This window comes from Micromesistius poutassou, assembly GCF_964030765.1.
Source record: "Micromesistius poutassou genome assembly, chromosome: 13".
Taxonomy (NCBI): domain Eukaryota; kingdom Metazoa; phylum Chordata; class Actinopteri; order Gadiformes; family Gadidae; genus Micromesistius; species Micromesistius poutassou.
The window spans coordinates 5,632,123-5,776,301 of NC_140283.1; the positions used below are offsets into that span (position 1 = coordinate 5,632,123).

The 144,179-nt window shown below is 44.8% G+C and overlaps 3 protein-coding genes across 4 annotated transcripts; all 3 read right to left on the reverse strand.

Moving 5' to 3' along the window:
- Positions 1–29,732: 29,732 nt before the first annotated feature.
- tmtc2b (transmembrane O-mannosyltransferase targeting cadherins 2b) lies at positions 29,733–96,884 on the reverse strand. Its single transcript, XM_084476805.1, has 12 exons — positions 96,694–96,884; positions 66,687–67,263; positions 50,693–51,551; positions 49,479–49,593; positions 48,860–48,945; positions 46,465–46,649; positions 45,561–45,639; positions 42,931–43,052; positions 39,517–39,598; positions 37,910–38,024; positions 34,204–34,267; positions 29,733–29,921 (listed from the first exon to the last, which is right to left on the reverse strand). Exons 1-12 carry the CDS (start codon positions 96,774–96,776, stop codon positions 29,742–29,744), a joined length of 2,547 nt encoding a protein of 848 aa, XP_084332931.1. The 5' UTR covers positions 96,777–96,884; the 3' UTR covers positions 29,733–29,741.
- Positions 96,885–116,560: 19,676 nt separating this feature from the next.
- On the reverse strand, positions 116,561–122,049 carry map1lc3b (microtubule-associated protein 1 light chain 3 beta). Its single transcript, XM_084477933.1, has 4 exons — positions 121,824–122,049; positions 119,343–119,398; positions 118,241–118,347; positions 116,561–118,102 (listed from the first exon to the last, which is right to left on the reverse strand). Exons 1-4 carry the CDS (start codon positions 121,861–121,863, stop codon positions 117,925–117,927), a joined length of 381 nt encoding a protein of 126 aa, XP_084334059.1. The 5' UTR covers positions 121,864–122,049; the 3' UTR covers positions 116,561–117,924.
- Positions 122,050–135,617: 13,568 nt separating this feature from the next.
- det1 (DET1 partner of COP1 E3 ubiquitin ligase) lies at positions 135,618–142,936 on the reverse strand. Of its 2 annotated transcripts, XM_084476811.1 has the most exons (10): positions 142,695–142,936; positions 142,358–142,416; positions 141,813–142,209; positions 140,910–141,176; positions 140,062–140,274; positions 139,483–139,706; positions 138,192–138,321; positions 137,332–137,522; positions 136,700–136,891; positions 135,618–136,294 (listed from the first exon to the last, which is right to left on the reverse strand). In XM_084476811.1, the coding sequence occupies exons 3-10, from the start codon at positions 142,068–142,070 to the stop codon at positions 135,919–135,921; spliced, it is 1,851 nt and encodes a 616-aa protein (XP_084332937.1). In that variant the 5' UTR covers positions 142,071–142,209; positions 142,358–142,416; positions 142,695–142,936; the 3' UTR covers positions 135,618–135,918. The 2 variants fall into 2 exon arrangements, with proteins under 2 accessions (XP_084332937.1, XP_084332936.1); XM_084476810.1 differs by lacking the exon at positions 142,358–142,416.
- Positions 142,937–144,179: the final 1,243 nt, after the last annotated feature.

The following is a 144,179-nucleotide window of genomic DNA, read 5'->3' on the forward strand; positions in this document are numbered from 1 at the left end:
AAAGTCTTGAGAATTGGAGCTTCTGGTCTCGGCGACCACAATACCTCTGGGTAGATACCTCTAACTCTCATTAAATTATCCCAGAATAACAGCCCTGTTTTAAAGTCTTACAGGGCGGACTGTGAAAGGGGATTCGACCCTGAAACCACTTATGCTCATGCATCCAGAGGCTCTCGGCAGGTCCTCTGGGACGACTCCCTTAAAGTCACTTCCAATTCCGTCTGAAATCCACTTTAACATGGACCAGTGGCCCACATATCCCATCTGAATACCAATCGCCTACCAAGGAAAACCTGTCGAAACAACTCAAATTTGTACATTGTTTTTTTAGTTCCAATTGAACGTCAAACAGTATTCCCCTATAAACCTGCTATACAAATATGTTTTGGAGCATTAATACATTGGATAGCAATCCAAGGCTTCTCAGAAAACCGGCCGGGTTCTTTTTCGTTACTGTAGCAATGCATGCACGCTGCTGGAATGTCCTCCCAAGGGTAAAAAAAAGCCTTCTTCTCCCACAGAGCACTGGAGGACTATGCTAGAAAAGTCGCTCAATCTCTGCGCCTTCCTGCGGTCCCGGCTGGAGTTCTCTCCGCTAGAAACCCTTTCTGTTTTGGCGGTATGTAGAAGGTAGAGATTCCAAGCCGACAACACATCAGCGCCTGCCAACGCAATGGCAGGGGGCGGTGGAGGCCCGCTGTTGGACTGAAGCTGCAGCGGGCCCACAACATTATTCACCATGAGTCCAAAGGCTCCTCATCTCTGCGGTGCACTGGAGAGGCCTTTGTGGAACATGGTGAATGTGGGTAAGGAAGACGGAGGCTGCTCGGGTGAGGCGGCTCATGCTGAGATGTGAAGAGGGATAAGGGCCAGAGGGAGAAGGTCAGATTAGTCCGGGCGAGGGGGTTTGGGAAGCGATGCTGGAGGATGTGAATGCAGAATTCATTGGAATATTTTCTTTGTGGACAAAGAGGCCTAAATTGGGGGCCATGTGTTCTTTATCATCACGAATCGTCCACATTTGGAATGATGGAGATCAGATCTTGCCATGGTTAGTTGGCTCCACTGCCACCAGTTCGGTTTCCCTCCAGGGCCCTCTCTGCATGTCTGCCATCAGCCGGCCGGGAGGAGGCAAATCGGGGGAAGGGATTCTGGCAACGCACACCCTGGTCTAGGAGTAGACCAAAATGGGAAGGGAAGGGAAATATGTCTTGAAATCGACCCCCTCGCCGTTTCTAATGATCTCTTCTTTCCTCTCCCGCTCCCCCCCCTCCCCACCCTCTCTGATTTTGGGTTCCAGTTCCAGTTCCCACCTTAACACCGCGCTGGGGCCCTCCACAGAGAGCCGGGGGCCCTCCACAGAGTGCCGGCGGCTGGGAACCGGGAGCAGATTCCCAAGCCAAGACTGCGTGGTAGGAGATGTTCCGCTTAGAGTGTGGTTGCCACTTTCCCCACTGGTGAGAGCCAGAGCCCTGACAGCCATCTTCAGGGACCCAGGGGAAAATACATGGGCTGAAAACACCACACTCTGAGTGCATGGGGTGCCACTTGAAACATCAGCGCTCAATAGATGAGCACATTGTGCTGATTGTTCCCCACACATGGGAAATAATTAAGCTACGTTTGCGGCACAGAGAGAGCCTGGGAAAAGACCTACAGGGAAAGACATACTGGGAAAGACTTACTGGGCCACGGGGGTTCTGGGAAGGTCAAGAACAACCCCACAGAGAAAACTTTGTTCAACGCAACAACCTAACATAACAAAATCACTTATGGTGCCAAAAAAACATTACAACTTTTCTCCATAGCCCAGTGACAGTCGTCACAGGGCGTTCTTTATCCATGACATGAGCAGAACACTAACAACCTTACACAGTAGGATTTAACAGGGACAGATTGAACAATATTCAACGTCAATAAACAGAAGCTATTCTGTTCATTCAAAAAGCTTTGAATGAGCCGCAAGATTGCAACAGAATAGCTTCTGTAGTTTCAAGAGTCTTTTTAGAATAGCTTCTATAGCTTAAGAGTCTTTTTAAGCCTGCGTATCCCAACTGAATGAAAGTCCAGAAATAAGATTTACCATTCTGTTATCACCCTGTAAGAATGTTTTAAACCTCATCCCCACAGACAATGTCAGATCCATTAGCTAAACGCTGAGTCATTTGTTTTAAGTACTATGTTAATCCAAAGGGATTCTATAAATAGTGTTTTGAATGTGAGATACAACCAACTGAACTGAACCGGTATATGATAATGGAATGAATTCTTATCTCAATATATAAAGGAAACACAGCGCCATGCATTCATCAGCAGTGTAGAGATGAAGAGCTGTGTGGGCCTGGAGAGCTGCGTGGAGCTCGTGGTGCACGTCATGCATGTCTCTGTAGATATGATAGGTCCTCTCCCCCTGGGGCTCCATTAAAGTGCCGGTGTATAGCGAGGGGAGAGGGGAGAGAGGAGAGGGGAGAGGGGAGAGGGGATAGCTTTGTTTAAAGTAAGATATTATTTTACATTTCAGGGTTTCCAGGGAGTATTGGTGGTGCATTTTCTGTTTATTGTGTTATTATTTTCTTGCAATGAATTAATTAATAATTCATAGAAACAATGAAATAATAGCACACTTTAATAACATTCACCGTAGATAACCCCTTCCAGAACTCCTCGTGGGCAGAAGAGTAGTCTAGGGAAGCAAGTTTATGTTCTGGTAGCAACTTCACAATGGGAGGAGAACAGGGAATCAGCAGGGAAGGACACGTGTGTGTGTGTGTGTGTGTGTGTGTGTGTGTGTGTGTGTGTGTGTGTGTGTGTGTGTGTGTGTGTGTGTGTACCCAGCATAGGTATGAACTAGAATCATGCTTTTAGACATTCAACTGTCTGATTAGAATGGCCTGGGGCCCGGAGGATTCAGCACCTAGCCTCCCTCAGCTCAGCCGTCAGCCACGTAGACAATGTCTCTTTTTAGACCGTGTGTCTGACCACTAAAGTCGGAATAAATGCTGATGTGGTCTATGTCACGCTGACGACATTCTTGAGTTACTTTTACTAGACTGTAAATTGCGGGTGGAAAGCTACTGTTGTCCCAGTGGGAGTCTCCACGCTACCCTTGGGAACAAACAGGATGTTTTAATACTCCTTTCATTTCACCTTTACAAGGTTGTGAAAGAACAGATTTATTGTTATGCAACGTAGGTCCAGAGTGTGATGCAGGCCTTGTTTATTCTCTGCTTTTGCTCTTTGAAACTGCACACCTGTGTTTTCACTCTCCAGGGAGTTTACACACTAATGTGTTTAAAGGGACGGTCACCCTTAAAATATACAATCCTGGGATAGAGCAAGCACGCACACACACACACACACACGCACACGCACACACACACACACACACACACACACACACACACACACACACACACACACACACACAGCAGCACTGGTATATGGTGAATCATTTACCTACTGTAGTCATGAAAGGGCATCAAAATACAGAGAAAGAGATTGAAACTGCTTAAGAAGGTTGTGCAATTGAGTCACTTCATTACTCATTGATAAAGACAGAAAGGGCAGCTAGTGTGAATAATGATCATGCCTCAGTGTTCTGATGCTAAAGAGTGGATCCATTTTCTTACATCAAGCAATTATTGCATGAACAAGTGTAATGGTTAACATAGGTATTTCTAGAAGGTGGGGTTATTCTTTGAAGTCCTACATCTTGGAGTCTAAACCAGTAGAAGCCTGGATCTGGAAGGTTTACGATCAGCGCGCCCACATAAGATCAAGGGCAGTGCAGGGCCTAGCGGGACCCGGACAAGGTCTATAAATGTAGAGGGTCACTTCCTGCCAGTTATTTCCTTTCTTTCATTTCATAGCGACAGATGATTTCGATCACTGACCAGGCGGATGTAAAACCAGGCTGGAGTATGAAGGTTGCCTTAACAAGGCATGCATGGGTTTCATTTGAACCTTTTAGACGAAGAAACGTTTCAACTTTTCTCTACAGCCCTGTTATAGTCATTTTATCTATTGTTCCTTATCCACGACATGTGCAAAACACCTTACACAGTATGATTGAACACAGATTGAACAATATTCAACGTCCTTTAACAGAAGCTTTTCTATTGTAGTCTTGTGGCTCATTCAAAGCTTGTTTTTAAGAGGTATTTTTTTAAAGTCTTTTTAAGGCTAAATCCCATTTATGGGTTTCATTTTGAGTGATTTGCAATGTTTAAGATTAAACCAGACATGTTCCCTGTATCATCATCTTTTAGGTGCTTATTCCAGAGGTCAGGGGTCAAGGACATGTGAAATACACGCTGTTGTATGAAGCCCTACTTACTCACCTGAGCGATAAGCATCTATATTTATGGCTTGAATATCCTCTATATAAGCATATAGATATAAATGATAACTAAAGCACCTTATCTGAATAAAACAGAGTATATGCACCTCAGTGGACTATAATTCGATGCTTGGAGATGATATAGTTATGAGTTCCCTATTCATGGCTGTGTTAAAATATTAAGCATCTTTCTGTGTTTGAGTAAGAATTGCGTCGGTCCACCTTCCACTGGGGAATAACCACCAGATAACTATTTTTATGTTCACCCTACATTTCGCTGCATCTGCCTTGATGTCTGGCTATTTTCCTATCCTATTTTTATATCGATATTCATCGATAGCTCTCCCTCCCTCTCTCTGCTTCCTTTAGTATTTCGCATTCCTCCTCATCTCTACTCCAATTAGCTTTACAATCTCACTGTTTTTGCCTCTCTTTCCCCCCTTCCAAATTCCTCTTTGATATTCCTCCATTTCTCTCTCTCCCCCTCTCCCCCGCACACTCCTGCACGCTTCCTGCTCTATTTGATCTTCATATCACCCTCTCTCTTTCTCACACTCTCTCTCTATCTCTCTCTCTCTCTCTCTCTCTCTCTCTTCTCCTAATCTTCCTCTCTCTCCTTCCTTCATGTGCCCCCTGGTTTTTACATTTTCTCTCCCCTTTAATGAAAATTGGTTGGGGGGCAGAGGGGGCTCACATGACCTGACACAATCAAATTATAGTAAAATAACAATATAATATCAAATAAAAAATATAAAGAACTACCCTGTTTCAGATCACTGTGCTTAGAGTAAAACTTAGAGTATCAAGATATTCAGATTTCTCTTCATTGTGCAATAGGCAATGTAGACAAGAAGGCCGTCATAACACAGATGGCTCACATTCGCATTCATAGTATTCTAGACAACCAATTAAAATCAACAGGCTGTTCAGTAACGCACTATACCTCCACGCACACCTAATCCACTACCCCCCCCCCCCACCCCCACCCCAGAGACTGGCAGCCATGCAAGCGGGGTGCCCTCTTCTCTGCTTATTGCCACAGCTGCTGCTGGTTTCCTTCTCGCTACAGCTTGCAGGTATGCTAGCAGGTTTGATAACTGCAGCGCCACTCTCCTGCCTGTCCTAGGGTTAGTTATCCCCGGCTCTTTCGTTGGCGAGCAGCCCCAACGGACTGGCTGGCTGCCGGGGCGTTTGCTTTAGACAAACTCTGTTTTTGAGTGTGCAGGGGGAAACTTCACAAGAGGACTTTGAGATGTCCCCCCTCACTTCCTCCCCCCCCCCCCCCTTGCCTATAGGCCTACATAAACATACTACCAGGGAGTGTAGCCTGAGGTCCCTTGATGTTGGATTCATGGGGAACAATAAATTAATCCCAGACATATTTTGCAGATATTGAAAGGAGCCCACACAGAGTTTCCATCCAGCGCCTCCACATACCGCTCAAGGTACTGATTGTCCTGGGTTAGAGGAACCAGTGTCCTGCTGGGCCGTGGTGGTGCCACGGTACTGGGAGGATGTCAGGCCTGGTGAGAAGCTCATTAATCACCGAGCTGGAAGTCCTGGTGTGGAGTGTGATGGATCGCCCGGAGACGGCAGCGTACATGTCACGAGAAGCAGTCGCAACTGTTTCCACACACTGGTGTGTGTGTGTGTGTGTGTGTGTGTGTGTGTGCGCGCATGTGTGTATGTGTGCAAGTGTGTGTGTGCATGTGTGTGTTTGTGTGTGTGTGTGTGGGTGTGTTTGTGCGGGTGTGTGAGAGAGAGTGAAAGAGAGAGAGAGAGAGACAGCGAGAGAGCGTGTGTGCGTGTGTGTGCGTGTATGTGTGCGTGTGTGTGCATGTGTGTGCGTGTGCGTATGTATGTGTGTGTGTGCATGTGTTTGCGCGTGTGTCTGTGTGTGTGTGTGTGTGTGTGTGTGCATGTGTTTGCGAGTGTGTCTGTGTGTGTGTGTGTGTGTGTGTGTGTGTGTGTGTGCGTGTGTGTGTGCGCGTGTGTGCATTTGTTTAACGTGTGTCTGGGCATGTGTGTGTGTGTGTGTGTGTGTGTGTGTGTGTGTGTGTGTGTGTGTGCGTGCAGGAGTCTTGTTCAACCCCTACCTCAGCCGCGGTGCTCTGACAGGGCGCGGGGCCTCGGTGTGAATCTTCCCACACGTGGCACGGTGCTACGGCACGGAGCGCCCTGCGGGGGCCGTCTTGGGGCAGATGGCGGCGCTACCGGTAACATCTGCGTGAGGCCCCTCCTGCTGGGCAATGAATCCACTTTCCTGGGTCGGGGGGGGGCAATGGGAGACCGGGCGGAGGCCGGGCGGAGGCAGGGTCATTATGGAACACTGCGTGGTGCTGCCGCGGGTCTGGGGGGCTCATTAGTTTGCACAGGGAGACGAGGTGCGCTGAGAGGCGTGGGGTACACGGCGGCAGGGACGCAGGAGGAAGCTGATCTCGTTCCCGGAGAACAGGTGTTCCTCTTGTAGCTCCGACCTGTGATGAAACACCACCTTCTCTCCTAGGTGGAGCATACACCCCCCCCCCCCCTCATTTAATGAGCTCTAACAGGGTTTTGATCTCACAAATAACTAATTATAAACAATGTACCCGATGACAGGTTTGTAGAAGCTGATACACACACTGGAATGTGTTGTATACGACATAAATCAATCAAATATAACATACGTTTTTCTACATAGTTACGCTGTGAGGCCTTAACATGAGGCAAAGAAACGTGAAGGCGGTGTAGAAGCAGAAGACCACCAGCCACACCTCCACCCTCGTCTCCCCCACCTCCTGTGTGTGCTGAGCGCTGAGCCTGGAGCCTGCCTAACGTCTCCCGTGGCTCCGGCCGTTAAAGGTTGTTGTTGCAACAAACCAAACACTTTTTCCTGAAGAACGTTCGTCTCACACATGCATCATGGCGCCCTCGTCGCGTGCTTTGGGCCCTCGCTTTGGGCCCTCGCTTTAAGCTTTTACGACCGCGAGGTTAGGAGCTCCGAGCACGGGGGAGGGGGGAGAGCCGTGGGGGGGGGGGGGTATGGTGAGGAGGAGAGAAGATGAGGGAAGGGGAGGGGGGGCTTTGCGAGCTGTCCTCTGACACGCCACCCACACAGCCCTAAGCAGGGCGTCGCCCTCCTCCATAAATCACCCAATTCATTAAATCACCCCCACCCAGACAGTCTCCTGCCCTTTCTCAGCACAGCGCCCCCCTCCCCCTCCTCCCCCACCTCCCCTCGATTAGAGAGATGAATGGCCCCCCAGAATACGATGCCCAGGTTGACCATCGCTTTGAGACGCGAGACTGAGGGTTGGGTTTCTGTGTGGGTTTATTTCTGTGGCAGAAGGCTGGGGAATGAGTAGCTGTTACATTTCAAGGATTGTTTTGTACAACTGGGGATATTCGTTGTGAAAATAATCATTTTGTGTCAATATTAAGATGCATCGCGTAAAAATGATATTGACGATGAATATTTGTGCCACCTTTTTACTAAAGAAGTAGTAATCCAATTGTTGCTTTTGGTTGTACTTTATGTGCGAGCTCATTCTGAAGAGGGAAAGGCTGAAGGAACCGTGTGTCCTCGCAGACACCTGATGGGGGAACCTGGGAGCAGGACATCCTGACAGATCCCCCTCTGCTCAGCAAGTGCTGCAATGCCAAGTCACAGCAGAGTTGGGATCCAGCAGCACACTCACACACTCTATGGCCACAAGCCACAGGATCCCAATACAATAGAAGGGAGGGACTGGGAATCTACCAGTGTTTCAAGTGTCCAACAGCAAACCACAACTGAATGGAGAAGCTTTGGCGTAGGTCTGACAGGGCTCATTGTTAGTCTTTCCACAGGAGCTGAGGAGAACGAAGTGCAAATGAGGTGGTTGCACAAACCCATCACAATGGAAATATGAATAAAACAACAAAAAAAGGATTGCCTATAAACAACATCCATTATACAGGATTTTGAAGATAAGAAAATCTGAATGCATGTGTGACTGTGTCTGAGAGAGAGGGAGAGAGAGAGAGACTATCCAAAGATAGTGAAGTAACCATTATATCATTCAAACGTATATACATGTCGTACATTATACTTAATTGAGCACAAAGGTGGATTTCTATACCACTTTGTCATTGAACAAACAAGGGCATATTAAATCACACAGTTGCACCAAGCTGCAGGCCACTAAAGCAATGAACCTGTTGTGTCCATCTGCCTCCTCAAAGAGCTTCTGTAACCAACGGTGATCAAGCCCCCTGACAAACGGACAGTTTATTTGATAGTGCCATTCATAATGGCAACTAACTGTCTCACTGATGATCATCATATCCTCAGGTTATATCTGATCATAAACACCAAGAGAGATCCTGATGACCTATAAAGCTGTGTATCTTTGTTTACATACAGTATGTTGTAGTTCTGTTGCAATCTGGTTTATTTTTCAAATGTATGCTGTGTCTCTTTGTTCACATATGTTGTAGTTCTGTTGCAATCTGGTTTATTTTTCAAATGTATGCTTTGAAATGTAAGTGCTGTCTTGTTTTCCGCGTTCGCTTGAGACGTTCATTACCAAGTCATCCAAATACGTGTAATTGCTCCCCTTTATTCAGAGCTGAATTGCAAGCGTTTGTTAAAACATTGTAGCCACGCACACCAATGCAAGCGCTCCAAAACATTCTTCACTTGTATCCCGTTGACACATGGGTTTGTTTTTCTTTGCAGAACACAGAAGAGCGGATTACAAAGCAGCCAGGGCTCCACCACCGCTCTCTGCTGCACGTTCCACCGGTGGATTGACTTAATCTGTTCCCTCTCCCCCCCCCCCCCCCCCCCTCTGTCCTCACGGGTTAGGTGACTGACAAGTGCAAACATTCAGCTGGCCGTGGCTTTCACTCGCTCTGTTTTCTTCTAAGACCCCAAGAAATCTCCTGGGAACCCCGTTGCATTGGGCTTTCTTTCCACAGTTACAAGCCTTCTCACATACAAACGGTATTGTCTGCCGTTCGTTAGTATTCATTTCTCCCCCCGCGTGACTGTGGGCTTTGGGGTGCGTCATTGTTTGTTTCCCCCAACATAGTTCTGGAGGTTGTTCTGTGTGACTTTCATGAAGACCGTGACCGGCACTGGAGAAGAGTTTAGCGCAGTGGAAGGGCAGGAATGGACAGATATTTCCCAAGTCTACAGAAAACCATAAATATCCCAACAATGCCATCTGTCATGGTGTGCATCAAAATTTAAATTGTGTTGTGTGGTGGAACTGGCATGGAGAGGGGAGTGGTTGGTTATTATTGGTTATTGCATATATGAATACCTTGAGACACATTGAAGTGAAAAGAGCACATCATTGCATTTCACTATAGCTGATGATGTGGATGCTTTAAGGCAGAGGAAAGGGTTCTGGAGGCCTTAGTAAACAGGAGCTATACCAGAGGAAATACAACCAGTGACTGCTTCATGGACTTCATGGACAGCTCACGCCAATGTATGTCCATTTCCATGATATGATTAAGAATTAAGCAAACCAACCCTAGCAGAGGGTTGGTTCTAACCCCCCTCTGCATGTATCACAAGGCTCCATCGCACATGGTAGGACAGCTCAGCCAACATGATGTATAGGCGTTCAAAAAGGCATCCCATCGCAGCCTGCTTGAGGCAAGCCAGCCTAGATTGACCAGATCTGTGCATACAATTTACTGTACAACCATTTCTTAGTAGGCTAGTTTTCAGAATTAACCGAATCTCATCATTCATTACACCGTGTATACAGCATGAGACAATCTGTTATCTTCACAATGTGTGTGCTTAGATAATCCTACGGCAGAGCTGCTGTAGGATTATCTTTGAGAAGTGTAAAACATATTTCTTAACACTTTACAATATTGGTGTGATAATCAACTAATATTTTAAATGAATAAATGCAGTAATAAGCATTCACTTGAAAATGATTGACAGTCAGGTAACAGTCATTATTCTGTTAATCATTTGCTAATGGTGTTCATGGTGATATCATTTGGCTGATTAGCAGCAGAAACACTGGGGAAGGTGTTCAGCATTGGTTCCACTCATGTGTGCTTTTCCACAAGCCCCACCTGCATCATTGATTAGCGGCAGCATCGCTGGGTGCTTATCAAGGTGTGTCGACGCATTCAGCAGATAAATAAAGGGCTCTGTCTGCTCAGCGTGCCCATGAGTGACAGGAAAATAAATGTATCAGAGTGTCTAGCACACACACACACACACACACACACACACACACACACACACACACACACACACACACACACACACACACACACACTCACACCGACACACACACACACACACACACACACACACACACACACACACACACTCACACACACACACACACACACACACACACACACACACACACACACACACACACACACAGTAATTTCAAGAGATTGATGGAAAACTCTCAATTGTTCATGACCGTAGGAAATGGTGTAAACTACTTATTTTTTTACTTACTTACTTTATTTTTGCCAACCTGGGCACTACTGTGTCCTGGCCACATGCAGTGTTGTATGTGTGTGTGTGTGTGTGTGTGTGTGTGTGTGTGTGTGTGTGTGTGTGTGTGTGTGTGTGTGTGTGTGGCCTGGTTAATGTACAAAGAACAGACCGCAACCCGACAAACACACATGGTCCTTAGAAGTATGTTTAAACCAAAGCAGACTTAGTCACTGCGTCTTATTTTCCATAATCAATTGTTTTATGATCCCGGGGTTCAATGCAAACGATCCAAGCTTTATGGGGCTCAGCAAAAGAGATTGGTGGTGGTGGTGGTTAGGGTGGTGGTGGTGGTGGTGGTAGTTAGGGTGGTGGTGGTGGTGGTAGTAGTTATTTGTTAGGGGGGGAACACATGTTTGTGGGGGATGACCATACGATTTATATATTCAAATCAAATTAGTGCTCGGGAATCGTAGTGGTGTGTCTGGGGTGAAGACGTGAACATATTGCCCCTATGTGCTCAATACAGGAACCATCAGACTATCGGCTAGGAATCGATGACACTGCCATGTTATGACGTGGTCATATAAGGGGGGAACGTAACAGTGTCCTATCGTTTAGACAGACCCTTTCATCCAGTAGGGGCAGAAACAGGTCACCAAATTACTGCTAGGGAATAGTACACTAACCCAACATAGTAACATCAATGTTACATAGTATGTAGTATAATTTTGAAAATAATGACTATAAATATTTTGTTGGTTAAGTTTTAGGCATAGGGTTTAGATAGTTGGGGTGGGATACACAGTATATCTATAAAGAATGTTTCTAATACTGTGTTTTTCTTTGTGACTCATATTTCTTTTTTCATTTAGATACTCTACCCATCTCACCGCTTGTGAGTTGTATAAATCCGGGGGCCATTGTTTCAGCACCGAGAGAACCTCCAACGAGATCACTCAAAAGACGCAGAAGTGTGTTAGCACCTGAGACTTTAACGCGGCTCATCGAGACAGTCGCACAAGGCCAAGCGTATGTCCCTGAGCAGCCTGTGGAACAAGTCGCTGTTCAACCGACTGGGACTCTACAGCGTGGTAAGAAATGTTACTCTACAAAACGATCCAATATTGCGTTAGATAACCACTGATGATATCACACTAATATGTCATTCCTTTTTATCAATCAGGGAATGTCCCCATCATCCCTTAAGACCTGCTGGGGAGCTCTATAGACCTCTGCGACCCAGATTTTGATGGGTTGTTCACTAAGGAGTTTCAAAATAGATTAGTTGAAATCGACAGGGGCGTGCGTCGTGCATTAGAGGCACTAAACGAAGCGGATGAGATAGATAAATTGATACAGGTATTGATGGGTTAACTAAGGGCGTTGTGCCCCTTTAGGCCCTTACCTGGGGTACTTGACGGATGAGATAAATGATGGGAGAGCTGTATGGCACTGATCAGGAGGATTACATCACTGAATGTCTCGACAGGTCCTAACACCTATGCTTACCACACACATCAACACAAGTCAGTCATCAAATGCAAGGGCGTAACTTTAAATGCAGAAAATGCTAAAGTTGTCATGCAACAGACACTAAAACGTCTAGTAGATGGTTTCGTGACATCCGCCTCTGGACAGAGATCACCACTGCAGTGGACACCACCAGAGGGATAAGCAGAGGCTCCTGCTTAAAAACGCCACTGGTTAAACGTCTTTGCGTGGTTTACAACAAGCGGCATTATGGCTATTAACCTAAAGACATTGCATGCGTCTCATCAAAGGTCAGAATGTAAATGACCATTTGCCAAATAATGCTATTTTGGTTATTTTGATCCGTGATTTCTTTCATGTATCTATATATACTTTTATATGTTCATTTTGTTTTAATCAAGAATGTCAAGGTCTAAAATAAATACTGTCATAAATGTTGTCTTTTTATTTTCAAAGTCAGTGTGATTATCACTAAGTAGACATCCACCCATGAGATATGATTTTTTAATTTTTTTTTCTTGCTTAAAAACACCTTGGTTGTTTTTTCGAAACAGAGTCAAAACGTAGGATATATAGAATATGGCTGTCAAGACGTGTGATGGGGAGATGTTTGACCCCAGGCTCCAACATCCGTTCAGCATGGTAGTATCAGGTCCCTCAAACAGTGGCAAAACCTACCTACGTCAATTGTCATTGAAAATGTTGCCTATTTTCAGAAAATATTGACAATAGTCTATATTCATGCTGGCAACCTATATATAATGAATTGCTGAAAATAAGGACCATTATTGGAAGGGATCCCCAAATCTTTGTGATAATATAGAGGTTCAGCATGTTTTTACAAAATACATACACCATCGTAACCTCAGTTGTATCTGGTACAGAATGTATTTATGCAGGGAAAAAACAGAACAATAACAGATTTTGTTGATATCCAGACAGATGTTCCCTTGTAAGGCAAAGTATTTTAACGAGTCCTTTAACGATGCTGCTAGTATGCCATATGGATATTGATATTTGCTTGTTGACTTTAAAGCCGGGACTGGTGGTGGTGGTGGTAGAAGTGGTGGCGACAATGCATCCCCTCCCTCCCCAGGATTGATATTTGAGTAGGCAGGGTGTGTGTGTGTGTGTGTGTGTGTGTGTGGGAGGGGGGGTCGAATCGATTTGCATAATTACATCATTAGCCGTAGAATTCCTTTGAGTCTGAGAAGAAGAAGGAAAGGGAAAAAGGACCAGCGAGAGCCACTGGCAATGGGACGCATCCCTCCGGCCGGTGGGGAGAATGGGCGCACACACAGCGCCATGCAACCAGAGGGATGCCTGCTGCCTCATTAGTCTGCCCCAGCCCTGCACAGGTCTGCTGCTGCCGCGCTCAATGGATGGAGAGGTGGGGGTGGGGGGGCTGAGGCCTGTGAGTGACAAACCCATGGTGTTCGCTCCGGTAGGAGTGGGCCTCATTCAAGCGAAAAGCAATTGCATAGTTTTTTCTTTCTCCCTTTCCCACACTCCTCACGTTGAGTCTGGACTGGGGGGGCTGGGGTACTCCAAGGGTCTCCCTGACGTGAAGTAGCTTCCCCAAAGTTCTGTTTGAAGAGCCATGCACAGACAGAAGCATCCCTCTTTGTCCCCTGAATGGGGAGTTCTGTCTCTATTCCAGTGTACCGGTCTGTGCAGGAGCAGAATGGGCCGGGCTGTGGAGAGGATGAATGAGTGTGTAATTAGGAGGCAGCCATGCAGTCCAAGAATGTACTGAAAGAAGTAACCGAGTGGTTGTGTGCAGTGTGTTTAATCGCAATAGGCAGGGTCAGATCGGATGCTGGTATGATAAAAAAATATACATTTTGTCTTGTCACTCGCTGTGTTACCCTAAGCATGCAGGACAAAAGGTCATATTCGTGATGACCAAGGCTTAAGTTATGAGACTTCTTTGACAGAAGCTGGTTGACACGATCATCAGAATCATTGTTGATTATTCATTCCTAATAACAGTCCACCAGTGTTCATATTTTACAACATCAACTATCACTCACAACTGGACAATCACTAGGTAGAATGAACATGGGTGGGATTAGTTGTCCCACCTCCATTAGAATTATTTCCGGATTTTAAATAAAACTTTTAAAACTGATGCTCTCACTCACACTATAATACAACCTTAATCCTCTGGCTGCTGCGTTGACTGTTATTCAAATGAACCGTTAAAATGAATTAACACAGCTCTTTTGGCTATCTAAACGGAAGTTTCTGCGGCCGATGAATAATACATCAGTGGGGGTCACTTAGGGTCAAACAAATGACTTGCTAGCATTTTAGAGGCAACCGCACGGACATCATACATTAAGGACTGTTAAATACAGCCTGCTGTTCACAGGATAAATCCTGTTCCCTGACCCTCCATGTAGACTTCCATTGTAAAAAGTCCTTGTACTTAATGTCAAACACGCACACACACACACTCGTGGTGCACACACTCACACATACACACGCACGCACACACACACACACACACACACACACACACACACACACACACACACACACACACACACACACACATGCACACACACACACACACACACACACACACACACACACACAGACACACACACACACACACACACACGCGTGTGCACACACACACACACACACACACACACACTCACACACACACACACACACACACACACAGGTTTTCATTGCTAAAGAACAAGGTCCTCAAGGGAAAGGGTTTTCCTGGCGTTATGGAATACTAACAGCGGTTAGGGGCTTTGGATGTGCTTGTGTTGGATGGTATGATCTGTGATGAATTACGCTAGACTTGCTCGTTTTCTTGCCAGTTTGGACCAACTCAGGTGGGAACGGAAAAACTCATGGATGTCTTTTATTAGAACTATATATTAGAAAGGTGTAAATGTTGTAACTCCTTTAATTATATGTACATCCAGTGTGAGAAGGTATTGGAGTACATACTAAAATTATCTTGTTATCAAAGCGGGGCTTGTTGTATGAGTTTTGGACGTTCCTGCCTCAGTTTTCCACAATGTCTGCTGAGATGTTAGAGGCACATTGGGAATGTTACTATACAGTGTGTCAACTACCTCAACACAGCAAGCCCTGCTGGAAGACCAACTGCCAAACCAATAAAGTTTTATTTTGGGGAATGGCTTCCAATAGTAACTGCTAATATTGAAGATTCCCTAATTTACGCTGTTCAGCAGTTCTCAAATATGTATAATTCCGTGTAGATTGGCAACTAACACTTATTTTAAAAGGTGCTAAGAGTAACCCTGATCCGTAAACTACCACAGATTTTCGTTTTTAAAATGGAAACTTCCACTTAGACATCAAATCATCTTCCACCTTACTTGTAAATGCCCTTGAGAGTTCCTCGCAGGAGGCAGAAGTAACTTGGTATCTTTGCTAAAATTAAATGATAAATGTTTTTCGAAAAAGGAAGTTAAAAACATCTTTGACTATGTGTGCATGGTTGAACAAATCACTGGGGAAAAAAACCCAGCCAGTGAATAACAACAAGATATATCATATCTGCATATATGACCACTGTCTCACCTGCAATAGCGTGACATGATGGACGAGCTTCTCCGCAATGAAAATCTGTTCCGCCTTTTTATGTCTCTGACAAATGGAACATCCTCCCCCACTTGGGGCCTTTAAACTGATAAGCTGCAGCTCTCCTCACTAAATGCTGCTTGCAGCTCCCACTGGACCAGCATGGAGAACATCTGCTCAACCTGATCCTTTAACCAGACCGTGCTGCTCTCCTGGTATTTTTCCTTCATGCAAATCCAAAGATTTCTAATGGATAGTTTTTTTCTTGTCTTTTACCCAGGGTGGAAGACGCCTTCTAGGTGATGGGAGGTTGAGATTTTGATGACATCACATGGACATTTGCAATCATTGATCTTAGAGTACGATGAAGGTGACCATTATAGCTGATCATTGGGTTAGGTCGTGTGCGGACCCCCGTCTGGATATGAGTAGGATAGGATATTGTTTCTATCTGGGGGTCTGTGCTGGATTTATCACCAGCTCATCCTGGCCATAAAGATGGATTGTCAGATTGTGTGTGAGAAAATGATTCGGAAAAAACATCTGGGAATGTCAAATACCAGCACGAAGAAGTACTCAGCAAGGAAAAGACCCTAGTTGTGTTTGTCTCAACCAACAGGATGAAAGCAAGTACACATATAATTCAAGCATTCACACAAACAACCTCCCTCCCATTATGTGTACCTAAACACATTAAAGAGGATCATTTTACCAACCTCAACCATATCAAAGCTAAAGTCCTCTTCTTTGTCATTTGTTGACCACCAGTGACTCAGCCACAGCCCTCCCAGCAGTAGTGATTTAGGATTGACGGCTCTTGATCTCCGAGTCGATTGTTCCTCACGTCTTCGCAGCGCATAAACAAGACCTAAAAGCTTGCATATCTTCCAAGTAAACAAGCTCTCAGAAATGGGAACTTCCATGCAAAGTTTGACAACATAACAGCCCTGTCTGTCGTATGATTGGGATGATTACACCCTGGGAATCGTTCATTATCCAGGATGAGGACTATAGACTAACCAACATGTTGTAGGGATCTTTGCAGCATCTAGATATATAGCGTTTTTTTAAATTATTTTGCTGCCTACGGCCAAAATGAATGGAGTACGATTCCTAAATCACCCTGTTATTATGTAAAAAAAGTGTCATTAGAAATAATGCAGGGTAAAACCTTAGACATATATATGAAGACCCACATTGGCATTTGGATCGTACTTCAACGTCGTCAAATTAAAAGCCAAATCCATGCTTGAGTTTTTGTAATTCCTTCTGACAATTGCTCATTTTCCACCATGTAAGTAATTCAGTTGGTGTCCACATCACGCTGACACACAGTCCCTTCTCCAGCATCTAGCAGCCATGATCGGTTGAGAAATGGGAACATTATAGAGCTTCTTACCCAGAAAAATCGCAGCTCACGCTTTTATTTGTATTTATAATCTTGTATTTGTTGTCTTATATATGTCTTGTATTTGTTATGTTTATTTGTATTTGTTATCAGACCAGTCTTGGCCTCTCCAATATGGCGGGTTGATGTATCCACGGGTCGTAGCAGTCAATGCGTCGTCTATGAATTCATGTCTATGGGTAAGACCATGTCAAAGTAATATATTTCTTATAATTAATTTTATGGAACGGAATAGTGGTCAAAGCGTAAAAGCCATGACAGGTGTCAAATGTTGCCTGCTAAGCTACATGATGCTGCCGTTTTTTATTTTTTTCATTTGAGCTTCAAAATATTTGAGCTTGCTGAAACACATTTTCTAGCAAGATAGAAAGTGTTGGCTTTTAAACGTTTTCTTTTACACGGCTTTGGATTTCCCCAGTCTGTCTGGACCCCCCTCCCGCCCCCCAACACACACACACACACACACACATCCCATTCCAAGCCAGTGGAACTGCTGCGTCCACAGAAGTCAACCCGAGGAATCGTTTTCTCCTCCTAATAACACCCCTTGTTAGTTGCAGTCCCTGTCGTCAGTCTCCTGCTCGGTATAGGTAGCCGCCAAGCTGGCACTTTGTTAGCAGAGGAGGACAAGTGGAGCTGCGGAATGACAGAGGAACTGATGGATAAACTGACCCAAACATCTTTCATTATATTCTCCAAGCTTGGAGCCTGGACCTATAGGAATATATATATATATGTATATATATATATATATATATATATATGTATATATGTATATATGTATATATGTATATATCTCATCTCATATATCTCATCCATATTCTCCCACTCTCTGGCTCTTCTTTCTTTCTACTCTCTCCTGCTCCCAATCTATATTTCTCTGTCTCCCTCTCTCTCTCTCTCCCTCTCTACTCCTTCTCGCTCTCCCACTCTTCCCATTCCCTCTACTACTCCATCTCTCTGTCTCTGTCTCTCTCTCAGACACATTCAAACATGCATTCTGCTTTCATTCTGTATAAATAAATTATATATATATAGTAAATGATTACTAGACCAGAAGTTAACTGTAAATCAACGTTTACTTAATGCTTATTACGTGCTTAACTACCGTTTATTAATAGTGAGTTAATATAACCTTATAGTAAAGGGTTCCCTCTCTCTCTGTTCATCTTCACACATTTCTATTCATGGCCCTCAACCGGGCCCCGCCCTGCTGCTGGAGGTGGGGGCCAGGTGGTGCTGGCTGATTATGGCTGTTTGTTCTATGCAGCGCTGACTTAGAACCAGTTCTGCATGGTTGGAAGCATCAGCATCTCATCGCTCAGGATCAGCGTGTGGCTCTGAGATCTGCTCGTATTCCCATTGAGAAAACAGATACGGTTGTGTGTGTGTGTGTGTGTGTGTGTGTGTGTGTGTGTGTGTGTGTGTGTGTGTGTGTGTGTGTGTCCGTTGGTTGTAATGTCTCCCCGCTGTAAACAGGATGGATGGAGGGTGAATACAGATGATACATTGTGTGGGTTGTGAGCTGTCCATTGGTATCGGCATATGCAACATGGCTTGTGGATAAAATTGTACTTATAATTTCCGGAAAGGCTATAATAAGAAAGGATCAATACATAGATACAATGAACCGTCTAATAGCATGGTATAAGTACTTTCCCTAAGGGAGCCTTAGCGGCCGCTAATTAGGAAGTCTATCCTGATTTGGGGCACAGATGTTCATTTTAAGGGTCATTTGCTCTTGTTGTGTTTTAACAAGGATCTAATCTCAATGATTTATAATTACCTCCAAACGTGTTTGTCTTGCAAATTGTTCCGAGCCAAGAGGTCCAGCCAGTGATTTAGGATTAACATTCACTGGCATTTTCCATTTGACTTAGGCACCTTCTACACAGTTGAAATGTAAACCATACTTACAAAGAGATTAGCATTTACTGTGTGTGTGTGTGTGTGTGTGTGAGTGTGTGTGTGTGTGTGCGTATGTGTGTACGCGTGCGTGCGTGCGTGCATGCGTGCGTGCGTGCATGCGTGCGTGCGTGCATGCGTGCGTGCGTGCATGCGTGCGTACGTGAGCTTTGAAGACAGCAGAATCAGTTCCCGAATTTAGGTTAGGTTTTGACTCGAGCCACGCATAACAAGTTGTGCTTGCATGTGTGCATTCACATATGCACATATTTTGTGTGGGTGCTTGTGTGTGTGTGCATGTGTATGTTTGAGTTTGTGTGTGTGTGTGTGTGTGTGTGTGTGTGTGTGTGTGTGTGTGTGTGATTGCAGAATGAGGAATGCTTTGAACTAGTTCTGCTTCTGCAACAACTACAACTATGTTTCCTGTAAGGTGTTGAATGTTCAAAGGGCCTGACTCTGAATTAAAGCCCAGGTGGTGTTAAAAGCTACCACACCAGGGAGCTTCTGAGGGACACGTGGAAAAAGAAATAATTGGTAAAGACTGCTGTTTTTGTTTACCTTTAATTTTAACTTTAAACTAAATAGACATCATCTATCATGTATTATAATAATTGAGATATATGTTTTGTTTTGTCCGTGCTTTGTAAAAAAAAATACTCCCATGTCATGTCACCTCCCGGGCTCCATAATAATTAAGGGTAATTAAGGGTACTCAACCTTTCCAGATCCAAGATCAACCAGGAAGAAATGAGAAAACAAAGGTACTAGACTGATATACACCCTGGTGAAACGCTTGTGTTCGCTTCATTAAAGTCCTGGACTTCATGAGTCCTTCCCTGTAATGATTTTGGCAGATCTTAGGTACAGACAGCTGCTTAGACACTTCTGGATGGCTGGTGGTTATCTTGTTGATCAGACCACTGTAGTACATTACGAAGCATTAACCTAACACATCTTCCATCGTGTGTAAGCATGACCTACCTGATATGGAATGACTGATGGACTAATGAATGACTAATGAGTAATGGATATAGATCAATTATATAAATTAAATTAATAACAAATACAAAATATATTATTAGCCTCAAAGCATCAAAAAGGCAAGTAAGTAAGTAAGTAACCTTTTTGATGCTTTGAGGCTAATAATACTAATAATAATGTGAACATAATAATCCCTAGCAGTAATCCATAAAGAATGGACTTCAAATTTGATAATAACAGGGGCCTAATGGGACAAGACCAGATCCAGTACAGAAACAATCAAAGCAGGAAGCTGAACTGAACAGACGGAGTGCATATGTATGAACGCTATTACTGCATGGTGTAAACAGGACTGAAGTCATTATCCACCGGAGGCCAGTGGTTACTGTCCTGTCAGGAACAGCACACAATTAATGTTTTCCAAATAAACATTTAATCAGTATTTGAGAATGCAGAGAGAGCTCTGCACTTCTTCAGGGTGGACTTTGATGGTGAGATGCTTTGCACATTCTTAAAAAAAAACAGAGCTCACTAGAGCTCCCCTACATTCACATCAGACCGGACCGGACCCAGACATAGATCAGGACCAGAACTTAGATCAGGACCAGGACTTAGATCAGGACCAGGACTTAGATCAGGACCAGAACTTAGATCAGGACCAGGACTTAGATCAGGACCAGGACTTAAATCAGTACCAGGACTTAGATCAGTACCAGAACTTAGATCAGGACCAGGACTTAGATCAGGACCAGGACTTAGATCAGGACCAGAACTTAGATCAGGACCAGGACTTAGATCAGGACCAGGACTTAAATCAGTACCAGGACTTAGATCAGTACCAGAACTTAGATCAGGACCAGGACTTAGATCAGGACCAGGACTTAGATCAGTACCAGGACTTAGATCAGAACAAGACCAGAGGATAACACCAGGAACAGGACTAAGATCAGGACTAGACATAGATCACTACAATACCAGGCTTTAGATCAGACCAAAACTAGGAATGAGACCAAGACTAGGACCAGGACACACGCAGACGCACACACAGCAAACACCACACAGTGCCGCCCAGAGCTGTTAGCAGCTCTGGGCGATTGTTGAACACAGCACCGACAAAGAGGTCGACTCAGGCAGGTCAACTCAGGCAGGTCAACTCAGGTAGGTAGACTCAGGCAAGTAGACTACAGGTAGACCAAAGGTAGACTCAGGCAGGTAGACTACAGGTAGACTCAGGCAGGTTGTCTCAGGCAGGTAGACTACAGGTAGACTACAGGCAGGTAGGTAGGTAGACTGCAGGTAGACTACAGGTAGACCACAGTTAGACCACAGGTAGACTCAGGCAGGTAGACTACAGGTAGACTACAGGCAGGTAGACTACAGGTAGACTACAGGTAGACTACAGGTAGACTACAGGCAGGTAGACTACAGGTAGACTACAGGTAGACTACAGGTAGACTACAGGCAGGTAGACTACAGGCAGGTAGACTACAGGTAGACTACAGGTAGACTACAGGTAGACTACAGGCAGGGAAACGACAGGTAGACTACAGGCAGGTAGACTACAGATAGACTACAGGTAGACTACAGGTAGACTACAGGCAGGTAGACTACAGGTAGACTACAGGCAGGGAAACGACAGGTAGACTACAGGCAGGTAGACTACAGATAGACTACAGGTAGCTAGACTTAAAGCAGGTAGACTCAGGCAGGTAGGCCGAGGGTGTTTAGTGCTCCAGGTCTGCATGATGGATGACAGCGGAGACAGAGCAGGACAGCTTGTCTGTCATAATGGGTCTCAGGGGAACATAATCAAGCGTTCCCACTGCGCCGCTGCTGGAAACCAGTGACAGGCTGAAGGATCCAGGACAGAGGAGGGGGTGTTTGGGGGAGTACACAGGTTCAAAAAATCAACTGTCAATCAAATTAACCAACTAACTAATGAACTACATAGCAAGCTAGTCACACTTTTCACTGTATTCTTGTATGCATGTGACAAATAAAACTCTTGAATCTTGAATCTTGAATAATAAACTTACCAACAATAGATAACACAAAATACAATTAATGAATGTCAGTTGACTAATTAATTGACTTGCTAATTAACTGAAAGAAGCAAGCAAGAAGATGGTATTTTTGGATCCGTTTAACATGGACTCAAAGGAGGCAGCAGACAGATGTTGGGGTCTATATCAACATTCTTCCAAATCTCAACAAAACAAGCTTTGTCTCCTGAGAGACTAGCAGGGGTGCTGCAGCTCACGTTGTACTTCCATCAGAATGAATGATATTCAAAGGAGAAGAGATAGATAAACCATGTATATATAGAAAGGGAAGGATAAAAAAGTATGACTATTCTTTGTTAAATGTAAAAGTCTTTGTATGTATGTCGTTTCCTTGTAGGCAGTGCTCTTTTGCTATTCATATCTGTTCCTGCGCAGTCTGTAATGGATATGTGTGCCATTCATCATTCAACAGACAACAATGGGGACTGTCACATTGCAACCATAAAATGTCATTTTGTGTGCAACATTACAACACAATGTCAAATGTTGAGTCCTTCAGAGTCCAACACGAGACATGTGGAATTTGAAACAGGCACTTTTAGCCATTTCCAGACTTTGAAGACTCTTTTATAAACCCAAACCTAAATGCCAGTGTTGTGGAGGCTCACATTTAGGCGGGCAAATTACAGAGGCCCCAGGGTGGGGTTTGTTTTTATAATTCAATTACAGTGGAATCAGTAATTATTCTAAATACAAACATGCTTTGTTTTTTGGTTTTGTTATTTGTTCTCATTTAAACCCAAACAAGAAAAGATGCCAGAAACTTAGTATGAAGCTACCAGGTAACCTGTGCTTGTGGAATGGATAATAGCTCATTATCTTCTGCATCAACACAGCACTTGTTTCCTTAGTGAAAGATGCTCTCTCCCCCTCCCTCTCCCTCTTCCTCCCTCTCCATCTCACCCCAGCCTCCCCACTCTTATCTCCTTCCCTCTCTCGCTTTCTTTTTCCCTCTCTCATTCTCCAGCTGTTCTCCATCTGTCACACCCTGTCTCTCATTCTATCTCTCTCTCTCCATCCCTCACCCACCTACACACTCACCCAACCCCCCAAATCCTAACAAACCACTTGACGACTAACAACAATCTCTCTGTCTCTGTCTCTGTCTCTCTCTCTCTCTCTCTCTCTCTCTCTCTCTCTCTCTCTCTCTCTCTCTCTTATCTCTCTCTCTCTCTCTGCCCTTCTCCTTCCAACCCATGTCTATCTATCTCTCTTAAACTCTCTCTTGTCTCCCTGTCTCTCATCCACCAACACAAACACACAGCCCCAAACCCAGCAGATACCAGGGCCCGTCCCCCGCAGCACCGCTGGCTCTCCGTCTCTCTGGAGCCCAGCTGTCCTTGTTGTTTTGACAGTGGATCCTCCCGCCCGTCCCTCAGTGGAACTAATCAATCCTGACACTGGACTCTGCATAGGGCCGCACCTGCTCTCCCACACACACACGCACGCATGCACACACACACACACACAGACGCACACATACAAATACACATACGTATACATACAGGCATGCACACACACACACACACACACACACCTTGACCTTAACTTTCTCACAGTCAGTTGTACTTTCTTTCGGCCCAAGAGACAACAGCGTCTGCCCTCGTGGAGCTGCGTCAGTAAGGACGGAGACCTGCTGAAGGCGTACGAGTCAGAGGCACACAGAAGAGTTTAGCTGTGTGTGTGTGTGTGTGTGTGTGTGTGTGTGTGTGTGTGTGTGTGTGTGTGTGTGTGTGTGTGTGTTCGGAGGGCCTGCGTTGTCTGGCAGCCAAACCACAAATCTTTAAGGAATACAGACATCTGTATCGTGTCTCTCACTCCTTGGTTCCTATTGTACACACACACACACACACACACACACACACACGCACACACACACACACACACACACACACACACACACACACACACACACACACACACGCACACACACACACACACACACACACACACACACAGTCACAGGTACGTACACACACATACTTCCACACAGACTAACATGTATACACACACACATACACATTTATACATTCACAAACATATACACACATACAGTCCCTGCGTGTGTAGAGTGAAGGTACACATAGTGGTGCATACGTAGGACTCTTGAGGGTACACCTCAACTTACCGCTTCAGAGAGTAGGATTAACAGCCACTTAAATTCCCTCATTAACAAAGTGTACCCAACCACATGTAGTACAAACAATAATGGAACAATAAGCTGACTGGATAGATGGCTGCAGCAACAAAACATCCAGACATTTCCTTCCTGAATGGACCTAGAATCCGTCCAAAGCATGTTGTTATCCTACTCGTGGTCATGTGATAGATTGATCCTGCCATTAGTTCTGACGCGCTGCAATGCGTCTAGCCTGTCAATGATAGAGTGGGTTGGGAACTCCCTAATTGATTTGACTAATTTAGTCAATAATGCATGCAGCCTTAATTAGCTAATGGATTAACGGGTCCTTCTACAAGAAAGCAGCCATATGAAGACTGGGTCTGACGTTGCTGGAGAACTGTGCATAATTGTGGGGATTAAATTAAGTATAGTGACTTATTGGTCAAAGGTATTTAATTATGTATTATCTGTTTATCTCTGTCCTCTAACCACACACACACACACACACACACACACACACACACACACACACACACACACACACACACACACACACACATATAATGAGAACGATGGTATCATGCACTCATAGTGGAGTAATAAAAAGCATGGACCACAAATAAGTTCTTAAAATATAAAACTCCATAGTGTTGATTGATGAAATTCATTCATCTGGGTTACATTGCAGCCTACGTGACAGAGGAGAGCAGATTCACTTTACTGTGAGTATATGCAAATGATATCCTACGTGCTTCGTATTTAAATTAGCTGTCATCAGCTGGTGAGTGTAATATGTCATTGGGATAAGTGAGGCTCGTGTGTGTGTGTGTGTGTGTGTGTGTGTGTGTGACTAGCAGTGTCACATTTATATAATGACTAGCTTGGGATGTTCCTTGGGAATCAGTTCTTTTGGCATCTATGGACGTGGCATAGTATGAGCCGCCTGAATATTAGTTTGATCTTCTTTGCTAGATCAGGTATGAACTACATCCCTTAGCAGTAAATGTAGGTCTCCATCTTTGCTACGTGGATCTACATTACACTATTTTACCCTGTAACACTTTGCCTTCCTTAGAACAAAAGGTTAAGGTACACTGTAACGATGGCATCAGAGATGCCTCTTCTCCCAAGCAAAACAAAACAAAAGACAGGCAATATTTAGAAGCAGATAGACCTGCCTTTTGGCTTGACGTCGGATGCATAATTGCTTTCTTGCTTCTGCCTTTATGAAATCCCAGCAGCTATTGCCTCCAGAAGGGAGGGATCGACCAGCACATGCACGGCCATCCGTTCCTCTGATACCAGCGGTGCTTCGAGCGCCCGGAGAGATCAAACTGGAGATCTCTCCTACGCACATACCAAAAAATAAATAAATAGTACTTGCTTGATAACAGCTAGCAGATTTGCTAGATCAGAGCCTGTCTGTACGTGGAACCGTCATAGAGGAGGGTCAGCCCCTCTGCTCTGGCAAAAACCTCCACTGGAAGCGAGAGGCAACGCTGTGCAGTGATGGAGCCGGCGTGGAAAATGGAAGACAGATGTTATTTGTTTCAATAACGTGGTGGATACAGAGAATCCGTGAATGAGCGGCTAATGCCGCGGCAGAAAACTTGCCAAGCGTTGGTGAGTAAGGAGAAGGAAATCAATTCACAGGAGAGATGGGGATCTTTCACGGAACATTTTTCAGTGAAATGTAGCAGACCCCTCGCTTAGGTTTGAAGCCTCCAACTTGTGGACTAGCTTACCCCAGGGAACGACAAAGAGTCAGTCCCATCTTCCATGCCAGAGGGAAACCTGCTCATCTCTCAGGCCCGGTGACGCTCTGAGATGTTTTAGTGTTATGATGACCATCCAGGATGTTGAAGATGCATTCAAATGCATTGGGGCCAAGGAACTGATGCATTTTTAGTTTATTCTATATCTCCATCTGCTGAGGTCTGTCGCCAAAACCACAATGATCATAAAACATAGTACATATACATTCAGAATAAAATGTGAATATACGTTCACTATTTTTCTTAGAAACTTGATCACGCCATTAGTACCAAGGCAAGGCTTTGGATGTATTTTGTATATGTGGCACGTTTAACACCTCACAGTAGAGTGGAGGGCTCCGATCAGGGCTAGGTTAGGTCACATGACCTCACAGACCCGCGGAGTGAAGCCTGAACACAGACCCCTCTGGATCCAGGGAGGGCCTGGGCCTGTCAGCTGAGTGGGGGGAGGGGACTGAAGCAGCATCCAGATGTGGAACGCCTGCGCTGCCCGCGTCCATATGGCACTGTTTACACGTCCTCTCTGCTCACCAAACATGAAAGTAGAGCGGATTCATTTGAGCTGATTTTATGACATGTTTTAGCAAATTTTCAGGAGACTTAAATGCAGTGCTGAAGTCTGTTCCCGAGCATGCCATACTGGCCCATTAAATCTAATATCCCAAGTGAATGCAAAGACAATATTACTCAGGAAGGCATTGAAGAGTACAAAGCTTTATCCATATTATTCTGTCTTGGGAGCAGTGGGAATTCACTGTTTTTCATGGTGCTGAATGGATCTACTGTAAGTGAAATGCTGACGTGAGAGAAAGAAAAGCAGACCTCTGGGTAGGAAAGCACCAAAGAACAAAATTAAAAGCACAACACAATACTTTTATTGTGAAAAAAGCAACATTGGGAAAAGTCTATTCGGACACAATTGCATCATCTCTTTTATATTACAAGAAGGAAAGGCTACAAATCTTGATAATTTATACAAATACAACAACTTTCAAAAAATAAATCTTTAATTTAGTAAAGTCTCTGTGAGCACGTTTCTGCGGTAGCCTAGCACTTGAGATCCCTGAGCAGAGCACAGAGTGAACCCACTAAGGTCCTTCTTCACCCGAGCCACGACGGCGTCTCCCCCTCGACACTCTGCACACAGAGAAGTGAACATCACGGTGGATGTGTGTGTGTGTGTGTGTGTGTGTGTGTGTGTGTGTGTGTGTGTGTGTGTGTGTGTGTGTGTGTGTGGGTGTGTGCGAGTGAGTTAGGAGGTTCAACAACAACGAGCACGGTGAAGTATTTTACCCAACACAAAACACTTATGGAGATCACTGAATGCAAACGAGACAGCAAGAATAACAACATCGTAACCGTGTAACAACCACGAGAGTCCGTCTACGCCGTCGCCGCAACACAAGACTCCCAATACTGTGTGTGGAGAGGGGGGGTTCTGACGTGCCGAGGACGCAGAAGGACTGACTGACGGACTGACAGGAAGGACGGGAGGACATAGCCGGAGGGAGTGCAGCACTTACTCATCCAAGAACGCGGCTGCGATGATAAGCAGACAGCGAGCCTTTCCCATTAGGCGTGAGTCATGGAAGACACAAACAGACCAACCCTAGGGATTAATAAGGAATATTACATTTATGCCCTTTCTTCAGATTCATAGTTGTATTCTACCATACATGACCACAATAGTGAGGTGTGTTAGCGATCCCATTTATCTTTGTTCAACATATATATAAGTGTCCGAAACACAGAGCCAGCTGGTTTTTGTTGCCAAGGCAACATCAAGTAATACTTAAATAAACCACATAGACAGAATTTGACAGGTCTATTTTGGGGAGGGGGGGGGGCAATAATATTAGATCAGAGAATATTCTTCACTCTCACAAATAGATAATCTAGGAAGGTGCTCTGGAACGGAGTTACTTTAAACACAGAATATATACAAATCAGGAGCTTTTAAGACGAATAAAACAGGAGCTTTTAAGACAAAAAAAAAAGGGTTTGGGTCACGAGTGATAAGAGAAAAAACGGTGTTCATCTTCATCCAACCAAAACCTAAAGATTGTTCCATGGCTTTTTGTTGCACGTCCGGCTACTCGGTTGCAGAATGGATTTGATCTGTTCTCTATACTGTACATAATATATTAGGCTTCATTTATACAAAACACTTACAAGTCAAAAAGGATCCAATGGAAACAAGTGCTGCTCGAGCGATTCCCAGACATTAAGGAGTGCAGCGGGCAGAGCGGCTTTTCTCTTTTTGGTTAGAAGGACTTCATAATGAGCAGCAGCTTTGTGCGGACGGCACCGTTCCTCCAACGCCAGGCAGCGCTGACCTGCCCAAAGCTGCTCTCCATGTCTCCCGCTTTCATTCGCCAAACGATTAAGGAGACGCTGTGAGCTCATGACTTGACGCCACATTTCTGAGCCCGTAACCGCCGGCAACTGTCAGTGTTGATTGGTGGCCGAGGCGTAGCTTCATCCCTAGCCGAGGAGAGCTTGTGTGTGTTAGCGTGGCGGTACGCTGCTGTCCTGTGCTGTAGCGATGCAGTAGGGAGCTTGTGTGTGTTAGCGTGGCGGTACGCTGCTGTCCTGTGCTGTAGCGATGCAGTAGGGAGCTTGTGTGTGTTAGCGTGGCGGTACGCAGCTGTCCTGTGCTGTAGCGATGCAGTAGGGAGCTTGTGTGTGTTAGCGTGGCGGTACGCTGCTGTCCTGTGCTGTAGCGATGCAGTAGGGAGCTTGTGTGTTAGTGTGGCGGTACGCAGCTGTCCTGTGCTGTAGCGATGCAGTAGGGAGCTTGTGTGTTAGTGTGGCGGTACGCAGCTGTGCAGTAGATTTGCACCTTGTATTATAATAAGGCAAAAGCTGAGATGAAAGCGTTTCCATTCACTTCTCCATCATCCAGTCTGATTTTAGTACACTCGTATAGATTCATCTTCTTCATTTTACAACAATTGTCTACTTAAATTTTTCCTTCCCTTATTTAGTCATGTTTTTTTTCAGTGTGCTACACACATTATTGAAATAATTCCTTGCTTCAAATAATGACCATAGGTCATATCCTGAAGTCTACTACATTAGGTTGGTGTAATCTCATGGCTCCCCGGCGTCCTGGCGGATCCTCTGAAACGTGTTTAGAACCCTCGTGGAACAACCCTTCAACCCTTTAAGCACTCGCCTACGGCCTGACTTCAAGTTTAAGTGCTCTAGTAAAATGAAAACAACACAAAAAAAATCTCAACAACAAAACAAAGAACAACAACGACAACAAAAAAAAGAAAAGATAAAACTGAATTCTAAAAAAGAACCACGGGTGCGTTGTCCTGAATCGCCCGCGGTGCGGTCGCAGGGACCACCGCTGCTCCAGTGCCTCAGAGGAGGCCAGCGCCCGGAGAGTCTTCATCGTTAGGAAGTCATGGCGCATCTGAAACAAACATCCTCCTGTATTCTCTCTGCTTCCATCGCTCTGCACGGCAGAGCCAGAGAGGGGGCCGAGGGGGGAGAGAGAATGCGTGGGCTCCCCCCTCCCCCCCCCCCCCCTCGGTTGAGCCCACAACCAGATGGTCTGGGAGGGCGGAGGCGGAGGCGGCGGCGGTGGTGGCGGCGGTGGTGGTGGGACGCCGGAGCCCCTCAAGGCCCCGCGGTGCGGAGGCCCTGCTTCTCCATGATGTTCCAGAGCTTGCGCAGGTTGGACTGGGTGATGGTGTCGTCGGGTTTGAGCTGCAGCGCGCGGAGGTAGTTGGCCTCCGCCTCCGGGAGCTTCCCGTTGAGGTGGAGGATGGCCCCCAGGTTCATCAGGGCGGCGGGGTACTGGAACACACACACACACACACACACACACGGATAAACACCTCGCCGCGTCGGGGGAAAACATCTCGCTTCTGTTGTAGTACAGTGTCGAAAGTTGGGGGAATAGAAATCGGGGAAAAGTCTGTTCAAAGTGAGAACTAGCTTCCGGCTAAACTTGGTTAGTGGTAGTTCTGCTGCTCTCATTCTGTCAGCTGCGGACCCTTACTTGAGTGGGGACGACGTGTTCTTCGACAGTGTTGAAACTCAGCCACCGCACCTTTGTTTTATTTTTAGCTCCGTTTTATCTCCTCGGCAGCAGTTATTTACTCTTTAGCAAACGTTTAGTTTTGATAAATCATTTCATCTGATCTAAATTGCAAATGAACTTCCACAAGGATGTAGTCCATGCTGCTGTAAAAAAGAAGAAGAAGAAGAAAACATCCAAAAATATATATGAAAGAGAAATTTAATGAGAGATTCATGTGGAAAAAAAGCTGGAGGCTGAAATGCCTTGAGCGGTGTTTGATGAGATGACTAATGTTGAAAGAGCCTGGATGTGTGGATGGCTCTATTAAGACTATCAACATAATCACCATTCAGTATTCATTCAGGGTTTTACCACAAAGATTGCATATCACTTAACAAGATGCCAGAGAGCTGGCACTGAATGGTCATTAAATACAGAAAAATTGCAGTTGGAAAACTATGATGGTGTATGTAGTTGTGCATGCTACAAAGCTTGGTACACCACTTTGTAGACCGGGACCTTCTAGCCAGAGGTCCCAGTTTCATTACATTTGGACTATGACCACATGACTGAGGCAGTCGCAAAATCTGAAACCTAATATAACAACTGATACAATGAAGTGTGCTTTTTACTGCTCTTCACAAAAGTAATCGCTTTATGAAAGCATTTCCCGATTCACTGGGGCTAGACAGCCGTCTGTGACCGTGAGAATGGGGCTCTGCTGTTTGGATCACTGTGGACGTGTGGGTACAGAGCTCTGAGGTCGGGGAGCTGCGCTGCTCCGCGTCCCGTCTGCACCCACCGCTGTCAGAGCAGCGACCGCAGCGCCCCCTTTGAAGTGGTGCAGATGAATGGCTTTTCCTGCTGGCGCTATTACGCAAACACAACGTCAAGAGGTGAGTTGTCCACGCCGGACACCCACCGGGACTCGCTAGTGTCCACCGCCGCGCAGTCACGCGGCAGGACAAAGCCCGCATCTGATCTCCATTTGAGGAGCAGAGAGCGGGTACAAGGATGGCTAATTCTGCCTAATTAGCCCACCATTATTGAGCAGACCTCCCTTCCTTGTTATTGAATGTGTAATCGTGTTCTATATATGGAAAGAGGCGGTAGGCGTAATTCATCTCAATAAATGGTTAATGATGTCCATGTTGGACAGCCTCGGTGACTTTCTGTTCACAATTATCTCCTCGTTTATCACTGTCATGTGCCATGGCCATGATTAAAGTGTCCATACAATTAGGAACCCACTGCAAGCCTGCATTTGTTTCTCAATGTAATCAAAAGCACTTTTGTTTTCCCCAGAGCAAACAGAGGGGATTTATTTTATTTTATAAATACAAATACATATATAAATACAAGAGTTTCCAAAGTATGTTTATAAGAATTATGTGAAGAAATAAAGTGCTGCAATGTAAATGAGGCTTAACGCAACCAACACCATTGTGTTGCCCAATTATGGGGAGGAAAAAAAGCACACTCATTCATTTGTTAGACCTATTTCTAAAACCATTTTCAACCAAACATTAAGAAAAAATAAAATACAGGTGAGATTCAGGGGCAGTTTTAGTTTCCAAAGGTCAAAAACACCAAAAATGAAATCAGTTTCAAGACCCTGCTTAATCTTCATACAGTTTGACCTTCGACCTGCAGCTGTTGTTCACCCCCTCAGCCAGGCCACTCGTCATCTTTAGTTTTCCCCAGTGTCAAGGTTACATGAGTGATGGCAATGAGGATTTCAATGGGAACATTATGTTCAAATATAGCCTCCCTTCTCTCCAAGGCTGGACTATCGATCAATAAATCAAACAGTGAGTGGAATAATCACCATGTCCCCAAGAGGGATCCCTCATTGTCTCTCAACATAGATACAAATGTGGAGAATCAATCTGCAAAATACGGGTTAGAAGGGCCAATATCTCCTTAAGCGCTCAGCATCTCTACCAGACATACAATTTACAAAATCCAATTTTAAAACATTTTAGATCTAATGAACCAAGTTAAGATTCTCTATAATTGAGATAAACTGTTGACAAATGTTATCTGCAAGCGTCTGTTAGGTACAACATGAAACTAAGTAAAAGAAACCATCACACAGAATGGGTGCCTGGGAATCCCTCTGACAGTGTGATTGTGATAAAGCGTTACTGAAGAAAACGTAACAAATCCTCCAACACTAAATAATAAATATCAGGGGTTGGATGCTGCAAATGTTCATAATGGCTTTGGTTGGAAATATTTAGTGGAGCTTTTTTGGGGGGCTTTCATTGAAATTAAACAACCTCCAACATTCATATGAGTGGAGACAAACATGAAGGACTTGGCAATACTTCCCTAGCGGCAAAAAAACCTGAAATCTAATGCAGGTTGATTTTCATCAGCCTGTGGTTTTCATGTGAAGAATTCTGAAAATGTGAGAGTAGGAGCGCTAAATCAAGATTCCTGAGTGAGTTGTTTCCTTCTAATCAAAATGAGGAGCCTTTTTTTGCCTTCAAATCAGAGAGTGGAGAGTCAAGTTGCAACAAAGCATGCAGTGGCTAATGACGACAGAGCCTTCAGCTTGTCAAGTCAGAGAACAGAGAGTCATGGCATATTCCGATTGATGCTCATCCTCACTCACCACTCGCCTCAGCTGTAAGCAGTAGAGATAGCAAGGGAGGCGTCTGAAATAACAGTACAGGCTTACTCAGGACAGTGTTTCCTTATACATGTCCAAACATCAGACTAATTGTCATGTGCAGTGGGAAGAGGTCCTTTGTAAGAAAACTAAAATCCATAAGTTTTGCAGATCAATGCCATGAGTCCAGAGGATTTCTAAACAATGCTTCCAATACAAATATCACAAGTTGTTCCAAAACATTAAGCTCAATGTATCAGTTGGATCCAATTGTAAAATCCCTCTAAAACAGGGAACAAGGGGGGAAACTAAATTAAAACAGCATTTTGAGTTAATGCTGGAAGAGGCGTCCACCAGGACATGGAAATGATGACGCTTCCGTGCACAAAATTCACTAAACTCTCATTTCCATTACTAAAAGGTTGCATATTACTCTATCTACTTAATTGAGTTCCAAGAGAAAAACAAGACAACGAGTACAGCATTTTAACAGAATCACATGCACTATCTACATCATCTACACACGGATCAAATTATTGTGATTAAACATAAGTCCCTGGAAACATAATGCATTGTATTCTCCTTCTACTAAGTGCAGCCGACTCTCAAACGAACTATACAGGCTAGCCCTCCGCCATGACATCGTAAAAGTACGTCTTCTAAATCAGGACCAAATAACAAGCCGGCAAACATCTGCCAACATATAATCCATCTGCCTAAATCTCAAAGTTAACTCCCCCCTTCAAGTAAGCATCACATTCAAGAAGTAGCCCGATCGTCCTCACTCTGGTCAACCTGACATGGTGCTATCGTCATTACTTTAAAGCGCCCCGCTCCCCGCCCAGCCCTGGCCTCTCCTTTGAAGCTGCAGATGGATGCTACACAAACAAACCAGCGGGGGTCATGAAAACATCGGCCCGCATGAATCTGGCCCGGGCCCGCTGCCCCCAAACACTGCCGACTGTGTGTGTGTGTGTGTGTGTGTGTGTGTGTGTGTGTGTGTGTGTGTGTGTGTGTGTGTGTGTGTGTGTGTGTGTGTGTGTGTGTGTGCGTGCGTGCGTGCGTGCGTGCGTGCGTGCGAGTCTGTGTGTGTGTCTGTGTGTGTGTGTGAGAGACTGTTTGAGTCTGTGTGTGTGTCTGTGTGTGTGTCTGTGTGAGGGACTGTTTGAGTCTGTGTGTGTGTCTGTGTGTATAATAATAATAAACTAGGAATAATTTGACAGGGGAGCACCACCCAGGCGGTTGTAGCCTGTGTGGCGCTGTCCATCAGAAAGGCCCTTCTGGTAACAGGGTGGTTAGTTAGCTCATGGCAGTAGCCATCAAAAGGCCCTTCTGGTAACAGGGTGGTTAGTTAGCTCATGGCAGTAGCCATCAGAAAGGCCCTTCTGGTAACAGGGCGGTTGTTAGGGTGGTTGTTAGCCCGTAGTAGCGGTACTTACGTTGGGTCTGAGGCTGGCTGCCCGGCCGTAGTACTTCTCGGCCGCTTGGTTCAGACTGGCCTGCCTGCGGACAGAGAGGAGCCATCAGTCATCTTAAGCCCCACCGCAGGCCCAGGCCCTGAGCTGGGGCGGGTTCACCAGTTCTCCAAAGTTCACCGGGAAATTACAGGAGGGAAGGGAACCGAGGGCCAAGGATGACCCATCCATCAATCGCCCCTGTTCTTTCATTATCCTGAAAATAATGTTTCACGTGATTAAATGTTTGGTTTTTTTCATCTAAGCAGTGGACCTACCTGTGGGGAGGGTCTTCTGAGAGCTGATGATCCTGTGATGTTACGACATGAGAGGAAACAAGCTAGCCTACTCACACACACACTCGATGCCACTGACACACGTACGAGACCATGATGTCTAACCCATATTGGCAGATTTCTTCTCTCCAACAGATGGCTTGCCCATACGGGTCCCATGGAGACCTGAAATATTCAGGGCCTAAAGGACATAAAACCAAGGAATGTGTGCCATATGAACCTTATGCTAGGAACCCCACTGCCTCTATACCTGGTTCTGTGCTGGTTTTCCTGCCTCTATCTGGTTCTGTGCTGGTTCCCCTGTCTCCATACTGGTTATGTTCTGGTTCCCCTGCCTCTATACTAGTTATGTTCTGGTTCCCCTGCCTCTATACTGGTTTTGTGCTGGTTCCCCTGCCTCTATACTGGTTTTGTGCTGGTTCCCCTGCCTCTACCTGGTTCTGTGCTGGTTCCCCTGCCTCCATACCTTTGGGCCATAAAGTGTTTGCATTCATAGAAAAAAACTGGTAGGCCGAGCTCCAAACACACCTTTGTGACCCTGAGCTTCAATCATCGCACTGATGGTAACAATTGTCCCATTGCAAACAGTTTAACTTTGACAAAGCCAAGGAGAGTGAACAGTGAGTGACAGTGGGGCCCATTAGCTGCCATGATGAAAGCCTGCAGACCGCTGGAGCCACGCTCTCGTTGAGGTTGTCCTGCCCTATTACAGGCTCTCCGTCCATATGGTTTGAACTACGCGGCCAAACACACCATTTTTCAACATCAGGGACACGCAGTGCTTGGCTTATAACCCAACCATTCTTCAGAGTTATATTTGTTTCAATCATGTTAAGAGTCACCAGAAGAAGAACCGTGAAGAGATGCCCTTGTTTAGTCACAATGTAAACCGATATGCTTTGGCTTTGTGTCGGGATGTTTACCTCGTGATAAAACGTGAAATGGTTTGCACATTCAGAGAATATCAGAGAAATGTCAACATGAGGGCCAAGATGGGCTCATAAACTGACATGCAAAACCACTTACTCCCAATACATGTTACTTGATAATGTTGTTTGTGTTCCCAGAACAAACGGGCCATGTAAGCTGTACATGCGAGGAAAGCATTGGAGGAACCAACCATTCAAGAGACATTGCACGTTACCAAAACATAACCAGCCAATATGGATGAAGGGTAAAGTCCTACTCTAATATGTGTGCGTTGGAGGTCCATCAGAACATACAAATACAATACAACTGTCATTAATATTATGGTTTGAAATGTCACAGTCTAAACAACACATGATATAGCAATGGACATTTTCCACACCATTACCTCATGTATAGAGTAGAGACTCTTAACCAGACAAGTATCAACAAGGATTCTGGGTCCTGGTTGGCCGAATGGTCGCAAAGAAACTCACAACATGAACCACTGCTCAGGTTAAAGCAGTGGTAAAGGTGACAACCCAAGGAACCAAACCCTGAAACAACCAGGAATGATGGAGAACTCATCCCAGAAGGAAAGACGCTGCAACAAACGCCTGTAAAATATGAGGAGTCCTTAGCTAGTTATCTACTGGCTGCCCCCTGGATGAGGAGTGGTTAACTAGTTATCTACTGGCTGCCCCCTGGATGAGGAGTGGTTAACAGTTATCTACTGGCTGCCCCCTGGTTGAGGAGTGGTTAACTAGTTATCTACTGGCTGCCCCCTGGATGAAGAGTGGTTAGCTAGTTATCTACTGGCTGCGCCCGGGTCAGTGAGTACGATGTGTGTTTTGACAACGTTTCACCCCTCACCACAGTGCAGCGTTTTCTGAGGGCAGAACTTCTCCTGCTAGACGAGGGTTTACTAACCCGACAATGGAAGGAAACTTCATGTGGATCATTTAAAAGACCTCCTTGAACTGCTTGCATCTGTTGTATAAAACAAATATATATATATATATATATATAATAACAACATGTTCTATGTAATAAACGTTGGGCAGTGTAGTGTATCCGCAGGGCCTCCCTGACGTCCAGACTGGGCCCATTAGAGGAGAGACGTGCAGCAGACCCAGTCCACGCAGAGCTTAGTGCTAAGCAGGTCCTCCACGGCTTACCTTTGCCCTTCAGAGCAGGCCTGCTTTTAAAGTCATACACTGAGCGTTTTCAGAAGGCAATAAAAACCAAAAGGGAAAGGAGTATGGCAAGGGGATACTTACACTCCTCTGACAGACGCTTTTTAACCAATTATTTCCCTACTCCCCCCCACCCCACCTTCCTTTGAGCACGTGCGTCCAAGACAAACACACGAAGAACCTGAGAGCTGAGGGTTGTCTAGAGGAAGCCCCCTGCCAACGAGGTGGGGGGGGGGGGGGGGGGGGGGGGGGTGGACTGCAGGTCTGCCTGGGCCTCCCGTTACGTGCCAGGGGTCTGGACCCTGGAAGAGACCCTCCACCGCGAGAGGGGTTGCAGGTGGATTACTCTAGCCTGGAAGCAGGCGAGGACAGAGGCAGCTGGCTAGACTGTGCTCTGTGGTCGAGAGCGTGCACTCATTGGTAAAGGAGAGCAGCAGACGGTACGATGCCAATGGAGGACTTCAACAAATCAAGACGCGCATTAATGGACTCAGCGGTAATCACTTCCCCGCGGCAGACGGCTGTGATTCCAATGGCGAAAACCTTGAGTTTTATTTAAAGTCAGGAAATGGCAAACTGTCGACTGGAAAAATAGTATTGGATAATAATATTGTTGGCGTGGAACTGCTTCTGTACGTGCCGCAGCATACTGTAAACTGGCACATGGTGCTATTTACCATTCTCCATCCGTGGCTCACGTTGAGAAATACAGCAGCACGTGCATTCCAGGAGAACTCTCATTTCGACTCGTCAACTGAACTCTGCGCTGATTTGGACGCAGAACGCCCGTCACAAGCCAGAAACAGCAGACAGCGAGGCGAGGAGAGCCAGGGAGAGAGAGAGAGAGAGAGAGCCGAGGGAGGACAGGGGTAGAGCGTGTGAGGAAAGGGAGAATGAGGCAAAAGAGGAGAATATGGAGAATCAGAAGCTGTTCTGCTGGCAGTGCGGCGAGAGGATAGGATTACAAGGTAGAGCCAACTAAATCACACAGACCAGCGAACACTGTAAGCTCCCGGATAAACGCTGGAGACAGCGCCCTCGCTCTCTCACTGCACAGCGCATTGTTTAGCAGACGGGTGTCCACGCATCTCCTCTGGAAAAGCAAAGGATTCAGACCGAAATTAAAATCAGACCTTATTTTAAAACTCTCGTCACTCGTTAGTAACCTTTGGAAAAACAGTGAGCCTGGCATGATGAAGACGACGTCAGACTTCACTGTAGCGTCTTTTTTTAGGGCACTGGTGATACAAAATGGAGCCTCGAGCTCCTTCACCATCTATCCCTGCGACTCACCGGAACATGTGAGCTGCACTGAACACCACGTCAAACTCCCCGCTGTCCAGCTGGGCCGCCCTCTCCGCCATGTCCGCAGCCTCCAACAGACGCGACTCCTCCAACAGAAACTGACCTGGAAGAACAGGGGGGGGGGGGGGGGGGGGGGGGGGATGAGCACCATGTTAGAGAGAGGAAACATGGCCGTCTGGTGTCGCCTTGGGCCCTGCCTAAACCAAGCCAGCCTTGTCAGCTCCCGGCGATCATGTGATGAAACACTAGATATCAGCCGCAGCGAGCTATCACTCTTTGGACATCTCTCAGCCCCATGTGTTTAAATGCATGATGGTGATACATGTGTGTGTGTGTGTGTGTGTGTGCGCGTGCTCATTGTGTTCAGGGATTATTCCCAAACAGAGTTTTGCGGTGTACCGAGATTGTGTGCTTGGGAGAAAAGTCAAATCCTGGGGATATTGTGGAATTCTGAATCCAGATAACAGGCAGTCAAGAAAAGACATTCTTTAAAAAAAGGGTGATTTAATATCCTTTGGAGCGTGTTCAGCCCCACTAGACTGAGAGGAAACCAGCCCACGCTGCCTAATAACTGAGGTACGGGAGTCTGGCACATGGTGGGAGGAACACGGGTATCAAATTAGAAAACATGACTAGTAAACCACTTTAAGATATTGTATATCTGTAGATCTACTGTATCTATCAAAGATAAATGTCTTAATTTAGCTAGTACTTCACCATATTAACAGCATTCAATAAACTACACTATTATTTTAATATGTTATTACTAGCATTACATTTTCTCATTTTACAACGTACCTAATAAACCATTGAGCGGTTCAGGTTACTCTCACCGAGAGATTTGCTCAGTTCAAAATGCACGGCGTAAACACCATCAGCGGCATTGAATTATTCATCGTGAAACGGCAGCGCTTTTAAGGAACCGCCAAAACATATCAGGGGGACTGGCTGTCATTTTGCATTTAAGGCCAGCCAACCGGTACAAGCCTGTATGTTTACATTAAACAAAGAGCAAGTGCATTGACACATAGCCCGCGGCCATGGAGTAGACTATACCATATACAAAGAGTACTGCTCACATTGGAGCGTAATCACACAATGCATTTTGTTCAAGGTAAAAAAAGGGGAGAAGTACTGGCTGATTTTGAAGATGCTGTCGATTTTGTCTGATTTGTGAAAGAAAGAGAAAAAGAGAAAGACAAGTCCCCTTGAATCCTGAGCACACACCGTTGCCATGCCACTAATTACAACTGCCCCTGTCACTAGGGAGACGGGAGGAGGGAACTGGGTCGTCCGCCATAATGGTAGAGTAAGTACCTGTGCCTTCTACCGGGACCTCACTACATTTCTATGCCATTCAAAAATGAAGAAAGAAAAGATGGAAAAGGAGTGTGTGTGTCTCCGCACCTAGAACGTAGGAACTGGAAACGGCAATCATGTAGCTTTTTGAAAATCTGTTCAATTACAGGGCGCAATTTAATTCTCTTCTTCTTTCAAGAGTAGACAATTGTAGATAATGGGGAATGGTGGAACACAGCATGTGATATATTTCTAAGAAAATCAATGGAAGTTGACGTCCACTAATGAACACTTACCATAGTGCATGTAACAGTTGCCCTTTGTCGGATCGAGCTGAATGGCCTTCAGAAAATACTGCTCTGCTTCTGCTTTTTGTCCCTGAGAGAGAAAGAGATGGAGAGAATGGGAAAGAAAGACGGAGAGCGAAAGGGACAGAGACAGATTTATTATAGTATTAGGGAGGATTCAAAGACTGTTTTAATGAAAATGTCTACAAATCCTCAAATCCTGCCTGGTGTGGCTAATGAGGCTGTCCGAGCCATAGGGCTGACATTTACATTTCATTTCATTTTTTAATTAAAAACATTTGAAACATGCTTTATCCAGCTAATGTACAAGATGTCAGGCTTGGCCCATCTTGCTGTGCAGGGTGACACAATCTATTCCACACGTTATCTTTACTATGACGCTGGTGTGACCTGTGCAATTAACATAGAGTCCTGTGATATCACAGAGTCCAACGATGAAACAGGAGGTGAGAGTGAGGATAGCAATGAGAGAAGCAGGAGTAGAAATGCACTTGATCCACTAAGGAACAGAGAAGTACATGTTGTAAGACTACAATGAAGATTTCAAAATGTATTTTTTTTTAAATACATGAGGTTAAAAGCTTGCGGAAGACAACCAAAGTGAAATCCAGAACCATTGGAGAAGAACGGAGAGAGTTGGCTCGCATGTTACACCTCGGATAAAGACACATACATACCAAGTGCATCATGAGCCAAGACTTAAAACGTAGTTGAGTGTTCAAAGCTTTGATGCAGACAAAAATCAAGTCTACGCCAAGTTTATATTTTATACAGCCGACGGTGTCCAAGTGGCCATCATGGTTCATAATATATTTACTTTGCATTCACCCTTCACAGTGGGAGCTAAGTGCACACTCGAGGTGCAGCTGGATTTAGAATAACATTGGCCTCTTCTATTAACCCCGCTTCAGTGTTCAAACAATGAGATGACTCACAGTTACATGTGGATGGATGTCTTGCCTTATGAAACATCTGAGGAAATTCACAATGGTAGTAAAGTGTATTACATTGAGGGAAAGTCTGCAAAATCTTTAATCTCCTTAAATGGGGAGTTGTTCATGTTCATCAACTATACATTGAAGGCATGGCCAGCCTCAACAGATAACTATTTTGTATTTTGTCTAAAGAAAAACATTTTCAGTTAGGTTTCACACTAATTTCAGAATAACTCACCAATCAAATACACTACCACCTAAACATATTGAGTGTATGATTGGTACCTAATTCTGTGACATATGACACAAACCATACACAGCTCTACTTGTGCGGTCACTAAGGTTGTCCCAAACAGAACCTGCATTGAATTAGCTGAGGAAATGATATCATTATGAATTCAACTCCCCCAGACATCAGTGTTCCTGTGCTCATTCCCAGAGGATTCAGTCTATAAACACTCCTATATATCCTGGCACCCTGGGGTGTCTGCCGCTTCTACTGATGCACACGAGGCCAGAGAGTGGAACCGATGGTAATCACTCTCATTTCCTGGTCTGATCTCTTTGGTCCACCTCTGAACATCTAGCTGGCTTACTTCTTCTGCTGGCTCAACTCCACCCGCCTCTTCTTCCCCATACCTCAACCGTCTTCATTCTGTTATCTCCTTAGCTCATCCATACCCATACCTCTGCTCTTTACCAAAACATTCAACTGAATCTCTCCCACTGGGCTGTGACCCCATAACCACCGGTCGCATGCGGCTTTCTTCTATGCTGACGGGGGGTTGGACAGATGGGATGGGTGCATAGCAGGTGGTAGTGATCAGCTGACAGAGCCTGTAAAGATAGGTCAACCTCCTGCGCTGGTTCTGGTCACGTATTAAAGTGCAAGGGAACCAAGTGTAATTTGTAGTATTGCTTCTATGATCCTGAACAGAGAACAGGTTAAGGTTCTCTGTATGTGTCCTTATACTATATCCCTCATTATAACCCTCATACTCAACCGAATGTACTACTACATAGTCGCCATGGGTCGGGACCATGCTAACGTGCCCTGCCTTCCTAGAATTCTCCGCCCAAAACCTTTTGATTTATTCAGTGTTCAAATTCAAGCTAAAACAGGGGATTCACTTACGCTTTAAGAAAACTGTGCTAGATGTGAGTTAACTCCACTGGCAAAATATGACATTTTAATAAAGAGTAAAAGGGAGAGTACTTCTCTACAAAACATTTAGTAAAGACAATCGGTTCTGTCACAGTTTCATGGCACTTCTTTAGTTTTCTCTCAAGGATAAATTAAAAGACTGATCAATATACTTAACTTAATTGTATTTACGCTAGAAAGGTCACAGAAGCCATTACAACTATCATAAAAGACAAGGATGGATTCACCCCTGCAGGTCCAAACTCAAGTTGAAAATCAATAACACATTCTCTAGTGACTCATTTCTTCTTTGTGGTCCAATAGGATGAGTGGAAGTGAACCCTCTCCATTAAGGAATTGCTCTTTTACTAGGGTGTGCTTGTATTCAGACATTCCTTTTTTCCTGAAACCAGTTGTTGTTCACAGGGAATGCCATCGAATGCATCAGAAGATGTGCGTGTGACAAGACAAGACACACACTTTGACAAGACACTCAATGGGGCTCCAGACACACAAGCCGGCTCTTTGAATACAAAATATCAATCAGGTAGAGCAGAGTCTGGCATGTAGGAGTGTCTGAAAAAATGAGAAGAGAACCCTTTGACTGCCCTTTGACCTCCCTAAGGACCACCCCCCCTTGCATCTGTTTACCTGTGTTCACCCAACTGCCTGAACTGACCTTCAGCATACCACAGAGCCCTCCCCTACCCCAGAGCGACGTTGCATAGATCCTCCTCTCTTGTTCACATTCTTCACTGTACGACCCTGCCCCGCATGACCAGGTCCAAATCAACAGCCTCACACACACACACACACACACACACACACACACACACACACACACACACACACACACACACACACACACACACACACACACACACACACACACACACACACACACACACACACACACACTTTCTTTTCTCATTAAAGTGGGGGTCATTCATATGACACTGCCAGAATGTCATCTCCGCTGAGCGAGACAAGATGCTTTGACTAAATGTCAGAGGCGTTGCACATGTTGCCTCCCGGTCTGTATTCCGAGTCAAAGATAGTCTTCTTTGCTCACATGATGATTGCCCTTTGCATGTCATGGGTTGCATCCTACTGATATGGTAGTTATTCAGAATTAGGGGGGGGGGGGAATTGCTAGAAAGGAAAGATTAGGTGACAGCTTCTAGGAAAAAGAATACAAAGGTGGTTGTGAGGAGAGAAAATTAAAATCAAGGAGTTCCAGTTGGGGGATAACTGTGTGAAGGGTGAAGATATTTGAACTAAGCGGTGATGAACAGCACAGCTGTGGATGAGGTCCAGGCTTACCTTCAGAGCCAGCAGTTTCCCGTAGGTGAGGTGGGCGGGGATGTGATCTGGCTTGGCTCTAAGGGACTCCCGGTACCAGTGGCCCGCCTCCTCCAGCTTGTTCAGCCTCATGTAGGCCTCTCCTGAGAGGGAGGAGGGGTCAGGGGTCAGGGGTCAGGTAGTCAGGGGTTAAGATCTCACACATCCCCCTATTGTTCTACCTAGGAATCCAATAAAAGCTGAGGTCAGGCCGAGAGGCCCCGGGTTCAAGACGTTTGGGCCTGAAACTAAAGATATTAAACCCTTATGAATAATGTTCCAGGAAAAACAACGTTTTCTCATCTTTAGCACGTCTTGAGTTCAACCAAACACAGTTGCCAGAGTGTAAGGTAAGTAAACGATTAGCGATTACGTTTTTAAATCAATTCATATAAACAATATAATTTATATATGAAAAAAACAAAGGCAAGCATCAAGTTTGGAGATAACATGTGCCGTTTTGTTCGAGGTCGTTAAACGGCCCGCCGCCTGCGAGCAGCACTGATTTCCGAACAGATGTGCCTATTTGTCTTGCCTGATGTTATTACACATAGCCTAATGACAAGAGCATCAATGTGCTCCGTAATCGCTCAGACAACATCTGATACCTCCTCCTCCTCAATGGCCAGCTCAGATACCGCTGTCCGCTCACACCTGTGCAAACACTGGCCTCTTCAGATCCCACCCTTTACACGGGTGTTATTGCAGGGCTTGGTATTACTTTGACTCGGTGGCTGGTAATAGGGTACAACACAGCCAAAACAATATCCAAACTGTAATAAAGTGAAAGTAGAGGAGCTGGGGGGATGTGACAGGCGTCCCCCCTTGCTCTTTGACTTGTAACAGGACTTGTATTGCAGTCCTCACCCAGATACTGCACTTTGTAAAAGGAAAGGGGCTAAGTTATCTTATCTAGGCGAGTTGAGACTCTAATTCTCTGGGGATATGAACTAATATTTCCCCTGATAGGAATTTAGGATAAGACGCAGGTGGGCTGGAATCTTGGAAAACTCAGTCACTTTAGTAATGAGCTGAAGAAAGAAGATAAATTGTTATAAATTGTCATTCAATTTAAGATCGAAAACTACATTATGTGGTTCAAGATTCAATCCTACTGCAAATACATGCTAATGCAAATTAAGCATGCTATTGATTCTTGTGAAGTAAAGTTAATGTTTTTTCATTATGTTATTTATAAGTGTAGCTCGTACTTTACATAAAATCACTGGAAATCCATTACTAGAAAAAAATATTTTTTTTCTTTTATAAAACCTTACATTCACTTTAATCTTATTCATCAGCTTTGAAGTTCCAATGTGGCAGTGGATTGCTTGGTGACATTTGTTCCACTGGTATATTGATATCTGTTAGCAATTTGGCTCAGACCGCAGGGTATCTCCAAAAGCAGATAAACAAAGAGTTTTGCATACGCCATTCACCGTATTTGGGTACGGCCAAACAAACCAAACGCAACACTACTGATTACTGTTCAAACTGCTTGTTTTAGCGGCTGATTGGTTGACGCACGACCTTATAGCTTGGCTGCGTTTCAGTGGGTGCCCTGTCTGCGATTAGCGAAAACATGTGCAATAAGAAGTTACACACAGACCCCGAGGAGACGTAAACCACCTCGCTAGAGGAACATTCCCCGAGCCACCAGAGAGTGTTGGAGCGGGACCAGCAAGGGGTGGGTGGAGCCCGCCACCACCACCGCCAGCCAACCACCAACCCGGTCCTGTCCTGATGAAAGGCTCCACTGCTCGGTGCCCCGGCTAACAGCGTGTGTGGCTCTGGGAACGGATACGAGCAGGTGTGCCAAATGTGAAACCAAGCCTTTGTGCAGAAACACACACCGGCCAGCGGCGGCAGCGACCTGCAGCCTCCTTCCTGTCCGGCCAATTGCGCTCCATTACGCTGATCGGACTTTCAGTCAACATTTGGACATAATCTCAGCACCTCTGTCAGAATGCATTTGGCCAAAGCACTAACAAACTGAGCCCGGTGGAATGCCGGGATACGGATTACACTGGAGCAAGAATGCACATATTTAGAGGGAGCAAGAGGGAGGGAAGGGGGAGGGCTGCCATAATAAGATGCAGAGCAAGACATCGGAGACTGTTGTGGAGACTGAGGCCGTATCTTTCAGGGTGATAAGCATCAGGGAGGGAAATGAGTTGGTGTCATTTGAAATGGATATTATTATTATTTAGAAATCTCAGATGGCATTACTAAGCTACAGCTGTTTCCTTAAAGTTGACAATACGTATTTTTGGAGCAGATAAAGCTGTTGAAGAGTCTTCCAGGGAAATGGTTGCATCATTTCAGCCAGGGCAAATGGTTCAACATTGTTTCCACACTTCCACATTTCTTTCATATTTTTACACATTTCGCGAGAACTAAAAACCAGTGGTTCAGGCACAAGGCTTTTGTTCTTCTTTCATTTTTTAAAGGCACCAAACAGATTGAGATGTATTGTTTATTGACCGAAGGAGAGCTGTAAACAGTAAGCCCTCATTTCATCTGAACACACCACAAGCCCTGTTTCCCCTGCCGCGAGAACAAACAGGTCCCTTTTCCATGGATACATCCACACACACACACACAGCACTTACCCATCATGTTGTACAGGCTCTGAGGTGCAAATTGTCTGGGCATCTTCTGCACTGCTTCCTTGTACACAGAGAGGGCCTCCTATATGGATCAAACAAAAGAAAGGGGGAGCGTTAAAGCCAGAAAGGAAGGCTGGAGCCGGGGTTAACTCGAGTCCTCCACCCACCCCCTGCCCCGTGGACTCGTGGTTGCTGTGAAAACGCAGCGTGGAATTGGGGGTCAGCGAGAGGGTGGTCAACAGAAAAACAAGCTTCTATCCTTGGTGTCACGCCTATTAGAGAAACATTAACACGACCAGAGTGGTGTCACGTATTGACTCTGGAGCACAAAGCGTCTGTGATGCCTCTTGGAACCGCGTTTCATGCTTACAAGGAAGGGTGAGGAGCCGGGGAGGAGGGGACACAAACAGGAAGAGCCGCCCCAGCTTTGGGCACTAGGGGTGAGTGGGGGTGGAGCGCAAATTCACTCATCGGCGTCAAAGGACCGAAGCCCCAAAGGGAGTTTGTGTGGGTGTATGGATGTGCTTGAGAGAAGGGGGGGGGGAACAAAAGAAGGCCAAAAGAACAGAGGTTTGTCCCAGGGGATTTTTGGTTGACTTGTTGCCTACGAGCACACTTTAACACATTTTGAGACTGCCCCCCCCCCCCCCCCCTGGCCCCTGGCTCCCCCTGGTCCCTGGCTCCCCCTGGCCCCTGGCTCCCCCTGGTCCCTGGCTCCCCCTGGTCCCTGGCTCCCCCTGGTCCCTGGCTCCCCCTGGTCCCTGGCTCCCCCTGGCCCCTGGCTCCCCCTGGTCCCTGGCCCCCCCTGGCCCCTGGCTCCCCCTGACCCCTGGCTCCCCCTGATGGACCCATGGTCCTGGCTCCCCCTGATGGAGCACCCTGTGTGGGTGTATTGATGGGCCCCTACCTCCTGGTGTCCTGTCTCGTGGAGCAGCTTGCCCAGGTTGTACAGGCAGCTGGTGACGGAGCTCTTGTGCGCGTGGGGGTCTTTGAGGTTCTCGTCCGGGATGTCGGCGCAGGTCAGGAAGGTCCGCTTGGCCTCGTCCAGCCGGCCCTGGTTCATCTGGACGATCCCCGTGTTCAAGTAGGCCGCTGTGGACCCAGGAGAGTCAGCAGGGGTGCCAGCGAAAAAAGCTTCTACAGAAAAATGCTAATCCGGCCTTTGTTTCCTTGTGTTCCCTGACCTCTGTAATACTCTTGGGGGGGGGGGGGTATATATAGTTGTATTGTTACAGCCCTGGGCTTCTTAAATAATTATAAATACGTGGCTGCAGAGTAATTAGCCTCGGTGGAGTTGACCGACTGGATGTTAGAATACATTGACTTACACTGGATCGATGGGCTTGTCTCCAGTGTGGAGGAGGATGGCTCCGTGCCATCCGATGCGGTACTACAAGTAGTCGAGGACTATTTCTGTGACTTACTTTCAGTCTTATCTCTTAGAGCAGTGTTTCTCAAATGTGAGTTCAATAACCCTTAGGGGTACTTGAAGGCTTTTTTTTTTTTTTTTTTTTAAGGTACTTGGATATTGAAAAGAGCAATTTTTTGTTGTTCATATTGGTTATGAACAAGCATAAAATAATGCCACCATAATACCAATTATTGAATCTGAATACCATCTACTAAAATGTATGTCTCAATGTGTAACATTTCCATTAGCTAGCAGCTAAAAATAACTCTGACATACACTACCGTTCAAAAGTTTGGGGTCACCCAGACAATTTCATGTTCTCCATGAAAACTCACACTTTTATTTAATAAGACATTTCTAAGTGACCCCAAACTTTGGAACGGTAGTGTACATATATTTTTAGTCATTGCTAAAGGATAGTTATTTTAATACTATAATCAATAAAATCAATAAAATCAATAAAATAACATTTAATTTTTGAAATTTAAAAAGCTGGCCAGCCCCTATCTATCTTTGTTAACAATAATCATACTATCGCTCCTAAACCACTCTCACTCACCCTAAACCTTTTTCTTTTAAAATCCCAGAGCAGAAAGGCTGCAGACCTAATAACCACCCACTCAAATGGCATTAGGCAGCGAGTAATGGCCCAGCCTTGAAAAGATAAAATATGTTTTCAACAGTCACAATGTCATTCTGTCTTTCCTGTCCCCGCTATTAAGGCTAATTAAATAACCTTGTGAGCAGCTCAGACAGATTGGATGATTGAACGGCAAAGGCAATTGTTCTAGTGTTCCCTGGATTTCGATTTGGCGCAACATCACTCTGGGGAATCGAGGAAGAGACCTTAAAGACATTGTTCATCCTTCATTGGTGAACGTCGGGACCAATGGGAGCTCATTAACAGCATGATCAGCGAGGAGTACGACCAATCTATACTAATCAGGAAAAGAGATTGCATTTAAGACCCAATGTACCCCTGGCTGGAACAAATTTAGATGACAAAATTAAATAGGAGAAAATGAACATGAAATTTTCTTTCGTTTGAGTGGAAATTGTCAGAAGAAAACTAACACGATATTGGTCCGACAGCCTGGTTGGTCCATGAGCTGCTGTTGAATCTTTAACTCAATCATGAAGATGTTGTCACCAAGCCTACTGCCACTCCAACCCCAGGACACATTCACTGGTTCAGGACCCCAGGACACAGTCACTGGTTCAGAACCTCAGGACACAGTCACTGGTTCAGAACCCCAGGACACAGTCACTGGTTCAGAACCTCAGGACACAGTCACTGGTTCAGAACCCCAGGACACAGTCACTGGTTCAGGACCCCAGGACACAGTCACTGGTTCAGAACCTCAGGACACAGTCACTGGTTCAGAACCCCAGGACACAGTCACTGGTTCAGAACCTCAGGACACAGTCACTGGTTCAGAACCCATTCACTGGTTCAGAACCTCAGGACACAGTCACTGGTTCAGGACCCCAGGACACAGTCACTGGGTCAGAACCCCTTCATTGGTTCAGAACCCCTTCACTGGTTCAGGACCCCAGGACACAGTCACTGGTTCAGAACCCCTTCACTGGTTCAGGACCCCAGGACACAGTCACTGGGTCAGAACCCCAGGTCACAGTCACTGGGTCAGAACCCATTCACTGGTTCAGAACCCCAGGACACAGTCACTGGTTCAGAACCCCTTCATTGGTTCAGGACCCCAGGACACAGTCACTGGGTCAGAACCCCAGGTCACAGTCACTGGTTCAGAACCCCTTCATTGGTTCAGAACCCCTTCACTGGTTCAGAACCCCAGGTCATTCACTGGTGGCCGGACACAGCACAAAGAGCTCTAAATTGCCCATAAACTGGAAAGAAAAGGCTATTACTTACAAGCCAGAGTTGGCCGGCTCCCAATGGCCAGCTTATAGTAGTGGAGAGCCTCCGAGGGCTTGCTGTTCTCCTGCAGCAGCAGACCGCTGAGGAGGCGAGGAGGGGGAGAAGTTAGCAAGGAGGGCGAGAGGAAGGGCTTCTCATATAACAGAAATACATCGTTCTTACACAGGAATTCAATGTTAAAGAGTGTTGATTAATGCAGGTCGGAACGTCTGTGGGCCGTGACGGGATCTGCGGTTCCCCTGAGGCTGACGAACAATGATGTAGAACAAACTCTACACACTGTCAGGGAGGCCCCACTGCAGAACACAACACAGCGTTTCCTCTGGGGCCCGGATCAGAGGCTGATGATTGGTGTTGAAAGGGGAGGCATGGTCAAATCATTACGCACACCTCTAAGTATCCCGACGCTGGCATGTGTGTGTGAACAAACGTGACCGCATACTGTTGATTCTTGGACATTTGATCCCATGGCATCGAAGCTGTTGTTAAATGTTTACATAAAAAGCGATGAACACGAAAGACGAAATGACAGACAAGGTGAAAATGAAATATAAATATGACATTCAATCTGCATACAAGCATGCAAATGTAAAAGGCGGCAGAGATAACTTACAGGTTGTACAGCATGTCGGCCATGTTCCTCCGGTAATAGAGGGCATTGCGGTAGGCCTGCTCGGCCTCCTCCATCTTGCCCTGGTTCTTCAGCACGTTCCCCAGGTTCCCCCATGCTGCCACAGGACACAACAGGTATGTTAACAGAGGATGAAGATACCATTAGGGGCTGCTCCCTCATAACTCCAAAGAATGAGCCGTTCTGTCTCTCTGCCTTCATCGCTCACTGCTACGGAGACGCGACCAAGACAAATGTTGATCCTGCAGACGCCGGGACATCTGGCACTGAGACGGCTGCTGACAGGACCTCAGACGGCTGAATGAGCTCACACACCAGAGGACTATTCATCTACAGGATAAATACTGAATACATATACACACGGTATTGTATAAGGAAATCTTAATATAACGCACAGCTGCTAACACCACTTCCAGCGTGCGGTCGCGTGTGCGTCGGACAGGCAAGCACATGTAAATGAGAAAAACGATCGAGTTGTGGTGTTTTTTTGTTATTTTTCTCTCCCCTTTTGGCTCGCGTAGCAGCAGCAGCGACGTGAGACAGGTTTTGAGGAGACGGTGCACCAGAGTCCCTGAGTAGCGCAGCATGCAGACGCTGTGTTGCAGCGCTCGTAGGACGAGGACCTGCCAGGACAAACAGCTGTCCTGCCTCCGCTCCTCCTGTCTGCAGAGATTACTTTGGGCAGCGAGTCCCGACCGCCTCGCTGACTAGCCCATCTCCTCCACATCACTTCACTACCAATACCCAACAGGATGCTAGCTAGGGTCTGGAATCCATGCCCTCCTGTTTAGTCGTGTTGGGTGCAGTCCAAGAGGAGTTGGCAGGCTGAGGGGCGCTAGATCAGATGTCGGATTAATATTGGATTCATTTGAGAAGACGTGTGTGTCGAGATCTACCAAGTAGTTCTCCAATATTCAACTAATTATTATAATTGGCAATAGGTTAATGATAGGATGTAAGGTGGAGGATTAAAAACAGCTTCAACCATAATTAGTAAGGGAGAAAATAGGCTGAACAGAATGCACGCTTAATTGCATTCCACACTTGGTCCACAAGTGTTGAATGCTTTTTGGCACACTACTCAGACACATTTGTCTTTGAAGCCAGTGTGTATGTCACAGATGAGTGTAGAGTATAAATACCTGACAGTGTGTGGGTGTGTGCGTGAGCTTAAGAATTATAATAAAATGTCTCACCTTTAGCAGGATTGACATAAATCCCTGATTTGTAGAGCATCTCTTCGTTCCGCCAGTCCCGGTTCCTCAACATGGTTCTGACGCCAAACAGCAGGACTAGGGCCGCGCTGCAGCCCAGCAACACTGTCCTGTAGCCCCGTCGAGGCAGACGCACATACAGGGACCTCATCCCCACCGCCACCAACAGGCAGAAGCCCATGCTGGGGATGTACAGTACTCTCTCCGCCACCACAAAGCCCACGTAGAAGAAGAGGTTGGTGGCGGGTAGGAAGGGGATGGCCATCAGGCCCAGCGAGAGCACCACAACGTTCTCAGTAGTGGGGAGCAGAGTCCTGATTTGGTAAGGTGTTCTGGTGCCGTTCTGGGCACTGGTCGCATGGGGTGGCTCTGTGTGCTGGTGATTAGCCTGCTCCTGGTCATTGCAGTGGTAGCTGTGTCCATTGCTATTGCTGTGTCCATTGCGGCCGTTGGAAGTACAATGCGCTTTGCCGTTGGTTTCCTTGCCCTTGGCTTTCTGGTGTGGGGTTTGCAGGCCAAACCAGGCCAGCGCAAGCAATCCTGAATAGAAGGCCAGTGTTTGAAGGTTCCTCCAATCAGCTAAGCTTCTTATCAAAGGTAGGGCGTCCATGGACCAATCAAAGCTGAGGGTGTCCGGGCAGAGGAGGAGCCAAACGTTGACAGAAGGAAGGTAGAAGAAGGTGAGAGTCCTGGTGAGGAGCGATGGGGAGTCCGCTGCCGGGTTGTCAGAGTTGGAGAAGTTAGGGGGTTTGTTGCCCATCCAGTAGAGTCGGCAGACCAGTAACATGGCCCCCCAGGCAGCCAGCAGGAAGACGTTCAGCAGCAGGTGGATGTTTTTCCTCTGGAAGATGGAGAACGAAAGAGTTCAAGTGGTCAATATACTGACAATGGAACATTGATCTGCGAGATTGTTAGAAACAGTTCAGCCAAAGCTAGTTCTATGGTCTGAGCATGAGATTGAATTAAATTATATTTATTATTTGACATGAAGATGTCCATTTCAATAACGATATGGCTGATAAACAGTGCTAGTCTAAACGGTTTTGTGGTTTATAAATTACTGTGCGATCCAAAAGAACATTTCTTTGGCTTTAGCAAATTTGTTTTGGCTGAAGCAGGAAGAAATGATTTAGCATAATTTCATCTCTCTAAACAAAGTCTTAGTCCACATCTACCCACCATAATTGATTGAAAATAAGGATTTCATTCCAGCATTTCTTACAAGACAAGACTGATGAAAACAATCGTATTCGCTGAGCTTATCTTCCATCAAGAATGCACACGCACCACAGATCAGCCTATAGTTTCTACAGCGGGAGTCATGTTGGGTTCTCGCTCTGTGGTTTGAGCAGCCTTTACAGGCCTTCAGAAACATCCACAGCTGAAGCCCACTAGAGACATTTCTTACAGAGCAATTATTTTGTTGGAGGAAATCATGTGACTGAAATAGCGCCCACATGAGATTAGTGAAAAGGGCCGCTGTGCTCTGCAGAGACACCATAATAACCAAGAAGACAACAGAAACATGCCAGACATCCCCCATGGTGACCTCTGCCCAAATCACGGTAGCCTGGCCATGGAAGGCGCCTTGGCAACGGCTCCTACTGCTGCTTGCAAGGACAAAGCAGAACAGCATGGGGAGAGCGAGCGAGAGCGAGAGAGAGAGAGCAAAGGCGGGAGAGAGAATCTTTGATCTCATGGCTTAAGGCCCAATGTATCTAACCTTATGGCCTGCTGTGTCGTCCTTGAGCAACACACTATTTCCATACAAACTTGAATAAAGTGGACCAACACTGAACAATTTGCCTGATTCTAAAGAATGAAAGATAATTTCTAGATATGTAAATCTAGCATTGTCAGCATTATAATTCAGTTGACATAAGTAGTTATGCATGTTGAAACTTTAAAAGGCAATCGTTAAAAAATGGTCACCCGTCAAGAAAAGTCTAGATACCTCTGCTTTGGAAAACAAAGGATTCAGTTGCTTGGTTACCAAATGCTCTGTTCATCAAAGATAAGGTGCCATGGAGTAGAGATGTTTTAAAGTACAGATTTAATTGAAAAAGCATTTCAAAAAGGGGAAGCACCCTGTAGTCTCTGTATGTGAATCTTCATCCGAGGGTATGAGAGCATACCCTCTTTATTGGCTGTGTGTATGAAACCATTAACGATTTCAACCACGTGTGAAAACGTGTTTGCCAACCTGTTAACAGAGTCTACGGTAGACATGTAGCATACACTCTGCTCAAGGTTTGGGCTGGGAGGGTTAAATGAGTTTCTACTGCATGGGACTCGGGTCCAGACTGGATTCATGTTCCTCCGCAGCCTCTCCTATTGGCTACTACGGGGGTAGGCCACTGCATTGGCCAATAGCACTCCTCTAGGGAGCAAAGTAAAGAATAAACCAATCAAAACCCAATTATGGGAAGTAGCCTAGTTTACCCAGAATCACAGCCAAAAATAACATGTTATGCTGTAAAATAGAAAGGTTCAAGGCCCGGTTGATTTTATGTCCATCATTTCCTTGGGGCCCATTTCAAATATGTATTCACACGTTTTACTGAACTGCTGGCCAGCAGATGACTGTGCCTTGAAGGTACCCCTCCCCAAACACTGCGGGTTGTTCCGTCTCGGGGTCCGATAATGGACGCCTGGGTCTGAGAGGATGGGCGTGGTGCCAGATCCCCCAGCATGCTCTGCTGTCGGCCACTCGGCCTGGTTGGAGGGGGCTTTGTGCTGCACAAGGCTGCTTTTTATTATTACTTCCACCCCCTGTTCCTTCCCCGGACTCTCTCAAGTACCTTTATCCCTGGCTGTAATGAGACCACCCTCCAGGAGGGAAACACGCTGTGTGCGCGCGTGTGTGTGCATGTGCGTGTGCATGTGCGTGTGCGTGTGCGTGTGTGTCCAATATTCAAGGTGCATACATGGAAGTGTGCTAGTCCTTCACACCTGCAACCCACTGCTGCGGGTGTCCGTTTGGACGCGTGCCAACAAATACTTGCTACCTGGCCCTGCGACAAACAAAAATGTCATGTGTGACTCTTCCCAGACCCAAGTGAGCCACGGCTGGACCAAAACCACGTCCATATGTCTGAGCAGCGAGGGGGAACCGGGGCGTTTCATTTACATGCGTGTGCCCGCGATGCCATGCGGACTTCATTCCTTTTCATTACAATCCTTTGCCGGGTAAGGCTTCTTCTTCTGAGCGACGTGCCGCGCGCACTACAGAAGCGCCCCGTGCTGACGTTGATACACTCCTGAATGCAGCCCCCCCGCTGACACCCCCGCGGCTCCAACCTACCGGAGGGACACGCACAATGGCCACGGCGCTGGTGAAAAGAGAGGCATCAGTAGTCTGCGGCGTCGTTCCGGGAGAGTAAACCCGGGCACAAGAGCCACAATGAAGACGTGCCATCTTTATCATCTCCTGGGTAAACAAAGGCCAATTCTCCTCCCAATATTTCCGCGGTTAAAGCGACGCCAGCCCTTTTTTAAACAACGATAAGTTGAATGACGGGCAAGGCGAGGGCTCCCCCACAGCGGTGGCTCCATTAAGTCGAGCGCCAAGGCGTTCAGGCTTTGTCTCCTTCGTCACTAATCCATTTTAGCTTGAAATAAGTGGTTTAGTACCACTCCATAGGAGGTATGAGCTCTTTTACTTCCCCCCCGCCCGTTCAGGATTGAAACAATTTAGCCTTTATAAGGCAGCTTGTAAAAAAAAAAAAATCCCTGGAGATGGGATGGAAAACAGGCCAAATTACGCCATCTCTATTTGTGCCACTGCTTACGCTTGATTGGTTGAAATAGCAAACAGAAGAGAAATGCAAAAAAAATAACAGCCATGGCTCCGCATGCAGGCGGTGTGTGTGTGTGTGTGCGTGTGTGTGTGCGTGCGTGCGTGCGTGTGTGTACAAATAATGCGGAAAATTTATGTGGGGGGAAATTTAATGAATTGCTTTAGAGTCTATGTTGCATTCCATCCATACCAATTTTTTTCTCTCTCCACAGAATGGCCAGATGTGCCCAACACACACACACACACACACACACACACACACACACACACACACACACACACACACACACACACACACACACACACACACACACACACACACACACACACACACACACACACACACCCACCCACCCCTCCCCCCAAACTTCAACAGCATTTTCAAAACAATCAATCAGCTGTCAGATCTAACTGAAGCGCTGCACAGTCTACAGGGTGTGCAGTAGCACATGGCTGACCTTTACCCCCACCCCCCTTCCCTTGTTATCCACAGCATCAATTGTCTGGGAAGGACTTTCATCAGAATACTGCAGGGGCCTGATAGACTTGTAATGAAAGTGAGATAGAGATCACAACACCCATCTATCTATAGGCTCCCACACAGAGAGCACAATGACCTTTAAAGCCGCCACACACCTCCGCCTGCACCAGGAGGAGCACACAACAACATACCTGCTTTTACTTGTTACCTAAACCCTGATTGACATGGCTGACTGCTGAAATACTAGATACTACCAAGTGTAAATGAGGGAGAGGACTACACTATAAATACATTCAGAGTAAACAGTACGACGCCTGTTGTGAGTGGCACTGATGGAGATAACTTAACCCATTTAGTGTAAACGATACGACAGATAGAGGCATTAACAATCCTATTCTTTTTGTGGTTGTACAGCAACACTTTGTCACAGGAGGAAGTAAATCTTCCAAAGTTGTTTCGAGAAACACTCGAGAAACACAGAATAAAATCATCCATGTAAATTCATATCCCCCCCAAAAAAAAAAATTGCTTATGCAACGTACATCATGCAAATTAGGAGAACGCTCCAGTGGCGTGACCTACAGCGGTGATGTGGACGGCTTCCTCTCAGTCACAGTGGGGTGCCACAGCACCCTAAGTTCATGTGGTGGAACACTGTTTGATGCTCACAGCTTGACTGGGATGGAGCGTTCCCTCGGCTAGGTGTGGCTCCACACAGCAGTCCTGATCAGAAGGTTCACCCCGGGTGAAGCTATCACAACGCCCTGCAGTCAGCCGGTCACCCAGAGACCTCTCAAACCCACCAGGGGGGTCTGCATTGAGCAGAACCCTGGAAATGGGCCGGTCGTTATGAGGAGTGTGTAACAGAGATAAAGACCATACAGCTTTACTGACAGTGAGATATTTAGGATAAGGAGACAATCAGGTCACTGGTGACCAGAAAAGGGGGTTGGAGACACAGAATATTAAAAATTATGTTTTTTTGTACATCAAGTAAGCTTTATATTATACGAGTCGTTTATCATGTGGGAGCAGCACAAGACTTCAAAGCAATACTTGAGAAGTATTCAACCTTCCTCAAATGATGGCCAAGTGTCAATGTCTCACTGAGGGAAAATAAATACAAATTATAGGATAAAATTGTGGCCGATTGTTGAAACCAAATCATAATGGGAAAATTCTTGCAGATTTGTGTGATCTAAACAACCTATGGGCTCTTCTTGCCTTTTATCAATGATAATTGTTAAACCAACAGAGGATCAATTACAATCCCAATACCATCTGTGTCCATTCCAAGCAATTAAAGATGAGCATTTACTGAAAATCAGTTCCTTTAAAGCAAACCTCTTTAGAGACATGCCGATTTTGCAACATTGCAACATGATTTTTCTGACTACAGTAAAAAGAAAATCTGCCGAAATGATCTCCCCTCTACAATTGCCACAATCATAACACGTCAATTTTCTCATCAGCAGCTGCAGCAATCAGCCATAGCAATCTACAAACCCTCAGCATAGGAAAAACACATCTCGTATTAACCAAGAAGAAGAGCGGGAAGGGGCTAATGAGATGTGTAGGCATACAAGTGGACCAGGGAGGCAGGCGCAGCTAAGAAACAAGCCGTCTGTAGCCCTGGTCCAAGATGGCCCTGACTTTACACTTGAGGCCCGAGATATACAAATGGAAAATGCTCTAGCCTGATGCATTGTGGGTTGTCATAGTAGTAGTACTTGTCTACTATGCACTAGTGATAAGATTGAATAGTGAAAATCCAGAAAAAATGTCCACAGGTTTCGAAAATAAGTTGGGGAATGTGTGACGATGAACACACACACACAACCAGTTTGGGGATAAGGTATTCCGAGACCTAAAACAGGCCAAAGCATCAAATCCTTGCATTCATATTTAAGTGAAAATATGAATCTCCACTCAAGACCTTCCCATGAAACGGTAGAGATGAGTTGAAGTAATTCAGCGGGGGACAGCAAAATAAATGTGTTTATAATTTCCAAATTGTTTCACCATTAACTCATACATTTGTAAATTCTGTATTAATTGGTTCCCAAGGCCAGCCCTGATGTGCAAAACCGCATGGCGAGTGAACCGTGACATGATGCTGATTCAGGTTTCATAGGAGGGACTGGAGAGAGAGGAGATGGAGAACGTTGATGGTAATTCAAACCACACACACACACACACACACACACACACACACACACACACACACATTGATTTATTACTCAAAAAGACGGCCCACGTTCTTGGGTTTACCCTCAACAGTGCTGTCAAGAATAGATTTGTCTGGCTGTCCACGCCCGGGTTCCCACTCATTATTATTCATTCAGAAGACCAGAGCAATTGCATGGCAGGCTTTAACCAGAGGTGATAAGCACCAACAGAGCGTGCATGAAGGCTATGACAAAGTCACAGCCGATGTCCCGGACCAGCCACACAGAGCCTTGCTTCAAACTAAGTGCCACTGTTGTGTGGTGTGTTTATACCGGCACCATATCCCTACAGCGCATTCATAGAAGTAATGGCCCTTTACCAGGCATAATATGATGGTACACCGTGGGCCGTTGGTTCCTTTGCACATAAGTATACCTATTTAAGCAGCGCCTGTGATGGAGAATGAAGAGAAATGGAGGGAGATAGAGGGAACGTGAGGAGCCTGCACTGGGGGAAGTGTCCTAGAAACGTCTGCCTCCTGTCCTTGAGCTCTTGGTATATCCACGCAAGCCCTGGACTCCAGCCAAGGTACTGCAACTCATATTGCTTCTGCTTCTCCCACATGCCTAGAGATTACTAATGAATCTGGGATTTAAGGAAGTTCAAGATGGGCCGGCGATGGACGTTGGACCCTGGCTCCTGTGTGGGATCAATGAGAGATCTTGGGAGCAGATACGCAAAATTGAAAAATGACGGGTGACTTCACATTTGAGTCAGAGAGAATACCAAATAAGGAGGAATAAACTAGGCTTATTTCTTAGCCTGGCATGACTTGAGTCTGATTTGAGTGGATCCCTCCATACTGCATTGCATTGTGAAATCTATATTTTTCACAACTAGCTGTAATGTGAACATGTCAGTGTTCATATGTGTTCATATGTTCATATGTGTTCATACAGATCATCATTGGACAGTTTCTCTGGGCTGACATTGAATTGCATAAAGAAGTTTTTCATTAGCAATAGGTAAAATCTGTGTGACCCCTAGTACGCTCCCATCAGAATAGATAACAGTCGATAGACTGTATACATAGCTTTGTTCAAGTGCTTCGGTTATCACTTTAATGTGAATGGAGACATTTTAAAGTGGTTTCACGCCAAAGACTATTTAGCCCTCAATGTCAGACTGAAGGTGAAAGTGCAACACAGCAGCTTGGAAGGTGTGCTAAATCACAAACACTGTAGCAATATACTAAGTAAACGAGCAGGGCTCTCCCAGACAACTCGTTCATCACTCAGCCTTAAAGCGCTGCTGCTGTAGTTCAACTTGTATTCTAGAGGCTGGAGGGACTGGCGGGAAACTCCACAGAGCTTTAGATGACATAAATAAAATGGAAATCAGATCCAGCACTCCCAACATGTTATAGCAAAACTTCTGCACAGAGCCTCGGCCGAAAATCCAACAAATGCAAGGGGCGGAGTTGGTGCTGGTTTCCTTTTCCGTTTCTACCGAAGAAGACTGGAGGATGCTTTCAGAAGCGGATTTCAATAAGTGTAATTCTCCAGTGGCTTGTCTACAAGGGTTTGATTTGAAACCTTTACAGACACTTTACTGTTCATTAATGCTGGCCAAGTTTGTGTTCACCAATTATACGGTTACACAGCCACGCCTTCCAGCAACATGATTAGTTGAAACCAATATGAAGCGAAAGAAAGTGAAACCCAGATTTGAGCTCGTCTGCCATCAGACTTTTAGATGTTAATCTAAAGTCTAATTTGTGAGACTAATAAAATGGTATAGATTGACTGAAGAAATTGGCAATAATCATTAGATTGAACTCCTCCAATAAAAACACTCCCTTCCAGCCTAATGTAATCTGACAGTTTACCCTGAAAACATTACATATAATTTATAACACAAAATAAAAAAACAGCAAAAATATAATATATCAACAAAGAAAGCAACGAGGCAGAGGAAACACCCAGCATTAAATACAGTGTTGAGGTTTCTTTTGGCGATTGCACCTCAATGCTTTTAACCGCTAGCATGTCTGCAATGCCTGTCTTAAAATAGAGCTTCCAGTGGTTAACAGAGTGCTACAGAGTTCATCCAGAGTGACAACATGTCTGACCGAGGGCCATCAGACAGAACGCACGACTCTGGATTATCTGAGGCAGGTACTCTCGCAGCCTTAACCAATGTTTTTCTATCTCCATGTCTGCTCCTCTCGGGTACTCCCACCACTGGTTCATGTCCCCCTCCCCATGCGTCTCCCATTGTTTTCCAGTCCCCTCCATGCTTCTGATTTTCTCTCTGGCTTTACACACTTTGTCCATCTCTGTTCGGCTCTGCATGGAGATGTGTGTGTGTGTGTGTGGTACTCCCGGGAGGGTAACAAGACCTCTCTGCGGTGGTCCTTCCTGAAATACTGCGTGAGAGGAATCACAACTATGGCTGAGAGGTTTCTCCAGGAGAAGCCTGAACCACTCAGACTCCGTCTCAAGGCTGCCCCGCCGACCACCTCGCTGGATGGGAAAAGGAAAACGCTGTGAACCGAGCCAATCTTAAAGCCACATTTTTCCATCCTACATTTGGGAATAACGTGCCCTGCGTTCTTTCATAGTAATTATTCACTTAAAGCAAAAGGCATAAACGTCAAAATCTCAGAAAACTTGAAGAGCTAAAGCGTTCGAGCAGGACATTTGAGAAATATCGAAGATGGAAAGTTATTTGCAGGTCACTCAGAATTGCATTATGCAAATTACACAACGCATCACATCAGTTTCAATTCAATTGCAAAAGAACAGGGCAAAGCATAAAATCAAAGCCAGTACGCATATTGACGCAGTGCTGCTCGTCCTCTTCACGTTATTCGGTAGATTAACTCTGCTCCATTTCCTTACACGTTGCTTCCACCAATTATCACATATTCTGTTTTGTTAACAAGGCAAAACAGAGCTTTGCTCGTTGACAAAACTATACCCATCTGTCTCTCCTCTTAGTTTTTTTTTTCTATGTGAATGAATTATGCATCGGGACTAGGACAAAACATTTCCCAATGCGGACGAGAGCCAGCAGCCCGCGTGCCTCCCCCAGTGGGAGACAGGTAGGGGAGGGCAGGGGGCACCTCCGATCCCACCAGGCCCACTCCATCACACGTGACAGAAGCCATTAGAGCGTGGAGCTGCCTTCTGTGGAGCCCCGGGTGGAGGAGAGCCTCCACCTCCGTGGAAAACATGCAGAAGGAATGGGAGGAGGTTTGTATTCAGGGCCTACAACTCATCGGAACACTCTTCACCGCTCCAACCTGTAATAGCACATGTATCCTCCCGCTCTATACTTTTCTCATTCCTCACGAGGGAAGGAGAGCGAAGGGGAGGGGACTTCCGTTTAACATCATCCATTTCCCTCACCCCCCCCCCCCCCCTGCTCTAACATTCAGAGCCTGCTGGTTCCACTGCAGAACTATGAAACACCAGAGCCTATCATCACCACACTGAGCTCAGCCCATGTTAATGCTCTAAACCTACCATCACCACACTGAGCTCAGCCCATGTTAATGCTCTAAACCTACCATCACCACACTGAGCTCAGCCCATGTTAACGCTCTAAACCTACCATCACCACACTGAGCTCAGCCCATGTTAACGCTCTAAACCTACCATCACCACACTGAGCTCAGTCCATGTTAACGCTCTAAACCTACCATCACCACACTGAGCTCAGCCCATGTTAACGCTCTAAACCTACCATCACCAGACCAGGGCTCAGCCCATGTTAACGCTCTAAACCTACCATCACCAGACCAGGGCTCAGCCCATGTTAACGCTCTCTAAACCTACCATCACCAGACCAGGGCTCAGCCCATGTTAACGCTCTAAACCTACCATCACCAGACTGAGCTCAGCCCATGTTAACGCTCTAAACCAGGGGGAGCCAACACGGTGCCCGTGGGCACCTGGTCGGCCGCAGGGACCACGTGAGTCTCCCGCAGGTAGTTTTGTCATGCAACGTGCAACTGCTATGAGCGTTATAAAGAGCTTTGTTGCAGATGAAATGCGCCACAGTCCGTGGCAATATACTATAGGTGTCCAGGAATCCTAACAGTCGTAAAAAAAAAAATCGCTGCTCAGACGGAGCTTCACCATCCACACACACCGTAGTGGTATACAATACGTTCCCGAAAAGCTCAACTTTCTCTTGCATTCAACCACTGCCCAGGCAGAGCTCCCCCCTCTTTTCTCTAAACTGGGGACTTATTTCAGTAAATGTGATATATAGATTACCATGTTGACGATCATACAGTATATGACAAATGACCTGGCTGGGTTCACTGGCTCTTCACCGTGACGTAAAGTGGTATCGGGTGGTTGCACCAGAGTACATGAACACAGTACTGGGCCCGGGTCCCGAGTGCTGGTCATCCCCACCTGCAGGGCATGTTCTAAAAATAGCACTAGTCACCATGGAGTCACTATTGTGTTGATGTCGATTTTATTCTATTGTTCATAAATGTTCAAATGTATTATTATTAAAATGTATTAAGATAAGATAAGATAAGATAGTCCTTTATTAATCCCCCTTAGGAGAAATTTGCAGTGACCAGCAGTACAGTGGGAAAAGAGAGTGCTAAACAAGAGTATATATACAAATAAAATTTACCAATTTGAAAATAAAATAAAATAAAAAATTATTAGAATAAAGATAACATACTATATACATGTAACTGTCCGTTCGTAATACTCAGTACGCTATGAAGTAGCTCTCAGGTTAAACCTCAGGTGACCCCTGCTCTAAACCTACCATCACCACACTGAGCTCAGCCCATGTTAACGCTCTAAACCTACCATCACCACACTGAGCTCAGCCCATGTTAACGCTCTAAACCTACCATCACCACACTGAGCTCAGCCCATGTTAACGCTCTAAACCTACCATCACCACACTGAGCTCAGCCCATGTTAACGCTCTAAACCTACCATCACCAGACTCCTATATTACACCTGAGCTCTGACCTTGCAGCAGCACCTGCACTATGTGGTGGATATGAAGGATGCAACGAAGATGATTCAGTGATAACACAACATTACTTTCCCTGTATAGCACAGCTGGTTCTGGCTATAAACAAAAAAAGGATATTCTAACTGTAAGCGGGACAAACAGTATATACCCACATTTTCCCCAAGAGCTGAAAAAACATTGTGAAGTCTATCCTCAGGATGGGCTCATAACCCGCTGCTAAAAAGATGACCTCACTGTCACAGTCCACCATCTGCTCGCACGCCATCACACTCACGTCACTGCGACTCCTCTTTGTCCGGTGACAGTCGCACAGCATCATGTTTCTGCATTGTACTGCGGGGATTCAGAAGGGCTTCCATGCAGGCGGCCAAGAGGAGACGCTGACTCACGTCTACACTGACACGATCCATCTCAACACGCACGGTTTTTAGTGTGACAGTGTTTAGAAGTCACCGTGGAGGTCGATAAGTCTCCAGTTTCTCCTTCAGGACAGAGATTCGGGGAAGAGGAGAAACTAATGTGGGGACATCGGTCAACATTCACAAACAGAGATGATAGGTTTTGAAAAATGAACCGTCAAAAAGAAAGACAATATCACAACCATAACCAGGACCATAAATCCCAGGGCTAGGAGTTTTCATGAAGTCCAAACTTAATGTCACCAGGTTGTCCAAATATTTACTTTAAACTACAGCTAACAGATCCGTTTTCTTTATCTTTTTTCAGTCTAACAATGGAAAAACACACATAATGCTCACATGGAAATGCCAGGTCCTCTGGAAAAACAATTTAACACATTAAGTTCCGGAAACGCCCCTGGGAGCAGAGGGTAATACATTTAATTTCTAAATGATCTCTACTAATTGTCGTCTTACTGTAGAATCCCATTACAGAAATAAGCCTTATTAGCAAACGCTGTCTGCAAACTGGCTCTTGATCTTGTTTTTCCACATTAAGAGGTAGTAATAATAAGGTAGTAATTATCGCTAACAACGTTATAGAAGGTGGCTATAACAATTGGCATAAATGCTAGAAACTGAAGGCATATGCGTTAAGACACAACAAAAGCTTCTTCTCCTAGCTTCAATAATAAAACATACAATCTACATGGGGAAAAAATATTACACTTAATGTCCGCTTTCGAAAAAGCAAGAAATGACACATAATGAGAAGGAAACATGACATCACCTTGCAAGTCTAAGCCTTGTGTTTCTGACGGAATGGAAACGCATTAAATGATTCCACTGCATCGTCCTATAGAAAGGTTCATGTTTATATATTATTCAGGGGATTTATAAGGTTGGTGTGCGAACAGATGAACTTGCATGCAAACGCTCATAGATGTACACCATCAGGAGAGGTAAAGGTCTAGAGTTGAAAATAATAGGGCTGTGCTTAGTCCACTGATGGAGGAACTACTGATGGAGGCCTGTTAGGCTGTAGGGGCTCACTGCTCTATACTAGGGCTGTGTCTAGTCCACTGAGGGAGTAGGCTGTAGGAGCTCACTGCTCTATACTAGGGCTGTGTCTAGTCCACTCATGGCGTAGGCTGTAGACCCTCAATGTTCTACCACTATTGTTTCATACTTTATTGGATCCCCCTTATAAATATCAGTTTGTCCATCTGTGTGCATGGGAGGAGGTTGTATATGTGTCATTAACTTGCGTGCACATCAGGAGGAAAGGTGTGAAAGGCAATGGGTGACACTTATCCAGAACCTTGGCACAAAAACAAGAGCAGGACAACGGCCAGTGAAGTTCACAGAGACACAAACACTAGAGGCCTGAGTCCACAACAGCAGCAAGATTGTATACAAGTTCTGGTGAAATTGTCTGCAGATGACCTTTGTTCTGGGGGTTTAAGAGAGACATGAAGATTAAAATGAGTTTTTTAGGCCCACTGGGTAACATTTAATGAACTTGAAAACTTTTGTATAAATATATATAAAAATAAAAATCTGTGGATGAGTCATGCATAAACTCCTAATTAATAACATTATGCTAAGACACTAATTTGATGGATAATTTAACCCACGACATACAAAACAGTATGCAAATACTCCTTTGCCGTTAAATCTGAGCATATTGTCATCATTCATCATAACCTTATTTGACTTTAACGGCAATCAAACAACGGACAGACAGAAAAATGGGTTGAGGTGCCTTGTGGTATAATCCTGTGGGCACATCCTTCAAAACAGACGGAAGAGCCAGCAGGACAACAACTCATATTTGCTGTTAATTATAAATTATAATAAAACTTGGAGCAGATTTAATCAAAGATGTAATGGACTGAGAGCCGCATTGGGATAAGTCCACCTCACCCTTCTTACTGATAAAAATTTAAACTCATTAAGGTGATATCTTCTCCTGTCTGGGCTTTCAAATTCCGACCTTGAGCGTTAAGATCCTGCTCATCTGTAATCAGCAGGCATGCAGCACATTCCAATTATTAGTTATATGCCTCATTTCTGTCCAAGTACAGATGTCTTTAATGAACCATCTTGACCTGCTCTGAATGTCATATCAGAGGATAGGATGGCAGGTCCGAGCTCAAACCTATGGGGTCCGCTGCTCTCTCTTCCAATCTAGTCCAATATTTCATATATCAGTGTTCGAGGTAGTAGAAGGTTCGCCTACACTATGGATTGCTTTAAAGATCTTAAAATGTACGATTGATAGCATTGTCAGGTAAGAGAGCGAAGGAGGAGACACAGCGGATAAGACGGCAAGAGAGACGAAAACATAAACGACAATGGCGGCCAACTGTCAGTGGGACTGATATAAATACGTCTGATCAGGTTACACACGGCCTTGGGTCGCCGCTGAGATCAGAAGGAGAAGAACGTAGCAGCGAGAGACAAAACAAGAGGAACCAGGGGCCCTGCCAGGTTGAGCAGATGATGACAGTGATCTGTCAATGGGTTCTCCTTTACGTTGCCAGCGGTGAGGCAAAATCACACGTTACGCTACGGAAAACCCTCTTCTGGTTCACATTCCCAGTACTAACGGAAATGGCATTTCTTTTTTTCTTTCTCAGGGAAAACACTCCATCTCCCAATATAAGGCTGCAGTCTCTGAAGTAGCGACGCAGAAGATTCTCTCTTCGTGCCGTTCTGTTGTGTTCAGGTAGCCCTTTTTTTACGGCTGCATATCTTTCCTTCACCTGTGCCATTCATTGTCTTCACCTTGAAAGCTTTACTCTGAATTCAAACTTGACTTTTACTTTTCAAATATGTAAAGTGTGTGAGTGTGTGCAGGAATGTGAATCATATCAGAAGCCCCTCACTATTGTTAGAGAAGTGTTGCCAAAAAAGTAATTTAATTTGCTGCCTTATATGCAATTCCCGATGTTCCTCTGCCTCTCCTGCCAAACTAGTGAACCACAGTGGCAAACCATGAAAGACTTCTATAGGCGCGGCTCCTGCTCAGAAACCCAGCCAACCACCAGGCCAAACTGTCTCCCAGACAGTTGGGTCTAACGTGTGTGTGCATGTGAGTGAGAGTGAGTGAGTGAGTGAGTGAGTGAGTGGGTGGGTGGGAGAGTCAAGAGTGTGTGTGAGTGTGAGTGTATGTGTGTGTATGTGACGTGGCTGGTTGGTTTTCAATCAAACTTTGGAAATGTGTCAGCTATGAGGTATCATCTACTGCATCCCTCTCTCTGCTCGTTCCCGTTTGGCCCAGTCATGCCTGACAAGGCATTTAAGAAGGCCTCTCTGCCTCAATGGACAGGCCCCTCTCCAGAGATGAGCCCTCACTCATGAGGCAGGAAGACGCAGCTCCCTATCAACTCCACATCTGAATGACATGGGCAGCATTTTCCAAACACCTAACTCACTCTTAACTTCCTGCTCCTTCATTCCATCACTCTCCATGAATGTCTCCTCACTTTACTCTCAACTATCCCAATCCGCTGTCTCACTCTGGCCCCTCTAGACTCTGCATGTCCTAAACAACCGAGCAGAAAGAAGTGTCCTTTGGTTGGCTGCACCGGAGAGCTATATTCCCATTGGCTTATCCGAAGGCCGGGTTTTATTGACTATGTCTCTGATGGGTGTAGAGTAATGGGTGAAGATTCATGGATGTCAAATCCATGGGACAGCAAACCGTAAACATAAATAACCCAAGAGGAAAGGGCTAGTAAATGGTTGGTTGCTCTAAGAAACTAAAACAAATTGTGTTCTTAATCTCCTTTGGTGCTTCTGTTTAATATATTGATGACAAGGTCATCACCAAATAATGAATTAATTAAAATGTGCGTTGGATTCTTGAATCCAGTGAACATCTGTAAAAGCTGAAAAATTTGCTGAACAAAAAGGTTAACCAAATTATTTGTTTTCTATAGCCATATTTCACAGCTGCCCGTACCTAAATGTTATTTTTCCCTTCCATTAAATCCAAGCAGGCCCATGGATCCCTGCTCATGATCCTGCAGGGTCCTGGCAGACACAACTCAGTGATCGCATGTGAAACCAGAGCGGCCGCGGCGAGCAGCAGCGGTTTACCTTGTAGAGGAGCGTGACCACCTGGCGCAGAGTCAGCCGGTGGAATACGCACAGCTCGTACAGCGCCGACACCGCCAGCACCGTCACCCCCTGCTCCTTCCACAGCATGCTGCAGGCCGCCAGGCCCAGGCTCCCCAGCAGCCAGACGCTGGGGCCCCGGGGCCCCTCGTGGCCCCTGAGCCCGCAGTGGCGCACGTAACACAGCAGAGAGAGCAGGAAGAAGAGCGCGGCCCCCACGTCGGCACGGCCCACCACGCCCGCCACCGCTTCGGTGTGGACGGGGTGGGAGGCGAACAGCAGCCCGGCCAGCAGGCTCCAGGGCCCGCGGCCCAGCAGCAGGCGGGCCAGCAGGGTGAAGAGGCCCGTCACGGCCCCGTGGAAGGCCACGTTGACCAGGTGGTAGCCCCGCGGGTCCAGCCCGCCCAGGGCGTGGTTGAGACGGAAGGACAGGGTGCACAGCGGCCGGTAGGACTTGTGGCTGCCGCTGTGCGTGAGCAGGGTGCCCCAGAAGTCGTCGTAGAATATGTTAGCCCAGGGAGTCTCCGGCAGCAGGTCTTGGTTGGTCTTGATCGCACGGCTGGAAAGAGAGAAATAAGCTGGTTAGTCCTTTGAAACACGCAATACAAACGGGTCAGCTAGAATCAATGTAGACAGCAGGCTGCAGAATAACCCGCCCACGAAGCAAATGATCAAATGTTGACAATGGCAGTTTTCTAGAATGTGCCAAATCTAAAAGGTCCCTTTACCTGACGCGTAGCGAATAAAAGATGTGAAAATGCTAAAAAAACACAGACAAAATTGGAAAAATTATTCAACTCAGCCACAAAGCGAATTTTAGCGAAACAATGGAATGGTCAATAATCGTGCCGGTGAAGACAAGCTTATGCTCTGTCCCTTTACCAAAATATCCTATATATTTAGAGGATTGATATATGATAGTGTTTGACTTTCAACCAAAGCTTAAATTAGTGTAGCGAAACTTAGCAAACTTATGATAAGTTTGTGTGCATCCTTGATTACATCCATGTTTTGGCGTTAGTATTTGACGTAATCCTGTTTGATAACTAAATGTGTCTATAACTCCTTTGGAAAAAGCTTGTATCAAAAACGAAACTCATGTACCACTGTGCAAGTAAACATTGGCTTATAGCGCCGACTGATATCTAGATTAATGATCAATATATGTGATCATATAACAGATAGTGATAATCACAGGTCTATAAAAGTACTTTATCACCATGGATGCAATATGCGTTGAGTAACAGGTGGTAACTTCCGCCCGGTCCAACAACATATACATTGACCTTGGTGACTATGACGAAGATACCTGAATGTGATTTGTTAAACAGATTTATTCACTGGCCAAAAAGAAGCGACCTTGATGCAAATACATTTTTAAAATTATTATCATAGTTGCTTTTTCGCAAATTAAATTGTGTCCTTTGTGTAGTCTTAGTCAGCTCCCAGATTTCTAATTAGTTTATATACGATTTACAACGATGTTCAACATAAAAGGACCTTAAGACGAGAAAGAAAGTGTTTATCGTACAATTCCATTGGCAAAACCAGCCATTGCTCCTCCTGGGAGAGAGACTTACTGCTATTCTTTGCCTGCGCGGGCTGAGCAGAAAGTATAGGTTGCAATAACGGATCCTGAGTTTGCTTTCAGCTTCCCTCGAGAGTGTGGTCAAGTGGCATTCACACACCGAAAATCAGAGGGTGAGCTTCAAGATTTCAGCCTTTTCACCACTGTAGCCAAAGCTCTTACAGCTGTAGATTTAGGGATTAAGTAAGGGCACCACACCCTTAGCCGCAGTAGCATTATAGGCACATAGCAGGAAGAACATGTGAGGATACCATCGCTGCAATAAGCTAGTTACAGCCCGGGATCCTGTTGTCAAAATGGCCAGTTGATGTTAGCTTGCGGATGAGCTGTGTTTACTGAGAGGGGAGCAGGGATGGAAGGGTATCTAAAGGATGGGTGTCGTCTAGATTAAGACGGGGTCCCACAGGGCCAGGGGTATGCCCTTCCTTGTAGTCCCCCAGATTGTGAGGACTTCATTCTACTGCTGGTCAAGGCTAGTCCCATTCACACCGGACCCCCGCCCCCCCCCCCCCCGCCGAGATTTACCACACCCATGCATGTGCACCCATGATGTGATACACCCCAAGAGGCCGTCGGTGATGACGACTGGTGTCTCGGGGAGGGATGAGGTAAAGGGAGATTTCTGCTTAAAACAAGACACTCGTGATCGTCATGGCTCACAGCGCGGAGTGTGGAGTGATGGAGTGACACGTCTCACCCACGGGGTGTTCCGGGGAGAGGGGAGGTGCTGATGATGATGAGTGATCAAAAGATCACTCATCTGCCAGCAGCCTGGCAACAGCGGGACGGAGGTGTTATAATTAAAGAAGCGTGATGGATGACGACATGACAAACGGGGGAACCACCAGGAGCACACGGATGTAATCAGCTACCACGACACGGAGCATTAGCAGCACGCGATTAGTTTCATGACAAACAGGTAAAGTGAAAGTCAATAATTGTCTAACAGATTACGTTATTTATTAGTTTTAACTAACCAACATGCGGGTTGACGAGTTATTAGTTTAGTTTTGAACTGATTGCTTATTAAACACTTCCTTTTTAGATATTGCATTTTACATTAGTAAAAATACAAAAGGGAAAATGCAGTAAAACTGAGATGAACTGAAGAGTGTTCAGACAGTCTAGAAAGCGAGTCTAAAGTGAACGCTATCCCACCTCAGGCGGTTGGCAGCTCCACAGACATAATCAGCTGGGATATAATAGAAATGCCTTGGCTGTCAGTGAGCAGCAGATGATTGGGTTGCCTTGGCCTCTCAGGTCAGACTGGCAGGGACTGAGCCGGTAGCTTAGCTACACTTCATGACTCAGATGTGCCGGTTTATTTTCTCTGGCCCATTTGTCAAATTAAATCTTCCTTTCACCGCAGGATGCTCACATAAGAGGCATTATGGTTCAATCACATTACATTTTGGAGACAAGTGCACTGTTTTTCCATTTCATTCTGTGGTGCAGCAGCCAGTCGGAGCAGCAGATACAATATATTTTGCCTTAAAAAACCCACAGCAGATATTGTTGGCAGTGCAACACAGGCATGCATCAATGCCAGTCGCTGTAAAGCCAACATCAGTTACAGCCTTTCTGGAGTCAATGGGTATGTGATTTACCTCTTATTGTCTGTTCGCGTCACAGAGACAAGCAAGCACTGTGGTTGACAGGCAAGCATTTTGGGGGAAAATAAAAGAATATAGAGAAGGGGAGGGGGAAAAAAAAAGAAGAGGAAAAATAAAGCATAGTAACTTTTTCAACCCATCCAGCAACAGCTACTTAAGAGCCAGTGAACTGCATCCGCCCGGCGTGGAACGACCACACGCGACCACATGACAGAGCCACCGGGCCCCATTACCAGGTCCTCCCAGGGCTGGTTCACCCACCGGTCCACCGCTTCACATCGCTGCAGCCCCATCAGACCCTCCCCTCCACTCCCGGCTAGACCCACCCCTTTGAGGGGAGGAATATTGAATTTCTGTGGCCGACGACCAGGGAGCTGGCGACAGAGGACCTCTCGGAGAATGGCAAACCTTTTCCAGCCGGGAGCACATTCCGTGGGAGACCGCACGCCTGTGTGCCGACTCCCAGAGGAGCGGCCGGGTGGGGGGGGTGGGGTGGGGATCACAAGCCAGACAGCAGACAGTGAAAGGCCCCGTGTCTTCCACGTTCTCATCAGCCTCTCCTTCATACCCTAATGCTCCGCTCCATCCCGTCCAGTGCGCTCTAGATGCTTATCGTCGGGAACACAACACAACAAACAAAAAGGCTCCCGTTTGTTTTTCCATGTTCATCTGTACCATGGGTGTGCAGCACCGGTCATACACGGCTGTTCAAATACTCAGTTCTGTACTACTATATCAACTTCTGAATTCAAGTTGTTTTCGACTGTGCATGCATTTGAGGAAATACAGACAAAAAAGAACATAACTCTGAAGTCTGTCCAGACTACAGTAGCCAGATTTGGGTTTCATTGGTCCCAGCTGGACTTCAAATAGTAAACTCAGCATGTACACACGTTACATTATTATGGTATTACAGTAAGGACAATATTTTCAAATCAGTTTTCAAGAGGAGATTCACCAAACTACTGTGCACCAAAGGCACCTCACCGGCGGTGTGCATATCAGACGTGTGCCTAACTGTGCATACAGACTCCGAATCCCCCTGCTGAGGATCCGTTTCTTCAGCACGTTTCACAAAAGGAAAGGCAACACTTCCAAAATAGCTCCTGAAAGCAGCGCAGCAGCTCGTGCCAGTATTTTAAAACATGCTTCCTCTAGGAACATTTGAATTTTTCCAAGAAAATAACATTATGTTCTATGCTTGAAAAAAACAAGAAATCATAATTCCTATTCAATGGCCACACAGAATTAAAGTACTTTTGATACATTTGGGTTTCACATAAGCCGACTTTTTATGGCATACCAAAATACTCATGTCCACTACTAAGGATGTGTGCTGGTTCTGCCGACGGCAACTGGACCTCAATGTCCCCGAAAGCATCGACCACCAAAGTCTGGAGGAACAGCCTGTCCCTAGCAGAGCATCCAGCAGACCCTGGGAACCCCATCAGCCCAAACTGAAATTTGATTGGCTTTCTGTCACCATGTTGTCGTGGTAATGAGGGGATGGAGGGCTTGGTACCATGAAGGAGATGAGGCAGGGAGGGTATTGCCAAGGGAAATTGAAACCAGGATTCTGCCTCTACAGCGGCAATATGAATTTAAGATGAGGCTGCGGTTGTAATCGGAAATTGGACAACGCATAAAATATGAGGCACTCGAAAGACAGAAATTGGAAATCATCATCGATTGCCCCTATTGTGTGACATTTCTGTAATAAAAAGCTTAAACGATAGCTTTAAAATGCAATGCAACTTCAAACTGATAGGAAGAAAATCATAGATAAAATGACAACCTAGCATATGATGAATGAGTCTCGCCAAACACTGCAAAAAAAAAAGGTAATAATTTTAATAATAAAGCATAAAACATATTTATTGAAAACACAAAGAGACAAAAGGGTAGTAAACACTGGCCCTTTCAGGCAAGTTATTTTTTCAGACTAATAGTTTCACAGATTCTGCATATTTGTCTCAAAAAGCTGGCAGTTGGCTCTTTTTTTTGGGGGTCTGAGGATATGAATCCTGGACACAGACATGCAGGACCTCCCCGCGTCATGTTAATTAATGAAAGGCCGGAGCGCGGCAACATGAGAAGATAGTGATGAACAACTTGGGTAAAGGCCAGACACTTGGAAGATAGTGGGTGGGCCAGCTAAGATTTTGTCCATCATTCACTTTTATGGAATATTATTTGTATAAAAAGGTTACCAATCGTCAAATATTTCATCAGAGTCAACATATTTAAAACATTTAACAAAGGAGAACAAATCACGTTTTGCAGAAAACAATACTGTATTGTGTGATGACTTCAACTATCTTTTCAACTATGTAGAATACATATCTAGATTCTACTACACTGTTGAACTCTAGATTGTATCTAAAAGGTCGCTATAGTGGTCAACCAGTTTACAAAACTTTGTTCACATTTGCTTTTAAACATCTCTTAACGCCGCAATCTCTCAACTATTTTCAATTCACAAAATGCAGAGATATTCAAAACATTTGTGTAAACAGAACCGTGGAGTATAAAGGCACAATCGTGATATCACCACATCAAGCAACAGAAGCTAAGAAAACACAGTGAGAGCAGACCTTTGGTTTGGAGCAAGGCAGGCTGCTCCAGCCATGCGTACAAGCTCAGTGGGCACGTCTGCTGGCTCCCTAGCATCATGGATAATCTGTTTGTGTTGTGGAGGCTCTGAATACATATCTCCTAACCAACCAGTCCAGCAGACAGACAGACAAAGAGCCAAACAAAGACTGTGTTACCCTGCCAGTCAACCATCATAACTAAGGTAAAAATGACTGCACCTATAGCATTACTTGATGCACAAGGCAATGGTACACCTACCCTGATTGGTGTACATAGCTCATGTTCTCACCCATCAACACTGTATTGTCAGTGAAAACAAATACAATGCTCCATCAATTGTAAATATTTACACTATTATTATTATGATCTTCCTCTTTCCTGGTTAGGTTTAAGTATTGGATTATGGTGATGGTTCTACTGAACTCCAGGTTAGATGGTGAATTGCAGGGTCTCTGCAGCGCTGATGATATACAGTGTGATTATTGCCCTCAATAAATCTGTCAACATGTTCCGTGCCGAGCCTGCGCAGCAACAAGCAGATAGGTCAACTCTGTTTTATGTAAGCTTCTTCTCGCATTCTCCATTTTATACACATGAATTAACTCACTGCTTCAACCTCCATCACCTTGTTCCACATACGGTTCCCATTTTATCATCCCTGCTTTCTATTTATCGCCAATCCAACTTTCCCTTCTAATTTCTCTTGTGGAAAACATGACAAAGTTATGTTCCAGAACATCATAAGGAGGGATTAGTTAATTTGCTAACAAAGAGCTACTGGGAGCCCCAACAAACTGTTTTATTGACATCCAGCCAATAAAAGGATTGCAACATCCGGAGACAATAAAAAGGCAAAAAGTTGAAAAATAGACATTGTGCAATGTTACATTGTCAATGTTGAAATAAAATATGTACAACATTACAATTGAATTATTCTATAACTTGCTGATCTAACAGCAGTTATATTAGGCTATAATTGACCTGGGGTCAAACACTGGGTCCAAGCTAGTTTCCTTCACAGAAAGCCATGTCTAATGCTGCAGCAGACTGCTCTGTCTGGGGTGGCCTGCCTAGAACTCCCAACAACAGGAGACTCTTTGTCACGCCCTGACCTTTCAGACAAACAGCAATAAATTAGTTTGATTTGTTCCTTTTCTTCTGTTTAGAAAGCTCTTCCGTCCCAAGGCCATCCAGAGGAGCGGGTGGTGGGATACTCTTGCGTGCGAGGACTTCTTGGCCCGGTCCATCACAGGCCTGTATTATCATGCTCATCCTTGGCGGATGCGCTGTTGACCCAGCAGTGTTCAGCTGATATGTTGGACCAGTACCGCCATATGGACGGGGCCAGTGGGGCCAGGGATGGGAAATCCACTGGAGGTCAGACCTACGCCACCCAGGAAGGGAGGAAGGACCCCATCCCTCCACCCCCCCCCCCCCCCCCCCCCCCCCACATAGAGAGCACTTTTATGGGGGACAGCATCCCTGAAGGATGACCCCGGATCATGGCACACCACAAACTAGCCTCAAGTCTCTGATGTTTACTGCAAGAAGGTTTAAGGGAAGAGAGTTTTTCAGGGGGCCAGTGAAGCAGAAAGAAGGGGAAATGTTCATAGAGTTATAACGTCCTCTTAACCTTATCAAAGAATTTGGGATTTTTAATATGTTCCTCAGCACAGTGTGGTATAGCTAGATAGCATCAGGGATAGCCTGTCTACACCTCTACCCCTAAACTCTTTTCCTTGTAACTTCAGCATTAGGCCTCTTGCCCCAGGCCCTAATTAAAGTAATGGAAACCTGCATCTGACCATGGAGGCAAGTTGTACACTAGGCACCGATTGTTAAAGATATGTGCCATAACAAAATCAGAATTCAATTTAGCAACCAACAATCCATTTCAATAAATGACAAAGCAAATACTTTTGGCCGTATATATGACAAAGACTTGGGATCCTGGTAAATATAGCAGGACGTCAAATACCTCCGTGCTGCAGATGTGGCGTGAGACTGTGGAGCCTGTTAATCCCACAACCATGTCGGAGAGGAACCCGAATAACCTCTTACATGTCTTACAACGCTGCGTCTCCCACATGGGGCCAATTAGCATTTTTGCTAAAGAGCTCATTTACGCATACAAAACTTTTACTGCCACCACATTGTACAAACCGCAAGGCCAGCATGCTGAGTGGGTGAGCTTTTACTGCGTTGGGATTTCCTGTGCATCCCTTACTTTGGTAGTTGAGGCATTTCCTCAACTAGATGAACCAAGAGTAACACACCAAACACTACCAACAACCAAGAGATTTAGTTTACAGAATCAAATCAAATAAGGTGAACATAACAACATTGATTTGTTTACTTGAGATCCCTTCTGGGAACATGAATCACATGCATCAAAACTGCATTTCCTGTCCAGAGGATTTACATAATGGTGCCATTGGAAACAGACTGTTTGAAAGAAATTAAATAGTGACAATAGTTTCCATTGAAAAAAGGTTTTCCAATTTATTCTATTCCAATCATGAGTAGTAAAGCTTGATAAGGCATTTTTGGAATAGTAGATAGATTACTTAACTTGAGTGTGTTTGTCATGTTTAATGGTTATAATGTCTTGGCATCACGGGACACTATGTGGAAAGACTATGATCAAACTAAGCAATGCCCCCCAAAAGCGTAAAAAACCAAGAAGTTAGCATCTCCACAATTGTGTATCTTAATAGAAGCCATTCTATTTATCTAAACAACCATTGGACTTTCTTCTTTACTCTGTGACATCCCCTTTTCAGGTGGATCTGTTCACACAGAAAGAAAGAAACCCAAGTATAAAAAAATTAAATTCACGATCCTAGAATACTCAACAGAAGTTTAAGAAATTTGCATGGGCTACGAGATCAAAGAAAGTTGAACCAACATGCGTGTGACACATCAAAATGCTTGCCCTGCATTTGGTAAATCCCATCATAAGCTTTCACATAAACGGTAGGATTTAGGCGTGCCAAGTCAGCCTAAAGGAGAAGGCAAAAGCACATTTAGTAGAAGTTACAATCCTCAAGCTTAAAATAACATGTGGGTGCTCAATTTGCTCAAGCATAAAAAAAGGTTTCAGTTGGTCCAATGTTGACCAATCTTTGTGTTCACAGGGTTGCAAATACAAAAAGTTAACCTCAACACCATTGTAAAACCGTAAAAGTTGGCTACTGTCCTAATATTTTTCATGAGTAATCTTACCCCCAAGCAGTAAAAATAAATATGGTTTGCAATGCCAACCTGAAACGTTCATTAACATACATCATTAACCCAACAGAACAGAAAAACCAACCGCGCAACCTGAATCATCAAATATCTCCTTTCCTCGCTCTTTACTCAAGCACGTTGATGGAGAGGGCTGCTTTCACCACATTTCTGGGATACTTGTTGGTGGCATATTGTCTTTGTGTGCGGAGAACAAAACAGAAAAGGAGTGGATGTGGAAAAACCAGCTCCCAGTTTGTGGGGGACAAAAGGGGACAGGCAGGGCTCAGGCCAAGCAGAACCCGGGCAGAGCTGGCTGCACAGCCAAGACAAAGAGCCCAGAGGACCACTCTATAGGCTGCAGATGGAGAAGAGGCACAGCCGGGCCTGTGCCCATGCTCACAGAGGCCCTGCCTTAAAAGGAGCCACTGGAGCACAACCATGTGTGGTCCATTATCACACCCACAAGCAGAGCTCCACGCCCCCTTCAATTGGAAGACGGATGCCCCCTTGCTGATTGCCTAAACCCTGGCAAAGAAAGGCCCCAGGAACAAAAGGCTGTAGCCCAGGAGAGAATGAAAGAGAGGGGGGGCGGGGGGGGGATTGGGGTGAGGGATGGGGGGTTGGCAAAAAGCTCGTAGGAGCATGCTAGCTTGGGCTTTGGACTTCCTCTTCTCGGCCCAAATCACAATGGAAGTGACAGGTGTTAAAGGAAGGACCCATGAGGGAGAGAAGAGATGACCGGAGGATCAGGACGGAGGAGATGGCAGGGTCACTGGACACCAGATCCGGATGACTGGCTGAAGGAATGGGTGACGCGACGTTCGACAGCCAATGGCTTGTTGTTCTCCATGACAGCGCCAGTAGAATCGATGTCATACATTTGGGTTGGCTTGTTTATTGAACGACCACACAATGGAAGCCCGCCAAGTAAACACATTCATGTCGAAATGGTAAACAGCCCCAGAAAGCAGTGTTGTCAGGCAGGCTGCTATTGTTGATGTTGTTCATGCTCAACGAAGCCTGAAACACATTCACCCTCGGAGTCATCTGTTGTGCAACAGTGAGACGGCAGTATTTGTTCACTCCTAGTATGCGGTAAAGCAACAGCAAGTTTTTGGATTGAGCACCCATCTCCTCATCCCATGTACACACATCTGATCCAACTGCAAGCGCTGCTGCCCCGTGTGGCATGGCGTGGACGGGCCCCCACGTCCTTAGATCAAACACCACAGAGTGGAGTTAAACCCTATGCTCCGCAGTACAAACAGCCCTGTGTATGTGCGTCAGCCTGTCCTCAACTTTTCCAGGTCAGCAGCCAGCAGGGAGCGAGCGAGACCCGGGGGCTAACTGCAAGGACACCTCCTTGAATAATGAGGCTCTGTAATAAATCGTCTCTGCGGTTCTATACCGGAGCCAGAGAGCACCTTCATCAAGGGAGCCTGGATCTGAGATCAGCAGGAGGAGCACGGGGAAGGAAGGAGTTCATTAGCGTTAACGTCACTCCCCTTAACGTCGCCCTTTCTGTCACCTCCTCCTGGAGTGACCAGCGCACGAGAAGGAGGTCAGGCCGATTATGCAATCTACTCTGGAGCGGCCCATCTGCCGGAAGAGGCAGGAGCGCACAGGGAGGTGGGGGAGGAAGAGGCCAACAGGATCTGCACCTTGCTCATCCGACACACCACACTCATAAGGCTGTGATGTGTATTACAGCCCTGCCATTGCACATCTTTGAACACCTAGCAAGGAGAGGAACTTTATGACACATAATTCAAAACACCACCGCCCTGTTTGTTATAACAACACCAAAAACCTGCAACAGATTCCTGAGTGTGGGTAGAGGCTAAACAGTGCTGGTTCATACAGGATGATTCAGAAAAGAGTAAGACTAGGCTAGGTGGGCTTAGGGTGTTACATGGTACACTCATGCTGGACACTCAACAGGTTCGTCTGGAACTGAAGCAGTGGGAGTTGATAACGAGACAGGGTATCCCATGGGGTCATTATATTTGTAAATCGTGAAGCAGCTTGTGTGAGGACAGCCAGTGAAGGCCCCACTGGATGTGTTTGATTTATCTCAATGCTGAAACCAGAGAACAATAATACATGGTAAACAGGACGCTGAATGGCATCTTGTTGCACCGCATTGGCTTTGACCACCCAAGTTAAGCATCCTGGAGAACCTTGGAAAATAAGTTCCAACAAGGAAATCGCCGCCATGCTGCATTTCAGATCGTAGTTCTAGTACGATTAAATAGGGATTACTATGAAACAACACGGCTAATAGGAACTAGGATGGGCATGCCTAGTGGAAAACAATCACTATATGGCCATTTTTTTTACTGAACGTCCCACATAAGGTTCTCTGCCAAGAGACTGTATCTGTTTCATATAATGGTCATCTGGTTATATATACACAACTGTATAAAATATTTATATATTATATTGACTTAATATCTCTGTGTTCACACTCAGTATACAGTATTTGTCTGCCAATTTTTTTTAAAGAGCCTGGGATATAGCTTATCACACCTTGAAAGCAAGTTAATTTAAACAAGGGGAATACAGTTATTAGGTCCACCCATCTCCTCCACTCACCATGGATACACTCCCATCTCACCGCACCGTAAGACAATCCAGACACAAACCTCAAGAGCAGATCAAAGCTGTTTAAGCTGTGCTGGCCAGAAATACCACTAGGAGGTGAAAGTTGGTCCCTGCGCATTTATCCTCGTAATGGACTGTCATAACATAAGAGGCATGTGCGCCTGAGCAGCATCACACACACACACACACACACACACACACACACACAGACACAGACACAGACACACACAGACACACACACACACACACACACACACACAGACAGACAGACAGACAGACAGACAGACAGACAGACACAGACACACACACACACACACACACACACACACACACACACACACACACACACACACACACACACACACACCAAAGCAAACCTATTCCACGGAGTAATAATAATGTCTGAGCATTCTCTGGGGAGTAGTGTGTTGTTGCAGTCTGCACTGTTTACCACAGTTGCTCCGTTCAGTGAAAAGAGTTCTGAAGTGGTTATGAGCAAAACAACAGTCGTTCTATATGGTGTATCAGAATCAACACAAAAAATCATGAATTGTGCTGATACATTATTCAAATACCAATAAGTGAGATAAGAGTATATTTAGGTCTGCCTGCATACAGGACATAAAATATTTAAATGACTACACCCAAATTCATTTTTGCTAATTTTGAAAAAAAAAATGTATCAGTGTATCATTACATTATAAATAACCCTACTAGCTTATAAATAATCCATCCACCAGGATCAAATGAAATGCACATGTCATGATCGCAGTGGAGAAGCACCACTGATGAATTTATATCACTCTCTCCAATAATCCCTTAACCTAGAAGCAGGGCATGCTGGGTAATGCCTGGGGGTTGGGATTGTATCATCAGCTCACTTCTCATCAGTCTGTTAAGGAAATCCACTAGACACCCCGACAGAGAACCAAGCCTCACGCCTACCCCCCACTCCCTCACGACACACTTCTCCCCCCAGCACCACATCAGGAACAAAGAGGGACCACACTGACCTACAAACCACATCCCCCGCAGGAAATACTCACAAGCACTTCAATCTGATTCCATTAAGTGTCAGCTGGGAGAACAATCAGGAGGCGTGCCACAGAGACTGGAGGAAAGTCCCTCTTCCCAGCTGAGAGACATTATTGTTTAACAAGCGACGAACAACTAAAAATGATGGGTGCGGATCATTTGGTTTCACGTGCTGAGGAATGAGCCACCCAGACGCCACATCATCCACCATAAATTGAATTAAAATAGCATGAATCAATAAACATATGGGTAGCCTAGAGTAGGCTGAGATTTGACGTTGATCATAAAATAAAACGGCCCAAATAAATGCAAACATACCTGGGGTATCACTCCAGGTATGTTTACAGGGGTCAAGCCAAGAGACATGTACAAAAATTAAGCAGCTCTCTTCATTATTGAGGAGTGGTTTGCTGTCACCAGTGATGGGGGGGGGGGGGGCTGGGGGGGATTAGAAAGGAGAAAGGAGAATAACTTTTAAGTAAACCTACAACACACAGCCATTTGTAAACACAGTGCAAGCCCAATTGATTAAAAAGGCAGTGGGAGAGCGCCCGGTGGAGCGATGGAGCATCTCTGGATTACGCATACCAGGGAATCACTGCTGATCCAGGTCATCTCAACTTGGCACCATGTTCAATAATTAATCCTCAGAAATCCATCAGGTTCTAATTTAATCTGCCGCTTTTGTTGTCATACTTTTATTTGCAACCACTGCTGCAAGCCTCTTCGTTAGTGTACTGTAACAAGAACGATACCTCTTCCTCGTCACGGTACACTAACAAGGCAGTACTGTAACAAGGAAGAAATATCGTCCTCTCCTCGTTACAGTACACTAACTGCACTGTAACAAGGACGATATCTCCTCCTTGTTACAGTACAATAACTCATGCAGCTTGCAGTGCTGTAACAAGGACGATATCTCTTCCTCGTTACAGTACACTAAAGCAAGCAGCTTGCAGTACTGCAACAAGGAAGATATCTCTTCCCAGAGAGTTAAACACTGCAATGTTTGGTTTTGCTCTTCTAGTCAGAGTCATCCTTCTACTTCTACACTTGTTGCATTAACATCCTGTAATAACAGCAAATTGCAACTGATGAACGGCTAGTTGGAATCTAATCTACTTCATTGTATAACACGTTAAAGCAGTCGAGGAACGCTCCACAGGAGAGACAAGCAGTATAAATAGGAGGTATTAGGGACGCTTAGAGAGGAACGAAGCCTCAACCCAGCGAAGGAACAGCAGGGAGACTAAGTCGAAGAGTCATCTGCTAATAAACTGTATAATATGAAGCATTAAGGACCCTCAGGGAGGAAAGAAGCCTCAACCCAGTGAAGGAACAGCAGGGAGACTAAGTCGAAGTCATCTGCTAATAAACCGGGACGTACCATTGAGGAGGTAAAACGCTGTCCAGACGCAAGGATGCAAAAATAGGGCTTAATTTGTGGATGTAGCCCTAATTATGTTGTCATCTCCTCCTCATATTCATATGTATTCTTTGCTCATACATTATCTAGTGTACTAATTTGAATGTATGATAAGTCTAGTTCCATATATTCTTATCTAATATATGTATGAAATATTTCATACTTCGTATTATAATATCAATATAATATACATTTCAACATTGTAAAATTAAAAGATGTATAAACATGACACAATACAAAAACAATGTTGACAATTGCCTGCTTGCAATGTATTGATGTGAATTGATAATGTTGACCAGAACTCATAATTGCAACCAACCTGCATACAGTAGATGAATCCACTGATAGCAGGTGGAATGGAGACCAGAGGCGGGAGGTTGCGCGAGAGATAATGAGAGTCATGGTGATCTCTGGCGTGCCGCTTGCCCCAGCCTGCCTCACTGATCCCCAGATGTACTTCATTAAGAGAGAACCGGCAGTGATAAAGGAGACGGGAGAGAAAATGACTGGACTAGCCTATATCAGACTGTTTTTAATTACACAGGCCTGCTAGCGTGTCCGATCCTGTCATGATAAAGAGTTCAGGGGGACAATTTGCTGACCTCTTTGACCCGAGATAAGTGAAGCTAATTTATTTTAAGAATTTACCCAGGGGAGTATATTGCAGATTAAGGACTAGATATAGTAGGTATAGACCTATATTAGTCATTAGTCATTTAGCATGGATGCGTTTATCCAAAAGGAACCTGCAGTTAAATTCTTATTCACTTAAGAATATACTGCGTACATTTGGCATCCAATTTGGACTTTCCCTTTTTAAACAAAATACCCATAGTTAACACACATAGGAGATAGGCTGGTATTTTGTTTAAAAATTGAGTGTCCAAATCAGCTGCCCGATGTACGGAATATATATAAGTAAGTAAGAATATAACTGCAGGTCCCTTTGGATAAACGCATCCATGCTAAATGACCAAGTTGTTCACATGATACGTCAAACAAAAGGTAATCACTTGTACCATGACTGGTTGATGATGGGTTTCAGTCCTATGAAGTCCAGAAGCCCTACGCTGGCGTATGAGAGTGCCTTCATCTCCAAGTGTGCTGCTCCCTTATATCCCCTCACAATACGACACAAAAAGACTCCCAACACATTCTCCCCTCGGTTCGCACGCCGCAACTCAGATAATCAATTTGAGGACTTTCTTGTCCTCCGGCTCCGTTTTGCACGCCATCTGACAAATGACTTGGTCCCCGCTGCAGCCTACACCGCCTGAGGTAGATTGAGTCGATGGCGAGACGAGAACAGAGCGCTTTGTTAAGGTGTGATGGATACGCTGTTTCCCTGCAGCCGCACCATGTTTTACTTAGCTGCATCAACAGCATCCAAATTCCTTAGCGTGTCCTCGGGATGTTCCCGGATTAAGTGTGTAAAAGACAAGATCCCATGTGGAGACTATTTTCCTTCTTCTTTTACTATGGGGAATGTTTGCATTTGATATGCCATTTCTTTTTTTTTTTTGCAAAAAAAAAATGGTACAGATGGGTGTCGGTGAACAGGAATGACGACCACAGGTGGGAGTTCTCTGCCGAGCTCTATCAGTGCAGAGGCATCCTTGGAGTGCATTCTTGGAGCTTAGTAGATATTAAATATTCGAGTCATGCAAAATAGGTTAAAACGAAACACACAGCGCACCGCACACACTTTGAGCAGAGCTCAGCAGCCAGGGGCACAGGCTCTGGCAGCGGGAGGGGATAATCTGAGAACACCGTTTAGCACTAGTAAGTGACAACTGGCAAGAGAAATAAGAGACAGACACAGAGACACAGAGGGACAGACAGAGACAGAGAGTAAACTGCTCATGGAGGGCCAAAGGAAGAAAGGTAGAGAGCTGAATGTTGGAAAGAAGGAGAAGAGAATACAATATACCGCTGTGGAGGAAAGAGTACAATGTTCACCAACTGGCCGACACACACATTTAGGTCTTCAATGAGTCTGTTCTGCATGTATTTTGAGGAAACCCCTTTGGATTTCTCAGAAGTGGGGTGTAGGAGAGGTTCTGAAGCCAGGCCTCAACAGCAGAGGTGTGCTCCTACTCTTTATGAGCTGAGAAGTGGGACATGATTCCCGTCCAACTCCTCCATGCACCTTCCGAAGTGCTGAGAATGATGTCTGAATGCCAAGAAAAATACAAGGATATGGATTTTTACAACTTGCTAAGTGTTCATGCAATTGACCAATCCCCTGTTGGCTGGGGTGCACGCAGTTGGAAGGCGGTGCTGTTGTCGTGCACAGCTTTGTGTTTCATAAGGACACAAAGTATTTGCCAGCATGATATTACATGTATTCAGTCATTCACAGTGCATCAATCAACTGAACATGTTGTTTGAAATGTTCAAAGGGTCTGACGTGGTGTTTTCTGAGAAGTGTCCCATGGCAGGGTCCTCCACACCACAGGCAGCACCACAGAAACATCTTAATGGTGATGCTGTGGTGTTCAACCAAACCGTCTGCAGCTTCAATAACCTCCCCAGAGCCAACATGGTATCAGAACACCATGTCATCACAAATCACCAGCCATCGTTCCAGAATACACTTCAGAATGCCGGGATGTGGTGGGCCGCAGTGTCAATAATCAGTAAAAATAAAGACCCATGTGCCTTAAATATGATCCTTTATGGCATCGACAGTTATAAAGAGTCAGCATGTGGCTCAACCATTTCAAATACAACCACTCCGTGTTTTGGATTGATTGATGGCCGCTTATGACCATATTGAAAGCACCACTCAATATCTTGGCTGCTCATGGCTTCATATTCTTCTTTGTGCATTCTTACCTCCATGTCACATCATCACCTGACAAATACAACGATAGCATTTGTATGTTTGATACATGTACATTGAACCTTTAGTTTATATAAATTGTTTATCATAGTATAAATGTGGATGGTCATTTCTTTTTTTTATATCAATTGTGAATTAGAACCCAAAAGTCTTGTATTCTTCATTATCTTTGTGCTCACTGGTGCCAGCCCCTCCAGACCCAGCGCTCGATATGACCATGCAATCGTTCCTGCATGTTCCTCGCTCGCTCTGTAGGGGGTCTCTAGAAAATCAATTAGCGCTTGGTCGCTCACTGTGGGAGGCCAACCCCGCCCCCCCGCCGTCCCCTTCTCATCCTCGCTAATCGTACACAACATATGGTTCTAGACTCAACCGAGTGGAGCCCTGAATCCCTTTCTTGCTGCCTGACAGACAGCCAGACAGACATAAGGAGGAGCTGCTTCCACTGATGCAAAGTGCCCCTAAAATAGCGTTGATTGAAGAAATAAATGTAGCAATAGTTTTACCTGTGTGGGAAGGCAGTTGAGGCAGTGCCATATTCACATGTGTTGTTGTGTTTGAGAAAGAAAACAGAGAAGATGAGAGTTAACATGATGAACACAAAGGGACCCCTGTAGTGATGAGACACCGTCAATAGTATACTGCATTTTCGCTGAGTGAAGCCATGACTCATGGAACCAGTTAGGGTTCTTCCACAGTCATTATATCAATTTGTTTAGCCTCCTTTGTACACCCGTGTGGCCGTGGGGACACGAACAACCCTCCCTTTTTACCCTTCAAACCTCACAAGTTCAATTATTCAAATAGCTTTTTAAAGGGACATTTGCTTCTAATTTTATACTGGCAACAAACGATGAAGTCACTGACTGTTTCCAAAGTGCTTAAGAAGACGGTAATGCCTTATGCTGCCATATTAGAGCCCACTGCATTCTGAATCACTGCAAAGTGAATTAAATAACTGATTTAATAGCCAACCCTAGCTAGCAGAAATGGCACTCTGCCATGTAATAATAAAGTTAAACATCTAAGAAAAGTATTTCCACAGCTTAGAACCGTGGTCGATTAAAGGTGTGGGTTTAGGGCTGGCCACAGCTAGAGCACGCTAGAAGAGACATCCGAGCTTAAGGGCATCCCCATATGACATCTCAGACAGCTACTCTGGACTGACCGAACAAAAGCATAATGGTAGCTGTATCGTTCTCATCTGGGCCCGGCCTGCCAGCAGTGCTCACAAATTTCGGATATCGAACGCACTTAGGAGGTATAGTCTGGCCTTTAATGTACTGTAGATGGCAACTTTGTTGAGATCTTAATGACCAGGACTAGTACTGCATCCAAAGACCTGAATGGGACCAAAGAGTGGGCAGGTCAGCCTTGTACAACCTGAGAGCAGGCCTGGGGGCAGGTTAAACCACATATGGATTCAGCCGTTCAGCCTAACAGAGCTGAGGCTAACATTTGTGAGACTTGTGAGGAGTTAGACTGACAACACAAGTGGAGACAGCAAGTCCACGCCGACATGACAGAAAATCAGTAAGTTCCTCTCGTGTTCCTCTCAAAGAGAAGTCTTTAAACAGAATGAAAGAAAACTTGTCCTTGATCCAGCACTGACATTCATAATCCAAACCATAATCCATAATCCATGTTTGGTCCATTCATCCATTCGTTGTAGTAATTACAGCCATTCAGCATTCAAGCCATTTCTTAGAAATACCAGAAATGCATAAGTGCTTGAATCCTTCATAAACAAAAGGGAGAAAGAAAAGCCATACAAGAGGTTTAAGAGCTTCAGACTGGGAAAATTATTTGAGGTCTTAATCTAGCTCCGAATGCGGGGGGTCTTCTGCAGTGGCAGCTGTATCACCCCTAGGGAGTCCACACACACACACATACACACACGCACACAAATCTGCAAATAACAAAGGAGATTTAGTGGTGTTTGTCTGGCTCATTATCTTGTATCTTTCAAGCTGCAGGCCTAGAATGAAGAAAGCAATGACATTCAGTGCCTTCCAAATGACTCCATAAACAACTAACTTTATGGTCAGTGTGCAGCGAATTATACCTTGAATATAGATCACACACACACACACACACACACACACACACACACACACACACACACACACACACACACACACACACACACACACACACACACACACACACACACACACACACACACACACACACACACACACACTTTTGCGGCCTAGCATAGAGCTGAGCCACTATGGTGGAATGTGGAGCTGGCGCGGGGACCAGCTCGCGGACCTCCAGGTCTCTCGGCCTTTCTTGAAGGTTCTCGGAGCTAGCGCCCTACTCCACCCTGTTTTACATCCTGGTATAAAACGCCCCTGCTTAGAGCTCTTTAAACATGGAATGAGTCATGTTCATCAATGATCGGTGAGAATGTTTCTACCTCCAGCTTCTGTGGAAGTTCATTTGAGAACGACTCTTCGGTGCAGCTCTTTCCTCCATTAATCACAGAGCAGAAGTGTATTCATGAGAAAAACTGGGACAACATCTAATAGCAGCCATGAGATCATTCATAGATCATTCATAATGATGATTATGTGTCTATGGAAAACCGTGATACGTGCACTTACTCAGACGGTGGATTGTAAAGTGATTTGGCTTTGGCAATAGGCTGGCCAATTGACCATCTAAACTCCTAGTGTTTCTAAAGAAAGCCTGTATTGGTACTAGAGACAGCCATGTAAAAACTCAACTTGAGTCTCATATAGCAGGCTAATTAGAAAGAAAATGTCATCTTGTTACCGAAAACTGCATTCAGTGTCCGTTCAGTCGTCCGTTCAGTGGTAAAAACAAACATTATTTCTCCAAATATACAACTTCCTTTCCATTTAATACACATAATCTTACAAACAAAAGTACAACAGTTGGTTTTATCAAGGATACTTACTCTAAATAAGGATGATTTGGAAAAGTACCCAGTAATAGGAGCAAGGCTGGGGCTGACAAAGACACCCCCACATGGGTTAGAGAACCTTTCATGTGGAGCATCCCTTCTACTCGTCCACATGTAGACTGCAGCAATGCTAGCTGTCTGCTGTGCAGCTGTGGGGGATTGTCCAGACCCCTTTAAAACACAAGCTCACTCCACACAAAGAAAAAGTCTATTTTCTAGCAGAAGGATTACTACCTCTTCTGCTGATGTTGAAACATCACCGCAAATTAAACACCCATTGAGAACACAAACATCCCAGTTGAGGGTCTTTGCCAACTCATCTGTTCCTTGTGACAAGTAAAATCAATCATTAAACTCCCATTTACTACTCCTTGCCGTGATAGAGTATGATATAGTTGACCTTCCTGCACATCGCTGATCTCTCTGTCAGACGCATGCAAAGAGGTCCGAGGGTGCTCTTTCATTTCTGAGTGCTGGGACGGAGGTTCAAGGGCTCGAGCCTTTACACAAACATAAATTAAAAGGTCTAAGGGGATTTGGGCCAGGTTCCAGGCTGGTGTATGGGGGGGACATACTGTACATAAGGGATAGCATGGATGTGTTTGCAGGCAAAAGACTGCATTGGTCAATTCTTCATCATCAATATAGGAACCGGGGGAAAACATCCTTAGTAGCCCAACAGGAACCCATCACTGTGCCACTGAATGATTCCATTAATAAAGATCAATGATCTCAAAGTGAGCCGCTGATGGACACATTATCATAAGTGATGGTGGACCCTTGAGATGAGGACCACTATTAAGGGAACAGCAACCAAGACTTTCAGGAAAGTGTGATGCAATTTTGTCGCTTAACAACAGCAGCCCCCCCCCCCCCCCCCCCCCCGGGGAGCAACTGGTGTCACATGTCACTTCCTGTTGTACTGCAGCTGTCGCCTAGAATCACCCTCACATCCGTCAGGAAAACGAACAGTGACAGACACGCACACAGGCAACGTACCGTTAAAAGATCAGTCCAAGTTAATAGAGCAAATGAATTACAGCCCAACATAGCCAGCGATGACAATGAGCTGCTGGGTGAGACACAAGGTGGCGCGAAAAGCAATAACTTAAAGCCATTTGAATTGCAGCAGAGAGTGGGGTGTGGAGGGGTTGAGGTTGGTTTGATTCCCGACCACATTTGAAGAATGATTATGGTCTTTGTTCTCGAACCTCAGCCTTTTACGGCAGTCAATCACATTAAGAAAAATAAAGCTGGGAACCCGTTGGACTTGAAGTGCTTTTTAATTACGACGGCGCTGATGTTTCTACCATGTGGTGGCAGGGAGACCCACAAGTGCTACACGCCACGGCGCTGGTGTCCAGGCCACCTGGGACATCTGGTCCACTAGCAAGCTTTACTCACGACGCATACGTTTTAGGACCTGGGGGCCAATGAGTTCGCAGGCACAACAATGAGTGGCCACTTCAGCCTTTTATTCAAATGATGCTCACACATAATGGAAGGATGAGGGGCATTTCCAGGAGCAAAACAGTATGTTGTAGATACAGAATGGGCTGTTTTGGTCGATGCACAAGTTTATAACCAATCTACCAAACTCTCAGCATTTTAAAAAGGTATTTGATATTCAGTTTTACTTGCAATTGCAATCACCGTATGAGGAAATATTTTCTAATTTTGTATTGCTCCAAAACGTTTGAGAAATGCAATGAAGAAGAAATGGAAGAGAAAACATTGTGTTTTGTGGTATTTGTTCCCATGGGTTTAATCAAGTCTCCGAAAGGTAAGCCTATATCAATAACGGCATCAAACACAGCCGTTTTCCACTGTTCCAACAGCATTCCATTTCCTGACCAGTTCTCTCTTGGATTAGATATTTATTTTTCTTGAGAGCACATTTATGAAGTCTCATTATTCTGTCAATGGAGCTGACAGCACCTCTCTTGAGCTCTGTAAACCTTGGGGGCCGGCAAGGAAAAACAGTTGGGCGCACTTCTCCGAAGCAAAACTTCCTGTCCGACCAAAATAAACCTCGGCTTAGTGTGTGTGGCTGTCGGTGTGTGTGTGAGTGTCCCTCTCTGTTTAAGGGGGGGACCTCTGGCAAGACGTCAACAGGGGAAAGTGTTACTGCTATGAAGGTCACACATGAGGGTAATGATCAGGCCCAGAAGCACCGGGGGTCCAAAATCAAAGCTCTAAAACATCATGATCCTATCACTCTCTCATTGGTGTGGTTGCCTTCATCACGAACGAACAAACGAAAGAGAGAGACACACCGAGACAGAGCGAGAGAGAGAAAGAGAGAGAGAAACGAGAGAGTCCTGGCTGCATCTGTGAAATCCAATACAAGCCAAGCTGTTCTCCATCTGCAGAAGTGTCAGACCTGTCACCCTCCTGGAGCCATGACAAGCAGAATTAGAAGCAGTCAATTTACACCAAACGTGATTGGATTTAGTGTAACGCTAATGTGGCATTCTGCGCTCCCTAACACCCAGCCTAATGCACAAGCAGAGCAGACGAACTGGAACAAAATGACTTTTCTAGATGCATTTTCTGCATAATCATCCTGTTTAACAACGTGGAGCTAGAAAGAACGGAGCAGAGGGGGAACGGTAGCACGCCGCCAGCTCTAATAGCAATGACTTAACCTACAAACATCTACAGTTTCATACCTTCATATCCCACACCAGCGCAAAGAAAAGGCCCCCCAAGGCAGGGATTACAGCACTGGAGCGGCTCCAGCGGCGCCCCTCTCAGTAGAGCTGTTTGCCTTGAAGCCTGTGGCCACTTCCAAGTGTGTTTTATAATGTTATAGTGTGTGTGTGTGTGTGTGTGTGTGTGTGTGTGTGTGTGTGTGTGTGTGTGTGTGTGTGTGTGTGTGTGTGTGTGTGTGTGTGTGTGTGTGTGTGTGTGTGTGTGTGTCTCAACAGGGAGACATATTGTTCACTCGACTTAACTATTTAGTTTAGTCGTGAACACCAGGAACTAAACTGAACCCATTGATCTCCGGTCACTGAATCACAAAGAACGATGCCTTTGAGCAAACGCTCCTCATTAAATCACCCACAATAATGTATAATGTGTTCAAAAAAGGCCAACATTTCATTGCTGCATGATAGGCCTTGCCTCATACATAAAGGGAAAAAGCATACGACTAGTTTACACAAGGGTAGGATTAGTTATGGACCAAGACAATTATTCTGAAGAATTCCACTCAATGTGTGTGCAGACTCATGGCAGATGGTGCACTGAATCCATCTTCTATTCTGGCGGGGCATGGACTGAGGATATCATTATTCCACACCCTAAACAACCATAAGACAGCAGGTCATGTTGGCATATCCATAATACAATACAGTTTCTGTTTGCCCACATTACCCCCAATGCTCTTCCCGTTGCCATAGTCCAGCATGCCACCCAGAGCACGTACCCCCAGAATGATCATCTGACCCCATTAGCTGTGACAGGTTGGTCCGTAAAGCTGGACTGTTTTTTTTTTTTTTGCCCTGCTCAAAAAACATTGAACACTGGGGTCTGGCCTCTTTCTCAGAGGCCAAAACAACCACAGCTTAATTCCCCTACTATTCAGAGACAAACAGCCTTGTTCATGTGGTTCATTTCAGTGAATGGACCACACAAACCCTTCCTCCAATGGACAAAGCCGGTTCCTCAACGAGCCAACTGGTGTCATAACCTGATTAGAGAGAGCCAGGGTTCCCGGTCAGAGACCAAGGCCACAGAGCAGCCAAGGCCCTGACTGAAAAAGGCCAGACTATAGCCTTCTGCTTGAATATCGGGGGACAGGGCTTTGCTTCTAATGGCTTGGGCTTCTCTGCTTACCACACCACTTACTCACCCCCTCGTACCCAAAGCGCTGGTAATCCCATTAATATGAAGAGGAGCTCCATAAAGCTGCTGAGACCGGCCAGGCCACTGCTTAAGATCCATCATTAGCCCCAGAAACCCAAGCCCTTGTCTAGACCCATAAAGGACTTAGGCCTGACAGAATCAAACCATGGGAGACCCGTGTCTAATCTCATCATAGGTAGATGGCCCACAACAAACATTGAGCGAGGTGCAGCACTCTGTGGTCAACAGCCCATTTACATGCACAGAAAACGTGATGCATGGACTCCCTTGACTTCAGGGCTTCCAATGCTTTCAACACAATATTGAGTATGATTATTTGTGAATGTTTTCCAAAGCAATACTGACCACAAAATTCATTCACCAGCAGCAAATCTTTTCTAGTCATGTTTATTTCCACATAGGCAGATGGGGTCTTGTGAGCGTGACTATCTGTACCGTTAAGGTGGTCACATGATGCCTTTGTAGGGATATGTTGCTTGCAGTTAATTACATTTCCTAGCGAGAAGATGACCGATAGGGTCTTAAAATAGGGCGGTATGAGGAAGAAAAAATTAATCAACCAATTACTAATCAGCATTCTAAAAATATAAACTCCAATGCTTCAACCAGCATGATGCAGCTGACCTGACATCTATGTGAGTCTCCACACAGTATGTGGGTGATTAGCAGTGCTGATTAGCGCAGCTTTGAGCCAGCTCCCCCTGGCCAGGCCGTGTACAACAGGCTCTTTCATCAAACAGTGAGCATTGTGGCACGCCAGGCCCGAGTGTCATAGCATACCACACATGACGGAAATGTCACGAGTAAAAGAAAAGGCAAACCGACCTATCTAATTTCAACTCCTTAAAACGAACAATCTCCATCTGACCATTTGGATATCAACTAAGCCATCTCTGATAGTTTTATGGAAGAAAGTAGAGAGCATAATGTATATATATATCATGTATCTAAGAAACATTAGTCGAGACACCATCTGGATCATAGCGGTTCTGGGTATCTGATGACACCCGACACACATGCATGTTGTAATTATCAGCTTGTGTTGGACAGGGAGCTGCACTCACACATACAATTAAAAATTAATGCAGATATGGACATGGGCCTTGTACATTACTTCCCATGTCAAATATGTGTTGATATTGACATAAATACAGTATGTAAAAATCTATATTGCAGTACGTTTTAGATAGCAAACAAGATTCAAAAGGACTACATATATTGGAATATTACAATATGTATTCACATATTGTTAGAGGCATCTTAAAATCACAAGATGCCTTCAAAATCACAAGATGCTTTTGTTTCCTTTCAAATACTTTAGTTTCCAAGACTCCTGGTCCATCTTAATTTGTCTTGGTGTATAATGTCAAGACAATACAGCTATAAATGCAGACAGTATTCATGAATGTTGCAGATCTTGTAGAGAGTACTGTATCATCCACTAGAGTTGCTTGGAGAATTATATTGCATGGTTTTACTATGATACTTGTATATAAAGATACTGCCAAAGTCGTATTTTCACAATGTTTGAGGTTTCACCATAAAGATCATCATAACAAACCAAATGTATCTTAAAAGATGGAATTTGCGAAGCGCTGCCAAGTGTTGCCATGGTGCAGATTTTATTGTAGCTGATAAACTAGTGGCCCAGCTGAGATGTGCAAAAGGAGATGGCTGAATAGCAAACATATGGTATGGCGGTTCTTTAAATGCAAACCCAATTCCTACTGGACTTTTTTTTAATATGCAGCCATTTCTGAAATTCCATATATGTCTTCACCACAGGGAATGTGGTGAAATGACAAGACAAGAGTGTTAAGGATGTGTAATTCAGTCTTGAGATTTCCTTGATTCTCAGTCTGGGCTTGATGATGATTATAAATAAAAGAATACGTACACAACATACCTCAGCTGTTTCCCAGTAACCCAGATCTGAACTCCCTTTATCTGGGACTCAGCAATATATTACTTTTCCTTTTCGGTGAAGGCAAGCAGCATGCAAACATATCTAAACCCCCTCATTATTATTATTTTTAGATATTTTCTCCTACCAGCCTAGTTTATCTCCCCAATGTGGTGACGGTGCAACGAACATCCAGTTTGAATAATCCCAACACACTCAACACCCCCAACCACTGGTATAATAATGGCTTGGAAGCAATAACATTCTCTCAGGTTAAATATAACCAAGACTTTGTATCATAAATATCACATAGTAGTGATATAATAACAAGGGGTAGGGTTAGGCACGGATTGCTGAAATAAGCAATAGACGTCAGCAGGAACGTTGGATGATTGATTGTATAGATGTATGTGACAACATATTTCTTAGAGCGGTAACCAGGTAACAATTAGAGCGCAGTGCTTGTCATTAATTAATTATCATTTGTTGTATAGTATTATATTGTTGTTCATTTGCCTTTACTTTTCCATTATACTGTATGTGAAAGATAGTCAAACAAAATAATAATGACTTTTTTTTTTTCATTAGTACTTACAAGTACTTACAAGTGCTTGTTGTTCTTACTCAAAAGAAAAATGTCTCCGCCAAAAAAGGGCATCTTCTGCCAATACGTTTAATGTGGTCTAATGTGATGTGATGTCTGCATCCAGGCAACACGACAAACACACGCACAACACCCAGCCTTTATTTCCATCTCAAACCATGCTAACCAAGCTACAGGAGCAGAAGCCCTGAAATGCATCCCAAACAACACCATCTGGGAGGAAGCCACCGTATGATCGCACTTCAGAGAGCCGTTAGCGGGAGAGAGAGAGTGGCAGAAAATGGCAGGCAGAGAGAGATAGAGAGAGAGTAAGCGGGAAGAGCAGAGAGAGAGAGAAATCGAGACAGAAAAAGAGAGTGGTGGAGAGAGGCAGAGAGAGAGAGGGAGAAGGAGAAGCCATGGCTAGTGTGCCTTTCTGTGGGTCTGCAGCTGAAGAGGAGGCGGTAATTACAGGGCAGGAGCGTATAGCGAGGCCGGGTGGAACGGGAGCTCCTCGACTACTAGGTTACCGCCCTGGGGCTCTCACTGTTACCACAAGGCCGGCAGGCTTCTGCAGGGCAGCCTCGGAGAAGCTGCAGGCCCATCAGGGGTCAAGCTGTACCAGAGCTGAGGTCAGCTCATCATGCAACTTCAAATCAGGCCAATGAGGCTGACCCATGGCTATTTGTAGCCATGGATACACACATAACCTGGTGGAATATTATGCAATCTAAAGTACTTATTACAGGTTCTGTCACGGCTACACCACCATAAAAGTCCTGATATTGTAGCCAGATCAACTTAGTTAATTGACTATATAAAATGTTCAATTTTTTATTCTACTACTATGACATGACATGGGTAAACAGCTTCAAGTCTCTGACATACGTCATGCTGACCATATTAGTAGTAACTATAATATAAGAGTTCAACAGCTTCTGTTGAACCTCTGACTCAGAACAAACACGTAAAAACAGGGGAATTCAAGATCATTTGAAAGTCGTAAATATCACAGATCAATACCAATCAAGTGAACCGAGGTATCCCTGTCGTACCGTCTCGTATTGACAGTCAAGAGGCTCTTCCCCAGGTTTGTGGCTGATTGGACAGACATTTCATCACTGACATTTATCTCTGCTCTCCCGTTCCTTTCCACAGGTCTGCCTTCAGATTATGGCAGCAGATAGAAACGGCAGTGACGTACGAGTCCTATTTTCCAGCAGCGGTGTCAGGGCTGGCTGTGCTAATGATGAGTGGTCCTTGGGGAGGGACTAGAAAGGTTCTGTGCGGTGATTTAGCACCACAGAGCAGACTACTGCTCAAGGCTGCCATGTGGATCTAAGGACACGTCAGGATTGACTTCAAGGTCAGACGGCGGCTCTGCCCGGGATTTCTTTATGCACCTTATGAACTTTAAATGTTTTTATTTTTATTGAAGTCTGTTTCTACCTCGCCCTGACCATAACCTCCTCACGCCCTCTGCTTACCATGTGGAGAATGTGCAAAGTTTACTCAAATCAATGAGTAACTGGTAAGCACGCCGTCTGCTTGATAAGAGGTGCATTATAAAGATAGCTTTGGGAAAGACCTGACACATGCACAACACACAAGGGCCCCATTTCAAAACAAAATACAGTCATACTCAACCCCGCCCAGAGAGACAATTCAACAGGGATTGTTGGATTTAAAGTTTGAATAAGACCGGCTCGCAATGCAGCTGAACACTCTGTAGTCTTAGGAAGCTTTCGCATAACCTGCAGGACTTGCGCACGCGCACACACACACACACACACACACACACACACACACACACACACACACACACACACACACACACACACACACACACACACACACACACACACACACACACACACACACACACACACACACACCATTTTCCCATCACTAAGCCACAAGCAAGCCATTTCAGTATCTCCGGTTCACACATTATTTTCATATTGCTCTTGTTGGGGGTCTCTCTTCCTCCACCTCAGATGAAGTGAGGTGGGTCTCTCTCTTGTGGGTCTCTCTTCCTCCACCTCAAATGAAGAACCAGAGGGGTAGCAGAGAGTGCTGCTAATGGCAAACACACACACACCCACCCGCAGTGCCTAAAATACATAATAGACAGCCTCTAATGGAAAACATGTTTGGAGTCATATACCCAGCAGGGCTGCTTTTCTGTGAGGGCCTATTTGAAAAACTTTAGCCATCAAGTCATTTCCTTTCGGCCAGGGCGCTTCATAAAAAATCCTGGTCCAATTCCTGTGTGGTATGACTGCAAATAATAAATTTTTCAAATATTTCAAATATACATCATAGCAATAATCAATAGAGGGGATGACAATAATATTTGTATTGTTCATGCATTGCCATGGAAACAATGAAGTTATTCTAAAATATACAAAAATGTAAAAAAAAAAAAAAAATGTAAAAAGAAAAATTAACTGCGTAGCTGACGTTGGCGTTCATCGACGGAGGAACTCCTCACCAACATCTCCACGACGGACTCACAGAGCCTGAAGCAGCAGAACCTCTCAGCCCTCCCTCTGAAGAAACTCCCTGGCAGTCGTATGGAGAAATGCCCTCATCCATCGCTCATGCGGAAGCCCTATCTCCTCATCAAAGCACAAAGTGCAGAGCCGTAGCCACCCAACCACGAATAACGTCCAAACCGCCTTGGGGAATACGGTACGTATTAGAGTGCTGTAGTCTTTACTCGGCATGGCTGCTACCGTTATGGTGTTATGTGTTCAGGTTAATATACCAACGCTATGGTGGTAACACCAAGTATACCAACTGTATTTATTTCAAACGTTTTGACTTAATTGTCCGAATAATTGTGCTAATACATAAACAGGGACCAACATCGATATCGCAATATCTCTGAACATCAGAAATAAGGAGGTTAGTCAGTTATTGTTTCCTTATTAATCAAAGACAGTAAGCGTTAGTAGCCTATTGAAGTGAAGCCAGCAAATCAACCATCAGAGGGCTCGTTTGTGATTTTAGAGCCCCATTACCCAGTGATCACTAATTATCAAATGGGAGGTTGGTGCTGCCCATGTGGGCTCCTAATATTGATGCTTTGTTCTGACTTGTTGTTGTTTCGTAGAGAGTGGAAGCACTACCATCTCCATGTGTCATTAGTCAAATGGGAACTTCAAGAGGCTACGTCTGGAAACTTTGTCTCTTGAGGTATTTTCCTCGGAGACTAATTATTTAATTTATGACTTAAACTGTACTAGGAACACAGTCTCAAAAGACGAGGTGTCTTTATCTTGGGAAGATTAGATAAAGACAGAAGAATAGAGCTGACGGCATGCACGTTCGAGAGAAAAAAAAAAACCGCAATAGACGTGTATTGAGGCTTTTCTACAATAAAATGGCAATAACAGAATTGGTTTAGTACCACGGTCTATGATAAAGGATAGCTCATTGGAACGGCTCCGTTTTGATTACGCTGGCACCACTTTACGTATCGCCAGTCGGCGCTAGAAGCCGCCGGGTGCGTGAGCAGCACCGTGCTCGAGCCGTCCTCCGGGTCCTCGTCCCACCGCAGCCGGCACAACACGAGTCAACCTACCGCCTAATGCCACCACCACTTTGTTTTGGTTTCTTTTAAGTTTGACACCGTCACGCAACGGATGAATAACTACATACAGCGGCCGTTCACTTCGTACTACAGACAAACAGTGTGGTGTGTGATACAGTAAAGAGGACGAGGTGCTCAAGTTGTTTGGTGTCATTCATTCAAGTACCTGTCATCGTAGCAGAAATCGGCACCCAGAGTGTTGACATAAAGGAGCACAGCCACAACGCCGCACACCAATTCTGCAATCATTTCTCCCGCAAGAACACAGAACAAAAAAGGTTAAAAACGGGCAGAACACCCGACGAAATCAATTCCGCTGTTTTCTTTCAGTCCTCGTCTTTGTCAAGGTATTTATGTGAAAACAGTCCGATGTCCCATCCTTCCGAAGTGTAGTAAGTGGATAATCCATGGGTTCATCTTCTAACCCATTTTGGGCGCGATCGAGATATCGTCCATCCGACTGTAACGGGACAAACAGCCAGCATTCACTGAATCTCTGACAGCTTTTGCACGCCTTTACCAGGGAAACAGCCGTCTGATGCATAGCAGTCCACAGATAACCGTCGTGATTGAGCCGCATGTGGCTAGGTCTTGGCGCATGCGCACTGATTCAGCTCCCGACTGAATAAAGGGATGCTGGACTCCAAACACCCTCATCAATTAGGAAACCCAGTATTTTACGCTTTGCCTTGATTTATCTTTAACCAATTTTATTTATTGTTGATTCTTTATTTGTGTTTACTACTTCATGAAATCTAAGAGAGGTGAAAACAATGGTCATGATGAGTTGCAATATTTCTGTCTCGGACTGCTCTTAATCCAGATCAGGTAAAAAAATAAAAGAGGGCTTCTTTGATCCGATTTATTTCGAATACAAAAGCCGACTACCCAGCTATCAATCTACTTATATAATGTAATTATTGATGAGAGTAGATTGCACAATTCCAGTGGACGAATTATGGGTTTAACATATTCAAAACAAATACATACTACAGTGCATGAATTCAATTGGAGTGTGTTATTGGTGTTAAAGTAGTTTTGAAAAGCCAGCGTTTCATAGCCTGATTCCATAGTATAAAACAGTCTCTGAAAAGATGGAAGGATCCTCTCCTGGTGTAAGATGAGTGGTCCTGAGATCCGACAGGATGAGAGTGAACGGTCCCACGTTAGGTGACCACTAGAGGGCTCGCGAGGTTAGGGTTACAGTGCAGCGTTTTACACAATAGCCTTATTCTATGCCGAAATAACGTTCTACCAATTATGCAGGGAACTTAATATAAATAATAAATATAGGAATAGCATGTCCCACTCTTTTATTTATTCTATTGACTAGCAGTAATTGCTGACGTATTACGCCAATGTAACTATTTAGGAGACAACATCATGAAATGATGATGTCATCTATTACTGGCATTTCTAAGAGCAATCACGTAAACCCACAATTTTGTCTGATGTTATAACAAATCGATTCATAATAAATTTTATAATGGAATATCCATAAATGCCATTTCTGTGCACACACACACACACACACACACACAAACACACACTAATACATACACACAAATATGGCATTCAACATTACTAATGATAATGCAAGATAGAAAATGGTTGGTCAATATTTAGTTTATATTACTGTTTACTGTATTTAAATGACATGTAGTTCATGTTAATATATTATTTATCTGTCAATGTCTGTTACAAATTACCATTTTTGAAATCAATCAACAAATAAAGTTATTTTGAATGAGAGAGAGAGAGAGACTATAGTAAAGGAAAACAGATAATGAGCATGGGTAGACAGTAAGTTGCTGTTGGCTGTTGGCTGTGAGTGACAGAGCAGTGAGACCTCCCTGAAGCTCTATAAGATCCTGAGAAATTACAGGGAGCAAATGATTTAAGGGCTCTTATATAATTACACTCTCAGGCCCCAATCCCTTCTGTATGGAAGAAACGTGAGCGGTTGAGCCCAGAGTGAGGCACCGCCAGAGACCCTGCACTTGCTTTGAATAATGGAGACACAGGATATTCATCAACAGAGAAATAAATGAGAACATTCTGACAGGAAATCTTCTAACACCTGAAAAGCGGTTCAACTTCTGCTCAATTCCGACCCCACCGCTGAGAAAGCGTCGGTATTCCTATAACCGTTTCCGAGCCGACAATATACAAATAAATGTACTGCGGCTGGAGACTTGCTGCTTCAGCCATTACTATAATATAAGCCTTGTAGTGTTATTCCTCCTCACCGCAATCCATTCTGGTTCTTCTGCAGCCCTAGCCTCGTAGTTTACATTATCTGGCTGTCACAGGACGGCTCGTGCTCCAAAGGCCCCATCTCTTTGGCATGGCGGAGCAGCAAGAATTGACGATCTAGCACCATTAAGGAGAAGGACAGGGCTCCTGCTTGGTCAGCATGAGGCTCAAAGTAACACACATTCATTAGATTTAACGGCGCTACAGAGAAGGGGCTCTGGTGATGGATACGTCGAGCACAGATGCAAGTGGAAGCCTCTGTTCATCAAGCAAGCATCAGTGACATTTCCATTAATATTACTCGCAGTTCCTTTCTCCATTAGGGCGCAAGGCTGTGCACACGGCAGCATTATTAATTGTGATTGCATCTAAGGGCCTAAAGGCATGATTGACCATGTTGCATGAGAATTATACCACTGTCTGGACTAATGCATTGCTTGCTACCCTCCTTGCCACGACTGAAAGTACTTAGGAAAGGTTGTGAATTATGAGTTATACTTTATGCATTTATATTTCGCTCAATCTCTTCGTCTCCCACTCTCCATCCCAGATAAGCCCACTGGCACACACATTGCATTCACAAATGTAGTGTTTAGCAATACCATAACCTAATAGGCTGTCTATGAAGTAACATAAGACAACATTCCTCATTTAAAAAGAAAGCCCAGGTAGGTGAGTGATTACTGAAATATGATTTTCATCACCTTTACAATTAACTCATCAGCCGTGAGGAACACACAACCCCACGTTAATTAGCTTACATTATATTGTTTACCACTCTTTCATATCTTGAGTCCATGATTATGCTTTGAATTAACAAGATATATCATGCTTTGAACCTTGCCCCATGCTGATTTAGGCATGGCATGAATACATTTTGTTCACCGTTCCGCATGTGGGACAGCATTGTTCACAGGGAAGATACAAGCTTGTGTACAGTTGAATGGGACTTGATTTATGATGTGCTTTCGATGTATTGAGCGTATAAGCTTGTTTTCGGCTTCTCGAGTGATTTGTGTGCTATTGATAATCAAATGTCTATCATAGTAAGTTTCCGTTCAGCGTTCATAGTGTGAGAGGGTTTTTTCCCTCACAGCTCTTCATCACATCCCAATATCTTGTAATTGTGTAATTTCTCCACGAATACCTGCACACACACACACACACACACACACACACACACACACACACACACACACACACACACACACACAAAGAATGGTACAATTGTCAATAGCCTGTAAAATACTTCTGGTACACCACAAAGAGCAAAGCGCAATCCAGCATCAATTGTCTCCTTATTATAAGATATTATTAACATTCCCAATGTGATCTTGAACAGCTTCTGGTATTTTTAAATGGCACTAATGTGGAAAGAGCAGTAGGAGCTTTCTAAATAGAGAACAATACATTCTTCAACTCAAGCCCAGCAACCTCAGTTTAACCAAGTCTCATCTGTTCATGCTATGCAGACATAGACATTCTTAAGGAATGCTGTGGCTTTCATGGATACCATTTTCCCTCTCAAGCAGCCCCAGGAAGGGGTTGGTAAGTGCAGCCGATCAGGGGGTGAGTGTGGCGGTAATGGTGGCTGTGGTGGTGGCACTCCTCCCCGCATGACTACCAGCACAGCGCCGTCCCACCAGCCCCACATCTGGGTCCTTTTCAGCCCAGCAAGAAGCACTCTGCCACTGTGCTCATCTGAATAATGCAGTTATCCGGACTGGAGTGAGGTCTCTCCATGGATGAATCAACGTTCTTCACTGTGGAGACAATTGGCTGAAACCACCCATTATTCCTCCTCCGACTCGTGTCAGAGGGGATCAGTTACCGGGAGTTGCCTGGGAGTTGATGGCCAGCTTCACATTTCAGGGCATGCAGATGCTCTGTGGTTTCCTTTTGAATTTGATTTATTCTGACACAATGCGATTCAAACTTTCAAAATACAAGCGTTTCTTTGCCAAGCCTACCATGACTTACTAGCCTTTGATAACCTTCTATAGATATAAGTGGTTTTTATTATAATTCATTTTTAAAGTTTGTAAATTTGATTTTAGACAATCTCCATACCCCATACCAAACACCAAGAGACTTTAAACTACAACTTATTAGGAAAACCAAAACATATCGAAGACATTAGAATCGATGAGAATGCTAGTGTCACCTATACCCAGTGAGCTACATATTGTGTTTGTATTTTAGCTTGAGGATATGATTGACTGAGGTTGCGCTTGATTCCTGTTCTTTCATCTATGCTCTTGTGTGAGTGAATGTTGCAGTCCTTTTTATATGAGCACCATACTTACAGCTGGCCTTAATTTGAAACACTTGGTAAGACGCCTGAATACCTCTGATTACAATCCCACATGATTCTTACTCATTTGTTTGGCCGGGTCTCTAATGGGGAGAAGCCTGTCAAGTGATGGTTTGATCGCTAAAGCTCTGATCGCCTTGGCCTGCAACCCTCTCCTCCTCTTCTCCTGTTCCTCCTCCTCTTCTCCTGGACCTCCTCCTCTACTCCTGGACCTCCTCCTCTACTCCTGGACCTCCTCCTCTACTCCTGGACCTCCTCCTCTACTTCTGGATCTCCTCCTCTACTCCTGGACCTCCTCCTCTACTCCTGGACCTCCTCCTCTACTCCTGGACCTCCTCTACTCCTGGTCCTCCTCCTCTACTTCTGGACCTTCTCCTCTACTGCTGGACCTCCTCTACTCCTGGACCTCCTCCTCTACTCCTGGTCCTCCTCCTCTACTTCTGGACCTTCTCCTCTACTCCTGGACCTCCTCCTCTACTCCTGGTCCTCCTCCTCTACTTCTGGACCTTCTCCTCTACTGCTGGACCTCCTCTCCTCCCGGAGTCCCTCATCTCCTCCTGTACCTCCACTTTCCTGCATGCTAGTACTAACCTCATGTAGGACAAGGCCATGAAATAAGCCCCCATCAAAGAATGGTGATTCCATGTGCAGCGATTTATATTTTATGGAAATAAGGTTACTGGAAATAAGAGGAGGGTCATGGCACACAAAGCACTCACAGGATCACATGATGACCCAGCAACATCTCTTAACACACTCTTCACACTCTGTTCCACTGGGTCTGGTAGCTTCATTGACCCGGAAACGCCCTCCACTCTATCAGTCGCTTTCTATACAATCTAGCATTTCACAAGTGTAATTCTGTGTCTGTACTTACTGTTTGGTTTGTGTAATACAGAACGACTATACATTGGAAAATAACCATTAAGTCCTGCAGCGTTTTAACATTACTTCATTAATTGTGTTCATTGTGCCATGTAGCAGTGCTAATGCTAAAATAGATCAGCTAGCTCATTAACATACTACTTGAATCATCGCCGAAATAGCAGGGTGGCTAGTAGCTGAATGCTAATGGCTCCAGAGTATGCGGCATAGCTTACTAATTTATTTTTCTTTCCCATCTTTGCCAAAACACACATGTGTGTGTTTTCTCGTCGGGTTCACCCCCTACTCTTTTCCATTTTTCTCTTGTGTACTTGCTAATTCTCTTGCTGCCGGTCTTAATCAGTCTCCAGTCAGAGGTGAAGAAAACACACAGTGACAGATAGTTGGACTCCATGGTTTCAGTAATCACAGCAACAAGCTATGTGAGGTAAATGGCTAAAGCATGTTCTTTCAGCCTCCTGCTACTTCCAATATATCCTCACATTTCCCCCCCGGTCTGTGTGAGACCATCGAATCAGAATCCATTTTGGTCAATTCATATGGCTGAATGGATGCACACACAGCGATGCTTACTGCTTTGAGCGGCAGTAGTACCACAGTAAGATCAAGTTGCTTAAGGTTAAAGTACTGTTTCATACAAGTGAGAGAGAAAACCAACCAGCTTGCTTTGGTTTCAGTTTCTTCAGTATCAGCATCCAATTCAGCACTGGTAAGGTACCAAACACTTCATCAAGTATAATTTGTATAATTTGTTCTCCAAAGTGTGTGAGGGACTGATTCTGGCCCTGATCAAATAACAATAACCATAACAATATCATTGGCTGTGTGGCTTTTGTTGAGTGATCAAAGAAGTTAGAGAACTCATAACTGTAGTCCTTTGATTTGGACGCATGAGTACAGCAGAAGTATAATGGCTGTGGAATTTCTAAAATCTTTGTAGAGCTGGGATGTACAGATATCGAATTCACAGTGAAGGATTGAGTGGAGCATTCCAGTATCGTTTTCAGGATATTAAGATAAACCTTATAAATAAGACCTCAAAGCTTCTGACTCAGCGTGGTTAACGGCCAGAGGAGATCAAGATTAGGGGGAAAAACACCCATGCACCCTATGAAATTAACAGAAATCTTTTGATTCCAATGCTCCTGTAGCGCTACCGACCACCTCTGTGATCGAAAAAAATGCTCTTCGAGTCCGACACTGTGAAAAGCATTGGTGCTCTTGCCTTAGGGAAGGCATTTGGAGAAACCAGCCAGAGTAAGCTAGATTTTGAAAGTATCCAACTGAAAAAGGCCTCCCTCAGGCCTCCCGCCAAAGCCACAGCCCTAAAACATGTGACTAGCTCGCTAGCTTTAGCAATAGGTCTGCTGGCCTTATGGAACACTCCGGTCATCTGCAATGAGAGCATGGGCAGCTCGGCCCGCAGGTAGGTTAGGCGTCCAATCATTTAATTTGGGTTAGAAATAATAAGTCGAAAGGCCTAATACAGGTCTGCGACAGCTATACCCTTCATTTGATTAATTGATTGCGAATTTCAACAAATATGACAAAAGTGTTTCTAAAATAAATCAGCATGCAGTTTGTACAAATAACCATGAATCGCAATATTAGTTCTCACAAAATGTCTCTATGGGCGATATTGCCATTAATGCCATTCATGGCAGGCGTGTTAATGCTAATGCATTAATTAATGCTAATCGGCCGAATCGATACGAGAAAGCCGTTTTGACTAATGATATTGGTAACGGATGTTTGAGGGAAGCTAGAAGAGAGGGCTTTGATGGTTTGATCGCCCAGAGCGGCGTTGCCCTATAAAGGGCATCTTCCATGTTTTCTGGGACTGTTTGTGTCGTTGTCTGGGGTTACACAGAATCCTTTGGTAACGTAATTCCTGCTGTAATCCCCCCCTCCCCTTGATACGGACACTGTGTAAGTCTGTGTTCTAATGAGGCCTGTCTAATCGCTGGGTCCCTTCAACACTGGGCGCTGCACCAGACAGTAGACAGAGGTGGTGGGCGACATGTTGACTGAGTGTTGATAAACAGCTCTGGGAGTCATTTGGAAAGAATGCCCGTATCCTTTTACAAATATCATCCCTAAATGTGGTGTTGAATAATGCGGACACTGGCAACATTATGTTTTTTTTTTTCTAAACTGTAGTTTAACTGTTAATTAAGTCTCTTTTTTTGTCATTATAAATGTTTATTTTGATCGTCTTCATTTTTATTTATCATTTTAGGGTTTATCGTTTTTGTACAATAAGTGATCCTCATGATTTAGTGGTTGACAGTTTTTTCAGTGCTTTTGCACAGCATCCTGTTGACTAGTATATATATATATATATATATATATATATATATATCATCATAGTTATATAACTATGATTCATAAAATGCCGGGAAGTTCTTCCTGCTTCCTGGGCTGGGCCGAGTGTTAACCTTTGAACGCAAACAGCTCCTTGCGGTCCTTGCTTTGTCAAAATGCTTTGCACATCCACACTGGTAGTGAGTGGCTGATAAGGCTAGTAGGCTACATTGTAATACATTGAATTGTAATATATATAGACAAATCAAATAATAAACTTAATTCCAAATAACAGGTATAATTGCTAACATGTTTTCCTGACAGAACATGACATATAGTAGCCTAAAGTATAATATAATATGTGCTGTTCATTTTTTTTTTTTCGAAATGCAAAATTAATGCGAAGGTAACAGAATCCTTTGTGCTGCAGAATAATGGTTAGCCAGAGGCGTCGAAGATAAGTGGCAAATATCCCAGTGTTAACATGGTGACGAATGGCACCTATTTCAATCACCCATTGGCTAGGATGACAAGCATTGGCCCCTTTTAATGATTATTATCTATTATGTCTTTACTAAATGATTGCAAATGTTTCTCAATTTGATAGGGCCTACTGAAATGGTCATAGTTTAAACAAAAGGGAAGTGTTATTAATTGGAATGACACAGCATGCATCACATTTACTGTGGTGCTGTGATCACTTGGTCAGTGGTGCTGCTATATCACTGAGTTATTGCTGCTATATCACTGAGTTAGTGGTTCTGCTATATCATGAGTTAGTGGTGCTGCTATATCACTAAGTTAGTGGTGCTATATCAATGAGTTAGTGGTGCTGCTGTATCAGCAGTCCTATCAACACTTAAAATGCACTGGCTTTAGACATATTATAATATAATATATACCTTCCTAAAACACTTAATCTGGATGAAAAGCTCTTGCATCAATTCATTTCAAATATTGATATATTGATGTATTACTATAGAGCCTTACAGTCGGTCCTACAATTTAGTATTTGGCTCCACCTAATCTCAGCCCCCGGCATTCCTACTATGGCATGCTAATGTCTGATTTGTGAGACGCGGCTCCAGCAGGCTTGATCGTTCACACTCTGAAAACACATGGTCTTCACAGTGGGCTCGGGTCTCCTATTTCACACGGAGTGTGTGATTCTCATTCACCTCCTATCCACTCATGAGTCTTATCACTGTCGTCAGTGGGCAATCTCGCATGTTTTGGCTGTGGTTAATAGGACACGGTGCCAGGCACAATACGAGCCATGTGTGTTAGAGAGACACACTGCTCTTTTATTCTACTTCCATGAAACGGCATCTTGAAACTTAAGCAGGCCCTTCTTCCATAATTCAATGTGCTGCTTTTTCATTATTGAATATGGACAGTGGTTACTCTGGGTAGCGGTGCTGTTGTCTCTTAGCAGGGTTTACTGGGGTTGATTCCTGTATGGCCTGCATGGATTCATGGACATGTTCTCCTTTTTTAGTGTGTGTGTGTGTGTGTGTGTGTGTGTGTGTGTGTGTGTGTGTGTGTGTGTGTGTGTGTCTGTGTCCCATTCAGATCTCCCCATAGGCTCCAGCCCCCAGTCCCCCTGACGATAATGGATGGCTGAACCACAAACAGGGACTTGAGCTACTTGGCTCAACTTGTCCTGTACTGAACATCTACAAGATCCAAATCCAATCCATTTCAGCAAATTGTACATCTGGCAACACAAGACAGGAACATTCTTCCTAATTCTTCACCTTCACATATGCAACTCTCCTAACACTTATGCTATGTTCAGATTGATCGGGGTGAGCTGCTCTCCATGAAGACTGCTGTGAGGCCAGCACCACGCTGAGGTGCATCATGCATGACCTCTTCCTCTCATCCGTCCGGCTCCAGGAAACGGAGGTGTGTGTTGACCTGTGTTGTGTTGACGCACACGGCGGCACTCCCCAACACGTGGCCGTCATCGTGCACCTGACACGCGAGATACAATGACGAGGAGACGAGCGCCGCGATACAATGAACAGGATGTGACCGTCAAATGATGGCAGTAGCCTCTTCCCTGTTTCCTTTAAGAGAGCCTGCGCGCAACCTTGAAGGGCTTCCTGTTCCTGTTTTATCTGTCAGCTGTCTCCCACAGCCTCAACCCAAACACAGGCCTGTTCGGAAGATTAAGGTTATATCCTATCAACAAGGCAAAGGAGGGCATCTCCCCCTGGCGTGGGAAATAGCACCCCCAACAGGAGGGAGAGACCCACCTGATGATTGTTTATGTCAGTAATCAGGTGTTGTCATGTTACAGCTCTTATCATCAAAGCAGCCATCCTGCGTGTGTGTGTGTGTGTGTGTGTGTGTGGCTCTATATAGAGGAAGTACCTGAGATAATGGTTTGCTTTTGTGTCACTTTTACATACTGCTGACAGGTCATTCTATGTATTCATTCACCGTTTACTTTTTTATTTCCTGTATTCTCTTTTTTATTTATGTGGACATTAAATAATTAAAATGTGTGTGTGTGTGTGTGTGTGTGTGTGTGTGTGTGTGTGTGTGTGTGTGTGTGTGCGAGCAACATCATCTGTGAGACTGAAATGATCCACGGATCAGAGTCCACCTGCTAATTAAAACATATGTACAATAACAATAATATATACAACAACATCATCATGCGGCTCACCAGCGACAGCGAGAGGCCTCTCTGCTGGGGGCCTCAGGCGACTCGGGGGCCCGGCCGCACTCCTACACGGTCTGTGCACACACACAAACAGCAGCTCTTGCTCCTCATACACATGTCCACGTAACCCGGCCACTGTTCAGCCATTCACCTCCCCTCCTCCACCCCCAGCCAGCCAGGCATCTGGAACGCATCTTCCCACGATGACAGACAAAACCCCTCTCTGGCGGCCAGCGAGCCTCCTCACACACATCTCTGTGGAGGGGCCCGAGTGCATGGATCCTATTTATCACGTTGTAGAGGCTCTCCGGTTACAAGGACACACGCGTGTGCAGAGACCGCAACCACCCGCCACACGCATTGATACACAGGTATTACACAACCGAACCAACTCACAAGTGACACACAGTGACGCAAATACACACACACAAATACATTCATGCGAACACACACAGACATGCACACATACACTAACACAAGCACACACATGCTTGCGTAGGTGCACACACAATCAACACAATCTCTCACACACACACACACACACACACAAACACACAGTAGAAAACAGAAGGAGCAGTGGAATGATGTTAATGTTTGCAAAAAAAAAGTATAAAACGGAAAAGGTTAGCCATGCCAAGCATCCCAATCCCTAGAAGGCTTCACGGCCCTGAGTTGGTGTTTAAGGTTGGCAAGAATATGTCCTGACTTTAAATGTGGCATCCTGGGCAGCTACTGGTTCTCCTGCAGACCTTGTTGCCCGCCTGTCAGCTGCATTACACCTTCAACACTCAGTCTGGGGGTTCCCTGTCGTCCTCACCAGCAAAACAGGTGCAGGTCCTAGGTGCACATCAAAACGCACACACACACACACACAGTGTACTTTCTCAGGTAAGGGCTGTAGCCAGCTACCCCAGGCTGATTGTTGACAAAACAAAAGTTATACTGTATTCTTCTTTTGTGTGCATCGTAACAACACACAGTTGACAAACTGCAGAACATCTCAGTCTCTAGTTGTTAATCTGGTTTGTATTTGAATTATTTTTATTTGAAATGAAGTTAATAGCAAAGCATCCAGTACTGTTAAATGTTATTATCAGTAGACTAATCTCTGGTCATTCCTGTACTGGAGTGACAGTTGGTACAAACGGCGAGTATTCAGTTTTGATTTGCTTTTTCATAAATATGGTGATGATCGTAGAACAATGACTCTCTATGCAGCTATAAAATGGATGTCTCTAAATACGACTATATATACGACTTCTACTAAAAACACAGGGGCTTGCAGAATGAAGCCGTCCCTACCCCTCTCCCACCTATTTGTAGGTCGTCAAATCCACACACCATATATCTGTGGGAGAGAGCCCCTGTAAGAGATGACAATAATATTACACATTATTTCAGATGTTTCCCACAACACACCCAGTGCCCTGCAGCGTGTCTCTCAGCACGCTGCAGCATCTAAACGTTGGCCCTGCATCAAGGAACAGAGTGGTTGGCTTGGCTAGGGGAGAGCGAGCTGCCGTATCGACCCGTTCAGAAGCACACCCTCTCACTTTGATCTTCGCTAGAGGCTGTGTCCAAAACACTTCTCCAAGAGTTAGCATTTCTGTCTCGGAGGACTAGTTAAAGGATCGATATGATGCAACATAAGGTGCATTTCTGGATTTTTCGCCACGGAGACGGTGACCTTAGTGCGTTGATCCATGACTACTCTCATGAAGCACGCTCTCTTTCACCTGGGACCCATATTTAATAGTGATGCGTCACGGCCATCACATAAATAAAGAACAAAAGGTGACTCCGGGTCAGAGCCACGTAGAGCTTCTAAACATAGACATTTCCACATTCATTTCAGCTTACAGTTGATTTGTTGCAGTGTAGCCATCTTGACTTAATTCCCGGAAATTCCACAGAATAAACTCACTTTATGAAAAGCAGAAAAAAGGAGGAACAGATACTAGACTTTGAGACTTTCAACCTGATGAAATGAGGTTCTGCTCCCACTGTACTCCATCAAATGAAAGACAACAGTAAAACAATGAAAGCTCTTTGAAGCAGCCTTCGCTGAACCAATAACCGACCACAACACAGTTACTGCTTCTTGTTTTATCTCTAACTTATTTTACTGTCTTGAGTTTGCCTTGAGTTGGTCTGTGGATGGTCTGTCTTTCCTTGGTCATGCTCAGGGACGTGACTGTGCAGCCCAATGGTATGAATCTGTCTCAGAGGAGAGATGAAACAAGTGCATCAGTGCAGAAGTTGGTCATGTGATCACGTGTTCTGCAAACTCAGGATTCTACGTAAGACACACAGTATCCTCGTACTTTGATTCAAAACCGCCTCACAACACCTCACCGATTTGCACACAAATAAACCATGCAGGTTCATTTTTGGATTGGCTTCCAAATCCCATCGCGCAGCAGAGTGAGGGTTTCTCCCCCTGCTCCCCATCCCCCGGTACGGCTCCACGAGCGCTTCCCACCCTCCAGCTCCCTCTGGGTCCGGTAGCAGGGCCGCGCTCCATCTCTCATACTTATCTCCTTTCACTTGTTTGACAGAAGGATTACTGTCTGCTCTGACATGCTCCTGCTTCCCCCATCCCAGGCCTGAGTCTCCCCCTGATCCACTCCCAAGCCCCGCTACTCTGGGTGTGGGGTTACAACCCCCCCCTCCCCCCCCCCCAAGACCACAGTGGCTTTTTCCAGAACCGGACTGGTCCTCTGTCAGCAATCAGTGTGAGCGTGCACGCCGCCACCCGGTGCCATAAATCCAGGGGATATTGGATCTTCTAGATCGCTCATCGCTGTCTGCTTCAAGCTTTCCATGACAATGTGACCCCCCCGTGAACAGACCTCCTTAACATGACATATCACTGCTGGAACCACACACACACCCACCCACGCATGTGCACACACGCACACACGCATGTGCACATGCACACCCATGCATGTGCACACACACACACACACACACACACACGCATGTGCACACACACACAAATGCATGTGCACACACACACCCACGCATATGCACACGTGTCTTTGGTGTAATTGAAGCCCAATGTGAACATACCTCCTTAACATGACATATCACTGCTGGAACCACACACACACCAAGCACGCACACATGCACCCACGCATGTGCACAAACACACACACACACACACACACACACACACATTGAAGCCCAATGGAGGGAGCCTTGGGGAAAACAGTGGTGTTGAGTTAGAAGTTCCTTAAGACCTTCCCAGCTTTCCCCAGTAGAAGCTTCTCCTGCTGGCACAAACTTGTCTGTGAGGTTTCCTTCTTTTAGACAAGCTTGAGTGAACCCGCTGTGCATATGGAGATAGTCAAGCAGTAACGATTAGATGGAAAAATATATAAATTGCTGAAAATGGTTCTCGTGTGACAGAGCTAATGTTGCAATTGCATTGTAATTTTAAATACCATGATTTGATTTCACTAAATCAATTTGTTTCCATGTCGAAAAGGATGAATATCATAGAGCAAGAAAATACGATTTCAGTCAGATTTGATCGTTATCTGTAGAAAATATTAAGCATTAATCGTGGATACAAGTAGATTTATTATGTTGACCAAATAACATAACATTATCTTTACATTAACCCAATTTCTTTGGCAGCCTTGGACAGCCACAAAACCCTCGAACATTTAGCAAGCAGAACAGCAGAGAACTCTTTTACGTTTCATCGGCAGTGTTTAAGAGGCTACGATATGCATGTGTGCCACAGACAAATAAAGAAAAACATAATTTAGATACAAAAGTTGAACTTTATTAGCCTCAGAGTCACTGACCCTGACGTAGCCTTCAGGAGGCAATTTGAATTATTTCCTCCAGTAAAGTGCTTTCCATGTCGACGGCAGTACACACATACATGGTCTTTTCTGTTTAACAAAATGTACACTTACACAAACCTCCAATACACAATTACAGTAATGGCTGTGCTGTCAACAAGCATTGTTTTCGCCATATGGCTCAGTAATGAGTCAAATGTGTGTAAAGTACACATTCTCTGAAGATTATCAGATATAATTTCATGAAGAAAAGCAAAAATTGAGACTACAAATAAAACGTTCTTTAGTATCTGAAGGTTGTAAACCATCTGTTACATTGACTATCTATAACATTATGCTATATATTATATTCTATTATTATAATTGAATATATTATAATAGAATATAATATATATTATATTCCATTAAGCTAGTTTTTACTGTCACAGTAGTTGTAACTGTTCTCATGAAACATATTACTGTATCATTGAATTGAGTATTACCGGATGATTTGTATGGATGACTGCATTCATGCATCCATGAATCATTGCAATAAATGGCAATGCATCTCATTAGCTGTTTATGCACAATACATTAGAGGTTTGCACAATGCAATTGATCATGCATCATATGTTTAGGATTTTGTTGAGAGACAATCAGCAACATAATAAAATCAGTGTTGTTTCCTATAATAAAATAATATCATTATGTTACTATTTTCCTGCTTTATATAAATGTAATGTTTGTTTGTGTATGTATGTTTAGGATTTGTTTTCTGGGATTAAGCTACAGTTCCAAAAACTTATTTCAAAGGGCACAAATTCAGTGAACCACTGAGGCAATTACAATCATGGTTGATTCTGTATCCCTGAGAAGTGGTTTGAAAGGAAGGGAATACTTTTGTGAGGAGAAGCGGGGGAGAGAAAACAAAGCAGGTCTCAGCCGCGGTTTGTTGGCAGAGGACCCAGAATGCGGTGTGAAACAGCTGGATTTATTCTTCGGGGTAGCAGAGTCGTGAGCCCGCTGCACGGAGCGTATCCATCTCCACGAGGTGAAAAGAAAGCCTCGGGTCCGCCGCGAGAGCCCACCTGGCTGACGGACGGCCAGCCGAGATGTTGTTGTTCCTGGCCTCCGCTGCTATTCTTTCCCTGTATCCTCACCAGAGATCGCTTGTCTACACATGCATCACCGTGTTTACCCTAACCGTCGACGCTCTGTAAACTTTGGCTATGATTACAGAAAGGAGATGTTCGCGTCCCAGTGAATCAATATGTCCGATGCAGGCTTGGGATTTCACCTAGACGACGGAGAGCTGTGAATGTTGGAGTACATGTAACGGTCTCCAGGAGAGCATTTGTGAAGTTTTCCCTGAGGGGAACGTTTGGTGCATAAATCTGTCGATCCTGACAGTCCAGACTCATTTATAAGGCCAGAATGGCCTTATAAAAGCGGACCACAATACTGTACAATTAACTCGACAAATAGGCCTACCGCAACCCATTATCTGTCCACAAACAAAAGGTAAAATAAAGAATCGAATTAAATAAGGTACTCAAAATACAACTGCTGTCTGTAAGATTTTGATTGACAATGCAAAATACAATCAACTCGGTTTGGCCAAAAACAATGTTTTGGGGGCATGTGCCAACCAAGGGGGCCCCTGGAAACACCTTTGGTCTGGACGGTGGATTGTGCTCATTGAAGATATCCAACTACCAGGGAGTGTGTGTTGTCTGTTTGAGTGTGTGTTGTTTTCCGATATTCATTTTAGTATTGGGTATAAAGGGTTATGTTGTCAAACCTGAACGTCTAAGAAAAAGAGGAATGTCAATGACCTGCAGGAGTAAACACATACCTATCACAGGAATATATGATGTGTCCGAATCAGACAGCTTTCAGTGTGAGAACAACCGGATGTCCTTCTTCTGGCAGACCCACTAAAGCCACAGTGCAACAGAAGAAAATAAGGAGTAAAGACAAATGGTAAACCATTTTTTCTATATTTTAGCCTACATATAATTACAAAATATGAAGCTCTTTTATTGCAATCCATTTCACACATTTTATGTTTAGCTAGTTCAAGTCCTTAAAACCATTGGGATATTGAAATAAATCCCAAAGCCCTAACTTCGGATCGGACAGTAAAAAGATGGCAACACTTTCTCATCATCGCCTATGTTTTATGAGCCCATAAACAATACAACGTCGCAAAAAATAATAATATGACGATCTCCTTAACAAATCCAGGGTTCCAAGCATAAGAGAGAACGTGTGTCCCATGTGGTGTGCACCCTCACATCTCAGCCTCTCAAATCTCACACACCGTGGAAGAGGAGGAGGAGGAGCGGTCTTGATTCACGGGTCTTCTGTCCGTTTGATGGGTTTTCTTTCCCAGCAACATTTATCTTCCACAGCAGAATAAAACAACAGAAGGCACAAAGCATTTGCTGGAATGCGACAGCGACCAGAGGGCCCGGCGCTGCTCGCTGTGGTCTGAGAGGAGAACAGTGTGTGTGTGGGGGGTGAGAGTGAGGAGGTGCTGGGGAGGGGAGTGGGGGAGGGGGGCTGGGCTCCACAACTGACTGGAATACACCTTCAAATTCAAATTCAAATTCAAAAAACTTTATTTGTCCCCAAGGGGCAATTGAAGACAGACACGTAAAGCAGCAACATTTACACCTGATACACAAAGCACTTGAGGAAAGCTTCCGCACATCTGCTTGCATAAACCACATGCGTCACACACACACACACACACACACACACCTCCAAAACAAAGATGGAAGTCATGCTTGACCATAACAAAGACCAAATATATATATATTTTTGTATTTCTAGATAGGAGGGCGGAAATCTAATTTTCCTGGGGACAGAAGATCCTATTTCTGATGCATATTTGTATCTCTTTTTAAACAGCTCTCACACAAACTATTCATTTGCCATTTCATTGGTGTGAGACAGAAAATAAAACTATTCTATTCTAGAATAAAAGTCGCCATAATTGTGCAAATTAGGTCACAGCAGATTTCGCAGCCCAAAGTTATCCAAGATACGCAAGAAGAATGGCAGCAATGGCATGGTACAGCCGTTGCTATCCAGCCAACTATCTCTGACAGTAATAAGCACATCCCCCACATGCAACAATTACTACAGAGTTGGCTGTCAAATCACTAGACTATCCATATATTACTCTAAGGAATTCAAATGGCCACCACACACACATACACTCACACACACAAGCACATGTAGATGCACAAACACACACACGCAGCGGGCTGTTTTAATAGAGACACCGGGGTCCTAAAAGCATGTGACAGCTTTTTAGCAGAGCTGTCTGACTCAGACACCAATACAATGGCCAACTTCTGCTGATGGGTTCAAAGCAGTATGTTAATATAGTGTACTTCCTCATGGCGTTTCCCCAGCGTCTTGCCAAGCCGAGACAATGTAAAGAGACACTTCCAAAGAACCATTTTCTGGGCTAGCCAGCACACACAATGATTCATATGCATATGGGCTTTACATAACCATGCTTTGAGCAGAGAATTTGGAACAGCGGTGGTCATCCATCACGGGCTAGGAATGATTTCACATGAGCTGATGGTCGCTGGGCTGTTGCATGCATCGGCTCTGCCTTGACCAATCTCCCTGTCGGGGATGCCCATGGTCATCCAGGACACTCCATGGTTTGATTATAGTGGTGAGATCAGTTTACCAGCGTTCCACTGGCCACGTTGCAGCAGCTTCAGTAGAGTAGAGGAGCCCAGTGCATCAGGTGAAACTGTGCAGCACCATGATGACATCATTGACAACCCTCCAGTACCTGTAACCTGCTTGTGCCAACACTGAAGGTTTGATTTCATGTTAAGGTACAGGTGTTTGATTCAGCGTCAGATACGTTCTGCATTGCCACACATTTAAAGCCATTTATAAAAGAGAATCCTTGGTGATAAAAAAAAAAATATATATATATATATATATATATATACTTTAATTGTTATTGTGCAGTATAACCATACAATTAAATGTGCTTATGCAGCCTCTAAAACAATGCTCACACAAACACTCACATAATAAATATAAAATACAGTATAAAATACATTTTTTTTTACATCACCTCAGAACTCAAACCCTTGTTTTCAAGATATTCCCATAATGTGTCACTTCTCCTTTGAACAGGCATTTAAACAATGACTACCCTGTTTTCATTAAAAACAAATTAGACATTATGTTTCTGTTGGAATGAGAGTTGACTGCAGCCTGTTAATAACACTTTATTAACACTTAACACTTAACACTCGTACTTGGTAATATATTTGGCAGTCTAAACCCCTGTAAACACACATTTAATTTAGAAAGAGAAAAGTGGGAACTGAAGATGCTGTAGACTCTCACTATCTCTTTTTTGTTTCTGAAACTAGTGGGACTATAAAAAGGAGCAGGGGTGTTTCCAAAGCATGGCTGAGTACCTCCACCTTTTCCAGTTCCTCAATAGCCAAAATGGAATGCTTTTAAATCATCCAAAAAGGTTTTCTTCTTTGATCAGTCAGAGTCATGACATAAATCAGGACTCCAACAGGCTATAGATTTAAAAACATAAGGTGACCACGTTTACTAAGAAATCTGAAAAAGAGATGAAATGTTTCATTTGAACCATTGCAAACTGACCCATTACAAATCCCATTAATTAACATACGATGGATCCATGATGGACAAAATATAGATATATATCACTGTATATATTTAATAAAAATAAAAATAAAATCCTTCTTATGAATTAACAAATCCACTTACCAGCGCCTCCTTGTTGATAGGTCAGGTGACTTGGCCCTACACATGAACTCACAGGGAAAAGCGATGCTGCCCTCTGCTGGTCTAAATGGTGATGGGCGGCGCCAGAAAATATTTCAATTAGTTAGCACTTTATACGCACCCTTCCCTACAATGGGGCTTTTATTTTTGAAAATATTTTTGCTCCTTAGTCACGGATCAACAATTGAAAAAAATGGTTTATGGCAACTAGTTTACTAACAATGGTCTCTGCCCTATATTGTGGCTGTTCCAGCATAAAAATGCTGCCATGTTTTGCCATATGACTGCTCGAATTGTTCTGTAAAACAATGATGTTGAATATGAGGCAAACTTTAGCTCGGTAGTAACCTTGGATCCAGTAGTATTGTATTCTTACGTAGACATCGCTAGGAACAGGGGCAAATGTGTTTGAGTGGCGTACTTTATACATTTACATATTTCTAATCGTTTGTTTGAACTTCAGAATACTGGATGGTTTGTCGTGATCCTCACCGCTGAAACTCACCTCCTCGCCGGCTTTAGAGACACTCCCCCATCCTTCTCTTCTTCCCCTCTGCCAGAGCGGCAACTGCGACTGGGGCATGTTTTGTTTACACTTTTCCATTCCACCTAGTTACCCGAGGCTATTTTACTATCATGAAACACCCTGATCAATGATTGTGGTACTTCAGTAAGCTGTCAGTGTGTCATAAGTAACGAACAACTGTCTATATTTTACACCTGCTCAATCTCTTCCATATAAATAATTACCAAATGTGTATTATACAAAATATAAAATAACCACATTGACCATTGGGTATTTGTAAACCATAAAATTACTAATTTGACAACCACCAAGAATAAACAATATTTTACATTTCAGTGGGGTCTGCATGGGCTTTCAGAAGTGTGTCTTTTTGGGGGCTGTAGTCTACAGAGGGCTTGTGCGGTTTCAAGATAACCATACATTACAGATTAAGGGTTTATCCTCAGCATGCTTTTCAGGGACCCCAAACAGTTTTTACTCTTCATTTTTATTGTTGAAAAAATACAAACATAAATACGAAAGCTGGGCGTTGTTACTGTGTACGTTTGTGTTGAACGTGCACATGTTTGTAAAACAGCAAGCACAGAGACTACATTGAAAGGAAATGTGAATGTGTCTGTTACTCACACATAATATATGTAATCGGTAATCAGAAAGACAGAACTATCAAACTAGTCACCTTTATACTCCACATGGAACAGCGAGAGTCACACAGAGTACACAAAAGTAAAATTAGCTTAAATAAAAAACAAACAAAACAGATAAAAATACTGCAATTATAAAAGCGTCAAAACCACCAATGGCAGGGAGAAACCAGTGAGGGGAAGTGAGCAGAGCAAGGGAAGCATGTAAAGTGCTGAGGCAATCTTTACCTAACAGGTGGGCTGATGGGTAAATACAGCCTCTAATCAAGCCTCTAGTCTATCCAGACCCAGACATGCCAACCGATTTGTCCATGCCTGCTTAATAGCTTATGCACTTTTCCCCTTGATTCTGTGAACTGCGGTAGTGACCATGTCTCTCAAAGGACATGGACACATTTCATGCACAACCAACATTCTTGGTCTCTGCTTGAAAGTTCAAGAACATTGGGATTACCATTCTACCATTCAATTGGATTACGGGCATTTGAGAACCACCATCTATTAAAATGACACTCCTTATATTGTCAAAAAATCATCAACGCCCTTGCACAAAATCAAAAGCGGATCCAAAACAACGCAATCTCCCAATAAAAAAAGTCTATTTATGATCCTCAGGAAAATCAGTTTCATTGTAACGAGGTGTAATATTAGCAAGCAAAGGAACGTAGATAGACCCCAAGAAGGAACTCAAACATACAGACACAAAGGGCCCAGAAGGGAGATTAAGCAGAGAACAAGCTAGCCATCTCTCTCTGATCCTACTTATCATGTCATCACCCCTATTCCTAATCCTGTTCATTCAAGGTCACCTGGGAGGTTGAATCAAGCATATTCTTGTTTAACTATGAATACAATGAAATATGAAACTCAGAAAGACATAAGTAGTAACGCAAATATCTCCTATGGTATGTGCTGTATATATATATATATATATATGTATGTGTGTTTACAGATGTTGTAGCACTGACGGAAGCAAGCGGCCCCTCTGGCAGAGCCCAAAACATTGCTACAACGAATGACCCCACGAGATTATAACCAGCGGAAGATTGGGATTTCAAGCTCTCCATTGGCCATTTCTTGTAGTGAACTACCGAATGACACAATGACTTAAGGAGGAGGGAGTCGGGACTTCATCAACATCATTGTCACAACCACATGGGCCGGGTCGCGGCGTGGGTCCAGAGCTGTTCATTGGGCAGTGGTGGTCGTTCCAAAGGTCTCCTGGGAGGCGTACACCATGTAGAGGAATCCGTCTTGGTCCCTCTCCCGCTCGTACAACTCAGCGATGGCCGCCGACACAGAAACCATGCTGTGTCCGTTCACCAGCAGGAAGAAGGCCTGGTTGGAGTTCAGCTGCAGACGCCTCCTGCAGGGGGGAGACAAGGTCAGGAGGAAGACTTGGTTGATGGTCAGCTGGTGCACCAGCTGCAGGGGGTGGCAGGAGACAAAGTAGAGAAAGAGAACAAAGAGATAGAAAGAAAGAAAGAAAGAAAGAAGACTATACCTGATGATCTTGATGAGTTCGCTCATGTTCACATGGTCCGGCACTAGGAATTTGGTCTTGTCCAGGATGGGAAGCTGTTTCTCTCCTTTGTACCGCTCAATAATCACCTAGGAAACACACACACATTGCTATCCTGCTGTTCTGAACCTTATTATAGCGGTAGGTCTTATCAATCAACTGGAAAGAGAATGTTGTATGCACCAGTCATACGTACATAAGTAAATAACCCCAAAAAAAAAAAAAAGAGGTTCATGTCTTGAAGTGGGTTAGATGCAGAGTATCAGAGCAGAGTGGATTAATTTTATTATTTTGCTAAGAAAAAGCAAAACACTACTCCAGTTGCCTGTTCGACCAATCAAGGATAAGTTGGGGCAGGTGATGTCATTGCTAAACTTAGGGAGGACGGATACTTCCTCCACTAGAGAAATGGGCGTGTACAGGTCTGTGTGTAGTGACCTGGATCTTCGCAGATCTTTGCATATATGTTGACGAAGAAGGGTGATTTGGGCTCCAGAGGGGGGCGGAGCTATACCTACACAAAAGGGGGCGGAGCTATTGCTACACAGAAGGGGGCGGAGCTATAGCTACACAGAAGGGAGGCTGTGGTCTCTGGCGTGTGTCCTGTGGAGTGAAGTGGATTCATATTACACTGAGCAGCAGCACACCATGTGGTCTCTGGGCGGGACATGGCCGCTGAGTCCCAACCCCCCCCCCCCCAAAGACAGGAAGCATGCAGGGGGGACCATGATCACTGGGGGGGGGGGGGCTGGGGGATCCCAGAGGGGAGAGCAGATGGAGAGCTGCAGTGATATTCTATCTCCAGGCTGAGCAGGTGTAACCGAAGGTGCAAAAGACACCTGGTAATAAAGCGGAGACTCCACAGACCAACCTGTCACAAGTACCAGGAACCAACAGCCAATCAGAGCCCTTTAGGGTTTCTATGTCAGTGATCACGAAGCCACAAGCTGGTAACTGTCACTATGTCTGTTAGGATGTGTTAGAATGACTAAAATACATTTTATATTCCTGTGACAATCTTATCAAGTAATGTTGCTCTTACCATGGTCTTAAACATAACAAAACATTAGATTAGATGACTTACAGGGATCTTGTTGGGGTGCTGCTCGCGGATGATTTTCACATCTTCTACTCTCTGCTCTGTGGGCAAAACACAGGACAATCATATTGACCTGTTGGTTAGCTAAATAGCAGGTCAACAACAAGCAATAAAAAATAAAACATGTTGACACATCAATGCAAACAGACATGATAACCCAAAACCAAACTGTATTAGTAACGACTTAGTAACTAAGTAGGTGAATTCATATTCCAATTCTTGATGGAGTATCTCCCAGTTTCCTAAACAGGAGAAGAAAATCCTGATACGTTTTTTCCATTCAGATGTACAGGATATAGGGGTGTAACGATACACAAAAGTCATGATTCAGTACATACCTCGGTTTTTAAGTCTCGGTTCGATATGTTTTCGGTACAGCAGTTTATTATTTTATTTTTATCAATTGGATTTTGATTTGATTCATCAAATTGTATAAAACAAATGCCTAACACAAATGAAAATACATAAAATACAATTGAGGATAAAAACACAATCGTCCAGGACTTATTTCCATTGTGGATAATAAGATAAGACACTCACAGTGTCACAGAGTGAGTGATAATCAATATATATATTTTATTTTTTTTCGGTACGTACCGAAATTAAACGTGCATCGAACCGTTAGACCCGTACCGAAGAAAATTGGTACGAATGAGTGTATCGTTACACCCCTAACAGGATATGAGTACAAACATTGGTCTCAGACCCACAGACCATAATCGCTAGGGTCAGAGAGATCCTAGGTAGTACCATTGCCAGAGCTAACGGATTTAGCCTATTATGTAACAATTAAAATACAGGGCTTTCTGAAAGTTCAGACTTCCTATAGTGGACATTTTGGGAAGTAAAATTAGGCCCTGACCCATTCCCTGTTCCTTATGCCTGATTACAACACACCAAGATAATACACGTTACGTTACAAGAACTGAGATAACAAAATGAACAGGCCACCCGACCAACCAGCAAGCCCCTCCCACGGCAGGATTTTGACCTTATTAGGCCCATCCGTACCTAATCCTAAATAAATGATTCCACAGTAAAGATAACACATCATTTGTACACGTGTACAAAGTATTTAGTTGGTAGAACTGTGCAACAACATTAATAACTGCATTGTCATGTTGACATCAAATGTGATGAAAAGTTGAAAAACCAAATTACATTGATCTCCAATACTATGAAACACAAACGTTGGTCATTTGAATCCCTATTTGCCAACAATGGCAAAGTAATAGTCACATGCCGCATCAACTCATTGTCAGGTGATCTGCCCATGACATGTCAAAATATGAAAATATCCTTGCATTTATATATCTTGTAAATCCACTGTGTAACTCAGCATACGCCAGTCAAATTTAAATGCGGAAGTCATGGAAAACATGAGCCAGGAGAATAGTGGTGGTTTCCACAAATGACTCATGACATCCCCACCACCTCCATTGCAAGGCTGGAAAGACTTGAATTGCTCCAACGTCATCAATATATTTGTTTACATTTAAATGCTTTAGTAATTATGAAGTCACATGTTTAAATATTGAACCTAATCTCATGGCTGAACTATGAAGTTTGTAATATCTATTTGTATTGCTGTGAACCCGGTGGCCTAGTCATGTTGTGGAACTGGAGGTAGGCCTAAAAAACCTGTTCTCTTACCCAAGTGAAGTGACAATATTTAATACACACTTTGTCACCGAATGTAATACTTTTGTTGCATTTGTTGTGTACAGCTTGGCCACACCTCCACTGGGGCAGATGACAAACCGAAACAATAATACCCAAACAGACTTTGTCTTACGCTAGGCTAACCTAACCAATGCATTCAAACAACAAACCTGAACCATGTCAACTCTAGGTCTATATGCTGCTTTCGTGCCAGTATCATTTGTGTACTCCCCCCCCCCCCCCCCCCCCCCCTCCATCGCCAGTCCCATCCCCCAATCCTGCAGCTCTCCCTGCTCTGCATTTCGACACCACTTTGTTTTTCTCCCACCACACAAATACAGAGGCCTGTGGGGTGAAGCGGAAAAACAACCTCGAATGCAGTTTTTGTGGCTCTCATCTTTTATCGTTAATACAACCTACCTCGATGTGATGATTGTTCCTACATAACACATTGTGCAAACACAATAGATTAAAGCTTTGATGTGTTTATGATCAGTTACCCTTAGAAGTTATGTCTTTAATGTTTTCGATGACTCAACTGTTCCCCAGTACAAAATCACTCTGTGGCTGACTTTATATGGGCTACTAAGTCAAGATGTAGCCAACATACAGTGATATACAATGTAAACAGAGCAGCAGACAAGCCTGGCTAACACCATGACTCAGTTGAATATTAAATACTCAAATAAACAACACACAAAGAGTGTATGTCACCGTCCGCAGGGAGTAAACACATCTGTACCGATGTCGTCCCAGCAGAAAGCATTCTCCGCATGTTAAGAGGCTTGTTGAAACATTACCTACCATATGTCCTTCTTTGTTTGAAGGTTTTTTCGGAAGGCATATTGCGTCAAAGTCAACCAGTTCTCCGGTTGAAAAAAAAGCGTTGGTGGTACAATTATGAAAACAATGTCAATAACTCACGAAGTAAAACTGTGAAACTGCTAAAATATAAAATTGTCGGTGAGAAATTGCGTCTTTTAAAAGTCGTTTGATGTGTCGTCGCTTCCTCGTCGCGTTCCCGTCTGAGGACGAGCTTTCAGTAGCACAACAACCTGGTCAGCTGGTCTCTGACGTCACGCTGTCCTCAGTCTGTAAATCCCTGGTAATCAATGTCAAAGGAAATACTCATCAATAGGCCTACTCATCTCATTGAAGTGGAAATATTGAATGATAAAACAGGCATGCGACGCAAAAGTTTAAAAGCAAGAACTATAAATACATTCTATCTATTTATATATATATAAAAAAATGTCTTCTCAAACGTGGGATTTGAATGGCCTACATAGAGGCATATAGTCCCTATCACTGCACTGTTTTATATGTAACATTTAAATGGAGTGGATTGGTCATCCTAGCAATGTACAATTGACTACATGTACCAGCATGCATCAAACCCCCTTACTCGTTGTTGTGTTACTGTAGATGTGTATACAGTTGTGTAGAAAATGCGTGTGGTTGCGTCAGCCATTGTATATTATTATTGCGTGTGTGCAATATTCCGTGCTTTAAAGGAGATGTGATTATGTGATGTGACTTGTGATTAATTTAATAATGGGGGCTGGTTATTTTTGTTTGATTGCGAGATATGGCGCCCCCTGTCGGCAAAGAGTTACTTTACTTTTAGGAGAGCTGTTAACGTGCGGGTTATACCCTGTATACTGTACCAACTTTGACAACTCTTTAAGTTCACCTTCGGAATGGTTGACGTCAGCGTTTTATCTCCATTGACTTCCATTATGAAAAAAAAGAAAAACTACTGGAAAGCATATTTTGCAAACAAACGTTTAATGTGGCTTTAGGGCCGATGTTTCATGCCCATCGATCTGTACACTGGGATCTGATGGGGGCTAGAAAGAAACCAAAACTTCTCCAAACACAGACTTTCGGCGAAGTTAGCACCAGAACCGATCTATTTAATTGTAAACAATCTGAAAATAAGGCTTAAAGTGCAAAAAACCTGACTATCCCTTTAAGGCAGGGGTGTCAAACGTACGGCCCGCAGGCCTAATCCGGCCCACAGTGTAATTTAATCCGGCCCGTCAGATAATATCTAATGTCTATCAGAACTGGCCCGCCGGCATATCGCATTTCAGCGTCTCCGGCAGTCCGTAATCCCCCCCCGTCAACAACTCCATCAGCCCGTAACTCCGTACCACCCCCCCCCCCCCCCCCCCCGGCCAACAATTCCACCCGCAGACCCTGTCACAATGTAATGAGCACAAGTAATGCAATTGGCCCGCGACTTTGTCCAAGACTTCAATTTTGGCCCACTGTAGAGTTTGAGTTTGACACCCCTGCTTTAAGGATTGCGAAGTGCATCAGGGCTGAAATAAAGGTAGCCACAACAATCGCAGCCAGCAGCCGTCGCCTGCACCAGCCGCCACCACCAGCACCAGCAGCCACCACCAGCCGTCGCCTGCACCAGCTGCCACCACCAGCCGCCACCACCAGCACCAGCAGCCACCACCAGCCGTCGCCAGCACCAGCTGCAGCAGTCGCCACCACCAACAGACGTCACCAGCACAAGCCGCCACCACTAGCAGCAGAAGTCGCCACCACCATCCTTCGCCAGCACCAGCCAGCTTCAGCCACCAGCAACAGCCGCCACCAGCAGCAGCCACAACCTACAGCAGAGTGAAAATAAGCAGACAAGCCCTTGAATAGCCTGTAGGTCAATGCGTTTCCCCACACATGGCCAAATTGCTGCCAAGTTGGGGAAGGGGTGGACAGAAGCTTACATTTTGGCCAGTGTCTCTTGGTTCACAAAAGAATGACACTCAGGCAAGGAAATTTGGGGAAGAAATTTGTTACACTACTGTCTGTGTAATAAACATTTTTAAGCAAATTTTTGCTTATGATATTTTTTGTGTTGAATAAATTGTATTCATACATGTAATCCAACAGCCCTTTCAAGGGTATAATTAAACAAAAGCAAGCTCATTTATACTAGCTATAGCATCAGACCCACAGTACTCAGCAGATAAAACCTTAAAACATGGAGCCGCCTCAGTGGGAGCATTACATGCTATCACCATCCACCATTATGACTTAACCACAATTCAACAGCCACCTTAAGCTACTGTATGAGAAAACACAAACACACAAGACTGTATTTACCCGTTATATTTCCAGAGTGAACAAGAATGGGACATATCTTTCCATTTAATACTATAAGGCATAAAACAAAGCTTAAGATGCCATGTTACTTACTACTACACATTGCCAATAAAATGCACATTGCCAATAAAATGCCAGACTAAAAGGCGTAGTTCGGAATTTTGGACATCGGACCTCATTTCCAAGTGAGCCAGTGTGTTATTTATCATTGGAGACCGTTTTCAACACGTTTCATTCAGTCCTTCTAGTTGCAGAAATCACTAGTGCTAGGTTAGCGCAAGTCAATGGGAACTGCTAGCATTGCCAATAAAAACAGTTGTACCCACTCCACAGTACACCCGAGGCAAATGTCGATTTACTATCGATGTAAATGTCTGTGTTGATAGAATAATGTTAGAAATAAAACTATCCTTGTATCGCAATCATCGCACTACATTTTGAGGGACTACTTTCTCAGCAGCGGCGGAATTTCACTTTGCTCCGGTGTAGCAACCAATTCACTACAGCAGAACGTAAACAGAGAAGCGCACTCCAGGTAATATCAGTCCGCCGCTGCCATAGCTTGCTTCCAACTACAGGGATTATAAACTAAATGCAATGCAACGCAAGGGCAGTTTTATTTCTAACATTATTCTATCAACACAGACATTTACATAGATAGTTTGGCGTTATAATTGGTTTGCCTTGGGTGTACTGTGGAGTGGGTAAAACAGTTTTTATTGGGAGGCTAGCAGTTCCCATCAACTTGCGCTAACCTAGCACCAGCGATCTCTGCAACTAGAAGGACTGAATGAAACGTGTTGAAAACGGTCTCCAATGATAAATAACACACTGGCTCACTTGGAATTGAGGTCTAATCTCCAAAATTCCGAACTACACTATTATAAAACTATGCTACTATACTACTATAAAAAAGTTGGAGTTCTACAGGTGGGACTCGGACTGAAAGGACCTAACCTGAAGGACACACGTTGCGCTCCACCCCTGCTCACCCCTAGTGCCCAAAGCTGGGGCGGCTCTTCCTGTTTGTGTCCTGTAATGGAAAAATCGACATGTTGTTCATTTTATAACTTAGACCTTGTTTTCTATATTTGCGTATTCTCTTGCCATCCTGCCTTTCCCCAGAGTCGACTATTTATTGACCTTTGTGCTTGGTTCAGCCACCTCACCAAGGAGCGATGTCGTCAAAATGTTAACCTATATGCTCTGGTCAGCTGTTCAACCTTCCTTAGAGTCAACCAATAACCTTGGGTACTTGGGTAAACCGGTCACAAAGGAGAAGACATCCTCTTCTCCTCCAGGCACTCTTCTCCTTGATAAGAACACAGGCAACTCTGTCTTGGGTAAACATTACTTGATTTGATTATTGACATCTGCAATGTGGGAAGGATCTGAAACAGTATAAATAACTAGACTGGGTATCCCCACCCCCATCTGCCGGTGATTGGAATTCGCCCTGCACATGGGGATGGCAAGGAACATGTTTAATCTTCCTGTTTCCTATCCCAATCCGTTTGGCACCAATCACCAAGCTGGCTTTTTTCACCTGGCGCGCTATTGGCTGGTTAAACACGATGACGACAGAGAAGCGTCGCAAGCAGCCAAAGCCACCGAAGCCACCGTAGCGGAGCAACCGCTACCCGTTGATGCAGCTGTCGTTGCTGTTTTAAATGATTTCAGGGGCAAGTTTTCTTTGAAAGCTGAGCAGAAACTTGCCCTGGAGAAATTCCTCCAAAGAAAGGATGTATTTGCTTTACTGTCGACTGGTTTTGGTAAAAATTGAATCTACCAGCTAGCCCCGCTGGTGGCCAATTGCTTGCAGCCATTTGAACTACGCCCGCCTCTTGTGCAGGAGAAAATGACGGCACCCTTACCAGACCAACGTGCAATCTACAATTGGACTTGGTCTGGCAATAGCCAGGCTAATAAATAACTGTATTCTGTCAAACTGTATTCTTGACTCACTCTGCTAGAGAGGAGTCTAATGTATGCATGCATTAAACCTAATTGTCTGCCAAGTATTGTGTGCTTTTTTGCATTGGGAAATCTCATCTGTCCTAAACGCAGTCCCCTCCTCCCCGGCTCCTCACCCTTCCTTGTAAGCATAAAACGCAGTTCCAAGAGGCATCACAGACGCTTTGTGCTCCAGAGTCAATACGTGACACCACTCTGGTCGTCTTAATGTTTCTCTAATAGGCGTGACGGCGAGGATAGAAGCTTGTTTTTCTGTTGACCACCCTCTCGCTGACCCCCAATTCCACGCTGCGTTTTCACAGCAACCACGAGTCCACGGGGCAGGGGGTGGGTGGAGGACTCGAGTTAACCCCGGCTCCAGCCTTCCTTTCTGGCTTTAACGCTCCCCCTTTCTTTTGTTTGATCCATATAGGAGGCCCTCTCTGTGTACAAGGAAGCAGTGCAGAAGATGCCCAGACAATTTGCACCTCAGAGCCTGTACAACATGATGGGTAAGTGGTAAGTGTGTGCGGATGTATCCATGGAAAAGGGACCTGTTTGTTCTTGTGGCAGAGGGAAACGGGGCGTGTTCAGATGAAATGAGAAATTAAATGTTGTTTTTTGGGGGAAATTAAATGGCTGCGGAAGCTTCATAATGAGTTCATAAACACATCAGACGTGTTTTGGTGTTTATCTATAAAAACAAGTGAGATATTAAAAAATATGTCTAAAATAGAATTGAATATGCATACTGATTACGTATTCTATCTAAAACACTAAAACAAGGAGTTTTTGTATGAAAACTAAATGGCTGTGAAAGCTTCATAATGAGTTCATGAACACATACAAAGTGATTTTGTGTTGATAGGATGAATTTACAGTTATTAAGAATAAAAAAAAATAATACATTGTACTTTTGTGATGGTCCCTAAGCACTCTGGCAAGGGGAAGTATATTCAGCACGGTTACTTTGATCTTTCGCCAGACTCGCTGATTATGTCAGTCTTAGTTTGAAATGGTTTGGTGCAGAGTTGGAACATCTGAAAATAGGCAAATGTAAAATATAAAACCAATTTCACCCCGCATCTTCAATTTGGGGACGTTACATAGTTGAATATTTGATTTTGAATTTGTCAACATTGAAAAATAAAGGTGAAAATGTAAAGAGTTCAATTCAGAGGCATAAAATTCAGATACATTATTTCAATGCATAAATATTCAATGGCTTTCAGTGGCAAAAAAATCTGATAATTAATTTCAATGCATAAATTCAGTGTGTAAAATTCAATGGCTTTTTATTTTCAAAATCCGATGAGACAGATATACTTCCATATTCCCATACCAATCCTTCCTTCCCAATACCGATTCCTGCCGATACCGAGTATATACCGATACAGCATCTAGCATTGTAACTACTAACAGCACTTGTTCTCATTGACGGGTTCTCTTATGACGACAGCCATGTATAGTCGGTTCACTTACTGTCGACTACAGAACTAGATTATAAATATAAATAATCTATAATTATAATAATACATTTGTATTCTTGTTAAGCATCCATGTTTTTCCGACTTTCCACCTCCGACCGTTAATAAACGCAGCGTTTGATGTTGATCATGATCATGTGTAGCAAATGATTCATGTGATCATATCGGATCGGCGCATAGATTTGCGTACTCGCCTATACCCGATACTGCATTTTAGGCAGTATCTGAGGAATTATATCGAACAATTCAAATTAAGTTATCCCCTCTTCTACAGGTATACAGACGATGAGACAGACGCCCACCGCCACCACAGCCGCCCTCCTGTGGAACCCCCTGTGGACCCCCCCCACCTGTCACAAAATAAAAGGGTTAGGGCAGGGGTAGCCAACACGGTGCCCGCGGGCAACTGGTCACCCGCAGGGCATGTTCTAAAAATATCACAAAAAAAGGAGGAATAATATTGGAATAATTCAAATCAAGATATCCCGTCTTCTACAGGCATACAGACAATGAGGCAAGGGGGTGGACCACAGCCACCCCCCTGTCCCCCCACTCCCCTGTCGACCCCCTGTCCTCCCCCCTTAGGGTTAGGGGTTAGTAACATGGAATAGTCCATTGCATGAGAAGGGAGGGGGGGGCAGTCAAATGATCATGATAGATTAAGCATTTTTTATGGATTTTCAAGCGCGCGAATTGAGACTAAAAAAATAATAATTGCTTTGAATCGAAGAAAACTTTATTAATCAGTTTTGTATGAGACGTTTGGGGGCCCCTGGAAATCTCGGGGCCCCAGGCAGTTGCCTGTGTTTGCCTAATGGTAGGTCCGCCCCTGCTACAGGCATACAGACGATGAGGCAAGGGGGCCGCTCCCCTGTCCACCCCTCTGCCCCCCTCTTTGTCCACCTCTCTGCCCCCCTCTATGTCCACCTCTCTGCCCCCCTCTATGTCCACCTCTCTGCCCCCCTCTATGTCCACCTCTCTGCCCCCCTCTATGTCCACCCCCAGGTCCACCCCCCTGTCCATGTTTTGTGTATAGTTGGATGCTGCTACAATTTCGTTGGACAAATAAAAGGATTCTGATACTGATTCTCTGTATGTCCACTCCCCTGCCCCCCTCTATGACCCCCCTCCTTAGGATTAGGGGTTAGTTTTAGTGTAAGGTTTTAGGGCTTAGGGTAAATTAAAAAAAGGGTTAGGGTAGGGGTAGCCAACATGGTCCCTGTGGGCAACTGGTCGCCCGCAGGGTATGTTCTAAAAATAGTAAAAAAAGTTTTTTGATTAATATTTATGTTGTGTTTTTAAATCAATAACACAATAACACTAACCTTGTCTGGAAAGTTCACTATTGTGTGCTTGCTTTGTTGAGACAAGCTAGCGAGCACAACTTAAATCTGGAGCTAGCTGCTGGATTTACCCACAAAATAAAGAACAACATGGGGGGGAAAGAGAACTTCACAATGATTGGTAGGAAGTTATTTTTTACTACTATGAAAGACAAGTTTGTATGTCTAATTTGCTAGGAGACTGCCAAGCGGAATAATGTGGAACGACATTTCATTACCTGTCACAATAGCTTCCAGGCTAACTACCTGGCAGTGCCCTATGGGCAGAAAAGGCCCATGAGTCAAGTAGCCCTTTGTACGACTCAGTACCCTTGAAGTAGCTCTTGGGTTCAAAAAGGGTGGAGACCCCTAAGTTAGGGTTAGAGTTTAGGGCAGGGATGGGCAACTTTCATGATGAAGAGGGCCACAATTTTACATCACCATCAGAGGGCCACATGACCGTGCACTTAAACTAATTGGATATATGAGTTCAAAATAAGACCACAAAAGATGTGCATATATGTCTATCAGTGGCAGCTGGTGATTAAAATTGTGGGTGTGGCGTAGTCATGGACGGGGGGTCTGGGGGTTCACCCCCAGAAAATGTTGAATTTGGTAGATACCCTGTATTCTGGTGCATTTTGGGGATGGCTACTACCTAAAAATTATGCCTATGTATGTTAATAGAACCAACATACATTCATTTCATATTTTCCATTTCCCATTCCAGACACCATTTTGAGTTGTCTTTGTGTTTCAAAAATGAACTTAGTTTTCTTTCCTACAATCCTTGTTTGAGTACTCTGTGTCCCTTCCCTCGAGCCGGGGTCGTAACATATCGGGGGCTTGTCCGGGATCAATTTGGATGAGTCTTGCTGAGTTCATTATTTTTCTCTTTTTCCCCTATACTCTGTTTTGGTGGTGTTTGGCAGTGTGAGCAGCTTCTTCTCATGGTGAGTATAGTATCCGAGTGCTTTTGATTTCAAGTTGTGAGTGATCTCCCTGGTTAGTTAGCGTGTGCCAGCTGGACAGAGCAGTCTGTCCTTCCATCGGTGCACTATTTGCGAGCATTTCAGTGCTTTGGTCATATGGCTGAGATTTACTAAAGTTTTGCTTTAAAGAAGCCTCGAGCCCGGCATGCCTCAGAAGACACTTGGGTTTAGTTTGAAGTTAGGCAGGTACCAGGGAGCTTGCTTGGATGATCATTTGCACTTGGCTTGCTCACTGTGCTCACCAGTGATTGATGTGTAAAGTTAGGTGAGTTTGTTATTGCTGTTTGGGGGACAGTTGTGGTAGCATGTCCTGGATCCTAACTTTGTATTTTGTGCAGCTTTTGGATTTGTCAAGTGGTGTGTAACTTCACTCCATAGGCTAGTTCTCCCCGAGGTTGTTGTTGCCTTAGTTCTTGATTACCAGCAGGTTCCATTTCAGTAATGGTTTTTGTATGGGTAATATTTTGGCTACCTTAGTAGCTTGATGGGGGTTTCTAGGCCTATTTCTGTGATCATGGTTTCAAGAACTATTCAGTAGAGAGGATTTGTGACTAGCTGCATGTAGTATTGGATGCATTGTGTCGTGTACTGGTTTAATATGAAACCTTGTGTAAAAGCAATTGGTGTATAGTTTTTATTTTGATGTAGGAAAGTTATTTAGTATGGCAGTACTCTATGACTTTATTAGTGCACCTTCAGAGGAGTTGCTCTGTCAGCTCACTAAAGAATAACTTCTTAGTCTTGCCAGTCATTATGACATTGAGATTGCCAGTAGTGATTAATGCCTTAAAGATAGTATAAGAGAAGCACTTAAGACTATTCCAACAGAAAGAGGTGTCCTTAAGCCGTCGTTTTCCCCAGCATATCAACTTGTATAACAACTTGTACCTCCTCAAATGTCAGACGCTGCTTCGTGTCAGTTTGATGCAGTGAGAAACATTAGATTAGTACCTCCATTTGCTGAGAAAAATGTTGAAAAGTATTTCCCTCATTTTGAACGTGTGGCTACCGTTTCAAACGCATGCCTGGACATTGCTTTTGCGAAGCGTTTTGGTGGGAAAAGCACAAGAAGCTTACTCTGCTTTAAGCATTGAGGATCGCAAGGCCAGGCGCTTCAACCTCTCCACGGGCAGCAAGCACAAGGCCGAGGACGCCACCAACCACTACGTCCCCATCGCCGAGCAGATCGCCGCGTTCCAGAGACGCACCCCCGATCGCTACCACCTGCGCAGCCGCTGGATGCGAGGGAGAGGTGAGTGTGGATTAACGTAACGCGTGGGTTAATGATCCCCGTTTGCTTTTAAGACGTAGCCAATGTGATGCGTCTGGTGATGGGGATTATTGATGATTTATGTCATGGCGTGTTGTGAGGTCAGCCCTTGACCTTAATTGGACCACCGCTCATGAACAAACTCCTACCCGTGGTCCCGTTGCTATAGCCATTCTGCGCCTTGTCCACCTGCTATTTGTTTTTAATGTATTGAATATAATATTCATTGTACGCTTTGACCTCAGCCTCACCCTACGTCGGGTTAGTTTGGATAAAAACAGTCCGCTACATAAAGTATGCCGTCGACTACCTGTCTCTGTTAGACACGGGTTTGTCCTGGTAGTGGAGCTAATGGTTGTGGTCTGGTGCCTCCCAGGTCCGTCCCCAGTGAAAGGGGAGCATCTGAAGATCACCCAGCCCCACACCCCACAGCTCATGACCCGCCAGCGCAGCCGGCCCACTTTGATGAAGAGCCACACAGCACTGGAGGTCGAAGAGGCCGAGAAGATGCAGACATTCAACCTTGAATGTCCCTGATTTCAGCCACAATTAAACCGATCACAACGGCCACCGTCAGCATCAAGGCGGCTCCATTTGAATGTGTTTATTAGTAACCTTTTAAATTATATATAGTCTTATATAATAATGCCAATGACATAGTGCCAATTTGTTTCATACAGTAAGCCTTTATATTATAGTCATAGGCACATTATGCATACATCAGTTGTTACAAAGCATTCATTATTTATTAATTAGTTTGAACAGATAGCCTAAAACATTACTGAATAGTTTAAAACAGTATAGTAAAACAAGTATTCTTAATTTATTTAAGGTTCCTGATGTTTTTCATCATCAAGTCAACAAGCAGAAGATCACACAACCGACTAGGGCCTACCATTTTTACCACCAAGAAAGGCCTTCTATCACTGAATTTGTCATGTTTAATAACACTTGATTTAATTCGTTTATAAATGGCTTTCTTATTACCTTAATATTGTTTCTAATAAGTTAAAACATAATAGAAACAACGTGTTTGCAGAGGTAGAAGAGCAAAGAGATTGTACGTCTACCCTTCTACCAGCAGGGGGGGCGCTGTGATCACAAGTTGCTTCTCACGGGCCCACTCGAGTGGTTTCTTGCTGTTAATCAGTAGTTTACATAAAGGTTTGAATTGTCAAATGCTCGTTTATTTGCTATTGTGGAGTTAAGAAGTTTGTTTACGAAATGAGCCGACGAAATGTTGTGTTTTCACTAACAACGTGAAATTATATTCCGTTTATAGCTTAAATCGCCCGTGCCTCTCTTATTCTCATTCTATGTCAGCCTAAAGGAATATTGTTTTTCAGAGAGGACCACCTTATGAGCTGTATTTTTAGTTTTACCATGCGGTGAGGTCTGCCCTGCGGACTTCCACCCAAAACCCCCCACTGATGTGCAGTCACGCATGCATACACACGTGTGTGTGTGTGTGTGTGTGTGTGTGTGTGTGTGTGTGTGTGTGTGTGTGTGTGTGTGTGTGTGTGTGTGTGTGTGTGTGTTCGATCCAGGTGAATTCACACACACACACACACACACACACACACACACACACACACACACACACACACACACACACGTACGTGTCGGCAAGTGTGTTTTTGTCTCCAATATCAAACCACAGGTAGTGCCCTTGAGTCTCCATCAAATATTTGCTGTCAATATTTAGGTTCTTTACTCTTCTTCTCTCCCTAAGACAACATCAATCTCAGTGTCTCACTGTCTGTCTGTCTGAAGTGTCAGGGCTCTTCCTCCTCCAGCTTAACACATTTGTGCATTTTTTTTTTTGTAATTCAGCGTAGGTTCAAATAAAAATAGTAGCCTATTATAGGCCTACTTCAGTTGGTCAGATTTTTTCCAGATAGCTCCTCAGTGCACTGTTTTTTAACTGTTTTCCTGAGCAGTTGTAGCCCATCTACCCTTCCTTGGGCTACTCTTAAAAGGCCACCACATAATCCTTATGATATTAAATGTTGACACTGTTGCCAGAATCCATGTTGAGAAACAATAGTGCGCTGATCGATAGCATCGCCTGTAGGGAAAAGGATGCTAGATTGGCAACAGGCTTTATGACTTGATGTGCGTGAGTGTGGTATTTCAAACAGTTTTAGATCGAGTTTTAGATCAAACAGATGTACATTTATTTTACCTCTATTGGTTTTTGAATGGACTTCTGATGCATCTCAGAAAAGCATAACATATTTTCTAAAGATATCCAGCTCTTTAAGAAGCAGGTCTATGGCCAAGTGGTCTTAGATTATGATCATTACATCCCCTCTTCCACCACTAAACACACTCGTATTGCCAGTGCCCCCAACCTCGCGATAAAATCCATATGTGCCATAAAGCCAAGCCTGTTCACGGAACAAAACGAAATGCTCCCAATTTAATCTCATGAGAAATATGAAATCTGCATGAATTCATACCAAATCCATACCAAAAACAGAAAAAAAAACTTGGTGCCAAAGGCTTCGTGTCTCGGCCTAGGTATGCTTAGAATATACCATCTATAGAAGTATTGATTTGAGAACACAAAATAGGCCATTGTGATCAATGTGTCACATGCGTGTACATGCAAAAACACAAAGGATATTTTTTGGCTGTCCGTCCATGCTAATGCAGCAGCGCGAACAGCAGAGAATGCGTTATTGGGCTGTTCTGCAGATCCCCCAGCCCTCCTTACGACATAAGAAGGCTTGGAGAAATAGTTGTGCCAAATGTCCTTGGCACTACACACATTCCTCTGAAACGTGTTACTTCTGTGTCACACATTTCACGCATACTCTCATCTTCAATGTCATGATTAATTAATTTATTACACATCAACGCAAGGCTCATTCTATATTATTACCATGCCTTGATGCAATAAAATTGGTGCTGTGCGGTGCAAATGGTTTGCCAATCTACCTGCGGTAGATTTATTTGATCTTCAAGTCAATTAAACTACCATCAATACACCCATTTCTACAATTCCGAATGATGTGCGGAATTTTGTCATGGTTCGTCAAATAAGATGGCGATCTTTGAACAAACCACCATTGCAATAGCAAACATTAAGGATTATGCCATTTTCTGGATTATATTGACTGGACCGTTGCCAAGACAACAGCAATTAGTAGAGGCTGGGTTACCATGCAGAGTGGGTATGTTTCCCTAGCAACCACGGTCGGCAAAACGGCTCTAGGGTTATCTGATACAAAGAACACAAGTGTTGCAACATATATTGTATGCTATAATACGCTTTGCAAACCAGAAATGGAGATTATTTCAGTGTTTTTGTGGATTGGAAATTGGAATTGGGAAATTGAAATTGGGCCATGGAATGGCCTCAAGGGCAGTGAACCAATATTCAGAATCCGTTATTCAGAATCCGGTTCCCTCGCTGGCTTAGTAAAAAATCTAACCATTTCAAATTAGAGTCATTATTTTAGAGTGGTTTAAAATTTCAATTTTCCATTCCAGCTTAATGGTTTCCAAGAGGTATGCAATTGAAAATGCAAAAAGTGACCTAATTTTTTGAGGATTCGAGAGGCAATAGCAATCAATAGCCCCTTTGATGAACATTCGGTATGGTCAACCTATTGAACACATTGAACAGTTACCAGTAGGTATGCAAGATCCTCATTTTACTGAGGTTCTGAGAAGCAATCAATGACACATCCAGGAGAAAAACGATATTGTGTGTCAACATTTAGTCAGATTGGTTTGAGTCAAGAAAGACATGTCCTGCTACAGGTCATCTTATCTGCGCCTGCTTGGTGGGTGGGCCCGACCACTTACTGATTAACACAGCCTGGTGTCGCCTTGGTTACGCAAACACTAACCGGCTGATCATCATGACCTAAAGGGAGCTTATGAGCCCCCCCCCCCCCCCCCGCTGGACATATGAATAAACATTTCTTGTCCTTGTTTGCCTGAAAACCCAAGAACCTCTCACTTCCTGCTCCGCCCGCTGCTTAGATCCCTCGTCTCCTCCTCCGGCCCACGCTACCCAATTCTCTCCATCCTCCCCTCCTATCTAGAACCGTCTGTATTCTAATACCGCCCATTTGCTGTCTTTCACTCGCTCATAAACACACACACCTGGTGGACTGTATGTAACCAGAGGCTACCTGAACAGTTAATCCCTGAGCATCTGCTCTCCACTCCAACCTGACCCCTCACATCTGCCCCCCCCCCCCCTCCCCCGACCACGCTCAGCTCACCAGACCGTTGCACATGAACGGTCTTTTACAACATAATGCCGTCTGTTTTGATTCCCGGGAGGGTTGGCATTTAGGAAAAGCATTGCATTGGTTACGCAATATAAACTCCTTTTACCATAAAAATGAACACACAAAATACCCTTAATGAACACACACACAAAATAGATATACATAATATAAGATAGATATAGAACACTTTATTGCCATAAAATATTTACATAAAGAAATATATATTTAAAAAAAAAGACTTAAAATGTCATTTAAAATCCCTGCAAATGTCTTGGATGGGAAGATGGCGGCCCCCCATCATTAGCCTAACCTTTCATTAGGGGCTTCCCTCCCTGCGGAGCGCTGCACTGTGCGGGGGAGGGGTGCCGTGCGGCCCGCTAAGAAAGGCTAAATTGGCGTTCCTTGCTGATGGAGAGGCGACCGCTGTTCTGAAGGGACGGAGGGGAGCGGAGGCGCGGCACAGCACAATGATCCCCCCCCACCGTGGGGCTGATTGAAGGTGTAGTCATCGCCAGCGCTGTTCCACAGGTGTGAGCGCGAGCACGCCACACACACACACACACACACACACACACACACACACACACACACACACACACACACACACACACACACACACACACACACACACACACACACACACCTCTCTCCTGCTCACCCTCACATACACACACCTCTCTCTCTCTCTCTCTCCCTCACACACATGCCTCATGTGGAAATTGACCACGTACTCCGTGTTGGTGCGCTGCACCGAGATGGCGAAGGGCTCAAAGGGGTGGAAGGTGAAGGCCACCAGGCGCCGCACGGCGTGGTTGACGGGCCGACCCAGGAGACCAGCCTGGATCTTAAACTTCAGCAGGCCCGAGTCCCGCGCGTAGAACCTGGGGACAGGAGGGCCACACACGCTCTGCTGTAGGACTCCACTGACACTGATCTGGAGAGGGGGGGGGGTGGGTGGGTGGGTGGGTCTGGGCGAGGGTGCATGTAGGCGGGGACACCTGGTACCGGATGGGCTGGGAGGGAAGGAGGGAGGGAAGGAGGGAGGGTGCATGCGGCAGCACGGTGGGTGGGAGGGAGGGAGGGAGGGTGGGAGGGAGGGAGGGTGCATGCGGCAGCACGGTGGGTGGGAGGGAGGGAGGGAGGGAGGGAGGGTGGGAGGGAGGGAGGGTGCATGCGGCAGCACGGTGGGTGGGAGGGAGTGAGGGAAGGAGGGAGGGAGGGTGGGTGCATGCGGCAGCACGGTAGCTGATTGGGTGGGTGGGAGGGTGCATGCGGCAGCGGGGTACCTGATTGGGTGGTCCCCGCAGGTCTTGGGCCTCTCCATCACCGAGACCCACTTGTCGTCGTAGCTGAAGAGCGACAGGTCCAGGTAGGGGCTGCTGCTGTAGGACTGCGCGCTGATGGGCAGCTGGCCCAGCAGCCGGCGCACCGCCTCCGTGTGCCCTCCGTACTTGGCGTTCACTATGGTGTCCTTGAATCTGGAAAGGGGAGGAGCGGTCACTAGGCGGCACCGTGGATCACCACGGCGCGGTGGACGGAGGGAGAACACGTTTGAATGGTCAATAAGATCTGAACCCTGAGGGTTCGACGTTTACTAAAATATATTGATTCATAACAATAACTATCAAAAAAATGTATTCAAGTCATGCAACCATCAGAAGCAAAGATTGCACAATGGGTTTCCTCCAAGGCCGGGGGCTGAGCTCCAGTTTACATTGTGATGTGCAGCAGAGTGGACACCTCCAGCTCCTCTGGGTTCAGACCGGGAGAGATCTAGTTCCCAGCAAACACCACAGAAACCCGCTGTGCCACCAGCTACAACCAACACCCACATGGCTGAGGTCAAACAGCCGTGAGAAAATAAAAAAGGCATTGAAATGAAATGGAAACCCCAGAGTACACCCGGCGCTCCTCTGACCTTCTCTGGACCTGCCGGGCGTAGTTGTTGGAGGAGGCCGAGCAGGGGAACTGCACGGCCTGGCTGTGGAGCGTGGCGTTGCGGAACAGGTCGCAGAAGTTCTCAAACAGCTCCAGCAGCTGGTCCGACGTGTTCTCGAAAACGGCCAGCACCTCGGTGGACACCATGTTGTACACCACGAAGAACGACGGCTAGGGGGGGGGGGGGGGGGGGGAGAGGGAGACTGGCTGTCAATCAACGGTTCACTCTTCAAACAGTGCTGCTGACTGCAGGACCATCTGTGTGTGTTGGTGTACAGTACAGTTGAGTACAGTTGGGGATGGTGAGGTAGAGCCAGGATCAGCACTGTGTGGTCGTCTCTACGGGTTCCCTGGACCTCCCAGACACCCGTCTGTTGAAGGCCGTTCCCTCCGTCCGTATTGGGTTTTTTTCATGGCCGATTTCCACGTCTTTTAAAACTCATTCCAGAAACCGATATTTGGGCTAATGTTAATTTCCATGAATAAATAAAAGAAAAATGCCAAACAAGGACATATTGATCCATAGTAACCTCTAAATTAGGATATGTTTATGGCCGATAATGGGTCGACCTACCGGTAGCATCACCCAGGCAACCTCCTCCTCTTTTAAAACACGCACATTTCACCATTTACTATTCTACAATTAGTTGGTTTGGTTTTTGCTACAACATACACATTTGCATAACAAAATGTGCAAATGTTCATTTTCAAAATATTATGATGAGGCCATTATACGTGACATTTGGTGATTGAACACATAACACAGGAGATGTCCCAACACAGACAAATGTCACCTAACGTCTGCCTCTCTCTGGTCATCACTGGCACGCGCTCTCCTACCTGGGAGGGGTCGGTGACCCGGAGCGTGACCACGTCTTCGCTGGTGTATTTGATGAAGAGGTGGTGCTCATCCAGCAGCTGCATCTTCCACATGCGCAACCTCCGCAGCTGATCAAAGAACTGGAAGAACCTGGGAACCCACATGATGAGACCATTACCACAGCACCAGTGAACACATGATGGAGACCATTACCACAGCACCAGTGAACACATGATGGAGACCATTACCACAGCACCAGTGAACACATGATGGAGACCATTACCACAGCACCAGTGAACACATGATGGAGACCATTACCACAGCACCAGTGAACACATGATGGAGACCATTACCACAGCACCAGTGAACACATGATGGAAACCATTAGCACAGCACCAGGTGAACACATGATGGAGACCATTAGCACAGCACCAGTGAACACATGATGGAAACCATTACCACAGCACCAGGTGAACACATGATGGAAACCATTACCACAGCAGCAGTGAACACATGATGGAAACCATTACCACAGCACCAGCAGCAGTGAACACATGAGACCATTACCACAGCAGGTGAACACATGAGACAATTACAACAGCAGGTGAACACATGAGACCATTACCATGGCAGGTGAACACATGAGGAGACCATTACCACAGCAGGTGAACACATGAGGAGACCATTACCACAGCAGGTGAACACATGAGACCATTACCACAGCACCACCAGCAGTGAACACATAAGGAGACCATTACCACAGCACCATCTGTGCTGTTGCACCTTATGGGCAACAAATTAATTACATTTCTCAAGCAATTGGTAGATCTGTTATTTTTACTTAAATTACAAAAATAAATGATAGAAATGATCAAAACCACAAACCTGGGGTTTGTGAATGATGGCGATAAAGGCTGAATGTGGTTATTCCTCCTCAATCCATTATTGACTATTTAATTCAAGTCATTATCTAAGTAAAAATAACAAAGAACTACTGATAGCTGAAGAAATTTGGTTGCACATAATAAAGAAATTATAAACACTTCAGATAAAGCAACCTGAAATTAAAAACACTTAGGGCTCCGGCAACCTGCAATTATTTACCAAACCTAATCAGAAAAATTATCAAAAAGATTATTGTTGGCATGTTGTGTCCCTGTTTTCCATGATGGCATTTGAGATTCATAATGACCCGCTTATAGTATGCTCACAAACGCTGTGATCAGCCTCTGAGGAGTAAGGTGACAGAGAGGAGCAGAGAGAGTGGGTGGAGCCGAGCGAGGAGCAGAGAGAGTGGGTGGAGGCACGCACCTCCTCTTGGCCATGGCGCTGCCGTCCTGCTCCGCCCGCCTCCACAGGTACACCAGCAGGCGGTGCTTCAGAGAGTTGATGGTCTTGTCGGTGTAGAGGCGGGGGAAGCCCGGCTGGCCCTCCGCCTGCGTCTCCATGGAGACGGCCGACAGCGTCAGCAGGTCGTCCTCGTAGCAGAAGCGTCCGATGGTCCTCACGTCCAGGAAGGTCCCCTCGGCCGTCACCTGAGGAGGCCCACCACACGCATGAGCCTCTTTGGCCCGCAGCACACAGACTGAGGCCCAGTCCCATTTCTCTCCCCTTAACAAGAACACTTGCTTTGAGTGCCCTTAGCTGAACGTCAGCTACCGAGCTGGCTAGCGTTCAAGGATTGATTTTAAGGGAAAAACGGCACTCCCCCTTGCTCCCTTAAGCATTGGGACACCCTACCCCTTCGTGGGAATGTGCAAAATCTAGGGTTAGGGCTCAAATCTAGGGGAAGGGGGAGAATTGGGACAGGGCCTAACACTCCTTGATAGAGCTTCGAACACCACACATGACCCTCTATGACTGATTAAACCCGTGTGCGTGCCAGTTCACCTGGAAGACGTGGATGGTCTGCTGCTGCACGGAGAGCACCGCCAGGATGTTCCTGTAGAGGTAGAGGCCCTGGTTGTGTGACAGGATGATCTTGTCACACTTGAAGGAGCGCGTGTCACACAGCCGGCCCGTGTGCAGGTCGATGATGTGCAGGGAGTAGTCCTCCAGGGGGGAGCGTGGGTTGGGTGTCACCGACTCGTTGTTGCGGTACACCTGGCCAGCGGGAGGAGGGGACCGTTTTAGTGGCAAGCCTCACTACCACGGCCCCGGGGACAAGGGGCCGATTCTAGCTCCTGACTCCCAGACCAGCACTGCAGAGTTTGGCAGTTATCAGTAAAAATGGACCAGTATCTTTACTGACCAGTAAAGACACATCCTGCCCTATAGAGAGCACTTTATGTTGACCAGTAAAGACACATCCTGCCCTATAGAGAGCACTTTGTGTTGACCAGTAAAGACACATCCTGCCTTATAGAGAGCACTTTGTGTTGACCAGTAAATACGCTTTTTCCCCCCGTGATTTGAACAGGAAATCCCCAGTTGAACCGTGTCTTGATCCTCCATCAGCTGATGTGAAATAATAACAATTATTGAAATCAATACTAAACTTTTGGAATAAATACATTTGCATGCATAGATTAAGACCATACAAGGAGAGCATTTTTTTTTTTTAAATAAATGCCACATTCCACATACAAACCAAACTAACTTCAAAGTAAAAGCATCCCAACTCATCATCCCCTTCTCCTCCACAGCCTGCAGAGATCCCTCGGATTGGACGAGGCGAGGCCAGCGAGACCTCGAAGGTCACTAAGGTGGGAGTGCGGAGCAGAGAGCAGCTGCACTACCTCAAAGAAGTACGGCGGGGGGTCCTCCGGGACGTAGGTGGCCGAGCCCACGATGACGTAGCGGCAGTCATCGGTGAACAGGCTGCACTCGCGGTTCAGGTGCTCCCCGTTGGACGCCACGTTGGTGACGTGCAGCAGGGAGAAGAAGCGCTCGAAGAGCCGCCCCCGGATATTGAGGGAGCGCTGGTCGTTGGCCGTGGAGAGGGTCTCCCCCTCCTGGCCCCGGAGCAGGTCCTGGGCCGCCTGGCAGCCCTGGTACTCGTAGATCTGTGGATGTTTTGGAGAAACATGGTAAGTCTGAGGTGATCCCGTTGGTTAAACTGTCAGAGTCTCCCTGCTTTCAGAAACGTCACACTATTGGGGACGGGTTTGTCTCGCAGCAATGGTTCACTTCTCACATTCTTTCAGACAACAGAGTTAAAGAAGGATTGGATATCTTATCATTAACAGGTGTTTCAGTGTGAAAAAGTCCAGCCACTGACATTCAATGTCATGATAGATAAATCAATGGGGGTTACATTATGTTTGAATCATCATTTAGGTTGAAATACCTTTTTGTTATTTTGTATCCCTTCACCTGACTAATGACTCAAATTATTGGTGAACTCATTTGGCGATCAACCTCAGATGAGGCTTCTACATCTATCGCTATTTTGTCAGTAAGCAGATGCTTTCATCCAAGCAAGTTAGGACAGCAACAATCAAAGAAAAAATATTTATGCATCACTTATTTATTTGTATTTATTTATTTTGGTTGCACGAGCATGAGTGCTTTCCACTTCTGCCCAACATATGTTAGTAAAAACAATATAAGATAAGACAGTAAAGTATATTAAGTATATTATATTATTCAATTGAAGTAAACTGCATATTCAGGTATCTCCTGAATTTCCATTGGCTTACCTCCAGAGATGTCTGGTCAGAGGAGAAGGCGATGAAGCAGCGTCCGTCGGGAGAGAACTTCCTCAGGAAGCACGGGGGCTTCTCCACGTTGACCACCGTGAAGTTGGGGAACAGGTTCTGGTGGAAGCAGCGCACGCGGTACCAGTGTGCCCCGGCCCGGCCGGAGCACACCCGCCTCCTCTCCAGGCGGTGGACCACGTTCTGGTTCTGGATCCTCCTGGGCTTCAGCGTGGGGCTGTCATCTTCCATGGCTCGCATCGGATGCAGTGGGAGTGCGTTTGTGTCCTCGGTGGCCGGTTAGGACTCGTGGTGGTGGTGCCAGATACGGTGACACGGAGGACTTGCGTCACAAACTATTCCCCGTCATCTTGGGTGTAGGTACTTGTTGCACATGAAACTGCAAGATGTGGGTAGAGAAATTAAACACATAAATGCTGAACCATTCATAATCCTAAGTGCATGACATACTAATGCTAAAGTACAGATTTTTCTGTGGTTTGTTTTCGAAAGCTCAACTACAGCCATCCCTCATGTAATTAACTAACCATCAGTGGGAAGTCTGTACATTCAATTAAGACACTGGATGACACGTTGCCTTGGTGGTCTTGAAAGCAAGAAGAAAACTTTGTTACTTGCTACATGTGACTCAAATGACCAATGACAAGGTTACAGAAACATAGGTGTCAAGGAACGTTACATTCCAATCAATTCTCGGTCAGTGTACAAGAGGCGGGTTGCTCTGTAAACACATTATGGTTGCATTGGAACAACATCAGGCAGCGAGCAGAGGCAAGCGCCACATTTAATGAACTACTTAAAGAAGCGCTGGAAGGAGCCAGATGACACTACTACTACATGTTAAACTATAAACTGGTTACTCACTCGGTGTTAGAGAAAGTCTACCGTCCAGCTTTTCAAGAAGCAGCATACATCCCAGTCTTGGATAACTTTCTGAGCTCTCTATCTCGCTTTGTATTTGAACTTGTGGAACAAATTTGCTGTTTAGGTTATTGGAAAGTGGTCCCCGTTTTAATAGGAACGTTACAAAAATTTGAAATACTTCACGTGTATTCAATCTTGCTACATTTCTATAAAACGGCGTGGACATGCCTAATATTATTATAGCTAAAGCTACAGGGCGAAAATCCAGAGAAGAAGAGCTTCCAGAACTCGTTGGTACTGAGTTTGGCTGTTGGTAACTTAACGGCAGTAGGAATCAACAGCGCCATCTCAGGATGGAAACCGCGTTGCATCTTGTAAACTTGGAGCCCCATTTACATCGACGGTGACTTCTTGTTATACATCCATGGGTGGGAGACCCTAGGTGTCAAATTATATCATATGATATTGAGATTTAGGATATGATGTTATATTATAGGATATTATGTTATGTTATTTGTAAGCCTATACATAATCAAAAGCTAGAACTGTAACGGTCGGCATGCCTTATATTTCTCTATTTCTATCTAATCCAATAGTATTCTATACATCGCTATCAGTATACATTTGTTCAGGTTTGCCGAAATTCTTGTTTGGACGAGGGATAGCCTTAGCAACATATTAAGGACTGCAAGGTACACCATCTTTCAGACACAAATAATAAGATGTTATGTTGCTAGAAACCCCATAGTAAGCAACACTAAAAGCATTACGGGCCCATTCCCTTCAGCCAAACGCAGTTCCCAAAGAAGAGCAACAGAATACCGTGCTCTATGGCAGTAAATGCCGGGCTTTAATTACACAGCAAAAAATTATACAAGAGAGGTATCAAAGTTAACACCAATCAATACATCATTAACCCCACTCTCACCAAAACGTCTCAAAACCAACACTTATGACGATTAGTTAACTTGGGCCGAGATGTATTTACAAATGAGTAACATTAACTCAAGCATCTTGATTTAATGACTGTAATCTACACCATTTTTAAAGGACTGTTTCAAGTCTGAGAAAAGCAGGATTGGTTGAGTGTGCACTGTGCAGTGAATTTAGTAATGTCACGATGGTCTTGACAACATGTTCGCTCACAGCACAGCAAACTGAGTTAAGCCATTGCTGAACCGACACTAGATTTAATTTGAACTCAACGGCAAAGAAACGGGTAACTGTATTATTAAGTGAACAACATCACCACATCTTGACATCAGACCAACTGAGGTCGACCGAGCCACAGTTTGCTCCCAATGAGGATTCCAGTAGATTCCATTCTGATCCTTGAGCTCTGTCCAGATGAGATGAGGGGAGCACAGAATACCGCTCCACCGACAATGCATTATGCGCACATCCACATGTGACAATCTTCTGGATGCAGACATGTCATCACAGCCTTTTTGTATTATTAGCATTACTGCAATGGCGTGATTTGAA

What these genes read in the sequence shown, in the direction of transcription:
- tmtc2b (XM_084476805.1), bottom strand. Translation starts at nt 96,776, where the DNA reads ATGATTGCAGAATTGGTGTGCGGCGTTGTGGCTGTGCTCCTTTATGTC. An exon ending in GGAAACTGCTGGCTCTGAAG is followed by an intron (nt 39,599 to 42,930) that starts GTAAGCCTGGAC and finishes TTTCTCTCTCAG; the next exon opens with GGACAAAAAGCAGAAGCAGA. An exon ending in AGTGCAGCTCACATGTTCCG is followed by an intron (nt 34,268 to 37,909) that starts GTGAGTCGCAGG and finishes CTCTGTCCGCAG; the next exon opens with GCAGGCCAGTCTGAACCAAG.
- map1lc3b (XM_084477933.1), bottom strand. Translation starts at nt 121,863, where the DNA reads ATGCCTTCCGAAAAAACCTTCAAACAAAGAAGGACATATG. An exon ending in CAAACAAAGAAGGACATATG is followed by an intron (nt 119,399 to 121,823) that starts GTAGGTAATGTT and finishes TTTTGCCCACAG; the next exon opens with AGCAGAGAGTAGAAGATGTG. An exon ending in GAACTCATCAAGATCATCAG is followed by an intron (nt 118,103 to 118,240) that starts GTATAGTCTTCT and finishes TCCCCCCTGCAG; the next exon opens with GAGGCGTCTGCAGCTGAACT.
- det1 (XM_084476810.1), bottom strand. Translation starts at nt 142,070, where the DNA reads ATGCGAGCCATGGAAGATGACAGCCCCACGCTGAAGCCCAGGAGGATC. An exon ending in AGCGCCATGGCCAAGAGGAG is followed by an intron (nt 138,322 to 139,482) that starts GTGCGTGCCTCC and finishes GTGGGTTCCCAG; the next exon opens with GTTCTTCCAGTTCTTTGATC. An exon ending in GGGTCACCGACCCCTCCCAG is followed by an intron (nt 137,523 to 138,191) that starts GTAGGAGAGCGC and finishes CCCCCCCCCTAG; the next exon opens with CCGTCGTTCTTCGTGGTGTA.